This window comes from Solea senegalensis, linkage group LG10 (genome assembly GCF_019176455.1).
Source record: "Solea senegalensis isolate Sse05_10M linkage group LG10, IFAPA_SoseM_1, whole genome shotgun sequence".
Classification (NCBI taxonomy): Eukaryota; Metazoa; Chordata; class Actinopteri; order Pleuronectiformes; family Soleidae; genus Solea; species Solea senegalensis.
In genome coordinates this window covers 6346465-6490643 of record NC_058030.1, presented here as the reverse complement: position 1 = coordinate 6490643, position 144179 = coordinate 6346465, and the positions used below count along the sequence as shown (strand labels likewise).

The 144179-nt window shown below is 42.1% G+C and overlaps 1 protein-coding gene across 3 annotated transcripts; it reads left to right on the top strand.

The window, feature by feature from the left end:
* The first annotated feature begins 26946 nt into the window (after nucleotides 1-26946).
* On the top strand, nucleotides 26947-128787 carry mgat4c (mgat4 family member C). 3 transcript variants are annotated; one of them, XM_044036978.1, is made up of 7 exons: nucleotides 26947-27193; nucleotides 46849-46937; nucleotides 71538-71608; nucleotides 80118-80195; nucleotides 124379-124530; nucleotides 126790-126937; nucleotides 127396-128787. In XM_044036978.1, exons 5-7 carry the CDS (start codon nucleotides 124402-124404, stop codon nucleotides 128550-128552), a joined length of 1434 nt encoding a protein of 477 aa, XP_043892913.1. In that variant the 5' UTR covers nucleotides 26947-27193; nucleotides 46849-46937; nucleotides 71538-71608; nucleotides 80118-80195; nucleotides 124379-124401; the 3' UTR covers nucleotides 128553-128787. The 3 variants fall into 3 exon arrangements, with proteins under 3 accessions (XP_043892913.1, XP_043892912.1, XP_043892910.1); XM_044036977.1 differs by lacking the exon at nucleotides 80118-80195 and adding an exon at nucleotides 28962-29057; XM_044036975.1 differs by lacking the exon at nucleotides 80118-80195.
* The last annotated feature ends 15392 nt before the right edge of the window (nucleotides 128788-144179 follow it).

Genomic DNA, 144179 nt, shown 5'->3' with positions numbered 1-144179 from the left:
AGAGAACGAGTAGCAACAGCAGAAGTCGGACAAACAAACAAACTTGCATAAACAAAAACCGGGAGTACCATGGGGAAATAAAAGAGGAGGAAGCGCCGAACACACGGTAGCAGAACAGTGAACTAAACAGATGATCCAACAAAGACGGTTGAGAATAAATACACCAGGGAGGCATGGATAATGGAACGCAGGTGAAGCACATCAGAGCCGGGCATATAATCACAGAGGTGGGAAGCAGGACACAGACGGGAAGGCAGGGAGTAAAAATCAGACACACAAGGAGGAAGCTTTAAGGAAATTAACGTTGAAAAAAACTCAAATCTAAACGAGGCCACAAGTCCAACGAACACAAGAAAACACGAAAAAGTGGCTATAGAAAAACTCCGCATCAAGAGACACTTCACTGCTCAACCTCCGACGTCTTTTTGAGTTGATTTGTCTGACGTTATATGTGCTTCATAGTAAATATACAGACACCAAGTTCTTTTGTTTCATTTTCATGTCCTTTTGTGTCAGAATAATAAAAAGAGAGACGTCACATTTTCTGATTTCTGATGCTTTTAATCCCGCACATTTTCCTACGAACACATAGGCAACCTCGACTGCTACGACGTCGCTCCTTTGAGGATACACGCGGCAGCAGAAGTGCAATATCTTTGAATACGATTAAAACCATTGCAAGAAGCCGGGGTCAGAAGCCATTTCACTTGGCAACTGAATATTCATCAATTTCCTCCTTAAACTGTGCAATGATTAATTGAACCTCCAGTGTACTTAAAATATGAATGAGTTCCTTTCAAAACCTAAACTCTAAGGGACGGCACATCCAAACTGAACAGTCCATGTTTTATGCATGAACCTCATGTTGGTTTATCTCAGTGAGACCCCTCTCTACTGCCAGGTATCCTTTGCGCACCATATGCCTCCGAGACTGCGCACAAAGTCGTTTCACACGTACCGTCGATCGCTGCCATTTAAAAAGGGTGCGTTATGTACTTTCACTTTTTCTCTGGTCGAAAACAAAAAAACACAATGTAAAAATCAGTGACGCTAATGTGGGGGAAAAGCATAGAGAGTGCCATTTTAGCAGGAGCTCAGACACTCATTCACTGCCCTGGGCCTTGTGTCTCGGCCCAGTTGTTCAGCCAACCAACCCGTGGTTCTGACCCACTTTCCGGCCTCATCTGTCACACTGAAAGACCCGCAGACTCTGATTCATTTCCCATGAATTCCATTTATTCCTCCCAAGCTGTTATGTCATCATTACAGATTTACCTGCTCCATCGTGCTGCAGGCAGGCAGGCAGGCAGGCAGGCAGGCTGCATTAGCATATTTCATTATACCACAATAATACTTTAAATATGCCAAAGGATAAGATTTATACGGGTCACAGAAGATGTTCACATATTTCTGCGTCTGCCGCAGGTTGTGATCTATGACCCGACTGACATATGAAGAGTATCTTTATACAGTGAATTATTCACAGTTACGGAAGGGAACATTCACGGAGCACGGCACATCCTTTGTTCCTTCTGCAGATGACTGGTCGAACATAGATTTCTTTTATTATTAGAGTTCTTTTATTTTAAACCTGCAAACCTCCACCATTTGGAATTGTTGAGGGAACATACAAGTGGGACTTGTTTTAATTTTCTTTCCCTTTCAGAATTGATTAGGGGATCACGGGGTAATTCAGCCCTTAAGGAGCTCCACTTAGACTCCCTGAGAGTGGGGAAGAAGTCATCCATAAACCACACATCACCCAGCAGTTAGCTGCCCTGTTCCTCTCCTCCATGCACATTAACTGTGGCCTGCTGTGGAAAGAAATGGACCAAAAGTAAATGAATGCATTATATTTCCAAAAAAAAGAAAGAAAAGCCAAACAGAAAAAGGGGAAAGATGGCAAATAAAAAATGATAATGAGCTAGATCCAATTAAAAACTTTGTTGAGGGTGTGCTTGTTGCTTGCAGCGTACAACACATGGATTCCTCTTACATTTCCTTTGAAGGGAAATTAATTGATTTCACTAAAACAGTGAATATCTATAGGGAAATCCGAGAGTTAATTAAGCTCCAATTCTTATGATCTATTTGTGAACCAGCTCTATGTATTTTTTTTTTGAAGATGATGTACTCTACTCTCTTTCAGATACCTAGTAATGACTGACCTGTATCACTGTCAACATGCCTGTTCTTCAGTGCAAGGCTGAAAGCTCCCAGTTTTTTACAAATGCAACTTTTAGGCACGTGCGTTAAAGTTGACATAGAATGCTTGTATCACACATATATGTTAGTTATGGAGGTCTACTTACATATATTAACTTGTTTTCATGATTAAAAACCTCCTAGTCGCTGCAAATGAGCCGATCAAAATATCTCCTCACTGACACTCTCGTCAGCCGCGCTGTTTCAGAACAAAACCACACCCCTAGAATGTGGACTGTGTTGTGATTGGCCAGCCAACGAGAGCTTTTCCACTGTCCTGTGATTGGCCAGGTACCTGAAAGTGACGTAATAGATAGGCCAGCTCTCAGATACACAGCTCCCCCTCTGGCACGGTGGATGCTCTGCATCTCAGCAGCTACAACGAGAGTAGTTCTTCTTCTTCTGCGGTTGAATGTACGCAACCGGATGTGCCCGGACTAGTGCCCGCACCAGGAGGCGCTACGGTGGTGAGAGGAGTGGTGAGGATTTCTGATGACGACATCAAATTATGGAAGTGCCGATCCGCTTCGCAGAGCCCAGGAAAACAATAAAACCCTATTTTCTCAGCAGTGGCTGAACTGTTTGTTCTGAAACTTTAGGGTTTCATAAACGAGGTAATGACGCAGATACACACACATAAACGCAGCATTAATTGGAGCTTCCGGTCTATGTGGCCTTTAAATGATTTACATGAAATCAAAATATGTGGAAACGATGTATGTCGTCGCTGAACATTAGGCCTCAAAGACACATTCTTCCTGGTGGCATCTTCATTTTAATGAAACTCCGACAATAACGCCCGAGTCGGTATACTCTCTGCTCGTAGAAATGAGTTCATGCAACAAAGGAAAAGCACATGCAGGGAGCAGGGGACGGTTCACTGGTCCTGCTCAAGGACACTTCATCATGACAAATGGCTGCTGATGGATGGATTATTGGTTTTTGCAGAAACCGAACCTGTAACACTGTGGTGACTGAGGCTTGGCGTGGCTTGAAAAGTCGTCTGCACTTGAAAAGTAAACCCAATCAAAGTATCACATGATTAAAAGCAGCGATTCCCTATTGATTTCCTGTTGGAAGCACTAGGAGGAGACATGTTTAGTTTATTGCTATTACGCAAATCACTGGAGCAAAGCAGGAAGAGAGAGAAATTACAAATGCAAATTCCGAATAAGTGCCTGGAAGGTATGTTGAAAGGTCCTCTAAAGGGTATAATTACAGCCTGGCTTGATTACATTTAAAGAGAGATGAAAGCGGGGGGGGGTATCGAGGGTTCCTGAATTATTCAAGCAAACAACAAAACAGCCTGCAAACATGCAAGATGCAAAAATGACTACCAGTCTGATAAGATTCTTGGTCTGTCTTCGCTCAAGAGAGTCACAGGCGACGAAATACAAAACTGTTTTGTTTGTTTGCCTCCAGCCTTGCCATTGATTTCCTTCAAAACATCTCCTGTTCTATTCCATAAAAGTCCCATTTCCAGGACATGGAGATCAAATATGTTTTACTTCATCGAGATAAGAATGGAAGGAGTGTGAGGCCAACAAGCCTCATCATACTTTTTTTTTTTTTTTTATTACAGCCACTGTAGCTGAGATTAACATGGAGGGGTATTTGATTAAATGTCACCATCAACCTCTGCAGAGATCTCTTCAGCGACTGTGCTGTCACAAGGAGACTTCAATTTCCTCCTTACAGAAACGTCTCCATCTCCTTAACCTCTACGCTAAAAGTATAGAATCTAGTATATGTGTGAAACATTAGAACATAGATAATCATGCACATTTAATGCAAACTACAGCTGCGAAGCACAGGAAAAAATGGTGTATCAGAGTTCAACATTAAATAGAAAAGGCTGGCATTCTGACTTTGACACAGCACGACCCTCATGTGGAGGATAAAGTGGTAAAAAATGGATGAATGGATGGATGTTATTTTGACTTTGCATTCAGCTGTGAAATCTCTCTTTTCAGAGAGCCAACGGCCTTGACGACTCAAACGTGGAGAAGGAAGGATATTTCTGGTGTGATGTAACAATAAGGTCATTAAAACCTTAAATCAAGCGACTTGTGACTGCAACTCCTGATTCTATGTGTCGTTCCACACTGGTGGACAGTCGCGTTGTCCCCGTTTATCTTCAAGAAGCTCTTGAAAATCCAACTCTTCCAAGAGCATCTTCTGTCCGAGCACTGCCCTCCCTTCTCCTTTTGCAGTGTTGTCATTCCCTGTCTGTTTATTCCTCATGTGTTCCTCCCTGTTCTGTCTGTGTGACTGTGGTGGGCGGGGTTTATGTTCCCAGGTGGCACCAGGTGCAGCTCATTGGTCATCAGGATCTCCTCTACAAAGACTTCCCTCTGCCTCACCTCACTGCCAGATTGTTTCACCAGCTTGTGCGTAATGTACTATTGGCTCCTCTGTGATTTCTGGTCCTCGTTGCTTTAGCTTGTATGGCTAATCCATGTTGTTTCCTTTGCTTTGCTCCAGATCACGGACACTGCCACTTGGAACCTCACCCCCCCACCCCCTTGCACTGCTTGAGTCACTTATTGGAATAAACTTTTTGTCACTTTATCCAGCCTATCGGTGTCATGCTTTTGGGTCCTGAGTTTGAAAATGCATTTCCAGCTTTGGAAATCCATTTTGTGGGAGAAATCTGGTCCTGAACGGGAGAAACTGACCAATCATAGGACAGAGAGGGTGTTTTTTTTTGAGAAGTTTCCTCCCACAAACATTGCAATGACCTGCGACTTCTGCTCTTCACAAGAAGAGGTGTTAAAGCGTGGACAAATGAATGGGGAGGTTCATCTGCATCTTGACTCACCAAACATTTCAGAGTGCACTGAACGTCTGCACATGACTGATAAAATCCGTGTGACCTTTTTAGAGTACGGGTAGGAATGCAGATGATGATTTTTTTAGCAGGGAGGCTGAAGTGTAAATTAGGGCTTCTTTTCAATTTGTTACGGAGCATAATCAAGACTCTGCTCTGACGCCTCCGGACGGAAATTAGCTGGAAAGAGGCAGTGAACTGTGAAGGGCTGGGGCATTACAAGGACAGGTGCTCGCTCATACATATCAACCAACACGCCAATGCACTGCACACAGACACACTTCCGAGACACTCACATACAGTATGCACTTGACATATGCTGGTTAGCAGCAGTGTATCTCCCAGTGCCTCTCAGCACCAATTAAAAATAGTTGAACCCCAATGGAGAGCAAACCAACTCACCTCCTTAACCAGTGAACTACACGGACACTGTCACTACTAACGCTCATCCAAACAGTCACTCCCCACACCAAAGTCCATCGAGAAAATCTGTCATTTTACAAACTTATCAAACAATGCGGGGAGCAGAATAGCACGTCCCATGTTATCATGAACCAAAAACCCACATTTTCTTTGGTGTGGGTGAGTGAACGCTTAAACAAACCTTAGTTTCTAGTCAGAAAAGGCCGTGTGTCTAACAGTGAAATGAAGTATCAAACATATTCTTAGGATATCATGGCAGTTATGAGTCAACATTCACTGAAACAGCTCTAGTGTCACGACCCAGAGAACTGGGCTTTATCCATAAACCTTTCAACATTCATTTCACTTGTTTCAGAAAACTAACAAAGACGGAAAAACTGAACTGTCCTTTTAAGCCTGTAACTCCCAGGTGTGGATGTGTGTGAATATGAATTAGACCAGGCATGCTCACTCATCTTAAATGGACAAAGCTTTAGCATAACACAGACGGAGTGATGAACCAACACCCATTGAAAGAAAATACACACATCACTTCCTTCTTATCAGCTGACCGTCATAAGCCCCCCCTCCTCTCCCTCCTTGTTCTTACAAGGCTTTGCAAAGGATCACATGTTCCAGCAGCGCTGTGTAGTGTTCAGCACCCATCTTGATTACGTACATCTTAGCATCTGACACCAGCCCACTAAACGTCCACAACGCCTGCTTACAATAGCACGCGCATTTCTCATCGCACCCATTCCTGTGCTTGCCCCATCTGAACCTGTTATATTGCTCATTTGGCCAAGTGCTAAGTGGGCCTGCAAAAATCCCTGCTCCTGGGACACAGCTGCCCATCTGTCCCACTTTGTCACTCACTCACATGAGACTCGATGCGGGAAAGTGTTACTCTGCGGGTGTTCATTCCCACTCAGCATCCTGGTATCAAGAGACAGAGGACATGGTTTATCTGCCAATGTGTAAAATCATTCCTTCACAATAAACATCCTCTTGTTTCTTGCTGGGTTTTTTTTAAAGAATATATTCTTTAGGTAGTGCTAATGTTGGGAGAAACGCAGCGCAAAGGACAGACAGGTAGGCTGCACCGAACAATGTTCTCTTGAAGGTATACATATTAATTAAACATTCAAACTAATGCTGAAAGTCCTTTACTGCACTTTAATCCCTTGTAAAAAAAAATCAATCAGTGACAATAAATGTTTTTCTATGTATTACTCTTCGTATATATCTACATTAAAGGCCTATTTAAGATTCTTCCCATACACAATGCTGAATGGATCACATTGAATAATTTCAGAAATGTCTCTGTGCCAGCAGAAGCTAATGGGTTGTTTTTCTCTTGGGTTGTAAAGCAGTTTATTTATCTTTCATTCTAGAGATGTCCTTAATCCATTAATTACAGGTGGCCATAAAGTCAGTGTGTTATGGGAGACGTTCATTAGTATGTGTCGTGCGCATTCCAGTTTTTAGACAAAAGACCCCCGAGAAAAATGGACGAAGGACGGATTGACAAAGTCATCTTAACTCTGAGTACGTCACACACACACACACACACATCACATTATAAAACCCAATGTATGCCTAAAAGGACTTACATAAATAAATAAATCTGCCAGTTACTCATTTATCCTGCAAACACTAACACACACACACAGACACGGAGTTCAGAGACCACACTGGAGGACATGGTCATGGGTCAATAGGCCGAGATAGATAACTTGAACATTTATATTTGCATTGGGTGTAAGAGAAGTTGAGAAATGTTCAACTTTCCAATCAAATCATGTGACAAAAATAAAGCGGCACAAGCACTAAAGCCAGTCAATATATGTTTAATATCTCGCTCAAACACTGGGAAGCCCAGTTCTTGTTCTTTAGTATCAAATTCAAATCACTGATGCTCGCCTACAAAGTTCTTCATGGGTTCTTCAATGGGTAACATTTCCTGGATGTTATTGGCCTTGACAGCTCTGGAGCGCAGCCCAGCCGTGAGCCACATTTACCATTGTGTCAGGTGTTGGCATTTTTTCCCCCTGCCATCTTGCCTCTGTTTAGATCAGGAAATAAGTCAAACCAAGCCAAGTAAAGCCAGCCTGGGTCTGTTGCACCCCGCTGATTTCAGCACACCAGGCACGGAACTGGCCCTTTGTCCATCACCAGCTTTTTGTTGTGGGCTCAGGGGGAGCTAAAAATGGCAACGGGTTGGGCAAGTTTCTGACTCAGCTGCTGATTAAAAGAACCACAAGGAATTCAATTAATATAGTTCAGTTGATTTTGAAGCCCATATACGATTACAAGTTCTCCTTGATATATTATTTAGAAATCCAATTTTATGGCTCAGTCAAAAGGCTGTGTAGAAATAGCACCACTATGGAGAATGATTGATCACGCCAACTGCATTTATATACTTCATGTCAGAAGAGCTGCTGCTGAAACAGAAAGCACTGTAAGACAAATCCAGATCCTGCAAATTCAGCATCACCTGGTTTTGATGCTGGCCGCAGTCCTGGAATTATCAGTATAGGACTATATCATTCACCAGTGCAGTTTAAGGACTACACTACCAGTACACTCCAAATGTGTAATGTGCAACAGCTGGACTGCAATGTTAGAATCAATCCCTAAAAAGATTATTTAAAGCTTTAATTATTCCTTACTCTAATTTAAAACGTGGTTGCTAGTGTGAATCCTAACAGTCAATCTAATCTATGATATTTGAAGAAGATGTTGGCTGCCTTTTCACCGCTGTTCTTCTGGCTGGAAACTGAAGTTTGAAAACTGCTTAGTCTGTACATAATACATCGTATATGGAAATTGGCTTATGTATAATATTATTACATTAGCATATGGGTGGTGTCGAAAGCAGAATTAAAATGCAAAAGTATCGACAGCAACGCAGTCCAAAGGTGGTGGAAGCCGAAAGGCAAAACCACGAAGTAGCTAAAAGGTAGAGAGAGAAGAGACAAGGGCAGGAACGCTAAATACATCAAAGGTGATTGTGCAAATTGTTGCAAGTATGTGGTAACACAGGGGAGATGTGTGTGAGGGCTGGAGTAGGCAGGATTGCTGGAAAAATGTGATTGCTTTCAGATTGCAGCTCTCGATCATGAGCTCCTCATCAGATGACCACAAACAGATGCCCCAGTTTCGTACCCAGAAACACTTCAGACATGTTGTACTGTCTTCGTTGTTTCACTTTCTCTCTGTTTCCTGTCCCAGCAGACATAGCTGACAAGGCGGGGTACACCCTGGACAGGCCGCCAATCCATCACAGGGCCACACATAGAGACAAACAACCATTCACTCTCACACCTAAGGTCAATTTAGAGTGTCCAAATTGTCAAATGCCCAAATCTGCATTTTGGATTGTGGGAGGAAACCGGAGAACCCTGAGAAAACCCACATGCACACAAGGAGAACATGCTAACTCCATGCAGAAAGACACTTGCTCCGACCGGGTCGTCTTGCTGCAAAGGCAAAAGTACACACACACACACACACACAGTTAGCACTTTTTTCTATTGCACACCTTCAGTCAAACAGCCATTAGGAACAATTTTGGGTTCAGTGTCTGCATGTCCCAAGGACACTTCAAAACATATAACTGGGTGAGCCAGGGGATTGAACAAGTGACCTACTCAATCTCCTGAGCCGCAGCTGCACCCTGCGGGGTGGCCAAAAGCAGGAGGTGACAGCCCATAGCGCTGGTACATTTGTAAACATAACCCGCAGTGGCTAGCATGACTAGCAGCTTTTTAATTAAACATTTTGGTGTTATTAACCTCTGTCACTGCCTTCGACGACTCATTACAACAGTGGCAGCATCTCTGCTGCATGTATTACTTTTGGTGTGCAACCAGCCTCTGAGAGCCTCACAACTTTGCCAGCTGAAGTTCAATTAGACTGAACGCTAGAGTGAAGTGAAGAGAGTGGGTCAATTTACAGCAGGATGAGTTGGACCGTTAAATTTGTTTTTTTGAATGTGACTGCACTGAAACGGCAGGAAATCTGTCTGTAAGTCGGCACTTAAACTTTACATCACAGTAACTGCGATGGTGGACAGAGGAACAGTGAAAAAACGAGCATTCAGTCATTTTATTATACTATTAAATATACTCAGCCCATTGCCAAGTGGAAAGAGAACTTGGCTTGTGACCAAAAGGTTGTCAGTTTGAGTCCCCACTAGGTCAAAGGCTGTGGTACCCCTGAGCAAGGTACCCAATTCTCTTTATTAATTGTTAATTGGACACTCTAAATTGACCCCAGCCACAGGGTTCACGCCTAGTGTACTCTGTGTGCCGGTGCCAAAGCTGCGGCTCATCCACTGAGGGGGGAACCAGAAGAAAACAAGATTAAAGACTAATTTAATATTTCAACACAGTTTCTCGAGGTCAGGGTCCAGCGATCATGACAAAGTCAGCTTTAATTCTGGGAATACACCAGACACCCCACATATGCTGTCCACACTTATTCTGTGTGAACTTTACTTTGAAGGTTAAAACCTGAAGGTTGTCGTTAAAGAGTAACATTCAGTCCCCCCTCACACACACACACACACACACACACACAGAGTGAGAGATTTACCTTGACCTCAAATGGATTGGTCGGATAGTGTAGTGTAGTGGTTTATCATCTCGACCCTCATCCCAAATTTACCTGTCAGCTTAAAAACAACCTTCTTCTTCTCAATTTACACTATCAAGATCTATGTTTGGGAACCTACTGATACCTTTTTCTTTCTTTTTTTTTGGCTAGTAAAAATGACACAAATGCACCCAGACACCTACACGTTGTATGTCTAACCTGGACTCAGTGGGAGCCAGGTTTTGAAGAGATCTTATTTGTATTTCAAGGTTGCGCCCCGCCGACATTGCTCGAGGGCAGAGCCTGTGTGATGATGACACAGAGGAGTTCATGGTGGAAACAGTGAAGCACAAGATGAAAGTCGTGCTGCTCGAGGTAAATTCACAGCAACTGCGGATAATTCTGTGATGAATGAAGGGTGTCTGCTGCACAAGACTGTACCAAAGGTTTTCTTGCATGACTGGAAATTGGAATTGTGATATTACCTGGGAGACATTAGATAGTTTCTAGTCATTGCAGTTAGTTTCATTTTGATTCTTTCTTTTTTTTTTTAGGTCTGTGTAAAATCTTTCCGGGCTATAATTTAAGTAAGATTCCATTATTGCTTCCCACACTCTGAAGATAAATGCCTGCTGGTAACACTAACCATATATGAACTCGGTAAAGTCGTCGCTGCCGTAACTTTTTTTTGTGTTTTTCCACACGACATACACATTCACATTATCCCCCAGGAAACAGTATCAGAGGCGGCGGTGGGATTTATAGAGGAACAATAAACTTCACATTTTTACTTTTTGCTAAAACAGAGAATAACAAAGTCTTGTTTTCAGGGCTGTGCTTTTCATTATCTTGCGCAAGTGGGTTCAACAAAACACATGGTGCTCGGAGGCTAATTCATTAATTATACAATGATATTTGTCTGAAGCAAATAGGGCTTTAGTCCGCTTTTTCTGATGTTGCACAGATCTCTGCGATGCAAGTAAACACCATCAATCCTGGGCTCCGAGCAGATTATAGAAATGACCACGGAATATGGAAACCATCCAGGCTGGCTGGGGAACAATCATGTCTGAGGCTGATGAAACAAAGATACATTTAGAGAAAAAAAGCCTTTGCTTGTTTTATAGTGCATCATCTGGTTCCCTCTGCCCCAGGCATTCCCCATGTCATTTTGGAACTTTTAAATGTGGCACAGCTGGTGAAACCAACAAAACTCCTCAAATGTGTAAAGAGGTGATTAAATACACTTGCCGTCTTTATGCTTCTCCGGTGTGTGTGTGTGTGTGCGTTGTTTACCATGTTCAAGAGACGAGCACATTCGAACACTCCTTGTATATTCATGACCTGTCAGAGGAATAGTTCATGCTTTTTTTAAGGTGTGAGTATATGAGTATATTGGCATGTAACGCTGACTGACCTGTATGTGCTCCCAGCTTAAATTCATGATATCTCAAGAATAGGTTTGCCTCTATCTTGTCATTAGACGGCTTATTTTTTACAGCTGGAAGCTAGAGTTGCTTCCTGTATCAAAGTGCATGGAGAAAATCGATGATTTTACACCACAGGACATAGGAGTTGTTGATCCACTGCTGCCTCTACCAGTCAAGCCTTTTTCACACTAAAATGATCAGGAACGTGGAGATTTTAAAACCAAGTGAAGCCACTAAAAAGGCACATAACCACCATTGCCAATGGTTATTCACCCTTGTGTTTGTTTCATCCATGCAACAGTGTGTAAATTCTGGCACCAGGCAAAACAGGTTGAGGTAATAAAAAAAACATAACCGTATCCCTCAATGTTACAAAGGTTACTATTATGCATGTTTTACTAGAATTTCTTTAGTAACAGGCAAAGAAGAAATTACGTTACTATTAATTCCATCAACCTGTGATTAAAGACAAAATACTGGGTAGTCCAAATTTGTTATTTGGTAATTATTATAAAATTTTCAGATCTTCAGATTTTTCTAAGGGACACATACTCCAACACCTTGCACCTTCAGATTCTGGTGAGAAAAGTGGTTGAATGCCTTCCTACTGCTGAACTAGGATAAATAACCTGATACTAAGCATGGGACTACATGACAGCAGTTGATCACAATGATTACAGCTCTGTTACTGCAGTGTTGCACACAACATGAGTGATTCCTGCGTTCTGTTTTTTGCCAGATCATTAAAAACATGTCATTATACCTTATAGGCACGGTATGAAAGAACATGTTTGTGGTTCTGATGCCTTCACTTTGTGATACCACAGTATACTTTGAAACCAGTGATCAGCCAATGTGATCCATGTCTGTGGACTTCGTGGTTTATGAAAACACCATGACAATAAATGATTGTTCATATATAATAAGACTGTTCGATTTCTTATCATCTCATCATCAAGAACGTTTGCTAATAAAAGACCTGTTTGAGAGGCATATTACGCGAGTGCACATCAATGGCTGACATGACATTTGTCAATGTGAAAGTAAAAATCAGTAAGTCCTTTTATTAATTGAAGGGCTGAGAGGGACAATGCATAATTAAAGTAAATGGCGGTTGCTGTATTAAAGCAATAATCCGAACATTTCCTCACAAAAACAACAAGAAAAGCACAAAATAATTCACAACATCAACAGGTTGACACTAAGAGCCTGCTGAGGTTAATAAGCTTTGTCACATCAAACACTCGTTTCCTGGAATGAAAACACAGGCAGTTGAGCACTTTTATTGCAAAATTAAATTATTCATATGATGATTAATTAATTCGAAATCCACATTACTCACACAATCTAATGGCATGTTAGTTTGTTTGTTGTTAATATTTTTTATGCGTAGTCAGTAATACTTTGTCCAGGAATGCAATTATTTTCGTGACAAGGTCCTAAAAAAAGACTTTGAAACCAAAACAAGAGTCATTTCCTCCTCTGCATTTATCACACGTCTCGGTGAGACGTGCAGCCTGTCCACAGCAGATAGTGGGGTTTTTAATTACTTCCTCTGTGTTTAATTAGCACAACTTATTGAAGTTTTGTGCTAAGAAGAAGGAAACAAACATTAGCCTGCAATCAATTACAACTGGGTGTCATTTTAGAAGCTTTAAATAAATAAATAAATTCCTATTTAATACTTCAGCAAAAAAAAAAAAACATTTCTTTGTTCAAAGCTTATTTCATGATGTATGTGCCATCCAGCAGCAACCAAAGTCATGGCTGACTTCTCTATTTGACACAGGTCAACCAGAGGTCACTGGAGCAGTGGCAACCACCATAGTTCCACTTTCTGCATGATATGAAACAAGCATGGCCACCCTAGTCATCCATCATCTCTCTAGTGAGGCCCATCCATCACCACATAGCTGCATGCTGACAGTCACTTTGCTCAGGTTCCTCTCGACTGGACCGTGATTGGACGGCATTCGGGAGCCGAGTTGCCGAAGCGCTGGTGGCGCTTTCACGCTCTCAGAGTGCAGGAGTGCCTGCACTGTACAACCTGACAGAAATGCATGGATTCGGGAATCAATAGAGATGAGATTCATCAAGATTCTTGGTTTTACAAGAGGGTTTCTCTTCTTCCTCTTCAGGTGATGAACAGCACAGCACAGCACGGTGGAGGAAACGAGCATCTGTTGTATGTAAATAGTTTGTGTTTAATGAAGTGTGGTTGTATGTGTTTGTGACACTGTCACAGCGTTGTCTGTGCCGTGCTGTGTGTCCTTGTGTGGACAACCAGCCACTTAGCAAACAACTCAGCTCACAAACGTGGCTTTATCTCGCCATTAGACAATATTCGGGGTATGGGGGTGCTCTGGATAGAGGGGGCAATCCCTTGGTTGCTGTCTGCTGTGCCCCAACAGTCCACCAGTAGAGTGGACTTGCACCAATGGCCTTCATCCATCCTCCAAACTCTCCAAGTGCTTCACCATGTGATATGACGGATAGTCCGTAATAGAATCTACAGCCCAAGGACCTCACTGCGGACGTCATGGTAGTCGAACCATGAGCCTACTGTAAAGGATGAGGCCGGTGCAGTGCACATCGGACTCCACCTTAAACAAACACTGTGCACAGGCCTAAAGGTAACATCCACGCTCGAGTTGGCCTTCACACTCATGCAGCCAGAGTGGACTATACCCCATTCATCTTCATTAGCGAAGAATAGCCCAGAGAGACATTTCTTAAACTGCTCACTCCTCGCACCAAAGTCCATCGAAAAAAGCAATGGTTTTACATTTTGGCACACAGGTGTTGTTAATCCACTGCTGCAGTCACCAACAATAGTGTTTAGCATTCTAAATTAGATTTCTATAAGTCATACCAACTTACAAACAAGGCAGCAGTCGACCATGAGATCCCTGTCCCTGTGCGCTAAAAAAACCCTCTACTACAGGCCTACTCTACTTTCCTCTACGGACTTTGGCGTGGCAGAGTGAGCTGAGATAAAGTGGTAAACACGATCTTAAGATATCTTACACTTCAGCAGGTGTAGAATTCACTATGTGCGCCATCTGTGGAGTGGCTATAATCACTTTTTCCTTGTCCCTGTTGGCTTTGCTGGTTCTCTGCAAATGGGCCACGCTGGGAATATGCACAGCACAGTGCAGCGAGCACCGATTCTGTGTCAGTACCTTAACCAACTGCGCTTCACATAACCATGAATTATCCCTTCAACACTGACACCCATCAAAACTTATCTAGCTCACAGCAGACAGGGTTTGTTGTCAAATTCCCAGCTGGCTTCTTCAACAACTTAAATTTATCTCATGAATAGTTTAAAAAAAACAGTGATGCTTCCATTTTCTCGGCTGGCAGCAACAATGCAAATTGCTTTTTCCATCCAATCCAACTTTTAGATAAACTTCTTATTTTCTTTCCAGAGTTGAAGGCAGCATGACTGGACTAGAACTAGGACTAGAGAGACACCCAGAGAAGATCCAGGAAGAGATAGAAAAGGGGACAAAATCACACACATGGTTCTGTCCAGTTTTGACTGAGCTGGACTTTTGCAGATGATGTTTTTTTCAATCCCCACTTTATAGTAAACATTACCTCAGCGGGATGATACATAATAGAAAAGCTTGCAGAGACAGAAAGGTATCTCAAAGTGAAACTGTACTATGAGTTCCTCAAGGTGATAAGAAATAAACTGTTGTGCGGGGAGATAAGATAAGAGGGCCTCTGTGTTTGTGCCTGTGCACCAGGCAATTAAGTGAATAAGATGCAAATGATTACTCTTACAGAGTGGCAACTTAATAGCAACATAGATTTCTGGCAATTACGATAATTACTTCATTTGATTTACAACCGTTTGCTGCAAACAGTGCATTACCGTCATGGCAAACCAACACGGGACCGGCGGCGAAGTGAAGGAAAACAATGTTCAGACCCTGTGTTGTCGATAACTTCGCGGACACGACGTTCTTTCATGTTTTTACACGTCCTATATTTCTGCTAAATGTAACCGTGACAATAATTGACAGTGTAGCACACTGGCGTTCTGTGGAGGCTCATTGTTTTCCTTGGTAATTCTTTTGAACGACCATTCATTCAGATTTAGGCAGAGACACGTTTATTGATCCAAGAAGGGCTATTCATTTGCAGCTTATACAAGTCCACAGTCTGCACACATGCACCCAAAGAAACACCAGAAGCAACAGATCACTGTTGAACACTCGGAGAAAGAGGTTGTGCATGAAATAAAACAGATGTGAATAAAAAGGTCAGTATCGTCGTCACCATCTTAATTATTACCCTATTATACCCCATTATCTTCATCATCATTATCACCACAACCTCACTCCCATCCCTGTGAGCATCTTTTTGATCTCTCAAGTCAAGTCTTCAAGGAACTGTTCTTCATCCCCTGAGCATTTTTCCAAGTCAAGTAATAAATATTTATTAGATTTCATCGTCTGCTTTAGTTTCTGTCACCTAATTTTGCTGTGGAAGGTGCTTGGGGGGCGGGGGGTGAAAAAAAAAAATTGCAGATACGGTGTTTTACCACACGCAGTCGCTACAGGGGGTGTAATGACTTTATCAGACTGCAAGGACGACTGTTTGGTAGCGACTGAACTTTGCCAGAAATCTGATTAAAGAGCTTTATGTTCTATAAATACAATGAGATGTGCAATACTGCAGTGAGGATACCAAACTACAAAGAGTGGAAAAAATTCATTGATTCATTGAGTCGTGACAAAGAAAAGGAAGTAATAACTTTCATCTAAATATTTTATATTGCCATCCTCACTTTTACTTTCAGTAGCTAAGTACAGTTAATATCAAATCACCTTAAATGCTCAAGAAATAAATCTTATGTCCTTTGAACTGGCAACTGTCGTGGTGATTATTAGTATTAGTATTAATAGTATTAAGGCCAAAGTGAAGAGAAAAAAAACATTTAATCTTTCGGGAATAAATATTACGGGAATAAAGTCGTTATATTATGAGAATAGAGTTGTAATATTACAGGAATAAAGTCACCATTTTACAAGAATAAAGTTGTAATATTACGAGAATAAAGTTGTAATATTACGAGAATAAAGTTGTAATATTACGAGAATAAAGTTGTAGTATTATTAGGAAAAACGTCATAATATAAAAAGAATAAAGTCACCATTTTACAAAAATAAAGTCATAATATTAGAATAAAGTTGTAACTTTAAAAGAATAAAGTTGTAATATTGAAATAAACTTGTAACATTACAAGAATAAAGTCGTAATTCTATGAGATATCAACAGATGTAACCAGCGATAGCGTGCAGTCGACCACTACCGGTCACTTTTTTTCTTTCTTCACGCTAAAGATTAAGTGGTGCTTGAATAATAATTATGACTTTATTCTCGATAGATTAAACAAAACAAAAAAGAAAATCAGTTTGGCCCTAATACTCCGTCGTAATTATGTGGTCAGAAAAAAGTAGAAAATCAGATGTGCACTTTATTAACACAGAGCAAATTAACTAGGACATATTCACATTAAAAGATAAAAAGACTTCTACACTTTTGCCAGTTAATCAATTTGCCAAAAAATAAATAAATAAATAAATAGGGGTCAAGGCGAATAATTAATTGATTAAATGTTTGAGACCTACTTTAGAACATTGAAGATTGCCACAATACAATAATAGTGTTTTAACAGTTGATTGAAATGTGTAAGATTCCTTCTAGACTATGATTGGACTTCACTCATAGGGTTAAACAGCAGCCACATTGTCTTATCCAGTAAAAGGGGTTGTGATTTTAGAAGAGAGACAAGATAATTACGATGTCAACTGTGTCAGGAATCCCTTCTGAAGATAATGAAGGCCAGGTCAGCCGACACACTCGGCTTAAAATTGCTCATTTCAGTCTCATTGTGATTGACAGAACAAAGATTGATCCACCCCAGTCTCAGGCGTGTGAACCTAAACACACGACACGCACTCGTACGTCGCAGCGCAATGCAAATGAACGCCTACGCCGTTGTCACCCGAGTGGACAAGTGTCACCACTTTCAGCGCGTATTGATCTTCCGCTGACACTGGATTTAATATGCTTCAGTCCTGTCAACAACCTTGAGGGATGCAGGACTTCTCTTGGCTCAAAGATGAGAGAGAATATTTTTCACAGAGTAGACCACAATACCACAAAGCATAAATCCCACTCGTTCCCCTCTTGCGGTGCTATTTCTATATAACTCAGTATATCACACTGCATGTATGGAAATCATTCTTCTTCATACGGGTCAAATGCTTGTTCTAAATGTACTGAGTTTAAAAACAGTAGATTTTATATGTGTATTAGTCACTCTGGGACAACCTTATTTGATTATTTACAAGAAAACTGCTGATACTAGGTTTGAATAAATCATCATTGTGACTTTGAAAAGCACTGCTGTGCACGTACACTGTATTTCTCCAAAAAATGGAAAAACTCAAAATCTATTGCAACCTTAAGAGGTAAGTTAATTCAGGCAATCAATATATGCTTTTTTTTGTTTGAGCGAATAGTAATATTTTTTTCTTTTAGCATTTCTTCTTGCGGCTCGTGTTTTGTGATTATGGGCTCCACGAATAAAGTGTGACTGACGGAACTCGTCGAGCTTGTTGTTTTAGCATTTCCAGCGCGAGCGGTTCTTCTATCTCGCCGGTTAGATCAAGTCTGTAATGAGATGCATTCAATTAACGGCGTCTGATAAACCGACTGTATATGCTATGCTACTTCACAGGCAGCGAACACAGACACAGTCAGTGACTCGCTGATGAAGCAGATAAAGGGATCGGATACGTGTTTGTCTCCGGAGCGAGAGAGAGAGAGAGAACACTGGACAAGAAACAGGACTTCAAATCAATGCTAATGTTGCTCCACATCTTGTTGATGAATATGGAGCCATGTTGTTTACTAAAGCATGTGTTTTTTTTTTTCTGTCCCTCAAGTGGCCAAACGAGAATGAATGCAGTGTTACACTTTCATACATTACCGCGGTTAAAACATGTACGGATAGAGCTGTGATTTATTAGGGGTCCACTCAGACCGACTTATGCTACGTGTGATATATTATCGGTCCTATTGTGTACAGCTGCAGCGGCTCGACAAAAAGACCTTTTCTGCTGCTGAGAGCTTATAAGTGACCGAGCCCGACTCCTCTCCCCTGTCCTTTACTTTGTCTCTGTCTCACTCAGTCAATGAACACAATCATTTAAATTCTTTGTTTTCCGGGCGCACATTGTACTGTACATTCATGTGCAAATGTGAGCGAGTTAATGTAAATCTACACTGAATACGTTTCCCCCTCCGCTCGATGAACAGCCCTAACCCCAATCACTGGAATACTACACCTCCCAGAGTGTCAAAGCAAGTCAGCATAATTATATTATGTGATTTGATATTCCATCAAGCCTCATTCAATTATTTTGTTTGTGCTTCGTATCAAATTGCAAATTTTATTTCTTTTAATTCCTTCTGTACCCCAGCGGTGGGGATTTACGCTTATATGAAGTCGCCCCTTTTGCACTTCCTAAGGATTTATATTGATTTATAGCACCTCCAAAACCAGTGGTGGTGGTATAAGAGGCGGTGGTATAATTAACCAAGCGTGGTGGGTGGTGATGGTAGCCCTCATCCCTTATCAGATGTAAAAATCTCCACAGATTAAAGAGAGCACTTGCACTGTGTCGATGCACTGTCAGCCCGGCGTGATGATAAATGTTTACTGCACTACATTAACAGGAAATTACCTCTTTTTGTTAGAGGCCACATCATTCATTTACAAGCTTAGCATGCCCATCGCTGGTCCTGTAGTAAATTAGTCTGCACCTTTCAGTGGGAAGAAAGGTAGGGAGGATTGGGGAGATCAATCTTTTAGACGGGCAGTTAAGATCATTATTTGGCTTCCTGCAGGACACAGGTTGCACTAAGGAGTGACAAATCGTCCCGCACAGTTATAAACATCCCTACTCATCGAAATCCCAGGGTAATGGTTGCGTTGCGTCTCTCTGTATGGAGCTGGTCAGGATGACCGACAGGGATACTGCGTTAGCGGGGTTATTAAGGCTCCTGGACCTCCACAGTTATTCATAAGAAGCAGCCATAACAAGCCCACAGTGGCTTTCCAAGGTAAGATTTACAGTGTGCTTAAAAAATAAAAAAAAATAAAAAAAAAAAATCCAGCCATATCCCCAAAGAATCTATTATTTTGGCTCTCTTTACTGTATGAATATTAGAAACCAAACTGAATGAAGGGGAAAAAAAACAAAAAACCCATCCTCAGGCGTTGCATCCATGCACATGATCTAAGTTATGCATCAAATATGCCTAAAAACAAAGCTCAGATTTGTTTTTGTTGATGTAAAACACCCTTGTCCTCTTGTCACTGAAATTGTTTACATTTGTTTCATGGAGATTAGCATTTTTCACCGACACAGATCGGAGCAGTTTCCACACTGACGTAATTCAGACCCAAAGTAGTCACTGCTTGCTGGCATCATCCGCCGCTAATCCAGTTAATCTTTCCATTGGAGACTGTTCCAGGATGCCTGTTTCCCACGTTATGTTGGTAGAATGATTGGGCATTGTTGAATTAACACTGGTTTAACCTATTCACGAGATTCCTATACGCTGTGAGGAAGCTCTGCTGCTCTTCGTAGATATCGTTCCTGGCATAAATGACACTGTGACAAAAGAGACTTGTTTTTGCTGAGCAGAATGGGACGGTGTGAACTACATGTCATTTTGTAGATTATCACCTCTTTTTAAAAAAAAAATAAGTAAAAATGTCTTTTTAATTACCAGTAAAACCCATTTCCTTCGATGAAGTGCAATAATGTCTAGGAAATCAATTTAGTGATGGGAGTAGCCACATTTACTCCCTGGGCTGAAAAATGACCAGGAAACTTGCACATTTTGCATCAAGTTCCATGTCATTCTAAATCTATTGTTTTGGACCTGCTCCAAAATTGTACAATACAGGTTTTTTTTTTTTATAATATGTGTGTGTTTCTTCAAGACCCTAAACATGGAGAAGCTACGTTCAGATTCTGTGCTCCACACAACTGGAATAAACTCCCAGAAAACTGCAGGTCTACTGTAATTCTAAGATATTTTAAATCATTGCTGAACCTTTAACCACAGCCTTATTCTGGAAAAAAAAAAAAAGTTCTTTTTTTTTTTTTAAATGCCTCATGTCGCTTTAGCACTTTGTCCGTTATGTTTTCTGCATAGCTCCATATATATATACATATATATATATATACATATATATATGTATATATATATATGTATATATATATATATATATACTTCTTCTTCTACACCAAGATAACAAAACAGTTGGGGACAACTGATTTTTACAGATCCTGAGAGACAGCTGTGGTGGATCACTGCCACATAATGAGCACAGAAAACAGAAGGATGCACCCACAGACAGCAGATTCCACTTGTGTGGTCATCACCTTATGTCAGGTACAGAATTCAACTCATGTGGAATAATATCCACTGTTTAAATACGATTGAACAGCAGCACGTGGATACTGTAAGGGTCAGTTACAACCAGTCTGTCAACTTTTGTGATATATTGCTGGATCTCTGTGGATTTAAAGCGCGCTGTGAACTCTGACAGCTTTCGCAATAGCTTTTCCTGTCACCATGACAGTGTAAACAAAGTGCTCTGCTGGCCTTTTCTTGCCTTTCATACTGCATGTATTGTTTGTGTTGATTACACTTAAACTAAGGACGGTTGTTTTTTGTCTATATGTGGCCCTGTGATGGACTGGCGACCTGTCCAAGGGTGTACCCCAGGGTGTGGAGGATAAAGTGGTAGAAGATGGACGGATACTGCTGAATCTGCACAGTATGATCGCCCACATCACATGGCTGTTCGAGTGTCCTTTTGTCGTGCGAGTGTGTTGCACATGTTACACTCAGGGCGTCATTACGGTCTTCTGTATTGTGATCACGTGCACAGATGATTGTGTTCCCACAGCTAACTCACTGTGTTAATTTTCCATTAGTTCCTGTAATCTCCAAATAGTTAGAGTTGTGCGATAGTGCCAGTTGGACAAAATTTGACAAATGGTTCTAATTCCTCAGCATCTTTTGCGGGGACGTGTTCTGTCGAATGAGTAGCACGTCGCCCCAAATGAGTTTAATTAAGGGAGATTGAATTGTTGTCTCAAATAGCATTAGCACTCGCAACAGCAGCAATATCTGTGATTAGCTCTTCAACAAATGAAGCCGTGACTCCTGTGAGCAAAAGATAGTCGTGGTGGCACTGTTTCCACACAGTTATCTCTGTTTATTAGTATTTTTGTGTAACGTGTGTATGCCTATACTGCAGTTTTAAATGAAAAGGCAGAGCGACTGAAAGTAGATTCTCTAAGTGTGATGATGCAGCTTCTTGCTGGAAATTTAATAGTATTTATCACCACAAGGAAGAGACAGACACAACTGTCAGAAAATCCCCTGCACCAGTTTAACTTGACATTTAAACTGATGCATGAAAAACAATAACATTTGCATTTATAACGGTCACTATATAGGCCTCGCTTTTACTATGTTTACGTCCACCCGGATGCAGCTTTCTCCGAAAAATGAAGGCACAATCTTTTAGCGGAAAATACATTTTATTCTGTATTCAAAACAATAAAGAGAATAGTCCCTATACCACCCCGTCACAACATGAGATTACTATGCAATGCTCATGTGTGCATTGCATTACACGTGCAATTGAGTCCTTCCCAGGCAAGTGTGCCTGTGGCACAACATCGGCTCTGAGGAAAAGTACATGCATCTTTACCAGCGTCTTTGAACAGCTCCATTTGTGACAGGGACCGAACAGGAAGGGGCGAGGGAAATGGAAATTGTCAGTTGCCTTGATAGACATTTCTTTCCCTACCACAAGTGAGAAAAAAACAACTCCATTGTCAATATTCCAAAAGTATTTATTATGCAACATGCTAAATCAGCCTTAAAAATATTATTGTGGCAGTTCCTTTGGGGAATGCGATTAATTCACGATTGAAATTCTGTCACTTCTGATAGGATGCTGATAGGATGCTGATAGGACAATACCTCTTGAAGCTACCGCAGTGAGCCGGAAATCCATCAAAATCTAGAGGGATGGTTTCATGTTTGTCAAAGATCCATAGCTCGGCGTGTGAGAAATGTTTCATCTCCCGTATTCTTTCACTGTTTCTCTGCGAAACTGTGTATCAACATATTGTTCAAGCGTGGAGCTAAAGATCCTCAATTGTTCATTTTTATAAAGGTCCGGGGGCTGACTGAGATTGATCCAGGTTATTTTTCAGTTCTCCACCAGAAAAAGCCTTAATCGATATCCTGTCTCTCAAGACACTTACTGCTGATGATGTGAAATGAAGCTGAGTGAGTCCTGTTTTTGTCATCTGCATATCAAATAATCTAATAATCTAAGGACGTGTGCATTTATGTCCATAATATGTCCATCTATTAATGAATCCATTAAAAAGGGAAGGATGATGTTGCAGTAATAAAAAAAGAAAAACAAACAAGCTTGTATAGCTTCAAGGAATAGACAAAAAAACACTGATATGTACCATTAAAAGAGTTTCCTTAAGCTATGGTGAATAAATGACCAATAAAAGAGGATTATACAGAGTTCTGTTGCTGCGTTCTCAGTTAAACCCTTGGCCATGGCTCAATTTGCTTAAATTCTTAGCTTGGCCAGACAGTTCACTCACAGCAGAAGTGTCTTGAGGAGGCCCATGCTCTCCTGAGAACACGGAAAGTTTGCCTGATCTATGCCTCACCACCACTTTATGACCAAGGAAGGTCTTCAGAGACTTTTGTGGCCATGGCTTAATGTGCAGTGTTGGACCTAAAAGTAACTTTTATCTTTCTAAACCATTGTCCAATGAGTACAATTTGTCGCAAGCACTGGACTCTAATCAAGCACTATCCAGACAGATCTATAAGGGCATGGTCGCACATAAGTAAATGTGGCAAACTTTAATCCCTTTCATTCCCTTTCAGTCATTTCTAAAATAAATCTTTCCTTATCAATATTTAAACACAATGTTTTTGATATGAGAGTCGCCTGCTTAGTTATGGCTTTAAGGTTGCACCCTCAGGTGGGTCTTGCGATGAGATTGGATTCAAAGGGATTTTGCGTCACTCAAGCCGGATACCATCACACTTCAATGAAATACTCGACCAGGAGCAAAAAACGATTGCGCGATCCAGTACGAAAGCCGATCGGTGTTAAGAGAACATCTGAGACGGTGGTCTGTCGTCATCTGTGTGCACCTTTGAGACAAAGAGAGACAGCTGAAACGTGTCCAAAGCAAGTCGTCGCAGGCCAAACAATGAAAGATCCGGTGGCCATCGTCGCGTGGCGTAGCTGGGGCGGCTATTTCTGGACAAGCTCCAATGATTCATCAGTGGCTATTTGGAGATCTGACATGTCTTGCCACTAATTGTCACTCTGACTTATCGTGAGCCTTAACCAGCCCCTTGAGCTCCCATGTGATGTGAGATAATTCAGGCACAAAAACAAAGCAGAGAGAGCAGGTTTTCTACACCTGAGGGAAGTCCAATGTGCTTTGGCTCTGTGGTGGTTTATTACGCGGCTGGACAACAGAATTTAAATCAATCTTTCTCTAATGATATGAAAACACATGCCTCTAAAGGTGTTCGTCGCACATTCATAATGTAATCATCGTGAGCTGATTATACACATAGTTTTTTTCCCCCTTTTTTTAAATCAACAGACGTTTAAAAAATCCATCATGGACCAAGTTCCCAATTATGGGCAAGTGCAAACTTGCAAAAACAGTGAATTATCGGACTGAAAATGGTTCGGCGTGCCAATTTTAAACTGAAACGAACGGAAACAAAGTTTTCGAGCTGAAACAAAGCCAGCAGCGATTTCCAAACTTCTCAGCTTGAAGTTCTCCAAAGCTCTGGGGTAATGTGGACGGCAGGTGTAACTGTAGCATATGTGTTGTGTTTCAAATCAGAAGCACATTCTACTGTGGATAACACTCAGGCATACGATTCATATGAAAGTAAAATTCTGAGATTTAGTGCCTCCACGATGTACTTAAGACCAGTTCTCCAGTGAATGTGCCCCCATCCACCCATTTTCCACCTTATATCTGCTGGGAGTGAGCAAAGTTATGAATATATGAATGAACTATCTCCCTAAATATTCAGGCGTGTGCTGCCATAAAGTTGGACCTTCCACAACTCCAACACTGGCTGCCCTGGTCGGATTTCTGAAACGGACATTATTGTGCCTGGCTTCCTTTGTGCATTGTTCCCCGAGAATAAATGTTTGCTTCAATAATGAAACTCGGCGGCGCTAACTGTTATGACAGATTTCTTATTCATGTTTACGTCGCAGGCTCAACATTTCCATCTGGGGCATGAAAACATTCATGGTAAAAACCTCCTATCATGATTCAGCGCAGGGATACATATTACTGCAAGATATCCTCATGGAATGTTATTTTTGTGGTCGTATTATGTTCTCCTTTCCATAACAATATCCTCCGTATTCAGCCTGATTGTGTATGCTGGGGTATTTGTGATTAGGATATGAATATGCATATAAACAGCTTAGCCCAAATGTGACCTCAGCTGAAGCATGAGCTCGTATTAACAGGACCAACTCCCCCCCTCTGTGTGGACGTGTGTGAGTATGTACAGTATGTGTGTTTATGTTCAATTGGTATCAATTCTCATCAGCTCGGCTCACCATGGACACTTGATACTGATTAATGTCCCTACTTTTACTTCATTATTCTATGGCCATATACGTTCGAACGGGTTGTGAGACGATATTGAATCGGCCTCATCAGAAAATGCAGGTTTAACTTAAAATATCAGAGCATAAGCAGGAAAATGTTGCCGTGAGAAAACGTATTAAAGCGCCGATGACACACAATTACCCACAGCCCGCTATGTACCGCAAAATGTACCGTTTGCTACTTACGCCCCTCATCTTTGGAGCAAAACTACCCTTAGATATCAGTCATTTTACTGGATATTTTTTAAAAGAAGACTTAAAATGTATCTTTTTACTCTAGCCTTCAACTAGCTCCTTTTTTTATCCCACCCTTTGTTGTGTTTTTATTTTAAAGCTAAAACCGACTCTTGAGTCTTTTCCTATTTTATTCCATGCACCCTGTGATGTATTTTACTCTTTTATTTGCATCTTTGTTTTATTTCAAAGTTAAAACAGGGTTGTTGTTTCTTTTACTTTAGACTTTTCCTTTCCATTCCACCCTGTGTTGTGTTTTATTGTCGTATTTGCATCTCTTTTCTTTTTAAATTGTATTTATTCACTTTATAGTGAAGCAATTTCAGCTGCAATCCTTATATGAAAGGTGCATACAAATCGAGTTTTATTATTATTCTTTATCCACTCAGTGTCATGCACCAAAGTCCATATCAGTGCTTCTATCCTGAACTTTGACAAACTTTAACCTTTAACTTTTCCCAATGCAAAAAGTCTTAAGCGATAAAACAAACCAAAACAAACAGGTTTTGTACAAATCGAGAGCTGCAACAATGATTCCTTTATAAAACTATCCTTATGTTAAACAAGTGCTCTGACTTTGCACTGCCTTCAACGTAAAAGAAACAAAATAAGAGACATCTTATGGTTCAGAAAACAAATTTATCAAGAAAATGTGCCCCACATCACCCTGGCACTGACATTTGCACTGAAAAATGAATGGATTAGGGGCTTAATTGAACAAATGTGTATGAGTAAGTGTTATGACCTTCTTCTGTCCTTCTCTTGTGTGAGTGAGTGAGTGAGTGAGTGAATGAGTGAGTGGTTGATGGGTTGCAGGTGAGCATGATTAATTGTGGGTGTGTCTGGGTGGATCCTGGAAATTGAATGGTCCTGCACAGGAGGTCTGCTTGTTTATGACACACATTTATAATGGTTTGTTTAATGTGCTGTTAGGGGCTTATTGGCATTTGGAAAAGAGGGGGGGGACCCATCTTTGGAGTAACAATGCGATTTCCCCTTAAAATCATACCAGCGCCCCTGGGTGCGAGGGTTACAGCCTCTGATCTTGTCTCATCCCGGGTCTTATTTTAAATAGGATGCACTTTGTCTTGCCATGACAGGTGAAACCAGGGATGTGACCGTCCGTGCCATGCACGCACGCACCGCTGGAGCGCACAAATTCAGTCGCACCGCCCTCCTCCTGTCCGCCTGCTGCCGGGAGGAGCAGAGGAGGAGGAGGAGGAGGAGGAGAGCCAGCCCCAGCAGAGCAGAGCAGAGGAGAGGAGAGGAGAGGAGAGCAGACCGGAGCGCAGCATCCACAGCAGAGTCATGGTACCTTAGTGATGTGGCAGCAATTTCGACAGCCAGAAATGCCCCGTGAAATTCTCGGAGTGAGAGGGAGAGAGCAAATATAGACGAGAGAGAGAGAGAGAGAGAGAGAGAGAGGGAGAGGGGGGAGAGATAAAAAGAGAGAGGGAGGAATCAGCTGCTGCAGACATTTCCAGCGGTGCCTGCCCGCCTGTCGACGCTGTCGCTCGGGACCGCGGAGCGCGTCAGAGCCGCTGACTGAGCCACTCCGACAGAAGACAAGAGCGACAGAAAGACCCGAAATAAAGAGAGAGAGACCAAGTCCACTTCTCCACGCGTTCCCCGCTGACACTTGGGTTTGGACCCCGCGCGTCTGCTGATGTGGAGGTGAGTGCTGCTGTGGTGAGGTTTGTGTCATGTTTGCTTTGGCACGAGTTGATGTGATGTTTGATGAGGGACTCACAGGTGAGGAAGAAGGACCACGTGGCCACAGGGACGCGCGCGCGCGTGTGTGTGGGTTTTGTTCACACTGTCTGCAGTGTATAACTTTATATTCATATATATATATATATATATATATATATATATATATATATATATATATATATATATATATATATATATATATATATATATATACATACAACAGCACTGGCACAGGCGTCACAGCGTGTGGGAGCTGCGTGTGTCTGATAACATCAAAAATGCAATAAGTCACAATCAGAGAGCATGAATCCAATTTCTTTTTTTCCAGCCGAGCGACGGTTGGCGGAGTCAGAGGGAAAAGTGTCCAGACCTTTAACTGTGTCCTGTAACTCCAGTAAACAAAACACAAACAGCAGGAGGCATTGTTTATCTCAGTGAAAGCCATGTCTAATGGAACACAGCCAAATAAATGCGATGTGATGTGTCAGGGCACCGTCTCACACTGGGTGCAATGATTGGCTAGACACAAATCCAATAACAATAATTATAGCAACATTCATTTTATTTGACATCAGTGTCTGCCATTTGGGCAATTTGAGTGTTCATTAACAATAACAGTCAACAAACACAACAAAAGAACAACCATAAAATCTATAAATATACTGTATAGATACAAAGTATAGCACAATATAGCATAATTATACAGCAAATTCTACTTATATGTATATATTCTAACCATTTCATCATCATGCTGTTGCAGATCAGTCCATTGTTGTGTTTTTGTTTATCTTAAAAAGTTATAATTCCCCATTGGTATAATATGCAACAATTTGAGACATACCATAATAATAGTTTTACCACAGACATATAGGACTTATAGGATTATAGATTTCAGGTTGAGTTTCTTTGACATCCAATACCGTTTTTGAATATATAAACCAGCCCTTTTACCCCAGAGATATGTTTTCAATAAATAAATAAATCACAGCATTTCTGTTGTTTTATTTTTAAGCATATAAACAGAAATCCAGGAAGAAAAAAATAAACGTCTGAAAATGTATTTGGCTCCAGGCCCAGTCTCTAAATGACGGGAATCAACCAGCTAATTAAATATCAAACAACCATTTTTGTAGATTTAACACTAAGGAAAAATGTAATCTCTGGTAAATCAAAACAGTTTGTACTCCAGCAAAATGAATTCATCTTAATTCATCTTTCCTACAGTGAAATTATACAGTAAAGTCCTCATGGGCTGAGCATCCCAGATGCAGGACTTGAGAGCTGCTTCTTTTCCAGTGTGAAACCTCTCAATGCGAGTTTACGACGATTAAACGACAACAGCAACACATCACCAAAGGCGCTCATTGTCCTTAAAGTCGCCGTAGAATGACATCATTTGCCAGAGTCGCTCATGTCCTGCGGTGCGAGTGACAGCTCCATGGCTCATGTTAGGGGACTGTAGCAGAAGAGCAGCTCATTACAAGTGCAGCAGTCCGGGCTTCCTCTGGCAGGAGGCTGCTGGCTCATTAGGGGTCACCGAGGGGCGAGGCTCCCAGTGTGAGCCTCCGCTTGTTACCCGAGCACTCTGTGAAACCTCTGCTAATTGGAATGAATTCATTTTCAACTGACGGATCACAAAGACATACATGAGTCAGTAGAAGAAATCTCTGCCGCGTGGAAACCTCCACTGTCGTGCTAATGATATATATATATTTTTTTTTTACTTTAGAAATTTATTCCGTATAATGGCCTTGACTGAGACAGCGTGTGTCCAAAGAATTTGTGGGAGAGAGAGCACATCTCATCAGCGAATTAAGAAAAGGGGGTGAGTTTTTCTTTTCTGCTGCAGGCGCTGCTGCTGCTGCTGCTGCTTTCTGCCTCTGATCCTCGCTGTTAATACTCCTCATGTCCCATAAAGTGTCTTTAGTTTGAATGTATAGCTAATTGAGTAACCACTTAATTATGTTTGTTAATTTATTTATTTATTTATTTATTTACTGTGCGGAATTAAATTAGTATGCCGAAGCCATAATGATTGTCTTGCCCCCCCCCTCCCATTAGATTAGACTCTTCCATCTCACTGCAAATGTGAATACATGATCAGATAAATCTAAATGTCACGATACGCTGTTAAAAGTTGCTTTGCGTCATTAATAGGGACTTAAACAACTCTGAATGTAGTGAGTTGCAAATTAATATCATTTTAAAGACGCAATTAAATGCAATTTTTTGTGATTAAGAAAGATTTGCATAAAGAGTGCATACACAATGAACAAAATTCCAACTAGTGCAAGCGCAGCGGCCACAGAGTTAAGACACTGTGCTGTGTCGCCGATTAACACTGGACACATTTCAGGTGTCGATATAAAGTAGACGTCAGTCTAGAATTTATATATAAGGTTTAATTTTAAGCTCCAAACCACAGTGGATAAATAAACAAGCAAAAATATTAAATGGGGCAAATAAAAACAAGCCATGTTTTCATATTCATTCACACTGTACAAGTCATTTAAATAAGTAATTTTCCTGTAACGGAAGGAGAAGCTTCTATTGACCCTGTGTGCTCAGGCAGAACATTAACCTAGAAAAAAGGCTGTAATCCTTCATACTTTCTGAATGGATTTACATGCAGGCTTATTTCTGTTGCCTGGTCACTGCTGAAGCAGTCAAGGGGAGTGCGTCTGTCCGAGAGAGACGTTTCCTCTAAAATATTTATCTCTAAACTGTATTAGTCAAGGTTTATTACTTCATGCGGTCTCATTTTTTTTTTTTTGGAGGGGGAAAAAAAAAGAAATATTCACAAGTTAAAATGTGGAAAATATCTCCCAGCGACGATATTCTGTTTTTTGAAAATGAATTTAAAAGAGTAAAAAAATGACACTACTTAGCCCCGACATCCACAGGCTGATGTGCAGTGCGTGAATGAGTTTGGAACTTTTCTGAAGGGTGGAAGCAACTGTTGGAGATGATGTCTAGATAGATAAATGTCTTCAATAGTCACAGGATAGAGACAGATTTATAAACTGTCAGAGCAACCAGTGTGCTAAATGTAATCTGTGCGGTATTTGCTTGTGTTTCCATAAGGAATAGTACCAAAATAACCGGCCCCGACTGTTCCATTTTTGGTACCCTTCCCTTCCCGTGGAGCTAGACCCACGACGGTCAGCTGGATTGGGGCGACAGAAAACGTGTGTTTCTTCAGTGGCCGACGTCATGGTGGGACAAACGCGCCATAAACTGTACACGCGGTCTGTTTGTGATTGGCCAGGTTGATGGATGTTAGATGGATGTTGTGAGAGCTCACTGATTACTTTGGTTTCATGGCGAGACGTTAGTTGTGGTGCACGAGTGCACTGAACCCCTCTGCTCTCGGGAGACACTGACGATTGCCAGCGTCATCTGTTTGTGTAGTCTGTGCAGCTCCTCGCTGGATTTTCCCGTGAAAGGTTAGACAAATGCCACAAATAACTGTTGGTCTGTCTCTTGACCTCACTCTAACCCGGTGTCTCACGATGTTTATTATGTAAGGTGGTACAGGTCGCGACTGTCATGGTGGGCAACATCGCTGCGACTTGAAGCATGTGAGTCGGCTTCGGTGATAGTGGGTCTGAGTCGGGCGTATGTGACGCGAAATCTCCAAGAGTTACTGACTGACTTCCTGCCTGACTGAACGGGTGAAAGAATGAGGCGTAGTTACTGCACGCTCGCCGCTCCAGTGCCAAGATTAGCAGAGGAAGGAACTGAAACACTTCAGGCATGAATCCAGATACAGTCAGAGATGCATCAATGTTGCTGTCAAGTGCTTAGCTGGTTCAGTGAGCAGGGGTGATGCAAAGCCTGAATATCATGTTTATTAAGAGATGGGGGGGCAGGGTCTTGTATATTCTACACCATATGCTCATCGTAAGGTTTTCTTCTACTTCAGGAATACAGAATCAGTTGTCAGGTGACACCTCGTAGGTGGCATCTGTTGTAAAGTTACTTTTTTCTGGCCTGAACATTTAAAAAATGAACCGTTTTCACTTGTAAGAAGAGATTTGAGTGTTTTCTAACATGACAACACGTGAACGTCAGGCGCTGTGGAGGTTTCGTCTCCAGCCGTTAAGAGAGCAGACGTCATTCAACACGGAAGAGTTCATTTATCGTGTCTGGATAAAAGCCAGTTACAACTACTCAATATGCTCCAAAGTGAAGTCGCGATGTTTGACTTCTGCTGGCTGTTCCTCGCCTCACTCTTACCTCGGCTGCTTGCAGCACGCTTGACCTTTCTGTTAAATAGTATCTGACAAACACCGCGTGATTGTCGTCAATGTTTTTTTGTTTTTTTTTTACATCTCGAGGACACGAGAGTCAGGCCAAGATGGAGGCAGATGATCTACGTACCTCTCCTGAAGGGAGAAGACAAATCAGAAGGCATTTGTAGAATTTGAAAGAGCATTGTTGAAAGTCTGCACACCGTTAGACACAGACTATGAATTTTGGTCCATAATAAGCTAATTACTTTATTACAATCGTTCGCTTTGTGAATGTTAATCGTGCAAAATCACCAATAGTCGTGTCATTCACAGGAATTCGAGGCAAAATGCTCACACAGAGGTGGAGAGGTAGGAGAAACAACTTTATAACCAGGAAAATGTGCCGCACAGCTTAACACTATCCCGTTGATGTGCATGGAAGTAATTAACGTTTGGTGTGGCTTATAAATGAAGGTCTAAAGTAAACAGTCTGTTAGTTTCATGTCTCCTTGTGGCGGTGCTGCTCAAATGAATGTGGCAAAAATCTGAAACCACCCTCCAGAGTGGAAAAACTTGAATACGCTCCGCCGTAGCGTCTCCGTCTCCACTGCCAAGATGCGAAACTCTGCTCACGCCGCGTACGCGCTTACGTCACATACATGCTCCAGTACAGGGACATAAACAAACGGATTATTTCCATGGGACGGACCTTCAAGAAGGATCTGTAATCTGGTTTGTAGTCCAGTGTAATCTGGAGTAACAGTTCAACTTCTTCATCTAACTTTTGGCGGAGAGGAAGGAAGATTCTGTGCATGCGCTCATAAATGCGGCGTTGTGTGAAGTGAGGACGCGACGCCACCTTTGCGTCATGTAAACGTAGCCTATGTCGTGAATAAATTCTGCATTTTTCAAACTTTTCACAGACGTTTTGTTGTCTTCACTTTTGATATGATTGCCATATATCTTGATTATCACAGAATCACAGTTGTGTCGTGAAATTATTGGTACCGTGGGCGATGTATCGTGAGGGTCCCACCCCTAATTAACGTCAGTCTGTTTCAGAACTTAAGAGAATTTCAGTTATAAGAGACAAAGTTGAAGCTCCTCAGCAGAAGCACATTCTGGAGAAAGGATTTAGCTCTGGTGAGCACCCAACAGTGTACCAAGGGAATATGTTTGCTGACCTGAAGAAAAATCCATCCCTCCATCCCTTAGTTTGACCACTTACCCTTTGAGGGTCTCGGAGGCTGCTGATCTCAGCTGACACTGGGCGAGAGTACGTGTTTGTCAGTCTCTCTGGGCTGACATATAGACGGAGCACCCTTCACACCGGCAAGCGGTACAGCGTGAGCGTTTGACCCGCCTCTGTCTCTTACAGTAGGAGGAAGCCAGAGGAGAACATGCAGCGAGCAATTGCACCAAGCACGACTGTGTCGAAAATTGGTGCATGATAATGACCGGTCTCTAAGTATTTGACTGCTGATCAAATAAGACAGGATAATAATTTCTCTCTGCGCACTGATATTTTTTTAATAGGCTTTCGTCGACCCTCATGGTGGAACAGTGGCTGGCAGTGTTGCCTTGCAGCAAAGAAGGCGTGGGTTCGTGTGATGGTCTGACTGCACTAATACATTTACAACAACGTTGCTCTCAGTTTGTTTGTGTTCTTCGTTCTTTATTAACGTTCGTTTAAGGGGGAAAAATGCAGCTCCTATAGCCGCGTTAAGTCTCCTTGTGTTTTGAAGTGGACAGCTGGTTCTTAATTTGTATGATTGGTTTTGGAAAATACAAGAAATGTGCAACCTTAATGGGCGCCTGCTGTGTTTTGTGATGTTTCATTGACCTAATCGTGACTTGATTAACGAAGAAAATAATGAACAGATTGACAAATAATTACGTTTAAATAACTATAATGACTTTTGTATACATTAAATATACTCAAGCATAGTTTTGAATCACAGAGCGACAATAACGTGATCTCCAGGATGGCGTATAAATAATTATGTTTCCTCCACGCTAAATAGAGGGAAATAAAAAAGCACTGAGATATGACACATTTGGAATAAGAACATTTCCGCTTAGCAAAACCACCGTTCATTAGAGGGAAAATAAAAGTTGCTTATGTAGCAGCAGTAAGTCGTCGTGCGTTTTGAAGTGGAATGATCTCGCGCTCACTGAAGTGTACTTTGCCTGCTTCATCTTCTGTCTCTTTAGCCGTTTCCCCTTTTCGGCGTCTTCCCTTCTGACGCTCATTTAGCATAATGTGACTTTCCTCCCATTAGCAAAAAAAGGGATGCACTCAAACTGTTTAGTGCAGAGTTTTCCTGCACACACACACACACACACACACACACAAAAAAACCACATTCTCTCTCACAGTTTTTATTTTTGGGTGTCGTTCTGCCTCTTAATATTTCCACCTCAACACAACTGCAGCGACATAAAAACTGTATAGCTTTGGAAAGCACACAACAAACACTAAACATGATATTTAAGGATATAATTACTGATAAAATCTGTATTTCCAGTGTGAAAATCTATAATCCAGAGTGGAAAAATGTGATGTTTCTTTGCAGCGTAGGCAGCACTGAGAGGAACAGGAAATCCTCCATAGGAGAAGGGATGAGGTACGATATGCAATACATTACGGTTCCAGGAGCCATCTTGTTTTCTGTAATTAGGACTACAGAGGCGGTAATGGGAGCTAATAGACCGCGAGTCAGCGGCGCCAAAGTGCCAAAGAATCAAAGAAAGCGAAAGACAGTGAATTCCCTCATGAAATATGCATGAATGACAGCGAGCTAAAGACTAAAGGCGAACTGTTTGTTTGAAGAACAGGACGGAGGGCTGGTGGAAAAAAAGTTTGGATAACCATGCCATATTGATACGGTTTCCTCTTTCGTTAAACATTCACACCAGCTGTTGATGACTGCATGAAGCAGCTTTGATCAAGAAGAGGCGCGGTGCCCTCGGTTGTCGTTACAGACGGCGACCGGAAGGCAATCAATTCTGCCGGCTTGATGGATTTAGTCATTCATTTGAGTCATTTTACTTCCTCAAGCTGCTGTACAGTATGGAAACGAGAAATGATGAATAATCGATTAATATGTCGATTATTTTCACGATTAATCGCGTAGTCGTCTGGTCCATAAAATACCACTGAAATGATGATGATCTCGAATGTAATGTTTTTTTCACACATCAAAATAATCTTTGTAATATGGAGCAAAGAAATGAAGAATAAATTCACATTTAAGCACGGGAAACGATCAGAAATATTGTTTTTTAATGATGAAAAAAAGCTTCTAATCGATTAATTGATTATCAAAATGATATCATCGGTTAATAATCGATTGCTCGAGTAATTGTCTCACAGTTATGTCTTCAAACTGTAGTTGTGTCGGATCAGACTCAACAGTTATGTGTGCCCACAAAGGCAGTCTGAGACCAATGTAGTTCATTTACTTACTTACTTTTTCCCTGTTTACAGTCATATGCAGTAAAATGCCCTCTTATATGGATATGAAATAAAAAAACAAACATACAGTGCACCACGGCTGGCCCGGCCACTGGGACTGCACCCGAATTTTTCACACGTTTGCTCAATCGTGTGAAAAAAAAAAAAAAACATGCTTCAGTTAAAACCCCAAGATTGACACAGCCACAAAACCCCAGGCGTCAGCATTTGTACACGGTGCCTTGGGACAGTTGATGCACCTGCAAATGAAGCCGTTCACTGTTGTCACTGATTTATCAGCACAGGTGCTCACACGGTACAGTCAGGTGTAGGACTTAATGCTGGAGGAGATGATTCATTTAGTCGTAAAACCCCAGCTAAAAATAGTGCGGCGTCGAGAGATGTCTATGACAATATGACACGTTAAAGATTATACATCAAAGCACTCTGCTTAAGGATGGGGGGGGGATAGGGTCTTCTCAAATTATCGATCTATAATTCCATAATAACCTTTTAGCATATTGATAATTGCTGTTTACGGCCGTGGGGAATGCTGATCAGTGACCAATTAAAGGGCAGATAGAGGGAGACAGGAGCATTTTTCCTCTTTTACTAAGCAGAGAAGAGGCTTTCAGAGATGGAGAGATTGCCTTGTCTGCCCATGCTCATCTGGTTAGAGGGGCTCAAGACCGAGAGCTGGGATCCACAAATCTAGGGGGCCGTCCTCACAGAAGCGGTGAATACGCATACTTTTTTTTGTCAGAGAGGTTTTAGAGAACCTGAAAAACCACCCAGAATGGGAAAATCTTAAAACAGATAGCAGATACGCTCCTTTATGAAAGCGATGATATCATAGCCCCACCTCCCTAACCCTCTTCTCCATGCCGCACTTCTTCTTCTCTGTTGATGCATCCGTTTAACAGCATTACAGCGCCACATACAGGCCTGGCGCATGTACTACAGCGGTTTGAGTTGTTTGAGATATTTCCTGAAACAACGTCGTCTTTACTGGGGAACTTTTTTAAAACGGCGAAGAAAACGTTCGTTTCCGTTTCGTGCCGGTTTTTGTGGATGTGGCCTTAGTATTTGAACAAAGTTATTTTAACAAAGGATTTTAGATGAGACTTTTCTGATGATCTTGCTTTACTATAGATGGTAAGTCGTGCTCCTAACATGAAACGGTTATGGAGAAGGATGGTACGCATAAAATAATAACTTATCATTATTAAAAGTTTAATCTGTAGTGTGTACAAGATTTTCTACAGTGTAACTATGTTTATAGTGAATAAAGAGGAACGTTTCAGAAGTGAATTCTGCTGCGCCTTTCAGCAGTTTGATGGGATGAAAGCTTCTTAACCCCACCCACCGCTGTGCTGCCTGTGTATACACACAAGCGCTCCCACAGTCAGGTCTGATAACACTGCTCGACAGAGCCCATTTACAGATGAGGGACGCAGCATGCAAATGAGGTCACCAAAGGCAGAAAAGAGGCAGAATATAATAATAATAATAATAAAATTGTCCACCAAAACTCAAACCACCAAAAGTTTAAGTCTCCAAAACATCTTTGTTTACGACATGGGAGTGGAAATTAAGATAAAGTCAGGAGGAAACGTTCAATCCGACCCCTTTACACTTGAACTCTATCCAGTATCACTTTTGTTTTGTCTCATTTATAATAAATCAAGCTCCAATCCTGTGGTGAGGTTCACGCCAAGCACGGCCTTCTTTGACTGTGGGGCTGACGTGGAGAAAATGACTCAAGCGCCTCATGTCAGGAGTTGTGCCACCCTCTGTGACAAGCCTCTTACAGAAGTAAATCAACTCATTACTCTCTGTCTGTCTGAGTTAAAGGAGAGAGCCGGACTCTGTGTCACCATTCAGCGAGCTTTCAATGTCAGCGTCTGATTATTAGAATAAAAAAAATGAGTCACCGAGTCATTTTCAGCTCCTCGTCCTTTGGTTATTAAAACCTGTCGAGATCAAAGATTACTGTTAATAATTTGGCTTGGAACATTCGTTCTGACTCTGACTGAAGCAAATACTTGAGGTAGTTACATGCCATCTTATATCTTTGGACCCATTTCTCCATGTGAACCTGCAGAATCTGGACACCAGGGACATGTTTTGAAGCTGGAAGCCTCTGATTCCCATGTTTAATTTGACCAAGCTGGTCTGAGCAGATAAAAAAAAAAAAGAACACATGGACAGACAGACTTCTTTTCAGGGACTTTTCTTTTTTAAACCTGTCGTCACTACTTGACGGATTTTTACCGACTGTGACAAAAAAGAAGTTGAACATCAAAGGTTGTTTTAGACCCAGTCACTTGGAAATTTAAAGCTTGACTTTGCTCATCTTCAAGCCAAAACGCAAGCATTACTATTATTAAAGTATGTTCTTGGTGATATATCACCTTCACACAAAAAAGCGTTTGGCCAGATCTTTGCTCAGTGTAACTTTAGAAATATGGCTTCTTTATTTGTGCCGCTTGGAGGCGGCGCCTGCAGCTGGACCTGTTGATGCCAGCGTATTTCCTCGGCCTCCATGAGAGGTCGATAAATGTCAGTGACTGCTTAATACAGTGTTACTTTATCCCCCCCTCTATTCACTCATACACACACACACACACACACACACACAAACAAACATGCAAGCACATCAGCTTGAAGAAAATCTAATTCTGCTGCTTCAGTGCGGGTCTGTTTTTTTCCCAGGTACACACATCTGCCGTTACCGCTTAAATTGAGCTCATGAATTATTGAGGTTTTGTCTGCCGCTCTGGCCTGAAAATGTAATTAGTTTAGTGCAACACTGTACGCACACACTGTGGGCCGCGAATATGACGACACCCTTAAGACAGGGAAACGGGAAAGTGGAGAAATGAGAGTTTTGCACAAACTGTTAGTAGTACTTTTAGAAAGAGATGTGCTTTGGGGGGGATTTGGTGTGTGTGTGTGTGTGTGTTTGGGAGGGGGGGGTGCACATGAGACAGTAGGGATGTGAAAGTGAAATAGTGAAGAGGGAGGGAGAAGCGAACGAGAACGTCCATGCGCAGGAGTGGGAAGACAGAAAAAAAAGAAATCCTTGCCAGACAGCTCGCTGCCTTTACACCGACCATTTATCCCACTTCTCTGAGAGCCAATTATCAACTCCCGCGTGAGTCATGGAGATCATTTAGACTGGTGGCGTTCGCAGAGCTCCCTCACGACACACACACGCACACACACAAGGCGCAGAGAACACTTTAGGCAAGGTGAGTGTGTGTGGATTTTAGCGTCTCGCGACAATGCTTCTACACTGCTCCTTTCAACTCATACTCTTTACGCATGCGCTCCTTCAGCCCGTTCCAAGAACATCATACAGTGCCGCTCCGTCGAGTGCCTCTGCGTCGTCATACCAACGCACACGGCACAGAAAGAGACTCACAGGGCTCAGAGCAGCTGCCCCGAGTGTCCTTCCACACTTTAATGGCGTCGTGAGCATCTAGCTGCTATTAAAACAACCTATTTCTAATTAATAATGATTTTTTTATTATTCATAGAAATGCTGATGGTATTAATAAAATTAAAGTCTGTAGACGGGGAGGCAACAGTGAACATAAACTACTAGTGATGTGTCGTTCGTGAACGTTTCGTTCAAAATGAACTAATCTTTTATATGACTCGGGAGTAATGAGTCATCTCAGTGAGTGATTCGTTCATTTTCATGCAGTACCTTCCTTCACCACACGGCAGACGGCTGCATAAGCTCAGTCAGCAGAACAGGAAACAGAAACGATTAGTTCAGGAGTGACTCAAGTGAGTGGTTCGTGCGTTCATTTTCATGCAGTACCTTCCTTCACCACACGATGGCAGACAGCTGCGTGAGCTCAGCAGGAAAGGAAACGGTTAAACGGAGAAGGAAATGATTAGTTCAGGATTCACTCGACTGAGCGAGCGTCCGTCCTCAGGTCACGTGACAGCTACCTAGTCACTGTTGTGCTGTTAAACAACAATGGCGGAGAGGATACAGGTCACTTGTCACTTTATTGAGGTGTGTATTTGCTTTCCTTGGGTTTCATATGGTTTGAATTGCTTGTGGCATTTTGTTTATTATACTTTGTCAGCTGAAGCAAACCATGTTAAGTGTTTGAGAACCGCGAAATGACCGAAATGACTCAAAAAAAGATTAGTTCAATTTACTGTCCGAGAGTAAAAGATCCGAGTCAGTAAGAAGAGTCGAACTTCCCATCACTATAAACTACCCTGGATATTTATCCTAACCTAACCTTTTCTGCTCCGAGACTCTAAATACAGTTTATATTGGAGGCAATTGAAAGCCTGGTGTGTCTCTTTCAGACCTGGAGGGCTACCTTGTGCATCACCATAAGACGCTCTCGGGCTGAGAACAGTTTGATTAATTCCTACGACCATGTCTCAGTGTCTCTGTTCCCCTCTACCATCTTTCCTGTGTCACTGTCATGTCAGATCCAGAGGAAATGACTCAACTGCTGAGCCAAGTGTGCAATGTTTACTTCGCTCACGATTCCACTTAACCCTCTCATGACCGCCAAGATAACGAGGGCTGCCTGGATGTATATTGATTTTATGGTATGATAAATTAAATGAGTGAGTTCTTCTGCTCCTTCTCCCAAGATAAATTTCACTTTGGATATCTGGCAGTTATTCAACCGTTTAGGAATACGCTGACCTCACGAATGCGTGATGCGCTGGTGAATCTATAGTATATGGGCGCAGAGCTCTATTTCTTTGCTCTCCGGTATCCATCCATCCTTCTTCGATGACTTTATCCTCCACATGAGGGTCATGCGGGGTGCTGTGCCAATCCCAGGTCCTTAGTTTTTGAATTTTCTACACAGAAGGGTTAATTAAACACATATAACGCTTTAAAAACACACAACAGAAGCGCAATTCAGTTGTGTCACATTGGTGTGCTTTCGTATTCCGTCCTCGCTCACACTCCTGTTGCTGATTTCTAAAAGTGAGAACTCAAAATTTACTTTCTAGGAAGGCGCTCCCCCTGTGCTCAGAGCAGAGGTTACCAAACAGGTAAACCTCAGCTGTCCCATTTGAGTGCTTCAGCGATAGCGATGAATCGCCTGCCCCGGCCCGCTTGGCTCTATTTCATACCATTGTCTGCTCATGTTGATTAACTGCCTGCACTCGTGGCTCGGGCGATTTCTGCTTTGTGCCGAAAGCTCGGCTGCAGCCTGGCAGACGAGACTGTGTGAAGGGGCTGGCTGCCAGGATTCGAGGGTCAGCTGATCGGCTCTGAGGTGCAGGAGATTTATGACCCCCCAGAACAAAGCTGTGTCTGCTGAGGGACCATAAACCATAAATCAGGCAGAAGTGGGTCAGATTGGGTCAGTGCTCATCTGCTCATTGCAGATCCTTCTCTCTTTTCCTGAAGGGTTTTTTTTTTTCTTTTTTTTTTTTAAATCTTTCTGCACCTGACTGTGACACCATCAGCGACTTTTCCAGTCATTTCACACTGACAAATCAACTTAGTTCATTTATCCATCACTCCTTTCTGGTAAACTAATTGATATTCAGCTGTCAGTCAACAGATTCCTCTTTCATTTGAACGGGGCGATAGCATTCTAACCACTGGTCTACTAACAATTAATCAATTATGAAACCATTACAAAATAAATTGCCATCTATTTGTAAAACTGAGACTATTGTAGGTTTTTAATAAAGTGTTTTTTGGCTTCTTAAATGTGAATGATGTTGTAGTTTGACAAAAGGGACGTTGTCAAATTGAGGGAACCACTGATTGACGTAATTTTCTTTCTACAAACGCCACAAATTATAGATTAACCAAGACAATAATAGCTGTTATTATTATTGCAGCCCTGGTCTCTGCGCGTCATAAAGGTCCTAATTGTGTAATGTTCGTCTTTTCAAGAGGCTGATGAGAACAAATCGCTGTCGTTTTGGCAGCAACATGTTCCCGATATCACACTCTGCTCCAGTCTGTGTGATTGTGATCACGGCTATGACTAGTTTTTGTGATTTGTCTTCCTCCCGGCAGTCGAGAGCCAATGCAAAAAATGGATTTTTTTTTCACAGAAGAATTAGCAGCAGAGGTTATAGCTATAGGCACGCATTTATATCACAATGATTCATCCAAAGTAGGCTAAACAAATACTACATTAGCGCTTGTTGTGAGAGCGATAGTTAACAGAAACACGCGCAGGCACACAGCCGAGTGTAGTTTTTACTGTCACGGCAGTGGGCGATGGCTTTATGGGAATAGCAATGAATAACATGAAGCTGTGTTTTCGAAGTTCAGACAGCTTGAGTATAGGGAGATAAATAATCTGTGCCAGGAATGGTGGATCTTAATTTATTTGTGTCTGTATTGTTGCACAAAGAGGCAGCGCACACTGCTGCTGGAAATCAAACAAATGCAAATGCTGGCTGTGGAATGGAATTGACTGTGAAACATCACCAGTCTCTCAGTGCGACTGCCACAACAGCTGGGATTTGTACTTGTGTTTACCACAACACGGCTGATAATATTTTCTCCCATTTTAGGCTGAATGGAAATGAAGTCGCGAGAATGAGGCGCGCTGCACTCATGTTTTCCCCATTTATCATGCTAATAACCGACAGGTTTACAGTGTGTTAGCTACGTATGAAAGTGTCATAAGTCATTATCTGTTAGTCGGTAATTTGTTAAGAGAACTGTTAAGAGGTTGAGTTGGCAGGATTTTTGTAATTAGTAATAATTTGATAATAAAATTTCAGATTTTTTAAAATTATTTCTCAGATGATAAATTGATCTGAGAGAACAATATTTCTACACTACACTACTTCCGCTACACAGTTCTAGCACGACAAGGGTCGGCTTAACTCAATTTATTTTGCTTTTCCATTAGATAGTACCTGGTGCGTGGTGCTTTTTTTTTTAGTACCTGCTCTTGCGATGTTCCAAGCGAGCCGAGCCGATTCTAAAATGTGACGTTGACAGACTGCCGGCCACGGATTGGTAGAGAATATCGTCAATGGAAGAGCCATGAGCACAAGACTCAAAGTGAACAATGCCGAACTGTAGATCAGTTAAAAAGACTTAAAAACATACATTACAAACATGCGTTAATCTTTTTAGAACTTAATCCTAATCCTAAATGATTTGCTCGTCGCCAGTTTGTGTAGCCGTGCTTTGACGATCACATCCCGACGTGCCTGGTACCCAAACCATGTAGAGTTGAACCCTGCCGAGCCGAGTAGTCCTAAAACTGTATAGTGGAAAAAAAAAGCATATAAAAGCTGCCTACTTTGCAAAAAAACCCTCAAAAAATAAATTGGTACGATCAACAGTTTTCTTCTAACAACCTCGTTGCTGCATCTTTAACTGAACAGACGATGTTTCATTTTATTTGTGCGCCATAAACTTTTCATACCAGCAGAGGGCGTTTCTTAATCGAAGTATTGTCATAGTTAACAAAAGAAGCATTCAAAGGGCAGAATAGCAAAATAAAGTGAGGCGAGACGATGTGGAGTCTGAGCTGCACCAATTTGCCAGGTTGCTCAGGCAGTTTGGGGGATTTTCTTCAAGGGCCCGTCCTTCCTTACAGATGTATTATTATTAAATAATACAGTAATATTATGGCAGTTTCTGCACAGTTAACAGAGTTTTATTGAGCGAGTGTTTCTGTTAGTGATTTGTCAGTGTCACAAAACTACTGTGCCAATGTTTTACCATGCTTTAAGTTTAATTATTGACAAATTACCAAGCTAATATTAAATAAAAAATCGGCAATTATTGTTTAGAGAAAAGCCTTTTAAACTGCAACTCTGGTGTACATTATATACTTGTCTGCAGAAATGAAAACTCCACATTAAACGTCCAAAAGGTTATTTTTATCGATTTTTTTTCCTCTCAAATTTTTTATTACATGCTTGCTATTATATGCTTTTTATTACAGAGAGGAAAAAGTTGCCGCAGTTTGAAAAGGCAAACAAATGACCTTTTCAGAACCAAATGTTAATTTATACACTATGTGGAAATGCCTTGAATGGCAGCTGAATTGCCTCCACGAGTGTTTTCCCTGCTGCTTGTGGCTTTTCACACGTTCAATTTACATGTTGTTCTCAGTCACAAAGAGCCATTAAGATGCTATGTTGCCTTTCACCGACAGTGTTGCTATAATGGGTTACACGGACAGGATAATCAAGTCTCCAGGGCCAGGTTTTAGGACGGTGCTTGGTTTATTACTGCAGTCCACTGTTGTTACACCAGTTTGGAGGTGGTTTGGGACGTGGCTGGGAAACTGTTGTTGAGCCCATTAAAATGATTCCCACAGCAGCTTACTGGCATTATTATATGGTAATGTACAAGATAAAGCCACAGTGATTTTATGATCATCATATAAATGAGGAATAAACGAGGGAAAATCATAATGCACCCAGCATATGCACTTGAAAGTCTCTTGTTTTAATGTGCACTTTTGAAGAAACATGTTTGGCACAAACCGCTTTTTCACAGCGTTACAACCGAGTACAATGTTGTTTTTTTTACAATATTGACAATTTTTTTTGTCTTTGCAATACTGGAATTGCAATCTTGTGTATTTGTGTATTTCTCTATGATTTGCAGTATGAAAAAAATGCAGTTGATGATTTGAATAGCTCTATTCTGATTGGTTTAGTCACTCTGGAATGATTGTGGCAATTGTGAAAGGGAGTGTATCTGCATAGACATGTGGGAAGAAAAATCATGGGAATCGCTTGGAAATTAGTGTAAACCATTCTCTCTTGAACATAGAGGGGTCAGCAGATCATTCAACTAATCACCACAAGTGTTTCTCCTGCTCCTCATCCGATTTGAAGTGGTGGCCTTCTGCTATAGCAGAGCTGCTGTCTTTGTGAAAGTGGATGATGGTGTGCACTAAAGCAGCGGTGTCATTTTTAGTTCCTTGCTCCGGACCAGTCAAATAATCACATGTACATAACAAGAACTCCAAATATTCCCCTTTTTTTATACATTTAATGGAGTCTCTTTTTTCACAAAAGAAAGTATGAACAAGGCCAAATTGCTTACTTAAGCATAATACTGTTGAAATTGCACTCATAAATTTGCATTACTATTTGATCACAGTAGATCTACAAAGGTACCAAGAACTAAGAAATATAGTATTTTACATTACGATTAGGATGTAGTCATAATGTCACCTGATCCCGTCTGGACCCAACGCGACCTATCGGGTCGGGCCAGGGTTTGACTAAAATCCAGAAATGGAAATCGGACTGGGGGTTCAAGTTTAATAATAGTAGCATCTAATAATGTGATAGTAAAATCAAGTTATTTGAGTGAAACGCGGAGTAAAACAGGGTGAATTCACTCACTCACTCATCTTCATAGGGCATAGGGCAAAAGATGGAACAGGGTGAATTCAAATGAAGTTGTTTTTTTTAACTGCTTTAGTGCAAATACCGTGTAAGATAGATGTAGAACATGTAAAAAAAATAAGTGATAAGAAGAAGAAGTGATTGGCCTCGGGGGGGGTTTACGACTAATGAATAGAATCCGTCCACGGTGGACGTTCCCGTTGTCGTGCTCAACAACTCAAAGTAAACCGCGATGATTGGATGGTGTAAACAGTTATCAGCGGTTACAGTTCAACGATAGTTAATAAAGACGAACTGATGGCGAGTCTGTCCATGTCAATGTCATGTCATGTAACGCCAGTGCCGTGCGATCTAATTGTCCTAACTTAACGTGACTATAACACATTTGCATGAGACATTGAGCTGCCCTAATTTAACCCTTTAACACCTAAGCTGACTTTTTTTTTTTCCGTAACCATAACATTTCTTGTGAGTTAAGTGCTTTTGTCCATTTTTCCAGAATAACTTTCGATATCTGGCAGTTATTTACAATGTACTGCAAAAAAAAACATATTTAAAGTCCCATTTCTTTGAGTCTTTGTCTCAATGTCCAAAAACAGGCAAAAAAAATGGGAACTACAGGCATTTTTCCAACTCTCCTCTCTGGTGACAAAGATGCTGATTCGTCAACTTCCTGCAACAGCGAAAGTGAAATTACCGTAATAACCACGCGTTGACTTTGAGATGCAAGCCTCAGCTTTCAGAAATCTTCGTGCAATTACAGTAATGCAAAGTGCACTTGCGCAAACACCTTGTGTGCGATACGCTCGCTGTTAAAGGGTTAAGAACAAAATGACTCAGTTCTTTAACAAAAAAAAAACACATAAAATAACTAGAAAGTTTCCTCTTCGACAGGACAACTGGTGCCATTTCACTGTAGGATATTCCTCAGTCACACATAATGATCATCAGTGAGCTTGAACAATACATAATTAAAACCCATCTTTAATAGATTCCTCTGGATTATAAAAGAACTCGTCAGCGGTGCCGAACGCTGCTCCGTACCTTTTTGGTTTTCCCTCCAGAGAGTCTGCTGCGCTTTGAAGCGACGTGTTCCATTGTGCTCTGAATTCAGCATCAGACGTGCATCTGTGCTATGGATTTAACTCATCGACATCATCAAGCATGATAATTTCTCCCCTGACAGCCTTGAACGAGCCATAATGTCGTATGCGGCGAATTGATGGGTTTTATGCTTCGCGGGAAATAAATCAATACGCCACGCAGACTAAGATTTGAGAAATGCAGCGTGCGAGCTCTGCTGCCAAACGTCACTGATCTTTTTTTCCTTTTTTGGACACAATACAGCTATGCATTTTTTTTAAATAAGCACCTGACGGCGTCTTCTTGGTAAGCAGCCAATGAATTTTAATAAATCACATTTTTTTTTTCCCGAAGAAATCAATTGACAGGTCAGATAGTCAGCACAGCACTGGGCCTTAATATGTAGATAAGGGAAAATGGCTCGAGCCTCATTTCCGTGGGTTCGACAAACAATCTCAGTATGAGCCGCCCGAGAGAAGCGCACAACAGCCTCTCTCATTTAGACGCCTGCAATTTTTTGACCTGCTCAATGATGAATGCGTTCAAACAATTGTGTTTTAAATTGAAAGCAACAAGCAGACGTTTCTCTTAACGTGCTGGCTATTAACAAGATTATCACCTTTTTTTTTTGTTTTCCAGTGTTCCAGTTAATAAATGCAGAATTGTTGCAAAGACTGATGGATTTAAGCGGGCCGGCGCAATAAAGTGTTACACTGGTCTCCCCACAGCAGACAAACACGGACAAGATGTTTAATAGCTGATGGCTTTTTATTTGCTTTGCTTTATCACAATGATTCCACTATACGCCAATAAACAGGAATAAGTAATTGCACATGTTTGGATTCAACTAAGTTCAACTCTGTCAGTCTTAATTAGGGCTGCAACGATTATTCAAATATTTATCAATTACTAAATTAATCGTCAACTATTTTGAGTGTTCTTTTTTTTTGTTTTTTTTTAATAATTAAAACAAGCTTTCAGATCTTTTTTACCTTCTTAAATGTGAATGTTTTCTGGTTTCTTTGCTCCATATAACAGAGAAGTCATGTGGACATCAAACGACATTGTGTGTTTCGTAAACACCGATCAACAAGTACTCGATTAATCGAGAAAATAATTGACAGATTACTCATTTTAGTTAGTTTGAGTCAGATTAACACGTTGAGCACAAGTTAATAGAGTTCCTTATTACAGCCACATTATCTACATTTATTTGTTTGCATGTATCCATAGATATATTGCCAATATTGTAATGACGACTACACAACACGTTTTAACCACCAATTTTAATATTGTGTTTTAATATTTCACCCAAAAAAAAGTGTCAATATTCTCTTCCACAGTAGCATTGTGTACATGTCCCACACCTATGATACATCCAGGCTGTTGCGGTGTCTCTAAAATGCCTAAAATGAGCTTTTTTTCCTCCTTTTTTTCCCCCTTGTTGTCTGACTTGCTGTGTGTCCTCTCTTTGTGTTTTGTAGCTGACACACTGCAGTGAGTCCGGCCCCCGTGAATCCTGAGATCCCACAGATCTCAGTGGACGGCAGCCAGAAAAACCATTAATGTCAAGGTGAGAGTGGATGAAAACACACACACACACGCATGCCATTTAAAATTGCAATTAAGAGTGGAAGACTGGAGAATGACCTGGCTCCGTTCAAGGTTTACGTATAAAACTAAAAGTTAAAACTATATCTTGTTTTTTAAATAGATACTATGAAAAAAAACTCCTTTCCAGTCTTTATGCCAAGAACTGTTTTTTTTAATGCATCACAAATATGATTTATAGATTTTTAGGGAACAGTTTAAAATGATATATGAGATTCTTGTATAATATTATAAAAATCATGTGGTACTGGAAAAGATGTAAAGATGCAGACTCAGTTAACCCTTAGAACACAGAGGATTTAGCTTGTTTTTTTCCCATTACTATGTTAAAATGTGTTTACAGAGACTATAAGAATGTGCAAGATATAATGTCTTATATCCTTTATATCCAATCAGATTAAATTATTCTTTTTTTTCCCCATTTTCACCAACTATGTAAACACACCTGAACAAAAAGTTCTTCAAATCCTTAAAAATAATAAAATTTGGAAGTATGTCACAAGAGAACAGGAAAAAAAGGCATTTTTAAAAAAAAAAAAGTGTCTGTTCTTCCTACAACACACCCCACCCCCCCCACGCCCTATTTCATGCTACAGTCTGTGCTCTCGTGAAGGCTTAAAGAAGCCAAAATGCATTTATACTACACTATAAATAAGTAGGCATGCTGACATACCCATGTGAGGAAAAGCTTACTTAAGCTCTCATAAGGAAAACGATCAACTATCACCCACACAGCAGTGTGACGGGTTAGGAAAAGACGTTCATCATATATCGGCCATCAGCTGATTATAAATATTGATATTAGCGTTAGATATAGACAAAAGACATATTTAAAGAAACACAAGCAAGCAGCATCGAACCGCTCCCCCCCTCGCCCAACATCTAAGTGTCAACATGTTGCATCAAACTGAAGAAACGATCCATTTTCATTTTATGATGAAATAAAGAAGAGCGTACGAGGGCTGAGAGAGGAAAGCGGCGTTGCCTCATTTCATGCATAGGATGCAACTCACCAGGAAACAAACCGAGAAACAAGAACGTGTGTGATCAACACTTGCGGAAAAAAAATAATAGATGGAATCGGAAAATATCCTGCAGTGTGGAGGGTGTTGCAACTTTTCATTCCTTACATACTCTTAAGGAAGTTAAAGCACTTTATTTCATAGTTTTCAGAACTATTTTAAGTCCCTGATATTGTAAGGCTTCCTTGTGTGTTGGTATCGCTAACCGTAATGAGCAGAGAATGTTCTAAATGTAGCCTTAATTAGCATTTTCCTCTCGCTGCAGAACTTTAGGCAATTTATGCCTCTGTGTCTGCCAAACTCAAGACTGGTGCTTAAATAAACCCTGCAGTGATTGAGTAATGATGCTATTTTGAATGACACTGGTGAAACAACAGTTGATGCTTGCTATAATAGTGTATTTATTTCAAAAAAGGAAAAAAAAAAGAAGCTTTTCTTTATTTCTGATGATGATGATGATGCTCAAAGTTTCCCGCTTTCATTGGTGTTTTCTTCTATGCGGATGATGCACTTCCCTTTTCCAGTCACCACAATCATTCCAGAATGGTTCACCTTTTCTCAAACGTTAGTCAAGTCATCTGTTTAAAGTTCTTTTTCATGGCACAGATCCCACGACATATTTACTATGACAATAGTAGTTTTAGGGTCACACATTAGTCAAATAATCATGGTTAATTGCAATAGGAAAGGCCGAGGTGACGCTGCTCTGTGCCGGGCACCGCGAGCGACCGAGCGCCCGCATCAGTGGACCGATTCGATTCAATATTATTTGTATAGCGCCCGAATCACAACGTACATTATCTCAGGTGACTGCACTTAGACGACATCAGGGAGAGCAGAGAAACCCAGCAGTTCACACAATGAACTGGCATCGGTGGAGAGAAAACACTCCCTTTTTAACAGGAAGAAAACTCTGACAGAAGCGGACTCAGAGATGTGCGGCCATCTGCCTCGACCGGTTGGGGTGAAAGGAAAAATGGGTGACAGAGGAGAGGTTTGGGGACAGAAAGGGGGGAGAGGTAGAGACAGAAGAAAGAGACCACGAGCAAATTATGAATATGTCATATCTTGATACATAAACCACATTTTTTAAATTCTAAATGACTATTTTCTGCATTCCGTGAGAGTGAAAAAGTTCTATTTCTAGCTTTGACTTCAACCGTGTGTTTTCTCCATGGACAATAAGTCTTAAGTCTCTCCGAGAGAGACCGCTGTCTTGTATTGAGATCTTTTATAGAAGGCAGTGGTTTCAAAGTCGACTTTTAAAAATTAAAACGATGAATTGATTATGTTCAGTATGTTAAATCTCGATTTTGAATGGTTTCATTTCATAGTAGTCTTATTCCTCAAGAACGGGATCAGTGGGATCAATTCTCCCTTAGGGTTGTGTTCTTTTGTACCGCAGCATCCGCTGCACATCCCGTACCCCGGCTTTTTCCGATGTCTTTGTGCGTTTACGTGGGTAGCAGGTTTAGAGACAAAACAACCGAATGAATGGGCAGCAGAGGCAGTACAGCGAGGTGGACCGGAGAGATTAGCTGGGGAATTGACACTGACAAATTTCATACATTACGGCTTCCTGGGAGGCAGCTCTCGGTATAAGACGCGGCAGGTACCGCATCCCAGAAATGCCACCGGACTTTCTTAACACTCTACCTGCAGCGCGGCAGAACACTGAGCCGGCAACAAACGTTAAGAAAGCCAGATGTGCTCAGAAATGTTTAATTTGACTAATAGGTTTACGGGGAGAATAATGAATAGATTGAGGAAGATGAAAGTAATTAATGTGAGCTTTCCTGGTTAAGTAACAAAGCAAATATGGGCAAAACTGTTTTCATTTCCCATTGGAGCGAGAGCTTTTCTTCCCCCTCTTTCCTGCCTGCTTTAATGAGATAAAGCCCGGCTGCTTTGATAAGGAGTCCTAGTTACTTCTCTTGGTAGCGTGGTTGCCTTTTGATGTGTTCAGAGGATGTTTGCTCACAAACAAAGCACAAACCCACTGCGAGCTGAATTCCACAATTATTCCCGTCATCTTCAGCGTCCACAGAACATTCAAAATAGGACCTGTAAATATTTAGAAAAAAAAAAAATCATCAATTCACAATTTGATTTGACTTCATTTGGTATCATTAGGAGTGAAATTAGCCTCTGCTCTTGCTTCAAACCTCCCGCAAATTGTAGATTTATTTGTATCCTGAGAGTGCGAGTCTAATTACCAAACATAAACAACCCTGCAGTCTTTGCAGCCACAGTACTTGATGTTTGCTGAGTGTTATTCCCAGAGACTTAACCCTGCTCAAGAGGTTCATGGTGTGTTCCTTCTATCTTTATTTATTGTGGACAGTGAAGTTGTTTTCCCGAACAAGGATCAGTTACCCTAGCAGTTGCCTAGCAACAAAGTGAGTCCACAGGACTTGGCATCTTTCAGGATCTCTTTGACACTACCTTGAAACTTATCCTCTTAAAACATTTGGGTAAAGGTTATTCGAGTATCTAGCATTATTCTTTAATGAAGGCCGTGCTAATGAAGATGTCTCTGGGTTGATGGCTGAGCACACAGTTGCTTTCTTTCTTGCCTTAAATCCAAAGGATGAAATGTGGACAATTTCCAGCATTACAACACAATTTTGAGTTGAGTGTTTTATAGCCAGCCCCCATAATGACCACATATAAAGAATATTATGCAGCGGCGTCTTGGCACAGGCAGCTTTACACAAACCTTTTTCTTTTTTTTCACTCAGAATAGTGAATTCATCAGACCTAATATTTCTGGTGGAACATAAAGGAGACAAGCTGTTAAATATTCATGGCTGTGTGGTGTTCTTAAAATAAGGCTCATTAGCACTTCCAGCCTCTTTTCAAGTTCCGCCTTTCTCTTGTCACTTTCGCAAGAGCAACACAAACATGTTATTTATCTCTCGCTATTGGCTCGGCTCAAAGTGGGTTAGAATGTTAACGCTGAACAATGCCTTCACTCTAAAGTCGGGCCAACTCTCGTACCGTGAGATTGGAACTCCTCTTTAAGTACCGTAAGGTTTTTGACTGAAGCAGTTTGAAGTGTTGCAAGAAATGTTGATGCCGTGATAACAGAATCGATTTCTCTAAATTGTGGTAGCAGAGGAGGTTATAGCAAAATGACTTATGTTGGTATTACATGTGTTCAACAGACTTAGGACTCACTGGGAGTCAATGTGACCTGGGAACCTAGTTTATGAAGCTTGACAACGGTTCACTCACCGTCCACTTTTAAAACGCATCTTAAAACCCTTTTTTACTGTTTGGCTTTCGTCCCAGTATGAGACGTTGGTTTTTATCTTTTTTTATGGTTTTATTGTATGACGTGTTTATTTGTGTTGTTTTTATACTTTCTACAGCATTTTATTGTCTGTTCTTAGGTCTATTAGTTCTTATGTTTTTGCATTTCATTTGATTTATTTATCTCTGATGTTCTGTTGTTGTTTTTAAAGGGCTTTATGAATAAAGTTAGATTGGATTGGATTGGAAGGTCATATTATCCATTATCCATGGATCCAGATTATTGTGAGATCAAGTGTTTCATTAACACGCTATACAAATTTGAAAGTGTTCATTATTACTACTGTTGTTGTTGACGTCATTGTGCAGAACAGTCAGTCATTCATGATCAGTTTAATTGCCGCAACTGAAGCCGTTTAGATTCAAACAAATGTGGAGGGTATAAAAAAAAAAAAAAGCAAAGTAATCACAGTGCATGATGATGTGAAATGGCCTGTTTGGCACTGCTAGAGGATGAGGCAAATGGAAGCGAAGCCTCGGAGGGAGAGAATTCTTTCAGAGACCAGTAAAAACCTGCTGGCCAGTGAATGATGAATGGGTTGTGGTTTCCGACTTCCACGCTTTGTCCTGCTGGATCTCTCTGGACCCAGCGTGTGAGAGAAACGCACACTGAAAACAGGCTTCTGGGTTTTCTAATTCATGTATTAATTCTAATTTTACTAACAAACTCAACATACAATGTCTTACCCCTCTAACCATTCACTAGGCAACAGTAGAGACCCACTTATGCGATGGCCACTCACTCCTTCCCCCCCCCCAACCCACTGTGTACAGAGGAGTGGAACTTTTTTTGCAACAAGATTCTCAATATTATGAAATTCCTCTTCCTCGGTCTTCTCTCTGTGTTTGTCGTGACTTTGAATATTAACAATGAATCTTAATCTGGGCTGTTATTCCTGCCTATTTATGAGCAACCATGGCCGTTACCTGACACTCGCAAAAGCTTCTCTGAATTACGAGTTGATTGTGTTTATAAAGGGAAACTAGCGTTGGAGATGCATCTGCATGTTTTTATAAATCCGAATATTTATGTTCTTGAACACTGTTTTGTACCTAAATTGTAAAATTGGATCTAAAGCTACATTGCTCTGAAATTGGGTCCCTGATAATTTAACCAATTAAAACAATAACCTGTTAAAATGTATTTCCCCAAAGCTCTGTGGTTAACATGGGACAATCCCAGGAGGTGCTGTGAGATGTTAGTCACACAAAGCCCTGTGTGTCAACCACACTTGGTTATAATCATAAGATTATACAATTATGAATCTATAAAAAAGAATTGTTGGCAGGAAATGCCTTAATGTCCAGCCTTCTGCTAATTATGAAAATCTCTCTTCATTATGTCCCTGATGCAAATAGATCAGCACCATGGACAGTGACTGTGTGTAACGTGATCTGAGAGTCTAACTTAAGATGTAATAATAATAATAAATATAATATAATAGATTTGCTGAGTGGAAAATACAAGATATTAATATTATTAAAACTGTATTTTAGCTAGTGTGTTTTTCTTTAATAACATTTTAAGCTTCACAATGCAAATTTAGACCACTTTATCGAATATTAAAGTCTATAATTAAACAGTGTATCTATAGAGGCAAGTGGATAATGACTATTCATTACTGTGTGAATGCTTTACTAATCCATCTGTTGCTGTCTGTGCAAACTGTAGGCATTCACTTTCTTTCATTATTGGCAGTTTCAGGATTTCACACACACACACACACACACACACGCCCACACTCACAGGCTCCTCAGTCATTCTTTTCAGCAGGAAGTTTCACCTCACTTACAGGCTTGATCCACCCATAGGCAACCTATTAACATCCACTTTATCAGGGTTTTCATATTTTATGATCTAGTTCATCAAACTTTAATGCAGTCCTGGTTCTACACGTTTGTGTTTTTAGTGCAAAGTCATGTCTGAAATGAAGGTTTTCATAAGTCACTTGCTGTAAAAATTCGCCACCGCTGCAAGAGGAAAGAATAGACTCATTCTTTGAGCAACCAGGTTATTTGTGACACAATAGTTATAAAAGGACATCATTAGTGGAGTGAAATTATTTTTTCCAGCCAAAAACCTGCTGAAAGCAGACGATGGGCCAAATGCCAGTGGTTTCCTTCTGTGCGGGTATGGCATTCAGGCTGCTGTGCCCCACTAAAGTATGTTTAGGGTAATGTGCTGCCCTCATATTGGCTGAATCCTATCGAGCCTTTGGGATGTGTGATTAGGCTGCATGTGGTCAGACCTGATATGCAGGGACCAGAGCCTGGCACCGGTAGATGAGTGTAAAGAGGAGGCTGGAAAGCAAGAAGGTGACGGAATACAGAGGTTCTCGAAAAGCCACAATGGTGCACAGAGCCGGTCATTTTAATTTACACTCGAGTCAGTGTGGACGGCCTTACTATAGTTGAATGAAGCCTATTCTGTGGCCACTGGTGTAGAGGAGCAATCTTTACAGAGTGTGGATACCTGAGAGTGTGGATACCTGCATTTAAGCCTTCATTAGCTTGGACAGATAAGTGTTAATGAGGAATAGAGAGGGAGCGAGGCAGACACACAGCACACATTTGAATCTGGGTTGCTACAGGATGTTTCAGCCTCAAATATTTCAATATTCCAAATTTGTAATTTGGGATAAGTCTGGCAAGGCTCGACTGAGTATAATTATGTGAAGAACTGTATGTGTTTTATTTCACATCTCTTTGGTGGTCGTGGGCTGCACAGGTTTGTGACGGGATAGCTCTAAATGTAGTAAAGTAAATCTAGTAAAAGGGACCCTGAGGCTGCAAGCTAAATCTGTAGATGACTTCTCTTTGTTGTTGTCACACATTCATGTTGCCTACTAGCATCGACCAAGATAGTTTGGTTTTAGTATTCAAACTTATTCAAACAAAGCTATTAAATCTAATGAAGACCGAGAGGAGATATTGGTTGAAACGCACCCAGAGGAAGAAGACCGGTCAGTCACAGACATAGCGAAAAAAATCTATTGCATGTGCTCAGGCTGGGAGAATTGACTGTTGAGTTGTTAGTTTTTCGAGGGGAGAGAAATATGTGTAACTGACTGCAAAGGCCAAACGAGTCAGTGGTGTCCTCAAGGCTCAGAATTTAACATGCACAATAGAAAGTCAGTGCCATGAGAAGCTGAATCATTGCTAATATACAGTATGTAGTATTCTGTGTTTGACCATGAAACTTATGAGCAGTGTGGAACATCCAGGGGTGGCGTGTTGGCGTTTTTGGGCTCATCTCAGCTAAGTGATGAATTTCATTTTATTTTATGTCAGACTTCAGACTCTTGTGTAGGCAATTATTTATGCTGGAGTAGCAATATTTCCACCAAAGGGATGTGAATGTGCAGCTCCATAGCCAAACAGAGTGCCCTCTTTCTCTCTCGTTGACCCTCAACTGACCTTTGATTGGTCAGTGTCTCCCTCCCACATGGGCTGGAGCTAAACACGTACACGTTAGCAATGAAACATTATATTCATTAGATCACATGAAACTGTAAAAATGTGTTAGCTGGAAATGCTTTCATGTGGTGCCATCCTCTCAGTGTATGGCAACCATGGACATCTCTGTTAATGATGTCCATGATGCAAAGAAGTTCATTCACAGTGACCAACAACTTTGAGAGAAATGGGTAAGCACCATGGACAGTTCCTGCATTTTGTGTGTGTTTGTCTCAGGCTGGTTGTTCAGATGAGGGTTCACATCAGGAGTCGTCTGCATCCATGCGGACGCACCTCAACACGTACTGTATATCGCGAGGAACATTAGGCATGTGCGTGATCGCCTTACTGTTGTTGTTGTCGTTTACCTTGTTTCAAAAAATATACTGCTAATACAGAAACAACAAGGATGAAATGTGAGAGTGGGGATTTATTCCGTGAGTCCGACAAACAAGGTGGAACTGAGACAAAAAGTAAAAGTTAATGGAGCTTTTTTTTTTACACCTCATAGAAGAACCAATCAGGACGTGAATGCAGGTAACAGTCAGTGGTCACTGTAATCCTGTGTGTTGTAGGCAACATATCCTTATTTCATATATTTGCAATACTATGAAGTTCATGATTTGTAGAAGAATTTTGATGTTTTGAGTAGTTATTGTTTGCATTATTAGTAGTCAATTGCCAATTGGTGTTAATAATATTTCATGATTTATGTTTACTGATAGTTACTGTATATGATATTAGGCAGTGACAGGTGATCTACTGAAAGAGGTGCCTGCGCCTTTAAGGGACTTGTTGACTATCTGCCACAGATAGTAGCTTACCTGAGTTTAGCGATGCTACGAGAGGTTAGGAGTGTCACGGGTTTCTGACAGTGTCAGGTCATGTATAAGATTGACAGTTGGAAGAGTAATATTAGACGGAAAAGACGTTAGTATCTAGTGTTCTATTTCAACATTTCAGTTTAAAGTAAGATAGTCCAGATGGATTTATTTTTGTTATGTTTGTCAGTTCAAATAAATCTTTAAAAAAAAGTATTTTCGGATGGGAAACACACGTCAGCCATAGACTTTCAAACTTTCACCAGGAAAATGTGGACAGCAGGCGTGTCCGGAGCAGAATTCATGCAGTTTTAAACATAGTGTGGATGTAGCCTGCGTTTCATTACCTGTACTATCACTTTAAGGTGTTTTTGGCCATTTTGTTTTTGATACATTTTCTTCACAATTTCTCATTAGCTTTGATGAAAGTTGGCTCCCGTGAAGATATGACCCCCTAACACGGCAGTCTTTCTTTTAATTCCCTGCCATATTTCTCACTGTCACTCTGCAGCTTGTGCTATGTTTGTGATATCATCACAACATCCCCTCGTAGGCTTTGCCCATAAATATCATTTATGGGCCTTATACACAATGAGGCAGACAGGACACACACACGCACACAAAAGGAGTTCCCATAGGATGAAAAGAGAATAGCAGTTAAATGATCTGGCCTCCTCTAGGATAAGGCAGCGTTCAATCACTGATGACAGTCCAGCCCCGAGGACTACAGACAAACATATTGTGTTATTGAGGGGATTAAGGTACAAAAACGCAGGGGCTTCGAAAACAAGGTTTACACTACGTCTGTGATGCCCTCTTTCTCCTACTGTCACCCATTAATTATCAATGTGGGCTCATAACATGGTTGATTACTGCCTCAAATTGTCTACGCAGCCTTGGCTCCACAGACATTTTCACAGGGAAATTATGAAGCCAATGAAAAGTGTGACAATCACGATGATTGATGGTGTTTGTTTTATCTGAGTCTGTTCATTTGCTCTGGGCACAGGCAGGGTCCTTGGAGAGGGCCATCAGTGTGATGGCTGTAGAGTACACATCCCATGACTCAAAGTTCCCCTAGCACCCATAGACACAGACTATATGAATTTTCCTTTTTGTAGAAGAAGTAAAAAAAGGCAACATAATGAAAAGTCATTAAACCTTGGAATAGAGGCCCTGAAACAGATGTTGTTTTTGCCTCCATTTTACGCAGTGAACCATTTAAGCGTCACATTTAGCATTTACAGAAGCCAAAACATGCAGATTTCACCAACTCATTTCACATGCCGCCAGAGACTTTCTTTCCCCGGCCCGTGTCTTTTATGACTTCAGAGTTTCAAATTGAAGTTCTTTTAAAAAGGCCTGTTTAGTTGTTGTTGTTGTTGTTGTTGTTTTTTTGATGTAGGGTTGTATGAGATACGTCCCAAATTTGCTGTGCTCAACCATGTGTCAAAAAACACTGAAAATGTAATTACCAGCAGGGGACACAGAAAGGCTCACCTGATAAAATCTCCACCAGTTTAAGTTTACGATTTCATAATTTCATTTCCAACTGAAAAATTGAAAACAAATTCCTCATTCTCCCACACTTGAAGTTTAGGGTGCTCCAGGATGTGTTCGTCTACTGCTGCCTTGTTTGGTAAATTTGTGTCACTAAGTTAAATGTAAAGGAATTATTTCACATTACAACACAATTGGGGACCACACGGTTGGTGTAGTGGTTAGCACTCTTGCCTTTGCGGTAAGAAGACCCGGGTTCGTCACCTGGTTGGAAGAAGGCCCTTTCTGTTTGCATGTTCTCCACGTGTGTGCGTGGGTTTTCTCCGGTTTCCTCCCATAGTCCAAAAGCATGCGATATGGGTATTAGGTAAATTGGACACTCTAAATTGACCTTCAGTGAGAGTGGGTGGTTGTTTGTCTCTATATGTGTCCCTGTGATGGACTGGCTAATTGTCCAGGGTGTACCCCGCCTATCCCCCTATGTCATCTGAGATTAGCACGACTCCCTCCACGACCCTCAGGTGGAGGATAAAGCGGTAAAATGGATGGATGGATAACACATTTTGGACAACCCCCATTTACTATTATGTAAAAATACATTTTCTGTATGGACACTGGTGCGGGCAGTGACACATAATGTACTTCAGCTGACTTCACTTGAAAGAGGTTTTACTTACACATCATATTTAGCATAGCATACAACAAGCTGCCTTTCTCTGATCAGTGGTTTTAATGACTCTAGAATTCCTAAAAAAAAAAAAAGTTCTTTGAGCTTACCTAGGTTCACGCTCTTATGAGATGAACAGGATTTCTGCTCTGGCACGTCTTCCTGTGCCGCTCACCACCACCACCACCTCCCGAGTGTCGCCTCATGCCTCATTCCCCTCTGGTGGTCCGCGGTGTGCTGACTGGTGTGGCACTTCTCCTCATCCACATTTCCACCTGTGAGGTGATTGAAACAAGAGTGAGCTCTTGTCATGGCTGCGGCCACCATGTAATTGAATTCTACCTTGTTTCACAGAGTGCAACAAAGCATAGCCCTGGATGGAAGGGGAAATATACTCAGCACTCAGACACAAACCTGGGCCGCGACCACTGAACAACAAACAAAGGGCTCAGGGTATCTTCTTGGTATCATTTACGGACACAGTGATGCCACCAAATCAAAAAAGAAAAAAATAGCGGAGCCACTGCTTGTGTGATTACTTTGGGCCAGGAAGGAAGCTTTCTGGTGTTTGCTGTTGAACGAATGCAACTGTAACATTTGATCTAAAATAACACAGTCCAAGAAGGCGGACATAAGAATCACACGTACAAATGTGAAGAAATCTTTACTCCCGTTTAGTTTTTTTTGCAGATTAGAAAGTGGTTGTTGTTGGTGGCAGCAGTGGAGTAGTGAGCTTTCAACCCAACCTGTCCTCCAACGTACATATAGGTCGTTTTCTGAAAACGTGACTGTGGGTCGTTTTTTTGAAACCCCTGAATGCGACGTAAAGGTAGTTTTTTCAAACTCGAATATGCACAGATGTTACTGAGGGTAGGGTTAGGGCAAAAAAGACAGGGTTATGTAGTAAAAATTAAAAATTTTTATTAAAAAGGTGGTATAGTTAGGGACTGAACCATAGTCGTAATTCCTGCATACGACCTATATTTGCGTTTTATTGGAGGACAGTCTCTTCAACCAAAGAGACATTTGCAGAGTCTAGAGCAGGGGTGTCAAACTCATTTTTGTTCAGGGGCCACATAGAGCACAATTTGATCTCAAGGGGGCCGGACCAGTAAAAATAGTAAAATAATAGCATAATAACCTATGAACAACAAGAACCCCTTTGTTTTTTCTCCTTTGTTTTACATTTAATGAAGGATAATTTTACAAAACATGAAATTTCTTGAGAAATATAAGTGCAATTTCAACAATATCATGCCTAAATTTACTATTTACACAGCACACTGGATCTATAAAGGCACAAACATTTAGTCACGGGTATCTGGAGCATTTGACATAACGTTTAGATTAGTGTGAAATTTTAACAAATTCATCCTGTGGGCCGGATTGGACCCTCTGGCGGGCCGGTTCTGGCCCCCGGGCCATATGTTTGACACCCCTGGTCTAGAGTATAACAGGTTTATCACCTTTCAGCCAACATATAGCAGGATATGTTTGTTGTTTTAGTCCATATTGTCCTAGCAGCCCTTGTAGAGTCTAGAATGGACCGGACTAGGAATTTCTATGTACTACGTGAAAGCCACCACAGTTTCTATACATTTGAATGATGACCATGAAAGAAAAGGTATTCACTTTGTTGCAGATTTTGCATCTTCACCCCTAGAATCCTTCAAACTGGTCCTTTAACCCTTAGAACTCTTTTTTTTCCCATTACTATGTTAAGGATGTGCAATAATAGAGTGGCTTATATCCTTTTTTCAACACAACCAAGGCAATCTGTTGAAGAATGTCTTTCATTTTCACCAACTATATCACACCGCGGCAAAAAGTACTCAAAGTGTTTAAAATCGGATTGAAGTTGTGAAAGTTGGAAACACTTCACAGTTCAAAGTTCACTTGGCTCTATTTTGTGATTTTTGCAGAAGTATTGCAACTTTATATCACTACTAAAAATGCAATTTAAAATGAATCATAACTTTGACTCAACACATTTTTTAAAGCCTGAATATGTGACCTATAAACACTCTCCCCCGGTATGTCCATATAAGGAATTGTGTATTATTCCCACGGCAAATTACCATGGGTGCACCTGCGGGCACAGATCCACATGAGTGGCAATAGCACTAAGGGTTAAATATATGAATTACCATTATTATCATTATAACCTGTGATCAGTTCTGCTGCATGAGATACATCCTAATTTGCTACCTTTGGTTTTACATCTTTTCAAATTGTGATTTCAATCTGAAAGTGATTATCGTTCGGCTTCTTCGTTTGTTGCGTGTGTGTGTGTGTGTGTGTGTGTGTGCAGTTTTGAGTTCTAAAAGGCGTGTAAGAAGACACAGCTGCAGTCTTTGGAGGGCAAATGGGATTACATAGTTGAAGCTGCTTCAAGGCATCACAGGCATCACTCCACTGAGGCAGGCTCCACTGGGTGGTCTGCTTGCTGTCGGCTAATCTAAGGAGATGGATTCTCAGGGTTCAGTCCAGTACAGCTGCTGTGGTAAATGGGTTTGACTCCCCGGGACATTGTTTCAATCTAAAGGTCATCGCGGTCTTAGCTCTAGCTGAGGGACCTCTCAACCCCGGCTGATTTGCACCTCAACCACCTTTTTGTATAGCGTACGTCAAAAAAAGACTTTTATCACGGTCAGTCACGTATGGATTCAGGTCTGTAATTGGTTGTTCTGAGCATCTGAAATTCCTAAACCACACCCACACATTAGTCTATATGGCTGGGCAATATGGCCAAATATATTATCAAGTCAAGTCAGTCAGTAACTGAGTAAAAGTTAATGAAAGCACTTAATTGCGCTCTTAAAATGAATATTCCAAGAGAAACTGTAAATCTGTTGCACTTACCTTTAATGTATGTTGTACCAGAAGGTGAATTATCCATTGGCATGACATGGAAACAAAAACAACCACAGCAAACGTGTGTTGTTTTCAAAGTTACACTGCTATCGGGGAAAATGATGACACAATATATTTCGTTATTGAATCATAGGCCCAGTCCTAGATCGATATCACAGCAGCCACTTTGACGTTCTTCAAACGGTAGATCTCGGGATTTTCACACAATAGACATTTCGGGATTTGGGGTGGGGCAAGTATATTAACTCTTAGACCTTAGACAACAACATTTTAAATGCACTATACAAATAAATGATTCAATTCAATTTCTCATAGGTGCTTGTAGCTGATCTGAAAAGGTGAGGAATACAGAGAAAGACTGGGAGAATAAGTAAGAATATTGAAGTTTTTTGTTGCAAATATATTCAAAGCTGATTCATCAACAACAGACCCTTAGGTGCCCCAAAGGCAGTACATGCAGTATTATGTTATGATGTATAATACATTCTTTTTTTATTATTATTATTATTTCACCTCCCTTTCAGGCCTTGTCTTACAGAGGTGCTTGTCAAATTATAACTTTGATATTTCTGTTAGTGCTTGGGTCATATTTCAAAGGTCTAATTTAGAAGAGGACATTTCCATAACTTTTAAATGATTAGAAAAGCAAGTTTTAGAGTTTATTTTACTTTAAGAAACTTGGTAGGTTTGGTTTTTATGTAGTCCCCACCATGAGAAACAACTTGCCGATTGGTGACATAATTCAACTGCTTTTTGTAACAGTGGAGTTTCATATCACCCGTGAGTTGACAGAGGGGCTCATCAGGCCACAGATAAAGGCTTTCGGCGGCCACTTACCTGCTCTAATTTACAGTATCTGAGGGGTTTCTTGTGCTGCATATATTTTGGTCTTTGAGCAGCCAAGCATTAAATTGCTTTCCATTGGGAACAGCTCGAATGCCGGGGTCGCCAAAGCTGTGGCTGGTTTCCAATGAGATGATTTGGCAGCAAAGCCAACACTGTAATTAGGGTCACTCAGGAGCCGTTGCAGGGCAAGACGGGTCATCGCTGTTGCACTGTGTGTTAGCGTGTCACAAATAAGCCAGAGAATGATAACGCATGACTTTTTGGCTCTTCATAGCTCTAAAGGAGCGTGAAGCATCTGTAAATAACATTTTGTTGCAGCTCATTCTCCTAAAATAAAAATATATGGTCCCACACAACAAAACTAATTCTTCATTAAGTTTGGTAAATGTTCATTCACTCGTTGTCTAATGCTTTATTTTAGTTTAGTTTCCAATTAACCTGGATTCAAACTGGTGACCTTTTTGTTGTGAGGCAACCGTGCTAGCCACTACTACCGTCGTGTGGCTCTTGTCTAACAAATATGATCAACACTGTATCCTGTGGCTTCTAAAAAAAAAGACATATATCAGTTTCTATACCAATTTTAATCTAACTGAGTCTTTGTCTGACACATCTGTCTGTGTGGGTGTTTTCAGTTTCTCTCGTGTAATGATTTTCTTTACTGTCGACCCACGAGTTGACATTTAATAAAGTTTATCGACATAACATCGTCACGTGACCGATTCTCAGGGGACAGAAAAATAATAAAAACAGGGCAAAAAAAAACAAAACGGCACATTAAGTGAGTCAGAAACACCTGATGTTGCTGTTTTAGATAAGAACATCTGGTTAAGTCATGAAAGGGAGTCATCGCACAAGACGATGTGCAAATGCAATTCCTCAACTGTTTGTACTGCAAAGGAGATGATGAAATTGGGGTGGAGGGGCAAGTGCAGTGGCCAGGCTGCAGATTTCAGAAGGGAGACAGGCAGTGGAAGAGAAAGACTCCTCAACAACCTCTCAACAAACTCTGGGTCTGCTTTTTTTTTTTTTCTTACTAAGAAGCATCTGTTGGCACCGCGAGGAGCGAGCAGAAGCAGCGAGAGTGAACTGTGAGGTTGCAAAAATAAAAATAAACGCTCTCAGATAGATGGCTTTATTTACCTATTTATGAACTATTCTGACATTTTTATGTGCGCCACACAGAACATAATCAGACATTTAACAGCGTCTATCCGACACATCAATAACACTTGTTACAAATAACAACACATTACACAAATAGACACATACAAGTGCTCTAGATATTGTGAAGTGCATTCTCACACACGCAGACGTTCCGTGAATTGTTTCACAGTTTGTTCAGCAGTGAAATACTATTTGCAGCAAACCATTGTCATTCAGTTTTGCTGTAGTTCTTCGGCAATCTTGGATCAACCACTGGGCTTTCGCCGTTGGATTATTGTTGCCTCTGTTAGTGAAGCTTATTTAGATTTTTTAGATTTGTATTCATTTTGGCAGTCCCTCGTAGCCCTGTGACATCACGTATGATTCATTCATATAATACCAAATACAGAAGTTAAATGTAGAGAGGGATTCACAATTTGCTTACCACCCAACCCTTGTGACCTGGTTTGCGCTGGAGAAAGGTCATGTGTGTTTTTTCCCTCTCCATGAAGAACACAACGTGCGGCAGCATCAGACAGATGTCCATAAACAGCACCATGACGGGCAAAAACATTTGGTCTTGACACTTGTGGTGTGCTACTTTCGATGATGTCACACACAACTTCTCTACCTCCTGTTTAAAAGTTCACCTCAAATACATCCGTCCATCTTCTACCGCTTTATCCTCCAATTTGGTAGTACATCATTGTCTATATTTAAGGGACAAGCCCTCACAAACTTTATGTATCATAAATTATGAAATGTCTTCGCTCCAGGGCGTTAAAAAACTAACAGTGCTCAGACGATTGCAGTGTGAGCACACAAAGACGAGGGAAGATATGGAAATATAGTAGCAGGAAATGGAAGCACGGCTTTTGCCCTTTTTGTATGACAAGTTGTCCGCTCTGTGTTGTGTTGCCAGACGCTGACTTCAGCAGCCGTTTGCTGTTCAGAGCTTTCAGTAAAGCGTTCTGCTATACTGTGCGCCTCCATAAATGTAGTCTGTGGTGTTTGTGTGGATGCTGCACACAGCATGTGTCCATCTGCAAAAATGCGTCCAGCGGTGGAGAAAAGAAAAAAACACATGAAAGCTCTTCGCAGCTCAAAATATTGTCTGAAGAAGTCTGAAATTCGAGAAAAGATAATGTTTAAATTCAATTTTTCAATTTATTGACAATCAACTCCTGCTATAGTGGGCTATAGTATACTTATTATTATTTGTTTGAACGTGGAGAGAATAAACAGGAGAGGAATTGCGTGGGGTTTGTGTTTGGAGCGGCCTAATACCAAATGTTTACCAGATGCCAAATGTATGCAGGTATGAAGAAATGAATGACTGCTCCGCTTGAACAAATACCAGCACAGCGAGTAGCACCTGTGCAATCGTCAAACATATAACATAGCCGGTCTTCTGCCAAGAGATTGAACGTTCAAGACGTTGACACATCGTCCTTCAGTGTTTTAATTGGGTTTATTAAAACCGCTGAATCACTCATCCATTCCTTTTAAGATGAGCCCATGTTGAGGAATGGGATTAACTGCACCTGTCTTTCCAAAACACATTTTAATAATACAACCAACAAAAGCAGTATTACCACTTAGCCTATGTACATGGGATGTGTGGTCCTGGGTGGGAAGTAAGTGCTTACAAGAAGCATTAAACATATTCAAGTAGCATCAAGTGAGTGGGTATTTATTTTCGCTTTAGTTCTCACATATACAGTACACACCCACACACATATGTCCTCGTAATCTGGTGACAGTAATGTAGACTTAAATTATCTGAGAAAATATGGTGCATCACTGGTGGGTTTAGAATGGTGGCGTTACTCCAGGCTCTCTGAACTAGCGACCCTAAGCGACTAATATGGACCATTTCAAAACGAGATGCTACATGAAACCTTTGCTGACAAAGCCGCCTCCGCTCCCTCGCGACCTTGTTGAATCACAAACAATAATCCGTTGAATTATGTATGCGGGGGGACGGTTCTGTAGACGTACGGGTGGGTGGTGCTTCTGAAGGCGGTGGCCGCTTGACCGCCACGAGCCAGATCATGACACTCGGAGTGCTAGTCAAGCAAACGAGTCTGAGACATGACTGTGACATGTTCCCTGGGAGGTTTTTTTTTCTTACTTTCTACATAAAAAGAATTATTCCATCACCTCTGCTGTGCTGCAGATGTGAGAAACGCTATTTATCTCCTCCATATTTAATGAGGAGACACCCAAGGAAGCAGATGGTATATTAGCAGTAATACACCAGAACTGAGTATGGGATGGAACCATGATGAAGGCCCCCCATTGTTTTACACCCTACATTGTTAGAGGGTCGAAAGGTGTCTGATGAGCGTGGAGGGTGTGTTCGCGGACAGACCACATCTATAAGTCTGGACAGGTTCTCATTGCCCCCAGTGAAGCATCATATATTGATGTGGAGAGTACAAAAATGACTGTAAGCTCTGACCCCATTGTTCGCAGTGCCAGCATGAAAGTTGCTGAGCGAGGGCTTCACATTGAGCTACGTTTTATTGTTATGCTCAGCAGAAGTGATTCCAGCAAGAACCCACACTCTTGCAAGACACTCGCCGACTGTATCACCTTTGGCTCCATGTGCCGTCTCCTTAAGACCGTCCTGACAAAAAGGCTTCATTAAGATTCCTATGAAGCTCTGGGAAACCACTGGATGATTTGGACAAACATACAAATTGCTCTAATTTATGACTCCGCCTAAAAAGAAGCATCCAGCTGTATTTAACAAGCACATGTAGATGAAAATATTATCACAGCCAGCTCTTGAAAACTACATCTGGCAACATTCATTTATTCCCTAAGGCTATTTCCGCAGTCTATATTTTTTTTTTCCAATGCTTAGCTCACAGCTGGAGGTTTTGTCGCTCTCTGATGTCTGAGGATGTTTCGAGTTCTCCATTCTCTCTTTGGAGAGCGACCAAGGAGTGATGGCAGCTCTCTGAAAGCCTGTATCCTCCCGTGGTCAATGGCCAATGTCGCTAATTAAGGAGAGTGAATAGATATATTAAATCTCTGCGATGCGATAGGTGGCGCTTTGACCCCTGCTGAGTCGCAGGACGCCTTGGAATTCCAGCAAATGGAAGTACGTTTTAAGAGAAGTCACAGAGCAATGGGTGGGTCAATCTCAACCGGGTGCATTAATGAAACACGACTCTAATAAAGGACTAATAAAACAGTCCTAAGATGACTAAGACTGTTGCTGGTGATGTAGTTCAGCACGGCATACTCCAGGGTTGTAGAATGCAGGAGTTACTCTCTACACTTATTTAGTGCAGATAGCTGCCATTGTTAAAGGAGACCATAACAAGTTTAAAGAACCTCCCATGAGATGACCTGCAAGGTAGAGGGAGGCCTGATGGGATTGAAAACACTGGATCACCACACTGAGTTCATTGAGAAGAATGAATGAAGAAATCAAGTGATGGCGGTACTGGCGATCTTCAAGGCAATGAGGCATTATTGATTTGGGAGCAGAAAACGCATTCTTAATGTGTCCAGGGATCTGGGCTTTCTTTCTTTGTCTCATTCTTATGCTCACTCAATTTCAGATACAGTTAAATCCACGACAAATGACTTGAGCGGAGAAGGCCTGATATGCAGCAAAAAAGCCCAGTGTGGCCAGCATGCCGGTTTAGCTGTAAGAACCGTGATCAGTCATCTCAATGGAAGGCAAAAGTGTGTCTCAACCATCTGTTCTCTTCTGACATGATGCAGTGAATCAGCACTTTTTGGAAGCAGTGTATCCAGAAACCTTTTTATCCGTGAGGACAGAGGCAGAGTGTTGCTGAGAACATGTTTATCTGTGTTGATATTTAAAGGGAAGGAATGATGCATTCTCTTATTGCTCCTGGGCCAATTTACACACACATTCTATGAGGCAGACAAGCTGTCCAAAGCTGTTTTTAAAGATTATTTACAACATGATGGTTCACTGGCATATGGCTACCAACTGCATAGATATTAGAGTTAAGCGTTGCTATTTGCAAGAGCTTAGACTTCCAATGAATACCTAATGGGAATGAATGCATCTCTGGTTCTGACATTGTTTTATTTGCCACAGCGTGCTTAGCTTTAGGTTTGTGAGTATTCCTGGATGTTCTTGAAGGCCATGTGAGACTAACGTTGCAGGTTATTAGCGCTTTTCATTTCTGGGTTGACAGTCAGGATGAAAGATTTGCAGGTGAGGTCGGGAGCAGTGCAGTGCAGATCCTATCAAAGCCGAACAGCCAGTAGGTAGAGTGATTCGGGAACGATTGCAGAGATAGCAGATAAACCCCGAATTTCTGGAGAGGTGGAATGCAGGCCCATATATATCACACAAAGTACAGATAGTCAGAAGGCAGCAATTAAGGGGTGTGTGTTACCTAATGCCCTTTTTGTAAAGGGGCACAGAATAAAAGATTATGGTTAAAGTCAATGTCTGGTCAAAGCATCCATTGGTCACAGTGGTGTGTGGAGCCTCCCTAATGAGGATGGGCAAACATGTCAAACAAAATGCTGCATCGTTCCTTTTTTTTGCGAGATAGCGATTGTTAAGTAGTTTTTAGAAATTATTGTAATCTAAGGATGAAGTTGCGTATTTCAACCGACCGCATACCTTTTGCAAAGAAACATGGCAGACTCCATAGAAGAGACTCGCTCCTGTGTAATGTAAAGGGCTCATCCTAAAGCAATGAAGATCAATTACAGTTGATAGATTCCCCCCTGAATTCTAAACTCTGGACCTTTTAAAGCGACATAATGTAGGATTTCAACCAAATAATCGAAGTGAATGAGCAGGTCTGTATGTAACTTCTGGTTAGTTTTGTTTGTAATATCTTGAAAAGTCAAACAATGTCTTCCAATTTGTATAAAATGCTATGAAATTGGCTTCTGTACGTGGCCTGAAGACATGGTTGTTTGCACATTTGAAGTCCCGCTACAGAGTTCACTGGTATTGTTGGCGGGTCAGCAAATGCAAACGCAACTTTTACGACAGTTGCAACAAACAATACCGTCTACCAACTGTGGGGGGAACCTGAGAGCAAACTGCATTAGACAGTACCTACATAGTTAAACAAAGGGGGAATCTTTAGGCAATGGTCGGGGAAGTATTGGATTTCAGGTGATCCTTTTGAAAGGTGCATCAAAGAGTACATGGACAGACTGAAGGGGTTTTTGGATCTATGATCTCCTGTGATGTAACATCACGGTTAAAACTAAGCACAGGAGAAGACCACGTCCCTCATGTTGAGGCTTTGGCAACCTCTTCAAGCCAGTTTGTTATCGAGGCACCACTGCTGTGCTCTACACGTTTCAATCTGAGGACGGATCATTTAGTATTTTCTCTCGATGGACGTTTTCAGCAGTACAGTGCGTTTGGGAAGAAATCGCTTCTCATGTTTATTCTTTGATTTTTTTGGAAGGTGGGAAAATGAGTTCCCTATGCACAGCTCTGTATCCAAGAATCGCTTGGCAAAGAGAAGATTAAGTGCACACATTAATCCAGGAGTCAGAGCAATCTTGTAATCCACTCAGTATGCTAATTCCCCGTTCTTTCTACAGCAAAGGGGTTTACACGCCATTAAATGGCACTGAGCAGTTGACAAAGGATAGCCAGTATTCAACCCCCCACCTCTTTCTCTCTCTCTCTCTCTGTATTTTGTACTTGGACAGGTTGTTGCACACCCACACAACACCCGTCAAAAGAAATAGTGTGATTCTAATGCAGTTATTTATTTTGCTGTATTAGGGCAGAAACAGCATCCTTTTTTTTTTCAGTCCCAAGCCGATCTGACATGGAATTGGCTCTGAAATGAACTTCTGATCTTCATTCTGAAGGGAGTTCCTTGAACATCTTTTTCCCAGCATACCAAAGCCTTCCTGTTACATTTGCTCATATCTGACAGTGGTACAAGTAAATAATGAAAGAGAGTTGAGTGCTATTGTCTCCATGGCAATTTCCGTCATACATACACAACTCTCCCCTCTCCCTCTTTGCCCGTCCACAGGAGGACCACACCCAGGGAAAGGCGCTGTTTTCCGCACAGTTCTGCCTGTGTACAGTCCCCCAAGTGGCCTTGGCCGCCTCAACGTGATGGATGTTGTATCAGATCGGGTTTCTTGCTACACTGATAAAGCGGCCATGTCAAAACACATGCACTAGCAATGTAAGCAGATAAAGATTGTCGGAGATAATTAAAAGATTTGCACTTTTTGTCATTTGTGGATCCAACTGCCAAGGAACAGGCCTGTGATAGATGACTCAAACAAGTGATTTCGGCGTGAAGCCTGACTGCAAATGTAGCTGGTAATGACCAGAGTGTGTTTTTTAGATGCAGCTAATGAGCACGACCATTAGACATAAATGACATTTTAAAAACCAAGGGAGTACGGAAATGAAGAAGTACCCCACATAGACTGCCTTTTGGCAGGAAATATGATAAGAGCATCTGTAAGGTTTGGCTCTCAACGTGCATGAAAGGACTCTGTTCAATTGGCACTCATCCTCTCTGTGTTTGAAGGATAATCCCTTTAGGGATTTAGATTTTAAAATTTCCAGTGATCCCATTTTCAAGGAAATTGTCTCTGGTATGAAGATTCTGTATTTCTCTGTCGGACATGTCGACACTTACCGTACTAGTTTTTTAAATTACCTAACTAAATACCCAGAATCAGCAGGTCTGTGCTGCACACAGTGGCGCTGCAACTGGATTAATTTGTCACACATGCAAATCCCATGTGTTGAACCCTAACCAGACACAGATGAAACCCTGAAAGTGCTTAGAGAGCGTCTACCTCCACCACAATATAAAATGCCCTATTCTGTAAAGAAAGAGTAAAAAACTAAAGTGACAATACATTGGATTCTTGGTCTTAAATGGAAATAACTGAATTTTCTACATTACTCTTTTGTTTTTATAAAGCAGGAAATAAACATGTTAATTTGAATTAACATGGATATGCCTACTTCTTTGACAACAAATTTGTTGGCCAGATTCATTTACTTATGCAAATGTTATAAGTGTATATATAGTGAATCTCCATATGCAAAAAAAGAAAATACTTTATAAGACATAGGAAAATAGTAACAAATATGACAATATTACTGCCAGTACAGGGACACTGAGTACATTACATTTCAATTGTCCTCAAAATGACAGAACAATAGGAAATATAAAGATATGAAAATCCTGGCTCGCTTCAGACATGTTGTCTTTTTTCTCAGCATGAGTAGGTGTTTGTGGTTTTCTCTCTTTCTCTCTCTCGTTCCATCGAAACCTTAGTTAAAGGATGTTTTCCAGCGCTCACCGCATTGTTTGCTGTGTGATGACCTTCAGGTATTCTCTTGGTGTCCCTGATGGTTTGCTGAGGTCATAGCATTCCAATTTTGTCAGTGTGGAGGACGGGCGGGGGGGGGGATATTAAAGTGCACATGTGATGTAAAGGTAAGGCTGTATGTGGGCGGTTGTCTCTCAGGTCCCTGGAAGCTATGATCAGTCAGTAAAAGAATGGTGCTGCCATGTCTAGAAGAACCTGACAAACAATTGGCAGTGAACAACCCTCACTGCAGGAGAGAAGTATTTATTTGCACTGAAATATGGTGAATTCTCCCCTAGTGGATTTGCAACAGGGTAGACAAAGCAGGCAATTGCCTTAGGCCTGAGCTGAGAGTGGGCCGATTATGGTAATGAATAGCTCCTACAATAATGTGAGGACGCTCTTAACTTTCATGATTGACTATGTACAGGAGACTGGAACACTACAGATGAGCTAATATAACGTTCAGTATATCAACGCACAGGCTGTGTGTGTGTAGCCCCGATTTGGGAACCGTGCGCAAAAAGCTTGTTGGGTTCGCGTGGACAGCACACATCAGCAAACTGAATTTCTGCCCCACCGTGACGTGGCGCCTCCTACTGTTTTTCAAGCAGACCATTTCAGTTGAGGGATAGTGTACCATCGTTCTTTTCTTCTTTGGTTGGAATGCATCCTATTCCCTTGCACCCAGACCTGTACCGCCACCCGATGGTGAAGTGGGATACTACAGGACCCTGACCCACTAGTATACAGAGTCTGCGATTATGTGACGCGATATGTGCACTTCGGTGTACGTTTTTGAAGCGGTTGGTTATGGCGAGGTGGTAAATGCATCAGCACAAATGTGTTGCAAACAGGAAGTAAAATCCCCTTTTTGATATTAGTCAAATAAAGTAGTACCAAGTTATCCCTGGAAACTGCAGTACCACTAGCTTGCTGTGGGTCTTTACCAAAACCCCTTAACAAGGACACTAGCAGTGCAAAAACCATTCAAAGTTCTGCAGATTTCAAATGCAACACAATTATGAGGTGTATGAATTTCTTCATTTTTGCCCATCTGTGGACATGCATATAAGGGTATGGTTCAGAAATCACCGTTTAAGTGCTCATGTGTGACACATGGTGATCATTATTATTCCAATAAACACTGCCGCTTACTGCGTTCCCTTTCAAAAACCCGTCTTCAAAAACACAAAAGAGCACCTAGCAAAAAAGAGGTCAACTCCACGCATCTTTTGATCCCTCCATTCTTCATCTGGGAGGCAAGTGGCATATAAGAGGATCTGTCTTTGTGAATGTTCTGAGCCCCCAAAATTACAAACAAACTGAAGGCATGGGATCGATAGAGTGTGTCTCACAGAATGATGAACTGGCACTTCAGAGGGGGAAAAATCAATGTCATGCTCCTTTTCTCTCCCTCACTCCTCTCTCTCTGTCTCTCTCTCTCTGTCTCTCTCTGTCTTTTTCTTTGGGTCCTAAACTCAGTCCTTATACTCTGCAGTGTTTAAGTGCATGTTCATGTTTGTTGCTCAAAGCAGAGTCTCTCACTGTGATTTAATGGTCCTTTGTTTCTTATTCCTTTTTAGCCTCAAAGACCCCTGCCGCTTTGATGTGTGAGCACACCTACCAATAATGGCCCATAGGATACAGAGTGGAAGTAAGTGCCTCTGGTCAGATTTACAGTTTTAGTGTTCCTCCTCCCTCGGCTGCCCTTGTAAACCTCAGTTCATCCGATGTGGACTTATCGATCCGCACAGCGCAGCTTCTTTAAATCATAACAGTCAATGGGTTCCAATTGTCCGAGTCAAGAGACTTTTGAATCTTTTGACAAACCAAAGCATGTGTTTGTTCAAACTGGTCTCCCAGAAAAAGGACTGTGTCATATTTTAGACTCAGAGCAGGACAAACACGAGTGAGACATTTTAGTATGACTATGTGAACAAGGCCACTTTCCAGGCCACCACCAGCTTTGTTGTTATTCTCATACAGTATATTAACACACTGTCATAAACAACCTGGTGACCTTTTTCACAGCAGATATTTTTTCTTATTGAAAAATAAGTTTATTTCGAGTTAGTGTAAGTGTAGATCACACTAAATACTGTGGCCTTATGACTTTTGCACAGAACTGTACAGTCTCTTTGTGTGTGTGTATGTGTGTGTGTTTGTTTGTTCAGGCTGTTTGCCGTGTTGTGAGTCTGAGTCCTGCAGTCTGTCCTGGGCTGTACCTGCTGCTCTGATATGGGTTGCTGATCTCTTGTGTTGTGGGGGCGATCCGGGCCCTGTTAGTGCTAGGAGACATCACTGTCAACTGTGAAGGGAGATCTAATTCTGTCAGGCCTGCCTTTTGAAATTAACAACATGGAGATGAAGGCTGAGACAGGTTCCTATGTGGAGTGAGGGATTCTATCTATCTATCTATCTATCTATCTATCTATCTATCTATCTATCCATCCTTGTTCCCTCTGTCTTGATTTTTTGTCTACGCCTGTCTCCACAGGTGCACTTTCAGGCGGGAAGCTGCTGTGTGCCAGTAGTTAAATATTCATAGTACGTACAGGGAGTTTGACGAGTTGCTCTGACACCTCCACACTCTCCACCCTCATTTTCATTTCCTCTCCGGCTCCAGTGAGTTACCTCTGCTGTTCAGCATCGCATCCTATATCCTCTGTACAGTCACAGCGAAAGCTGCAGTTCGCCGCTTTCCGCCTGTTCAAACTTATACCTCCCGTGTCCTCTGAGAACAGGTTTGGCTAAAAAGAAAAAAAGCAATCATTTGAGCATTTATCGCACACCTGCTAAAAGTGTTGCTTTACGACACGCTTTTTTCTTCCCGTCCTGTCATCATGAAAACACTTTCAATCTGAAATCATTTTTCAATGTGTCTTTCAAACATATCTTCCTGTATCCCTGCTGGCCACAATTTCAGCTAATATTTTGATTGTAACTGGTTAACAATGCATAAAAGGCTATCATACAATAAATACAATTGTCTGTCCAAGCCTTTTGGATTGGTGTGCACATGAACCAAACGAATGCAGCCACTGCATGTGTGGAAACCCTGTATCGGAGCTTTATGCCAACATTCTGCAGGTGAAAAAGTACGTTGTGGGTAGCACTTTGAACATTTCCACTCACTTGACGGAAGAAAATAATACAGTGCGAACCCAGCTCCCCGTGGCATTTAAGCAGCCACCTACTAATTATTCAGACTGTGCCATGATGAGCGCCATGGGCCTTTTAACGGCAGCGGATATGTTTTTGTTGTTGAGAAAACTGGGTTTAAACTCGTGTTAAAAGCTTTTGAGCCACATTATGAAGTAGTCAGCAAGTCACACTAGGATCACCAGACAGAAAGTTAGTTAAAGTTATCTACAGTTTCTACCTATTCATTTAGTATTTGTTCTTCATTTAGCATATGTGTGGCTGCACAGTATGCATCTACATGCTGAAGCTCAGTGGATATAATGTTTATTTTTGTAGGGTTTGAAAAATACAGCCGATAAATATGTTCAGTCACTTAAAAATTGTTCAACTTTCCCCCTGTGGACTTTTGAAGAGTCTGAATGGGTGACTTTAACAAGAATTGCACGACCCATACGGGACATACAGTCAGTCAGTCATCATCTAAGCACTTTATCCTCCACCAGAGGGTCGCGGGGGGTGCTGTGCCAATCTCAGCTACATCGGGCGATAGGCGGGGTACACCCTGGACAGTTCGCCAGTCCATCGCAGGGCCACACACAGATAGAGACAAACAACCATTCACTCTCACACTCACACGGTCAATTTAGAGTGTCCAATTCACCTAATCCCCACATTGCATGTTTTTGGACTGTGGGAGGAAGCCGGAGAACCCGGAGAGAACCCACGCACACACGGGGAGAACATGCAAACTCCATGCAGAAAGGCCCTTGTTCCAACTGGGGCTCGAACCTGGGTCTTCTCGCTGCAAGGCGAGAGTGCTTACCACTATACCACCGTGTGAGCCCACGGGACATACAGTAGTTGATTAATTATAGCAGCTTAGTTGTAGATACTATTCACATGTCAAAATTGAAAAGTTGCTATCTTGACAGCAGCCCTGTTTTGAGACTGCATTGATCAGCTCCTTGCTTGCTGCATAATTCCCTGCATTATCTTGCAACATGATGAACATGATGGCCTCAAGGGGGGAAAAGTAAACAGAAAGAAAAAAGTTGCAAATCATCTTTTCATTATATTTATGTGCTGCCTTGCTCCTAAGTCATCATCTTGAAGCCAAGGCCTCTAACTCCAAATTCTGCAGAAATATCAATATGGATTTAGGAGTCTCCCTGAAGCAAGGTCCTCAGCTAATTAAATCTGTAATCACTTTGAACTGTAAAAACACTAGCAGAGGAGGAGGGGGAGGGGGTTGTGTTGGTATGTGGTGTTTCAAATGAGGGCCAGTGGAGTTTTATTTAACAAATGCAGCTAATTGGGTCAGAGCTCTTCATCCTCATGCGGTGCAGAGGTTTCCAGTTGGATCCCTCACAGTTCTTTGCTCTCATACATTTTTCCTAGTGAGAGCATGGGAAAGGGTGGCTACAGCACAGACGGAGCTCAGCCACTGTTGTCAAGGCTACGGCAAACAGGTATTTTATGTTGTCTTTGGGGTTTGAAGTCAGGCCCGCTGTGAGGAAAGTAATGGAATTCAGAGCAGCTTTGTGTCTCGCGTGAATTTAATAACGCACGGTGCTACAAAGATGATCAAATCCGTGAACGTCCACCGTATTTCATCTCAAGAGGATGGATCGTTCAAGCAAGGTGCCACGTGCTTCTCTGATGCCCAGTATGAATATGATACGAGCACTGTGGGGTCAAACTCTCACCAGATTCATTCTTTTCATGCTCAATCAACTGTACAGTGAGTCTGTGCTACAAGTTTTCAGCGTATGCTTTAAAATTAGACAGTTCAGTATGCATTTATCAGTTTGAGTGTTGTTTTATGAAATGCCCCTTTGTAACTGTATATTCCTAAATGTGAAATATATGTTTGGTTCTCTTTATTTATATATCACAATACATTATTTTGAAAAGAAAGGAATTGACAGGTTATTGATAATTAAAATAGTGTCAGTCCTATAGTATTCTCTTTTTTAGAATACTATACTCTTGTAATACATGAATGATACACATACACTATCCATAATATATTTATATTCCATGTATTTAACTCACATGTGTGATTATTTTCTTTATTGCAGTTCATTCCTTACTCTTAAATGAACACCTGCTACGTCACCTCAGCCACTTTTGAAGCTCGAGTGCAATTTTTAATGCAGATTGAGTGCATTCTGTTCATTCATCACTCCCTTCACTCATTAATTGTCTACAACTTTATCCTCCACACTTTAAGGTCGCGGGAGACACTGGCGCCACTCCCGGCTGACACCGGGCAAAAAGGCAGGGTACATGGACAGGTCACCAGTCTGTCACTCTCACACTCACACCTATGGTCAATTTAGAGTGTCCACTTTACTTAATCTGCATGTTTTTGGACTGTGGGAGGAAGCCAGAGTACTTGGAGAGAACCCACACTCAAATGGGGAGACACAGCCGGCACGAGGCATCAGCGTACTAAGCAGTTGCTTGGGGCCCCTTGATCACCGGGGGGGGGTGAAAAAAACATGTTAAAGTATTCACATATTTTATTTCTAAATATTGTTTATCTTAAGTTATTTGGTTTTATTTTGTAGTTGAATATTGATCTCTTCCAAGTTTTAAAAAAGCCCAAAGCCATATGAGTTTGCAGCCATCCTTCTTGCTGTGAGGCAACAAGGCTAACCACTGCAGTACCACACAGCCCTCAACCCTCTATTGTGTTATTCCCTCACTGTGCTTTCACTTACTACACATTAACAGCACTTACTGAACTAGATACTCAGAGTAGATTTATAGCAGTGTGCAGTTGCATGGACCAAAATGAAATAAATAATATACAGCAATATATATATATGTCATTGAGACAATTATCCTTAGGGAGAATACCCATCACACTTACATGCACATGCTGTATAGATTAAATGGTGACATACACAGACAAAGACTTAAAAATTCACTTGGAAGCATAATGAACTGAAGGGGTTTGAATTTAAAGCCAAAGAGTAAAAAGTGTCGCTGTGTCTGCGGTTTCTCTGTGAGCTGAAGCGGAGGTCGTGACCTTGCTCTGCCTCCATCCTCCTGTGTTACTCACATTTGTGGGTGTCCCCGGGGCTCTTTGTCTAGAGAGCCCGGGCTGAAGAGGCAGCGGGGCCAAGCACAGTATGGCGAGGTTAGCCCTGCCCTGGAGGAATCTTCCCAGTGACCTGATTTCTTTCACGTGCTCCCCCTGTATTCCCTAGATCCTCCGCTCATATTCATATGATCCTGTCAGAGCCATTTTGTGATGGGGAGAAACTTCAACGATAGTAAAACTAGAGCAGGATTGTGAAGTCCAGTGTAGCCTTGCAGCACGGATTGCTTGTGAGTTTCATTGAATACTCTACTACCTGAGTTCCTCATCGAATGACACACACATTTGTGTCATAAGTGACATGTGACCCAAGGAAATCCCTCCATCTCTGAAACACTTCCCATACTGACAAACGTCTGTTTTATTCCCTCCCCTTTTTTAGGTTTCTTTGCAGCGTAGGGAATTGTTGCTGCCAGTAGTAGCAACATTTATCACTGTGAACTGCCCTGTGATGAGTCAAAGCTACAGATGTAGTTGTCAGGTTGACAGAAATGTCCTTCTCTCTCAAAACCCTTGTTTTTCATTAGGCTAAAAGTTATTATGGACGCACTGATGAATAATGTCGCCAGTAATCCTGTGCGCTGTACCTTTAGCTGTGAGTTGCTTAGTGGTTGTCCCAGCAGCAAGCTGTCAGGTGTCCCCACTGATTTGTCTTTTACTGTTTAATGTGGCAGATAATTGCATTCATTATTAGAAATAACGCCGAGCGTCTTCCTTAAGATCTAGTTGCGACTGATCTCGTATATCCTCATCAAAGTAGCATATTTTCAACATCAGTGGAAAATCAGTTTGTCATATGCATCTCGCTCGAGAGTCAATATCAGTGATTCTTCCCCAAGTCACGTTCAGCCTCGTCTTTTCATTCCAGCATCTGGATTTAATTGGTGCTACACTGTAAAGCCACAGCTGCTCTGCCTGTTAGGACAGTAAATTACCCCAATTTGGAGTCAAACAAAGGAGGCTGTCTGACACAGCAGCCCAATGCCATGCCTGGAGATGATAAGGCAATGGAACGAGGCTGTACCACAACACCTGCCCCATCATCTCTGTGATCAAAACACAGTTCCAGTCCAGCAGATATATGCAGCAGGGGGGGGGATTGATTGCATTGCATGGTTTAGTTTCTTAGTTTCTGGCATATAAATGAATTAGAAAAAGTGTCACGGTGTTAGAAATCAATTGAAGTTGTGTTTTGTAATTGCCAGGCAGATGATTAATTGGTGTTTGGATGATGAGTTGTGGATACATCCAGGTTTTCTGGCAGCCGTATCGATAGCACTGGTAATGAAGGCAGTAATGAGAGGAGGTTTAGGAGGATGTAGAATGGGCGGAACAATAGGAACAGCTGTGCCCGTCTGCACAGTTAGGGCATAATTGGGACCATATTTCATTTTCCTCTTTCAAAGCTGGTCATGCCATACCTGCTGTCTACACCTTTAGGAAGATTAGGAATATTTATTTGGTGCTCCGACACATTCCGCAGCCACAGCAACTCCGGTGGTCCAGCTTTTAGAAGAATGTGGGGTAGCTGCCTTTGTGATGACGGCCTCCATCTTGATCGGCACTCCCTCCACGTCCCTGCCTGGCCACACCATCCCTTTGTCTCCCCACTTGCTGTGAACACGCCATTAAGCCGGTCGGAGTTTGACAAGAAAAATGAAGTGTGCTATTTCCTGTGGCCTCGAGTGTCTTCCTGAATAATGAGCGCATCGTCTGGACCCCCCCCTGCCCCCCCCTGCCATTGTTTTTACCCTTCCCCTTGAAGTTCCCGTCTGCTGAGATACTGAAAGGGTCTTTAGGTTGATATTTGTCTCCAGGAGAAAAAAGAAAAAAGAAAATAAAGTGGTCATGGCAAGCCAAGTTCACACTAAGCAACTTTCAGAGTCGGAGGATTGATATGCATTGCACATTACACAGTGTGCTATGTTGTGAGGAGTCTTTGCGGTCCATTTATATTCACACGACACAAGTGACCAGCAAAGAGGGGTCACACATTATGCAATCTTTTACCATTAAGAGCCCTGACTATTTTGTCTCATCGTTTAAACACGTGGACACAAAAGTATGTGACAAGAATGTTGGTGTGTGTGTGTGTAGGGGGGTTGGGTGGGGTACAGTACACACACAGAACATACAGTACATTGCGGTTTGGAGAAGTCCTTGGTCAAGCTTGCGTTTTGACTGAGATTGGTACTTTTACTTAGTTAGTGGGGTCTGTGCTTTGCCCGACCCCAACGGAGGATGTCCAGCAGCGCCAGTCGCATTGGAGTGATGTCGCCCCATCAGCTGACTGGACATGGGTCTACCGTACCATACCATTACTCTGGTACCCCAAGGGAAAGTTACCGGAAAATGGAACAGTTGGGTTTGGTTATTTTGGTACTATTCCCAATGGAAAAGCACAATATGTGTACCATACCGTAGCATTCCACTGCAATGCAAACACGGGCATTAGGTTCTGCTCACTGTTGATGACAAAAAACATTGTCAACGTGATTATTAAGTTGCAAATAGCGTAGTCTAAACTAGGCTGAAGAGCCGTCCAACTAAATGTGGAAAAATACATCTAAATGCACAGTGTACTTTATTGACAAAAATCCCATCCAATGTCACGGTATTAAAGAATTCCGTGTAGCGTTTGCTGTACGCGAGGAGGTGCCCATTATACTGGAGCATCGTGAGACGGTCCAGACAGCTGCAGTTGTGTGAGCCAAATTAACTGGCACTGTTTCCCCACATCACGTATTATTCCTTTGCTCTTTTTAAAGCACGTCAAATGGCACAAAACAGCAGCTTTGGAACACAGCAAAAAAAACCAAAAAAAAACGCCATCTCACATGGCGAACCACTGAGAAGGAAGGGAAGTGTCAGTGCCTGCTCCTTGCCCAGCCTTACTTCGCCCAATTACCAGCATGTGAGCAAACAGTCTGACACGACTGACCTCCTCTCTGAGAGCCATGGCCATGACTGGAAGGCTCCCCCTGCTTATTATGACAGAAGTGTTATGGTAATGGAAGGAAAGTCTGCAGTGTGGCGATAGCACGGCGGGAACTGATAGCCTATTATCCACCATTGTGTGGCAGTAGTAATGGCGAGAGTGAGGGCATCCTATCTGTTATGGTGATGATGCATTTAGAATGGCTACTGCCTGTTATATATCAGGGAATGATAACGGCAGTAGAGAGCATCCTGTGGGTTATGGACATGATGCCAAGAACATTTTGAAAAGGTCCACACAGTAACACTGTACAGCGTGTGCCATCTCGGTTTTATGGTGATGGATTCAATGAAAGGAGTGGCAGAGTTTCTCTCTCTGTTGTGATAATAATGGCGGGCCAGTCCATGCGTTCAAAGAGCGTGAATATCTAGGGACGTGGGGCGACAATGGCGAGTGTGTGTGTGTTTATGTGCATGTGACAAACAAGAGCCGTACAATAGAGAGAGAGCATTAGTTAGCTATCTGCTCCGCTTGCCTCTGCTTGGCGCCCTCGCCGCCCCTGTGATGTATGTTTATGGCCCATCATCTCTAGCCAATTACCCTGCCTCAGTGTGGGAGCGCCGCGCCTTCCCATCACAGGCATCACCGTCTGAGTGTGCAGAGAGACAGTGACAGTTTTCGTTCCTGGACATCGTAGGCAAAGTGCGGGTTTTCCTGAGGAGGCTCTGGAGATTCGTCTTCAAAAGTAAGCCCCCGGGTCTACAACTGCTGCGGCTGCTTTGAGAATGGGAGGCTTATTTACTGTGCCGTAATGTGAATGGGTGTGTGTGCAAACCTAATAAGTCGTATGTGTTCTCCATCGTCATTCATGGAGCTGCGTGGCTCCCTCACAGTGCACTGCGTTGATGTGTGTGTGAGACACTGGAAAGCCTCACAGCTGTGGAATAACCCTCTTTGTTTCCCCACACACAGCTGAGGCAGACATCTTCATGAATCCCACTGAGGTCAACCTGCAGACTCGCTTCCAAAACCTCATCTGACTTTTGCAAGGTAATCGCTGTCTTCTTTTGTGTTTGCATTTGAAAGATTTGCTTCTTTCTTTTGGCTAAAGTGAACACTTGTGTGGATGTGTGTGTGTGTTTGTCTGGCTCAGTGTTGTGGCCTCACACTAAACACAACATGTTCTCCTGAAGACAAGTGACATTAGGGGAGGTAAATCAAATCAAAGTTGCAGTGCAACATCTATGAAGACCAATTTGCTTTTAGCAGGGAGTTAACTGACGAGAGAGTGACTTTATCTGAGGCAATCCTTCATATGGAAGATGTGGAGCACAGAGCAGCAAGAGAGACTTTAGGGTTATCTGTTTATTTCCTTATTTACTTGAGTTTGACAAGCTGAGAAACTTCACTTGTTTGTGTATTCATTCAACCCTAAATACAATATATTTGCGGCAATAAAAAAACACGATGCTGACAACGTCGTTCTATCAACTTTACAATTTAATCTTGTTTTGAAGTCCAACAGCATTTCAAGTTGTACAAACGAACAAATGTTCATCGAATCGATCTATACTGTTGTGTGGATGCTGAGCAAACCTGTTCATGAAAATGGCTAAACTAGCAATCTTGAGCTACTCTGTTAAAAGCGGCAAGGGTTCTTTGCTCATCTGAAAACATTAAACTTGATTGATGAGCACCACATAACATTCAAAGAGCTATTTTATCCGGGTTTTTTTTGGTTAGAATCTGCTTCATATCAAAGCTGAATGTCATAACAAATGCCACATATTTTCACGTCCGAGTGACACTTCCACTACTCACAACAGCGACTTGTAAACTTAAAACCATGCAAAGCGACATACATCCAACTCGGTGACTATGCCTTTTGTCGTGATCGTTTTATTATATTTTTTGCCAACAAATAACTTTAAATAAACATGGTGGGAAGAAAAGAAAATACCCTTTAGCTTAGATGCAAAACCCATGGAAGGGGCCTCTAAATTAGGACATGCAGCAGAATGTGTGTGGGTTGAATGTGAAAGTCCTTTTTTTATATATATATATATATATATATATGGCTTAGACCTTGACTCACGCCTTCAGTTACTTTAAATTTTGGATAGTTCACTTTTGTCCATCACTCAGGAGTTAGAAATAATATCCTGCATGTGTTTCACACAGAGAATGAATCAAATGTCAGTTAATGCCCAATAATTACTTCGTGTAAAGCTGAATTTAGCATTTTGGACCGACAATGCTATGTAAATAATTTTGCATGCTGGCTAAGCTGCTTCTTTTTTTTTTCTTTTTTTTCTGGTTTTTCTAACCTTTAACATTTTAAAGTGGTGCACTCCATCGGATGAGACGTTTGACATTCTGAATAGGCGGAGACTTGAAAAGTGAAAACGGCTTAAATCGGGTGTTGACGAGATCTGCCTCATTCTCATCTGCTTCGGTGGCACACCGATGTAGTCGCGCATTAAAGATTCATGCAAACATCTGTTTCTTTCGCAGAACAGCATGGCACAGAGCGTTGAGACTGTGTGCCTCAATTTCAAATCAGAGAGGAGCTCAGGGTAAAGGAGCTGCCGTCTTTGTTAATAGCACTTAATAATTTAGTATTTTTTAGTATTAGTTAGTTATATTAGTTTGATAATAGATCACAGGCTTTAAAGTGTCTTTGACTTGACCATATGTTTGAATGAAGAACATTCAAAAAGAGGTTTTGATCCAGGCTGTTCTTGTTGGTGATTGGATGGAGATGTTCTTGGAGGTAATCTCATACATACAACCATACTAAAATATAATACTATATACTGTTGTCGACTTACATTTACCATGCACACGTTTCCCTGCGTGGTCATAGAGTTAGTGTGCTCAAATGGATGGAGACTGTCCCAGTTACAATGCTGCTCTAACGTGCAGAAAACATCAGCCTAAGTGTGCCGGTCGTGGGACAAGTGGATGGATGCCAATTGAGCCATATCTATACAACACTTTATTTTTTCATTTACCGACAGTAAATAAGAGCGAGTGTTGAATTGCAAAGCACCGACGTCATAACAGGGCTGAAAGAAAGGCAGGGATGCATTCAAGCTGTCATTCGTGGAATATATCATGACAGATATACTCAAGATAGCTAGATGCACTGATAACATGTGCCAGATATCCTGACAGCCTTGTATATACTGAATGCAGAGGCTGAGTTATGTGTGTGAGGTGCAGGACATCCATTAACAGCAAGTGTCTCACCCCCCAACCCCACACCACATGCACTCTGACTCACTTGTTTACTCTTACATTTGCTCTGTCTCATTTTCACCATCTCTCCTGTGTGTCCTGATATACTCTTTGGTCCCGTGCTAAAGTGCTGGGGGAGCAATAGAAGGCTCCAATAAATATGTTCACACTGTGTGTGTGTGTGTGTGTGTGTGTGCCCACTTGTATTAGTCACCTCTTGGTGACCTTTTCTGGTGTAAACACTGACCCTGTCAGGACCAGTCGTCCTCAGGGAGACTAAAACCAGGCCCTAATGAGGCGAAACTTCATAACTGAGGAACTAAGTTTATGGGCTGAGATTTGAACTGTGGTTAGGTTAAGGTTTGAGAACGGCATTAAGTGGATACGGATAAGATAAGGGACACACAAACAGCCGGATACTGCCAGTGGGGCGATTGGATAGAGCTTCACCACATGCATTTGCACCCAATATTAACATGTGTCTCCGGTGTCCACATCAATCATCCCCCCCTTATGTCCCCTCCCCCTCTGTGTGCTGCCATATCAAGAAGCGGAAAACAGATGAGAATGCGCAGTTTTTGTCGCCGTTGTTACGTTAGCTGCTCATTCGTTGTGGGTGGAGCAGAGACGCATCGGACCACCCCCTGAAGTGGTTTGACAGATCAGACGTATTTACACGATCCGATTGCAATCCGAGCACAGAAAACGCGTTTGAATGCCAGGTGTCAGGAAAATGCCTCTCTGAACTCGATCTTCACGATTGTATCTCAGTAATATTCTCTCTGAGATAGGCTGTGACCTCCTCAGCGGCCTGTTGAAGTGACCGTTGCGATGGTAATGTGCCAGTGTGATTGCCAGTTTGCAGCCCAGAGAAAAGCATTTGCCTCACTGATTTTAAAAAGACGGCTGCCTGCAAACAAACACAAGCAACGCAGCCAGTTCCAACTGAATGCTATCTATTCTATTTTCCCCGCTGTTTGGCAAAAAAAGACGGCGTTTTCTCCTTTCCAGAACAGAGTTCCCGTCAGTGCTGGATGATGCAGTGGTGGGATACTCCTGTTAGATATTGCAGTGATAAGCAAATGATGATTCCCTTTAGAAATAACAGCTGGTTGTGTTTTTTTTATTTTCTCTCCATCACTGCCCGTCACTCCTCGTTCATCAGCAGCTGTTCACCACGTGTAATTGCTCTCACTCTCCGTGACACTGTTCCAGGTCTGTTAGTTGGATAAATGCACCATAATGCAAACCTAAGTACGTTTTTTTGCACGCCTGCTTTTGCGGGCATCTTAATGAACAAGTGAGACTATGATGATGATGATGATGATGATGATTTTTCAGCTGTGAAATACGAGTGCTTTCTGTAGAGGTTTGCGGGCAGCATATAAATATTCACTTCATTGTAAGAGCGCAGCCCGGACGAGGCTTGATCAGTCACTTGAGCATTCAGCAGAGTGAGAATTTCTTAATCATGCTCGTCAAAGCTGAAGTTGGTTTGGATTGCGAGAAAAATCAAATAATAGATGTGGTTCACCCACTGGTACTGCTACTCACATATCGGGTTAACATCTCTCTGAGCTGAGCTCCTCTCATCAGATGAGCACAGACATATTTTTGTTTTATAAGTGACTGATGACCGGAGACAATCTCTGAAACTGTCTGCCCATATTAACATGAGTTGCATGAGTTAAAAGACTCGTTCCTCTTTGTAAGTTTTTTTGAATTACTGTGTGATTGGTTAGATGTTGTAAAGGTCGTAAACAGAGACCAGAGGAGGTGCGGCGCTGTCGTTCTCTCTCACATGTCACAGAATCAGAGTCAGGATGTCTTTATTGTCGTTCACATAAAACAAGATCGCTTACTTTACATTACCATGAATGCCAAGAGGAAAGGAATTGGTAACTGAGGTCGCTGGTTAGTGCTGCGGCTTATGATAAGGATGAGTTATATGCGGAGGACAAACTCATGAGCATTCATTGTGTGTGCAACAATTTGTTATTCTAATTCTTGTAATTGGAATCATTGCTCAATGAAGTCGACTGTACTTTTAAGTCTTTCCATCATCTTGATAGTTCTCATTAAGTCTTTTTTGCTCCTTTTTGAAACAACAAAGCTGTTAATATATACTTGTATTGATGCATTTAGCTAATTGTACAGCTGATATTACACTGCACTATATTAAATAAATATCCCCCAAAACTACAAAATGATACGGTATTTTGCTTTTTTTTTTGTTCCATTCGCTTCAACGAAGTCCAAAAATATCTCATTTGAGCCCTGGATGGCGTCCACAGAAGAGCCCTCAAAGCAGAGTTTAAAAAATGCTGCTGGCTCCATTGTTGTTTTAAAACTCGAGGGCTACCCACGCACAACTCCTTATTGTTTATTATCATGTGACCGAAACGTGTTTTTAACATTTTAACGTAGTCACCGGTTCAATAAGAGGAAGCCCAGCTCTGACTTTTCACGTTACATATTATTTGTATAGCGCCAAATCACAACATAACATTATCTCAAGGCAGAGACCAGAGAGAAGAGAGAACCCCCAACAGATCACTCAATGAGCAAACATTAGGCATCGATGGAGATGACAATGCTACTACTCGTGTCACTACTACTAATAATAATAATACCCTCGCAACTGGATCTGGATCCTGCAGCCCTGTTTTCTCATGACTAGAAATTGCTGTAGTGTTAATAGTTTTAATCTGAAATACTGCCTGCTGTCAGTCTCAGGACACATTAATCCTCGCTTTAATCTGCTTGCTTGTGTCATTAACGCAGAAGCCCGAGACCAAGGTTGTCTGTATACTATCGTTTTTTGGTTTTTTTTGTTCCATTAGCTTCAACGAAGTCCAAAAATATCTCATTTGAGCCCTGGATGGCGTCCACAGAAGAGCCCTCAAAGCAGAGTTTAAAAAATGCTGCTGGCTCCATTGTTGTTTTAAAACTCAAGGGCTACCCACGCACAACACCTTATTGTTTATTATCATGTGAACAAAACTTGTTTTTAACATTTTGAGGAAGCCCAGCTCTGACTTTTCACGTTACGTATTATTTGTATAGCGCCAAATCACAACATAACATTATCTCAAGGTAGAGACCAGAGAGAAGAGAGAACCCCCAACAGATCACTCAATGAGCAAACATTAGGCATCGATGGAGGGATGGCAAAACATACCCACATCAATTGTAATCATTGCATAATAATGATGACAATGCTACTACTCGTGTCACTACTACTACTAATAATAATACCCTCGCAACTGGATCTGGATCCTGCAGCCCTGTTTTCTCATGACTAGAAATTGCTGTAGTGTTAATAGTTTTAATCTGAAATACTGCCTGCTGTCAGTCTCAGGACACATTAATCCTCGCTTTAATCTGCTTGCTTGTGTCATTAACGCAGAAGCCCGAGACCAAGGTTGTCTATTGTATACGATTGTATACTATCGTTTTTTGTTTGTTTTTTTGGTCAACATCACTCACACGGTTTCCAAATACATTTCGTTGCACCACTTGTTTTCTATATCGGAATATCTGCACAACAACCACACATGTTAGCCGTTTCACATTCTAACCAACTAAAAGAGATGTCAAGGCCATTTTAGTGGGCAGGCGGGTACAACAAGAAAATAAATTAAAACATTTCATCACTTCTAACATTAAAATATGATGGTATCTCTCAGTCTGAGCTTAGTGATGATTGTATTTTCCTTCCAAAACTTGAAAGTGCACATGGGAAATGTGTAAATGTTCACCCCTGAATTATTGTTAAGGCATTACCTTTGCCTCACACCCGTTTGATGCATTTCTGAAAGCTGGAAACCCACTCAGCATTCCAGATTTTCTCTGTGTTCAATATGAGAGGAAGAAGATGCGGCGCTGATCTCACGGGACGCCAATTCCCACTACTGTTCCTGGACTCGCGGTTAGATTTTGCCCCAGTGTCAGGGACGAGGAGAGGAGAAGCAGAGCGAGACTATGGGCTTAATGTAGATCTGTCATCAGCTGGCTGCTGATCAAAAGACCAGCATTGGCAGGCAGTGCACAGCATCCACTGGAGCTTCCTATCTATGCCAAGCTCCAACTTCTCTGAGGTAGATGAGCATGAAGGGGCCTGGCTCCAGGCAAAGGAGAGTGTGTGTGTGTGTGTGTGTGTGTACATCTGTTTTTTTTGTGTGTATACTTGGGGGGGCGGAGAGATGTGGGCACACATGGTCTCAATGCGAGGATTTGGCACTTTGGAAATGTCACGATAATCCTGAAAAAATAAAACAGGAGAAAGTGTGATGAACAGACATGAATGGAAGGAAGGAGTGGGATTTATTGACGGCGGAAGGCAGAATCACTCTCGCTGAGTGGCAAACTGCGAGGGGATAAAAACAATGTCTTGACTGAGCACCTCTGCAGAATTATTAAAGATCCTGTGAAGCAAAATCAGTATTTCCTTGTCTTCGCACATTATAACACGTAGGAAAAAGTAAAGAGTTATGAATTCTGGTTATACTGAGTGAACCTTCCTGAGTCTACCTGTGTAGAATTATGGTAACAGCTGCGTGCAAGGAAAGGGGGAACACAAAAGTCATTGCAGCTTCAGCTTTCAGGTTTTTTTTGACACAACAGTAGTTTTTATATAGTAGATTGTAGTTTTAACCACATGTGTACATTGCAACGGATCAATGTCTGCAGTGAGAACATGTTCATGCGTCATTTTCAATCAACTAAACCAGCGATGTTGTGTGATTCCACTTACATTTGAATCTGCATCTCGTTACCAGACTGATTATGAATTGTTTATGAGTTTGTTTTGCCCAAAATGGCTGAAGACTTCCATGTCTGTGTTAGTCGTTCTGAAATAACTGAACTATTTCGTGAACGCTTGTCAAACACATTAACGTTCACTCGTGTGTATGAAAATGTGCAGCCAAAGGTCAAGCACATGAGTTGTTGAATCTCATTTAATCTTCCCGTTGTAACAAATGCTCTGTTAACTCTGCTGACGCGCTGTCCAAATGAATTGTAATTCCACATTAAAATTTCATTTACATTAAACTTGTCTTGTGGCACCGCCGTTATGAAGGACGAGAATAGCTAGACTCTGATCAATAATTAACCTTATAATTCCGACAAATAAAAACTCACTACTTGCAGAATGGGGGTTGGCAATGTTCAATGCTTTGCAATATCACAAATAAACAACAAGGTATAAGGATTTATGTAACCTTCATTCAGTGTTTTCTTCCAATCTGATCGATTTGACATGTTTACTAAAGCATAAAAATCCATTTTCTACCGCTTTGTCCTCCACATGAGAGTCGCGGGAGCCATGTAGAGACAAACCATTCACTCTCACACCTACAGTCAAATTAGAGGGTCCAATTTGCTTAATTCCCATATTACATGTTTTTGGACTGTGGGAGGAAGCTGGAGAAAACCCACGCACACACACGGGGAGAACATCCACGCAAAAAGGCCCTTGTTGAATTGTGAATTTTTCCTGGTAAGACGTTGTCATACACCCACTTAACTTTGCCACACTTACATACAAAGCTTTAACACTTTACGCTTCAGGTTTCTGTGGCCTTTTTCAGTTTAAATTAAAACTAGGATCATTTTGTTTTCTCTCAGTGCCTCCATCACTACAGGCGCTCACAAATATTAGGCTACTGTAAAAGCAAATCTCTCTCTCGGTGTTTGTGTTTGTCCTTGTGCACACGCGTGTTTACTCACATGCGTGCGTACATGTTTTTTGTGACTTCCTGCGTGTTCTCGTATTTACCCAAACTCAACGTCAAACCCATTTTTCAAATCACCGATTCAGCTTGTTGTGGAGATATACAGCGGTGCTGCAAGTGCTAACCTTTAGAGATTACTGTGACATTAAAAGCTGCATGGTGAGTGGGTAAACCCGAACACTGGGTGCCTCATCTGATGCAAATGTCCTTCTCACCTCTATCAGCAAAAGTAATTATGGCAAACCACTGTGACATCTCAGGTGGTGCTGTATACGTAGTATAGGTCACAGAAATACACCCGTGTGTCTGGGTAAGGAAGAGACAATTATCTTTCCATGCAGGGAGGTGGATCCCGCCACCCCAGCCCCCACCCCCTGCTACTCAAACTGAAGTGTCTTTTGTGCCAGCAGCCTTGAGGGACTCAAGTCAAGAAATTGACACTGCTGTTGGTATGCTCGCGGCTACAGAGATGTGTGAGTGCAGCTGCACTCGCTCTCCTGGTGACTTCATTAATGTGTTGTTGGTAAAACATGTTTGCTCTTGAATTTAGGATTTTACAGTCACTGCACAGATGGGGAAATGACAGGAAAACAGGCAGCGTAGTCATAGGGCGTCAGCTAATTAACCGACACGTATCCAGCACGAGCTGCAGTGCACACACACACTCCACCCTTCACTGAAAACCAGCATTAAAAAAGTAGTCAATTAACTAAATCCTCCTCTAATAAAGTTTACGACCTCTTAAGAAGTCTACAAAATCTTAATGTGGACCTAAAGTCTTTTAAGCAGCTTTTTCTAACTAGAAACTGAGACCTGTGTTGCTTTGTAAACAGAGGTGTGCTGTGCTTCCTCTGATCAACTATATTTATGTTTATCACAGATCGTTTGACGTGATTTTCTTCTTTTTTCATACCGTTTAAACCAGGGAAAACTCAGCTTCAATTGATCTCTCAGAGGCAGCACAGAAGGATTTTTTTTTTTCCGATAAATGTGGCAAAATCGTCACTTCCAAAGAAATCAGTGGAGCAGTGGGCGGGCGCGGACGTTGGCCGGATGATGATGATTGGCAGAACCATTTTTTTAATTGAGAGCATTGTAGAAGAGACCAGAGCCTGTTTCGAGCAAAAATGTATGAACAAATAATTAATAAATTAGTGCCTTCCCCTGTTTCATAGACCAGCAACCGCCGCTGTTTGTAAACCACTCACTCCCCGTACTAAAGTCCATAAAGAAATGGTGCTCTCAACAAGGGGCAAGAGCTTGTTGCACACGCAGTCAGGTTTCCATGACTTCAGAGGACAATTCATTTGGTTGCTTTACAGAAACTACAACTAGACTAACCCTAACCTTAACCTTCCCCTAACCACACAACATGCCTTCACCTTACAATGTAAGAAGTCACATTATGGGGACTTGCTTTTTGTCCCCATGATGTGACTGTGGAAACAGATTCAGTTCTCTGCAACACTGCCCCTTGTTTGGTGACCTGAAAGCAAGGGTTGCACATGTGAATAGTTCCATATATACTGGACCTGGCCCTCACACAACCACACACAAGCAAACACACAACGACAGACACAAATCCCTTTAGCAAACATGTTCACAAACACACTACTTTAATAATAATAATGTTGATTTCCACACTGCTATAGTTTCAATGATGGAACATTACCATACAGCATCCATAATCAGCTTTTCTGTTCTCTTCATTTTTCCCCACTCTCCGTGCCGTGTTTGATGTTATCACCGTGTCTTTCTTTGAGTGATTTACCTTGCAGAGAGTTCCTGCTGCCCCACTGCTAACACCGCTGTTCGGAGCCAGTGGGCTGCAGTGGCCCAGAGCGGCTTATGCTAACCTCTAACCCCCTGGCAGTCACTGCTGGCTTAGCTCTGCTAAACAAGTAAACTGGGCGATGTGCCCAAAAGAGTCGACCTCCACTAGTGCCGCCTGGCCCTGGAGTGAGATCTCCTGCACCTCGGGGCAAAAGCCACCACATTATCAGTCACACTCTTGGGACAAGCGGACGTGGCACTGGCCCCTGTTCACTGACCTCAAAGCAAAAATGATGCTCATACGACCATGTGAATGTTTCCATGCACAAAAGTTCCATTTTATTTACATGAAACTGCAGGTTTCAAGTGTGGTTGTTTGAGGTACTGACTGTGCACAGTGAAACCATGGCAACAACTGTCTAATGGTAAAATAGAGCAGTGGTTAGGGTTAGGGTTAGGGTTACACACATTTCTTAAAGGAATACTTCACCGATTTGCATTTAGCTTAGCTAAATTGTGCTTCCCAACCAGTTTCCCCAACCAGTTGAGCAATATCTTCATTCTCTTCTTTGTTACGTGACCACCAGTGACACTTGGTCCTGTTAGCGTAACTGTTAGCAAAGATGGCGGACACTGTTTACATTCTGAGAATGAGGTCCCGTCCCCTTACATGTGGGTCTAAAAAGTGTGGAATTAGCGTTGCAGTTTCAATCCTCAGACCAAGTGTCACTGGTGGTCACGTGACAAAGAAAATAATGAAGATATTTTTCGACTCAGGGGAAACTGAGGTTGGGAAGCACAATTTTTTCAAAAATACTACCCTTATTCTAGTAATACAAAGCTAAATGCTAATCGGTGAAGTATTCCTTTAAGATGTCATAGACTTTTGTTAAGTGGCTAAAATCAGCTGTGGCTGGGACAATAGGAGGTGCATCTAAATGACTGTAATTGATTGGGTGGTGACATGCTTAGCTGCAGGCCTATGTATGTATGTGTCCACCATCTGATGTTGTCATTAATAATGCTGGTTAGTCTGCCCCTCATTGATTGTACAATGTCTTTATGTACATAAATAACTCAATTGGAAGGGACTGTAAAGACAGCAAATAATTGTAAAACATAATTTGTTTATAATGCTTATGTCCAGGTGGTGATGTAAAGTGAAATCCCAGCTGTTACACTTAAGATAAGGACATAATTAGAATATGTTATTGTTTTTTTTATTAAAGCAAATTCAACCAATCACTTATGGGTGAATTATTTCTCATCTACTTCATCAGTGTGGATGGAGTAGAGTTTCCTCATTATTCTGGCTGCTAGCTGTAAACAAAGAACTTGCCATTTTAGTGTAGGGTGTGTAGGTGTAGGTGGGAGCGATCAGCCTTTCGGCGCAATTAGTTATTGTACTTGGGAAGAAAAAGAATCATAAATTCATTAAGAGTAAAAATATGGCCACCAGGATGGAGCCTCTGGAACTGCGGTGCAAGAGACGCCGTTGATAACCATGAATTCACCAATTAAGCTCCTCATATAACATTCAAATTATGTGCATTTTAACAATTAATGCTGCCCCAGAAACACAGTTTCCATTGGTTTCAAGGAGCTTCAGTGCTTGCGTATGTAGGAGTAATTACGATAATTATGGCTTTTGATGTTCGACATATAATCGAATGCACAGCAATGGTGTGGAAATGCAAAAAAAAAAAATGTGATGAATTACAAAGCTTTGTCTTTCTCCATCCCCTCTTAATACAGTGAAACTATTATTGAAGCAGCTGTAACACTGAGAAACAGACACCTCTTCTTGGTGCTTTTGATGAGTCGTGTCCCTCACATGTCAGCTTTGTAGCTGAATAGCACACTTTTGAACAGCACACATATTCACTTCTCCACCAGTAGCTCTCTTGACATGTGGTTATATCATAAACGCATTTATTAGGCAGAGCCACTCCAGCTATGTGGCCGGCAGGAGATTGAAAAACATACACTATGCAGAAGCAGTGGCTGCAAACAGCAGGTTTCACTATGTGTGCTTTTAACTCTGGGCTTTTGTCCCTGAAATGCCCTTATTTCCATTCCTACAAAAGACCCCGGAACAGGACAGCTATTTTAAAGCAAGAAGTAATATCTTCTTGAGATGATCTACTACTATGATGTATGTGTGAGAGAGAAAAGGGGGGAGAGAGAGCAGAAAGGGGCAGAGAGCTCCCTGGCTGAGCTTTTATCATGCCTAAATGTACCAAAATGAGTAAAAGGAAGATGAGTGGCTTTTGAAGAATTAATAGGGCTGTCTCATTTGGATGTGTCTAGCGTCTCGGACAGCCTGTGGAAGCCCCAGTTCCTCACTTTACTGACAGTGCTTTTGATGATCACTGATAATGCTGCAGCGACTCCCCTGGAGCGAGGCATCCAACAATGAGGGTGAGAGTCTGTGGAGACCGATTTCACTGATCCTGACTGAGCTTATTATCTGGCCTCTCTCCAGCAAAGCAGTGCATTAGGTATTCCTGAAAAGTGTTGGGTGTGTGGGTCCATTGTTCACTGGTTCGCTTGCAGGTTGAGTCACCTGCTGTGTACAGACAGTCGGACCGTCTCTTACCTGGCTCGGCACTTTATAGTAAGACTAAATAGACTTTTATGAATGTACTTTGCATTAAAGCTGCTCCTCAAACCAAAAGAGTTTGAAATATGATGTCACAGAGAAACAAAGGGAATTTTAAATCCTTTTCAGGTTTTTTGAAGTCTGACTGCATGAGGTACTGACACATATTCAGCAGTGGTGCACCGCTGAGGATAGGAACCAGTCGGAGACATGGAGACATGCTCTCAAGGTCCTGGTATACTCACGCTTCAGGGTCCTGTAGTATTCCATTTCACCATCGGGTGGCGGTACACGTCTAGACGCGGGGAATAGGACCTACCAAAGAAGAAGAGAATGATGCTACAGCTCCCTCGTACATGTCTGGGTGTCGAGCAGCTCGCAGCTGAAAGGCCTGTCGGGTAGGGGGTTCGGGTTGTCCGCTGATTCGAGGGTCACCAGTTCGAGGCTAGGATGACTATCCTTGGCGACTACTTCTTCTGTTGTCAAAATGTTTTTTCTGCCCAGTGAGCAGGGCTAAATACTCCACGGAGGTATACCAGGGCTTTTAATGGTTGCCAGGGGAACATAATGAAAACAGCCTAACAAAATCTGCACCCGCTTAAATTAAACTTAAGGAAGCGGAAAACTATTAACTGCTCACTTTCCTGCACCAAAGTCCTTAGAAAACAGAAGTCCCAAAACAACACAACATAAACTTACTGATTGTGGCAGCAGCAGAAGTCCTGCAGACCATGATATGAAATCGCCAAACTTCTCTAGCCGTTTACAAAGCAACACAAATTGGTTTGCAGATGGAAAAGACCATGTAACGACTAGACAGAGTGGTTCCAGGGTTCATCCATGGTGTCTTGTCTTACAACCACATTGAAAATCCCTTTAGCTGCCACTGGATGATGTTTTCCATTTTACGGCGCAATCTTAATATGGAGTCTGTCTCGTAATCATTTTGTTCCAAATCATGAGTCACATTCACATTGAAATTTCCCATCTGTCATTTAATGTGAAAAAAAGAAAAGTCACTTTAGTGTTGCATGACGGAGAGGCAGTGATTAGTGCTATTGTGGTAAAAGCCGTCATCCAGGAAATTTGATAAAACCTGGTGAGTCAAAGGCCCAGAAATAGGCTTTGGCAAATAAAATAATTGGGCAGAGGTGATACAGAAGCCGCTACGTAACTATACTCCTGTGCCAGGCAATTTTCTACTCGGCTACTCAGAACTGACAGGAAATGACAAAAGACGGCATCGTCTGCCTTTGTTGGATACTATTTGGTGAATGCGGGCTTGATGGCTGCATTACGCCACACCTGCCCTTTTCAGGGTTACTGTTGCCAGCCAGCTCATTTCATACAGCCTTCTCTCCTAAAAGCGTCATTCATCCTTTCTTCCTTCAAATATGATTCACCAATTACAGATTTATCTGTGTGAGGAAGTGAATGGTTGCTGGAAAGTGCCAGAAGGTGCTATATTAAGAGTTATCAAAAGGTGTGATTTCTTTGAAGCAGTAAGACTCGGGTGTAAGGTGTTTACGCTGCATCCGTCTTTCTCCCTGTGTGCTGGTTGGAATATTAAGGCTAATACGTCTTTCCTTCTTTGAACACATTTCTAGATCTATGGACTTTCTTATGGACTCGTTTGTCCAAGGTTAATTCAAGAATGTGTAGTGGATTTATTGCTAGGGACTCTAAACATCATCCTTCAGAGAGAATTGTCTGAACACGTCTCACCTGCGACCTTCAACATATACTTGTTACGTCAAAACTTGAAAGGGAGTTGTGGAGAAAGTGAGCCGACGACCCCGTTTTAATATGTTTCCATAGGCAAGTTCTCTGCCGCAGTAATGTGCTCTCAGTTAGTGAGTGGTAACCTGACAACTGAAGCCAGGGCTAAGGAAACAGCGCTAATGTTGTCAGACACCGGAGGAGGACGGCACATATAAAGAGCCCGAAGAGATTGTTGCGCCAGAACCAAATCATTTAATCTGTCTTTGAGATGATAAACAAAATACTTTGCTACGCCAGAATAAATGGGAAAAGGAAGGAGACTGTTGTGTTGTAACTGTAAAAAAAGACTCGGGGACGGCTCAGGTGGAAGTGGTGAGTAAGCCTGAATGAGAGTGAGCCATGAGCAGGATATTGACATGGAGAGCAAAATTAGAATTGATGTGAAGAGAAAGGGGGTTGCCGTCTTGCAGCAGCACCGTCGGCTCCTGTGAATTCCTAATCCGGCGGTCTTTCAGGAAATCTCTGTGGCAGAACCGGCCTCTCATTACTCTCACAGACAGGCCTGCAATGTGTAGCAGATTGGAGGCTTGACAAGCATCAGGCTGTATAAAGATTCAACCCCTCTGCGATGCTGGCACACCACTGGCCTAACGGGAGTTTTGTAAACAGGCGTCTTGCCAGAGGACATGTGGGTATCGGGCATTTAAAATGGAGGGAAAAAAAGTATTGATTTAGTCAACACACACATGAGAACCTTTCCACACAAGTGATCAGGAATACATATTTGCTCCGAGCGTTTTGTTTTTTCAACGTTTCTCGGTGTTTGCTTTGGGCAAGACGCGGTCAGTTTGGTCTATTTTGCTCACATAACTCGTCTTGTTCCTCACTAGTGGAAAGAAAAGGTACGTGGGTGTTTTCACTTGTTTGCACTCGCACAAAGAAGTCTCTATAGTACTGTGATTGTCGTTGTCGGCGTCACATTGTAAAACTCTATTCCTCGCTCTCCCTTGCACTTTGGCTTCAGACATGGTCATTTAATTTGTATCAGCAGCCAAGTGTGAAGGGGAAAAAATCACAAACTTGTATTTGCTAAACGTTCCGAGTGAGTGGTGTGGTTTATATAGCGGCCTGATCTTATTTCTAAAAATGTGGTTTTAATAAATAATTCTGCCCTTGTAATAATTTCCTTGTGGTTTTAAGGAGATTGGATGTTCAATCGCACTCGTAGCCCATTGAAAGCTTGTGTGTGAGACTGCAAATCAGTGAATAATGTCTTATTATAATGTGCATGTCTGCGTATAAATGACACGTGCTTTCACTTTAAATTGAATATTGCAGCTACTACTACTCGGTTAGTAAATAGGGGAGGAGTTATGCGTTTTTTTTGTCAAATTTGCAGATTTTGTCAGAATTATTATGGGCCCCAACGCTGGTGCATAATATAAATGAGCGCTAAAAATGATCGTGACGTTTCTGTTGCCATCTTGAAGTCAGTGCGACTGCAGACGGAGCGCAGAGGCAGAGAAAGTTGATATTTTTATTCTTCCTCCTTCATATTGGACAGCAGGTTCACAACAGCAGACAAAACTCCCTCCACAGGAGCTTTAGTGCAAGGCTGCAGGGAGGCAGTAAAATCTAAACTGAAGTGACACTTACTGACTGGGCCAAGGGGAAGAGAAAATAAGCCTTACCCAGTGAAAGGGGAAATTTTTGAATAGGCAGATTGACAGGTTGAGCAGTCAGAGGAGATTGAAAGTACTTGTAGCTGCTCAGACGCGCCAAGGGGTCAGATGCCAGGGCTGGCAGCTCTGCCTGAGTGGCAGCGGTTTTTCCGTGTGACATTCTTGTCAAACGTTTGGCAGCGGAGCCGCTCACAAACAAACACAGCAGGAAGTTGACGGTTAATCTAATTTCACCAGCTTCAACCATGTGCGGGGCCTTAGGGGGGGCTCTTTTGCCCCAGCAACATGTTAAAGGGAGTGCAGACAGAAGGCCTGGCTCCGCGGCGGGCTCGGGAGGCGAACCTTGAGAGAAATACAAAGAGGTGGATGGCACAATGAAAAATGCATCCGTTATCAGATACCACAGAGGAAATTACTTTTGTCACCACAACACCACGAGCAAAACAGCGCCGAGAACAAAGGAAAAATCAGGACCCATGTCACTTAAAGCAGAATATATCAGCCAAATGAAAGAAGTCACTGTCAATGCTCGTGGCAACCTGCACTCGGAGGACGTGTCAGGTTTGACAGTCTGTTCCATTCCAGTGATATTATACTAAATATTAGACATCACTCACTGCAATCTCGATTGTTGTGGTTTTCGCGGGGATGCAAATGCAAATGTTTCCAGTGTGTATTATTAAAGTCATTCGGCGCAACAGAAAACAATAACTCTTATCTTCATTTAGTCAATGAGTGAAAAACGATCCTCTCTGGCAGACATGTGCTTTGTAAAGTTATCATATCCTCACGGCGGCAACTAACAATTATATTCATCACTCGTCTTTAGCCTGTCTTTGTCCCTTTGTTTGTTTGTCTGATTTTGAGAAGCATAACTCAAAAAAATAAACGGTGGGTGAATACAAAAAAAAAACCGGAGCTCTTTTGGCTGCTTTCTCTGTAGTTACTGATTAATTCATAGTCATTTACACGGTCTGGTTATTTTCTTGATTAATTGATCAGTTCAACATCACACATATGAGATGTCGACAAACATCACACTGTTCAGGCTCAGTGTTCTGTCTTACAACGTCACTATTGGACTTCATATATCGCGTGTGTGCCACTCTATTATTAAATCGAATGTGCTTGTGTTACGTGTCATGACTTTTCAAGAGCTGTAATAAATGATCGGTGAAATAGTTTGACGGTTGTATTAACAAGTGTTATTTAAGACATTCATTCGTTGGCGTTGCATGCAGATTGCTCGGCTTGTCAGTCACTTGTCATAATTGGGTCACATCTGCGCTTGGAAACGCATAAACAACGTCATTGTCTTTCTGTTGACTTGTTTGCTCTTCCAGCAGACATGCGGACATGCAATGTTTCATAGACAGCAACGAAACATCTGCTCCAGGTTCATTTTCCCGCAGCTCTTCTTGAGCTGATAGCAGGATTGGATGCCATTCTTATTATTAAAAAAAAAAACTCCATTCTGTTGTGTTGTTGACATAATGTGCCTTGAAATGATTCCCTCGTCCCCGGGCCAGCACTTGAAAACATACTCCTCGAATAGCAAATCCTCCTCAACATGTAAGTGTGTCTCTCCTACCTTTTTATCTTTTGTTGTGCACATTCTTTAATCTATAACGACAACAGAACAGCAGAGAGGGATAATGAGGGAGGGAGGGAGCATATTTTTCACTCAGACAGTGACCTATTGATTCATGAATTAAGGACAGTGAAAGGAGGAGGTCTTTATCTTTTGCCGAAGTGACAGTGAGCTGATTTATTTTTCATCTTGTTGGCAAAAGAAATTGCGCTCTAATGAATATGTATTAGATTGCTTTGGCTTTGAAATGTTATTGCGGAGAGAATGTTTTTCCGTCTACCATTCAACTTACAGTATGTTGATAAACACGAGCATTAATATGCATAACGGGTGTACTCACAAAACCCAAAGATTGGCATTTTAATGCTCGCATTATCTGTTAAGGGAGAGACAGCTCCCAGTTGCAGCCGATCTTGCTCACCGCACTGTAGCTAACACTGCTAATAAGAGACTGAGGAGCTGAAAAGAAAAACGGAGAACGGAATCATTGAGAGTGCTAGATTATTAAGCCGCAGGAGTTTTAAACTTTTCTATTTCGGTGGGTGGAATTTAAACAGACTCTTTGAATCAGTTATCAACTTAAACCCGTTTCCCCATTCATCCCTAGTCAAATGAGCGCTTCCAAAAGCATGGGGCATTTAACAGCACAATTAAATTCCAATGGCCAAGTATCTGTTGAGCAATTAACCTTTGGTAAACCAATTATTATTTAGTAGTTGATGACAATAGTAAGGTCCTAGAGGAGCCATGTCCCGTTTTAATAGACAGTCTTATGTCCTATAAAAGATGGAATTGTGGAGCCATTTTAGTGCCCTATTAGCTTAGCTCTGCTGAAACACTGCCAACTTGCTTCATCCACAAGTATTGATTAATTGGCGGAGACCGGTGTCACCGTCTGGGTTGGCGAGAAGGAGAGAACAAATGGATTAAAACGGATTCAGCTGACTGAGGAAATGCCAGGTTTACCGCTATATGTCGAGAGCAGGTGTAATTAATGGAATTCTGACCCGGCTCCTCTGATGGTCCACTTGCAGCCTGTGGCGCAGCCCCAAGACTCTCCTCAGCGCAGGGTTTCCAAGGCAACTTTGCATCCAGTGACTCAAATGAAATCCACAGCACATTGTTCTTTTTACAATCCATCTTGAGCTTTGACGGCTCACTGTACTGCCCATCAATTTATGCATCCACGTGTAAATATATAATGCCATTAGAGAACGGTTAGTCACTTGAATGACACTGTAAATGGTTCTGTTGATTTGTCACTCGAGGGTCATTCGTCACTTTATCTGTGACTCCAACAATCTGGACAATTCCCAGCCTGTTATATCCTTCATGGAACATGAAGCAGCAAAGTCATAAATTTAACGCAGGCAATGCCATTACCTTTAGCTTGACGGCCCTCAAGCAATGGCAGTGCAATAATAGAGAATAGATTTTATCCCGTATGGAGCTCAGACTTATGCTTGGGCTTTATTTCCTCCTTCATCCGCTAAGATAAAGGAGAAAATAAGGTAGCCACTGAAGTGTTATACCTACCTTAATGAAAGGTTTTAAACTGATACTGGTATTGACTCACGACCCTGAGGCGCCTGTGTGTCTATCAGATGCTCTGTCATAAATGAAGATCAACAATGCTGTTAACTTTCCCTTACAATAACCGAGAGGAAAACAAAATCATGCAACTGTATTGATGAGTCCTATAATTAGATTTGCTGTCGCACTGCGATGATTCTCCAGGGAGATGCCTGAAGAGATGATGAAAATATCACATTTTATCAAGGGTAGCTCACTCACTACTTGTTTTTTTTTTTACTATAAAGAGACAAAATTGTGTTTCTTGGCTGATTTTGAGTGCGCTCTGATTCGCTTGGAGATCAATGATGATAATCCAGGCGGATCAATAACCCCTCCCTGGGGACCACGTTGTGTGCGAGTTGTCATCCAGAATATTGACACGAGCGCTCATTTCCTGTGTAGCGCCGATGCTTTGGTGAACGTACGAGCTGTTAATGAAAAAATCAGCGGGGCCTGTCAACTGTCATCATGACCAAATGAGTCACCAAATAAGCACACATTTTTCTCATTCCACAAATATGAAAGCCTAATCACAATGTCTGCAACAACAACAAAAAAAAAGGACTCGTATGTTCTGAAGAATTAGAACTCAACACCGTCAACTCCAATAGCTAATCCTATCAGAATGTAAAATGTGAAAGGGCTAAGCTAAGCTTTTTGTGCCGACACAAAATATGACATCAAAGCTGGATTAGCACCATATCATTACTTTATTTGATTTTCTTGACACTCTTTTTTTCCTCGTGCTCACATTTTCAGGCCAACTCAGGGAACAGTTTCAAACATGCAGGGATTAGAATATAGTGTTGTTAAAAAAAACTCCTTTTGAGGACGATTAATTTATTTATTTATTTATGTATTTTTTGGCTCCAAACAAAAGTGGTTATTTCACTTTTCTGCAAACCGTGGGAACATTACATTTGTTCCTTTGGCTCAGAAAAAAACCCCACCATGTTTTACTTATGTCATATAAACATTTTATAAGTGGCAAAGTTCTCAATTATCAGAGGCAAAATTACTCCTAAAGGAGGAGGGGTTGGTGGTTTACCCAAAACAATCCTTACCCCCAAAATAAACTGGTCCGTGCTGCGGAGTGGATGCGCTCTGATACGCACAGCTCCACCAAATTACACTGCTTGTGTCCGCCCACTTCCACACAGCTAGAGTCACGAAACTAGTTCTTTCTTACGCTACTTCTGGCATAGAAATACACTGTATATGTGGAGCAGTATTTCTACTGACCAAACACACGCTGGGCTTGCAAGGATTGTTTCTATGTTGTGTAGTGAAGTGAAATACGATGTGGTGTCGCGTTTTATTCTGAAGGTTTCCTACTTCCTCTCCCACTCGTGCTGAATTCTGCTGAATTCACGCCGGTCTGCTGCGGCATCTACCAGAAATAGAAGTGCTGCTCCGTCCTTCTGCAACTAAGTGGACCCGACACGCAGTCATTAGCAACCAGTGTACTATGACACATGTCACATGACTAGAATGGATGCGTATCAGGGGCCACACGGTTGGTGCAGTGGTTAGCACTCCTGCCTTTGTAGCAAGAAGAACCAGGTTTGCGACCCGGTCAGAAAACAAGGGCCTGTCTGCATGGAGTTTGCATGTTCTCCCCGTGTGTTTTCCTCCGGGTTCTCCAGCTTCCTCCCACAGTCCAGAAACATGCAATATGGGGATTAGGTGAATTGGACGCTCTAGATTAACCACAGACTGTAGGTGTGACAGTGGATGGTTGTTTGTCTCGACATGTGGCCCTATGAACGGTCCAGGGTGTACCCCGCCTATCGCTGAAGAAGATGGATTGATGTGTATCAGCTCGACGCCGGATTGGAGACGCTGAGCAACCATGTGGACAACAGAGATGTTTTCCTTCTAGTCAGAACCTACCCTACAGAAAGCTGCACTCTCCATATCACACTTGTACCTGCTTTATCAGCATAGGCTCATTTGTTCCTCATTAATTATACACTAATATCAAACCACTAATGAAGGCAAGGTCACGACAGTGGAAAAACATTCCAGGAGGGGAAATACCCAAGGGGGCTGCAGAACACTAAACTATTTCTCACATTTTGTCGACTGCTTGGCGCTTCTGAGTGGAGACATCATGGGATGGTGGGTGTTCTTGTTAAAGGTTACAGGTTGTACTGAGGAACTGAGCTCACCCTCATCACTGGGTCTTTTTCCCCCCTTTTTTTCTTTTCCCACAGCCGCTGTGGTGCTCAACTGAGTGCCAAGCCTTTGCTGCTGAGCCCTAGCCTGTGAACAGCACGCCTTCCCTCCTCCTTACACTTCTGCACTCTCATTATCGGCCACCATCTGCCCCCAACTTTACCCTCACCTCGCTCCTTTCCACCCGGTAGCTCATCAAAACCCTCCTCTCACTCTGCGCTGGTACCTTGGCTCACGAGCCTGCCACTGCTGCCATCTCTCTCCCTCTGACACATTTGTCCTCTTCAGCCGTGTTTCATGCTCTGCAGCCCCCTTTGCCTTGAGCCCCTCTTACATGTGCACGCTGGGTGTGAGCCCCTTGACCGCCAACACCAGTGTTCTCAAGACTTTTTGTCAACAACCTTGTGATTCCTTTGAGCATCTAAACACATCGATTTGCATGATCCTGACAGGTTATTCTGGCGTTATTGATCAGTAACGCCAGTTCTACCTTAAGCTTAAAGAAAAACTTTGAGTTACTTAACTTTATTATGAAGAAAAGGAAGTTTAAATGTACCTACAGCACTTTCTTTCAGAAGAATATGAAAGGCAAATCAAGTCCCCTGAGTTTGAACCTCTGCAGTCATGTGTAAGCCCCCAAATGATGGAACTCCTTGGTGTCAGGGGTGTCGATGGTGCAGTCTGTTTCAAGATCAGGCTTGTCTGTCTTCATGTTGTCTTTGACTTTGCCAGCTCAGGGAGCTTACAGGCAGAGCTGGGAGAGAGTGGTGGGCTCTTTCTGACAGATAAACAGGATTTTGTGTCTGGCAGGCCTAAGATTGTCAGCTCCAATCTCTCGAGAGAATTACAACCAGCACTCAATGCTGGGACACCGGATCAGCAGACAGAGCGTCGGACCCTGTGTCGCGATGAGCGGGAGATGCGCACTCCTTCATTACGATAGTCCTGCATGGTTTATTTATCGCTGACAAGAGTTCGAGGTTCTTGGATCGCTGTGGATCCCGGGGTGAAATTGCCTCTTCATACATAAAGAGACAGAACATAAATGTCACTGAGTCTGTGTAAAGGCTCAATAATTGGAGTTTGAATTCAATAGAAATGGCGGGCATCAAGGCACCTGAGTGAATGTCTCAGGATTTATGAGAAGGGTTTGTTTTTTTAAACCTTTTATTTAAAAACTGTCTCTGTATCTCTGCTTTACTGCAGCGGCATTGGGAGAACAAAGGCTTCATTTAGATAACTGGTTTGAACTTTGAACTAATATTCTTCACACGCTCTGTCCTAGCACCGAGTCCAGCTTTTGGCCTCTGTTCTCCGAGTGACACCCCGGGAGTCCCATTTTTAACTTTGTTAAATGTCAGCACTTAGTGTCTCAAAACAAAGCGAGCACGTTTCAAACATGCACGCTGGATAAACGCCACCTCTCTGCTGTCTAGTGCTTCTACCAGGTTGGTGTTTTCTTTCATAAACAGGGCAGGTTTCTTGACGCTCACTAAATCAATCGGAATGAGTTGGCTGGCGAGACCCCTCTGGCATTGAGCGGCATTACCCACAGATAAGGGAGCTCGGACGTGACGAGCCATATTAACCAGCCAGCCCCCTCCTCCCCCCCCCCGACTGGATCCTTGTGCTGCTGCTTGCCTGCAGGAGGGAGCCTGGCATCTAATTGAACGGTCTGCCTCTCTGTTGACAAGGCTATAATTTCTACATATCACCAAGAAAAACACTAGTCTTGTGTTTTTTTTGGTTCCTACCTCCGTGCCAGGCTTCTGATGAATGCGTGCTGATGTTCCCCATGGAGACACAGCCTCAATCACATTAAAGCAAGGTTTGGATACTTTACTGGAGGGAGAGGTTTGAGGGGAAAAGAGGGGTGGTGGACAGGTTAAGTGGATCAATGTCCATTTCTTTAGCCAAAGCTCTGTTAATCTAATTTGTCATCTGTGTGGGGGGAGGGGCACGCGGAGGAGACAGAATGAATTACATCAGACGTCAAGGGAACATGACTAAATAATTGAGTTACTTAAGTGAGGGGTGACTTTATTGGATTGCGACTGTTAATAGCAAAAGGAGGTAGATTGGAAATTGTTCTATGCCTGTGGAATTAAAGCAAGCGTCATTGTGTAACAACCGCAAACATTTGAGGGTAAAAAAAAAGGGTAGTTTTTGCTTTCAGTGTCAACTGATTGACAGCAGGAATGTTAGACTGAAGCAAAGAATTTGGATCCGACTTCAAATAAGAATTCATACTGAAGCATATATTTGATCTGAGTTTGAAGTTGTAAGTAGCATTGTGTATTGTTACTTCCTGTGCCAGCACCGCACGTCTGACCACAAATGTAATCACATTTTAAAATTCTAAATGTCTCATTTCTCGCCTCAAATGATCTTAAAACTTTTTTATTTCTAGTTTTCCCTTCAGTTCAAGACAATACATATACGTATGTACCTGCGTCACGATCACAGGTATATACTCTCTGAGATTCCCCTCCGCGTTACATCTTGCAGACGGACCCTCCTGGTCTGATCTAATGCTGAATACAACACCGTGGTTTCTTTGAAAAGCAGGGATATTGCCTTTCACGTCAACGTAACAGTCGTGCGCGCTGATCGACTTTTAAAAATAGACCGACCAATTCATTATTCGATAATCATTCTCAGTGAGAGCTAGCCTGCTCGTCTCGACCGGACTGACCGATCGGCCAACCACTTACCTTTTCTAATGTTGTGGCTGATTGTGGTATGTGACACACGGTCAATGATAAGTGATTTAGGCCTCTTACACGCCCACTGTCTGCTCATGCTAATAATTACAACCGTGGCATTTACACCCACTGTTCACATTTCACGTGTTTGACCGATGAATCTCATTCCCGGGGCTTTACAAAGCAGTGCATTACGCTAAGCAGATAACTGTGACATAATGTATTTCTGTTTAATTAGCATTGATTAGAGGTAAAACAATCAAGTAAGCCTTTGTTCTGTGTCTCATCAAAAACGCGCGTTGAAAGTCAGGTTCGCCGTCTCAGTCTCGTGCACATATTGACGCGCCGTTGTCGTTTTATGTTACTGTTTATTTTAAGCTAATTGTCTCACTCTCGAAATGATCAACTGAGCATTAACACAATGATCTATTCACTCATTAGAGCACAGGACAGATTAGTGGATCTGTAAGACCACCTGTGCTGCAGTCAAAAGAAATCCTTGCTCCGTCGGCGTCAGGAAGAACGAAAAAGTTGAAAATCGGCTGCATCCGACAACTGTGTCTAAAACAATGTTTCCATAATTCTGCATGCACCGACTCCCATATGGTGTGTTTCATTTCCTCCTTGAAGAGCGCACCATGCATATTATTGTCTTCTATTCTGAGAGAATTCCCGCCGCGCGGCGCGTACAGTGACATGTAGAGGTTTCACCAAATGTCTGTGCCCACCCAGGGCCACCAGCGCGGCAGCTGTGACTGAGAAAGCGGATTCCGTTCACAAGAGAGAGAGAGACATGTTCTGTTCTCCCTCTTGACACAACCCACAACTCCTGTCCTGTCCCCGAGGCGCAAACGTCCAACTTCCAAATGCCATCTCAGTCAGGAGTTATCGCCATTTCCCCAGCGAAAAATGTCAGATGGGTGGTGATTTTCTGCTTTATGATTTCAGTGTGAGAGAGACATTTTGTCCCAGTTTGATAAGTGGGACATAGTAATGAAAATGACTGACCAACGTTAAGCCTCATTTCAGCAACCTTGTTTCCTAAAAAATGCACTAAACGGCATTCTCACTTCCATTTACCCCGCGACAGGAAAACAACACATTGTTGTGGTGAGAAAGAGGGAGAGAGTCAGGTGGCGCTAATGGGCTTAATCAGCACTGTGTGAACTCATTTAACAGTGGTTTTAATGCAGGGAACGTTTGTTTATCTTTAACGGTTATGCACAATAGCTCTAAGATGACGTGCATTTAATTTAGTCGGCTTTTCAAGTGGCTAAACCACGACATTTGATTTTGACCTTGTCTCAAATTGTTGTTCACCTTAAATCATCAAATGTCAAAAAAAAAAAAAAGACAAATGCTTAGAAAGCTGTTGCAAAATTGCTGAAGCAATTTCTCATGTTTACACTCTTGATACAGTATATGTGCAAAGTTAATTTGTTTGCATGTTTCTGCCGGGTCGTTATTAATCATCTAAAATGCAGGAAGCCTCACATGAGCATCGAAACCATCCATCATGGGCCGTCTCTCATGTTTGTGCTTTTGCGGTTTATTTCACAGCCAGTGAGGCACAGACGATAGCCCCGGACCGACCGCGGCTGTCGCTCTGAACACAGAGCAATAATCACGCATGCATCTGAACTGAGAATAAAACAAGGTGAGAAAATAAGCACCACGGCAACACTGCAGGAGTGAAAGGACGCGCAATGACACGCCTAACACTTTCAGCGTCACTCGGTCGCTTTTTTAAATGCTACAGAAAAATAGTGTATTTTAGGTCAAGGGCGGTCGAGTCCACCGACATTAGCCCGGTTAAAACAACAAAGCGCTTCTCCTCTTGTGGCCGTACGAGAGTGAAGTGGACACAGAGGGAGGAGATGAAGGAGGCGAGTGTAGCAATTATGACTGTAGCTCAGTTTGTACTGTCACCGCAGAAGCGACGTTAAGCCGCTACTGTGAGATTTGACTGACGTTATTCATAATTCCTTTTGAGCCGTGAATGGAGCAGAGAGAAAAGGCTTACTGGATATTTTCAGACTCTGTTTGATGGCTTATTAGCGAGACTGGAGCACTATGACTCCCTTAAAACCAAACAGGAGCATGTCACAATGATGACAAAGGGCCAAGAATAAGTCACCATTTCTTTTTCACGACACTGACTGAACGGAGATTAATGGGATAGTTGTGCTCAGTATAACTAAATTCCTTGTGTCCATACATACGAATGTCATGAGTATGTTTATTACAGATAAAACTGCTGCTAAAAGTGAACTTATTACTTACTTCTTTGCATTTTGCGACTTTAAAGACCCCGGTCTCATTATTGCCTACTGTCTGATCCTCTCTAATAGAAATGTCCATGAGTCTTTTCAATTGAATGGCAGTGAGTCAAAATTAGAGAGTATTTGTACAGTTTGTTTTAGGATTTCTAACTCAAAGTGATCCATAACTCCAAGGCTGTATGAAAAATCGAGACGTCCTGTAGTTAGAAGTGTTCACTCTGCTCGAACTTACATGAGAGACGGAGGCTTATTGTAAATGAAGGCATTGCAGCCAGTGGAGAATTGATTTCTCCTCTTACAGAAGGTGCATCTAATAAAATATACACCTGCCGCTTTACCTGTCTGTGTCTCTCAGATTTCCCTAAGTAACACAAACTTATCAAGCAAGGCAGCGGTAGACCAACATCTCTTAAATCCCTTCATGAATTTTGATGAAAGTTGATTTACAAACCTCAGCCTCTAATCGGAGGAGGCGTCTACATTTGAACAGTTTGCCTTCATCAAAGAAAAAGCTAAATCGCCCTGACTGACTGACTCTATGTGGTCATAGAAGGAGAGATCTTACCAGATTTGCACACTCTTAACTTGAAACAGAAAGGTATGTTGATGTATTAAACAACACCAAAATAAACATTTTAGCATAAGCGTAACCTTTTGTCTAGAGGCTGCCATTGTCCAGTCTTTGATCAATCCCTCGATGTCTTTCAGCCGTTCTCACACAAAATGACACCTGACAACTTCCTGGTATAAACACAATCTCCCACTGTTAGCAGCGGAAAAATAGGTGTTGAAGGCTGTTCAAGGAGCAGAGACCAGGCAGAGTATCCAGCTGCTCTGAGATTTGATCTAACCACAAATCCATTTTGCTAACCTTTAAGGTAACCCTGAAGATATCCCTCTGATCTGTATGATTGCATTGCTCATGAATACTCAATGAGCCGCACGTTGGCCAGCGCGATCTTATTACTTCTCATTCCGTTAGTGTCTCCCTGCAGATAATTCAAACACAGGGTTGCAAACCGCCCTGTCACCCTGAGTGAGAATATTAGGACGTAAATATGAAGTAACCTTCATGCTAAGATAATGCACAGGTAAAAGGGATGGGATGATATACAGCTTTATCAAAAACTTCACTTATGCTGTCCAGGCGGCGGGGTACACCCTGGACAGGTCGCCAGTCCACCACAGGGACACGTGGCGTGTTTCCACCGGCTCGTCTTGACTCGCCTCACCTCGACACGGCAGGTTAAGTAGCGTTTCCACTAGCGATAGTACCAAATCATACAATGCGTGATGAGAAGCTGAACAATGTCGAACTGTAGGTTAAAGGTGACATCGAATGCTTGTATCGCACATATATGTTAGTTATGGAGGTCTACTTACATGTATTAACTTGTTTTCATGGTTAAAAACCTCCCAGTCGCTGCAAACGAGCCGATCAAAATATCTCCTGACCAAAATCACACCCCCAGAACGTGGACTGTCCTGTCCTGTGATTGGCCAGGTACCTGGAAGTGACGTAATTAGTAGGCCAGCTCTCAGATACACAGCTCCCCCTCTGGCACGGTGGATGCTCTGCATCTCAGCAGCTACGACGAGAGTAGTTCTTCTTCTTCTGCGGTTGAATGTACGCAACCAGATGTGCCCGGACTAGTGCCCGCACCAGGAGGCGCTACGGTGGTGAGAGGAGTGGTGAGGATTTCTGATGACGACATCGAATTAAGGAAGTGCCGATCCGCTTCGCAGAGCCCAGGAAAACAATAAAACCCTATTTTCTCAGCAGTGGCTGAACTGTTTGTTCTGAAACTTTAGGGTTTCATAAACGAGGTAATGACGCAGATACACACACAAACGCAGCGTTAATTGGAGCTTCCGGTCTATGTCGCCTTTAAAAAGACTTAGCAATCATAAAAACGCGGGCTAATCAACAATTACCACGGAAATGTCTCAAATCTGAACAAATATGTTTAATTTACTGATTCTAATCATTCAGTTACACTGACACACAACTGCTTTACAAGTCACTCGTCGCGGCAGTTCCATGCAGCCGTACAGTGATGGCTCCACCCACGTTGAGTAGGTACTATTCTGTAGTGGAACATCCACCTAAACCGCGCCGTGCCGTGTCGTGGCGAGTCGAGCTGGGACCGTATGGTGGAAAAGGGTGCAGAAGGGTTCCTGTTCCGACCAGGTCTCGACCCGTATCTTCGTCCTGCAGTGGCACTCACTAAACTATGTATCTTATTAATAGTAGATGGTCATATGGTGCCCACTATGCCAAATACTGATGCACATATATACAGATCAACCCAGTTTGGTTCTGCAAACTCAGAGGAGGTCATTAATATTTGACGACGGCAGCACAAACCCCCGAAGAACTTTAAGCCCAACTCACTGGTCACCATGCATCTTTAATCGGGTCGGCCCCTCTTGTCGGACAGCAGGAAAAGGATAAGTGCTAGACCCAAAGATGGAGAAAGTGGCCCGGCACTCTCCACTTTGATAAATAAGTAAACACTTTCAACCAGGCAGAGATGAAGCCTGCAGGCTTTGAGTCAATAACAAGTAGATTTGTTTTTTTTTCTGAAAGCAGTATTGTTTACAAGCCACCCATTACTCCTCAAATTTGATCCATCTCTCGACAGTTTCCAGTGAGCTTTGATGCAGCCCTGGCTCTAAGTCCTACCGTATTCTGCTTCCTTCTTGCCCAAGCAGCAGCCTCTGAAAGGTGCATTTCATGGTGCAATAAAAAACAAATTAGGTTGCGCCTGCACTGCTTCTGTTTATGAGGTTCCCATAAATATTTTCCATCTAAATTTGTGTCAATTTCAGAGCAGCTTCCTCCTATGGAGACAAACTTGATTTTCATGAGATTGCTCAGCGCTCAAGGTTATTTTCAATACTGCTTAATGTTAATGCAGCTCTGTACGAGCCGCTGAAAACACGGAACTCGCATCAGTGTGCACTCTCAGTGCCCATCGCAGGTTAAAAGGGGGATTTTCTTCTCATCAAACATTGATAAGTGTTTTTTTTTTTTTTTGTATAAAACAATGCAATCCACTGTATGGCTTGCATTTCATCAGACAAATAAACAGTAATGTTTTCCAAATGGCTTTGTTGTACGACATTCCCACTTATTAAATTGGCATCTCATTAGGTGCACAGAGCAGCCGTTTTACATGAGATTAATTGGGTTTTTTTTTTTTTTGAAGGCACTTTCTCTTCATTATCATTCTGTCTTGCAGATGGATTCACTGCAAAGGCAATGCATATTCATTTTACAGGAAGCATGAAAATTGTTCGGAAATGAGCCAAAGGTAGAGCCGGGCTGGTGTGCCGACTTATGCTGAATAATAAACACAAGACGCTCTCAGCTGGAGGTGAAAGAGAACGCCTGTATGTGTGTGTGTGTGTGGGGGGAGTACATTTGGTGGACTACGGAACACACAGCTTTCACCTTCAGTGAAGATATTATCATTTATTTTTTTTAAAACATTTATTTTCTTGGAAAGTAGTTCTTCTGCAGGTTCGTTCTCAAAACCCAAACATTCTGGGATCACAGATCCTGCAGCCAGCCCAACAGTCTCCTGTCACTCTATGAACCACCGTGTGTCTCTCTCATGTCCGGACAGAATTTTGGAAAGCTCAGAGGAAGAGCAGAGGTGTTGCTCTCATTTATTCAAATCACTTTCAAAGGATCGTTTATAGGATCGATAAGCAAAAAAAGAAGAAATAATTGTTGGATCTATGTGTGTATTAGTGACTGACTTGTAACTGGTGCACATTATATAAGCTCAGATGTTTTTTGGGTCCCGTGCTGCCAGGAAAATATTCAAATGCAAAGTGTATTCCTGACTTCGTCTTGTGGCATAAATAATGCAGACATACAAGCTTTTACTGGATGCTGATTTGTTATTTCAACAGGGAGGGGAATATGTGCAGCTTAATCTCTTGATAGTGGTGTAGTTGCACTTTGAGATGAATAGGAACAATTACATCTCCCTTTTTTTTTTCTTTTGACATGCTATTTTGTATGTATAATGTGTATATTTCAACATCAGAGGAGCCCACTTGGTTTGAAAGTTCCGCCCGAGGCTGGGAACCAAACAAAAAGTTTTCCTTTTTGCCAAGTTATGGACTCTTTTCACCTGAGGCAAGATGAAGTACTTCAAAGGCAGAGGGCATCCTTTGTCAGCATCTCCACCTGACAGCAGTAGCTCCACCTCAGACATAATTGCAGACAGCAGCTATTCTCAAAGAGACGGTCCCTTCGGCTACACATCCCAAAACAAGAGAGACATAATTTCACTCGGCTGTAATACACAGATAGTTACATCATTAACCTTAGAGGGATTAATCATGGATCTATCGTCAGTAGAAAAAGTGCAGGGGAAGGGGTTTTAATAAAGAGTGATAATTATGTACGTGTCGACATTCAACTCAGCAAAGTGGATAATTAACACATGACATACAAGCATTTAACAAGCAGGGGGGGGGGAAAAGGTGTTACAACGTAGAGAGAATATTACCCGTTGATGTGACTGTGTGCATGTCAGTCTGATTGTAACACAGTCAGACTTGGATTAGCACTAACGGGGTCTTATACACATGCAACACAAGTGAAGCATTAATGGGTCAATAAAGCGTTTTATTTCATACGTAAACAAACCCCAATGAGTCCTCGCGGGGCCTGAGCTCATCTGACTAAAACGGGGGGGGCACTAACTAATGATATGTGAAGGTACCAGTGATGCAGAAGCTTAGAAACATAGAAACACCACAGACGTCCTGTGTACAGAAAAAATTAACAAACTGTCCAACTGCAACAAATACTGTCTAAAATCCGCGAATGATTCAAAAGTATAATTATAAAAAGAGATGTGACCTAATGTTAAACTGCCGTCTGTCCCAACTTTTTGGAGCGTGTTGCAGGCACTTTTTTTTTCTTTGTACTTCAGAGTTTTTATAGTACTTTTCTCGAAATGGGCTTCGTAAATACAATAATTAAATTAAACAAATAAACATAATCAAATGCATTCCGGATGCCCTGCTGTTGGCCTGCTGCAGCAGTGATGAAGATTGGAAAAGCAATAGCGTTGACCTTTCTTGTCCTGTAATGCAAAATTACTATAAAACACCAGGAGGGCTTCACAGAGTTACTGACTCACAATAACTACAGAATGTTTTTTCCACAGCCTAAAATGTACACTTTCAAATGCTGCTTTTTTTGAGCAGAAATTCAACATTTTTTAAATTTTTTGACACTTTTCCAACCTCATTATCCGCATGGAAGCAAAGGAACTGCAAGAGTTTAACTGTACAGCAAAGAAATCCGTCAGCTGTGGCATCATGAAAAGGGTATGGAAGGAGAAAATGTTTTTTTATCAGGACCCTTTAAGCTCATTTATGTCATCACCAATGCCGGTGTGTGTGTTGTTTTTCCCAACCGTGGTTGTAACATAATTGGCTGATTGTGGAAAAGTCAAGGTCTGAGCAATGACCAGTGGAATTTGCTGAACACTGTAATGTCGCCGTGGCAGGAGCAGGGTCATTAGGGTTGAATAAGTACAAGCTTAAGTCCTGGAATAGCTAATTAACCCACATGCTCTGGGGACTCATGGGAAGCCAGACACAACAAACACCGGCAGGCCAGATGTCCGAAAATGATGCTGCACTTAATTATTTCATCGGTAATGGCGGTGGAAAATATAAACGTAAGGTTTATTGGAACATAATGTCAGTGAGCAACAGCTGCCTCTGCTTTGTATTCAGAAAACAAAGATACCCTAATTTAGTGAATTGCAGTCAAATCGTAGGTATCTTTAATGATTCCCACCTTGCCCGAAAACTGCTTCCCACCTTTAATATGTGATGAGCAACAGAAAAAAAACACGTTTTTAAAGCTCAACACTGTCCTCTCATGTCATGCCACTGTAGATTTGTGTCACGCCGTGGACTGATTTAATTTAAAACATGCTCTCCTCGTTGCTCCCTTTTTCTCTTTGTGTGATTTAATGGACTCCTGCTGTCCTCTCTGTAGAAGTTTAAATCCCTTCCTAATCAGTCGACGTTCATCAAATTCATCAGAAGGAGTCTGGGCCAGCTGAAGGTGTGTGGTCACCACAGAGGAGCCTGGATCCTGTCACTCATGGCAAAACTGTCAAATCTTTAGTTAAAGCTGCTGTATGGACAATTCCTGGGGAAATAATAGTTACTAAAACACTTCAGAATAGGGAATAAATAGCATACTAGCCCTTTATTAGTAATTATTAAGCATGTATTAACACCCTATTCTACATAACCTTATTCTTCCTCTATTACGACATGAATTTTCCTGATTAAGGTGTTAATACGTGCTTAATAATTACTAATAAAGGGCTGGTATGCTACTTATATGCATGTTAGTAATGGTAAATATGAGTTCCCTGTTACTAAACACTCATGTTTTGGGATTGTTGTTATCTGTCCTGGGCCACACAGTTGGTGTGTGTTCTCCAGGTTTCTCTGGTTTCCTCCCACAGTCCGAAAACATGCAGATTTGGGCGATTAGGCAAATTGGACACTCTTAATTGACTGTAGATGTGAGAGTGGATGGTTGGTTGTCTCTCTGTGTCTATGCGGTGTATTCTCCACCTTTCACCCTATGGCGTTCGGGTTTGGCACCAGCGCTTCCCCCGTGACCCTCATGTGGGGGGTCCCCATGTGAACTTTGTGGGGAGGGACACAGGGAATGTCCAAATATCGTCTGAGTAATTACATGTCACATAACATTTGTTCAAGCAGCCCTAAAAGAAGCATATTTCATACTTCAAACTATTCCCTTTAATAACTTCTACCTCTGATCCACAGTACCAGACTTGCAAGAACAGACACTGAGGGAGAATATCACTTAAATGGAATAATGGAATAATTTAATTTATTGATTTTTTTTTTTTTATCAAAATTGAAATCCTAATTTGTTCTCTGTGTGCTACAAAGAAAACGTTCCCCACATATATTACAGTGGTATCTATGTTTCTCTTTTAAACATCTTTTTTTTTTTATTTGATAACTGGTGACAGGCTCAGAGAGGGCTGTCCACTCAGGGGCATTTGAGATAAACGTCTTGTAATGATTGGCTATCTCACACATCTCTCTCATCAAATATTCATGGTGGAGACTGGGGAGAGTTACGGGGATGCAGGGGTATAGAATATTCTCCCAGTCGGGAAAGAGCAGCGCTGTCCAAGGCTGTTGAGGACGGCAGGGAAAACATGTTTCTCCACTGATTGAAAAGGAGAGAGTGTGTGATTTATAATACCGCGTAGATTGCTTTTAAAGAGATTGACTTATTTGAATTTAATATCTCCGAAAAGCTGTTGGGTTTATTTTGCTCTCTGACGAAACATCTGCCTTCAGTGACTATTTCCATTTCCCTGATTTTGGTGCAATATCCAATCGTTCATTTCCAGTGAATCGCAGACAATTGTGATGACAAACTAATCGTGTAATTGCTCCAAAGACGATGAATAATGAATCAACGGTTGTCCGCTGGTGGGGGCTTAGATTCTCTAGTGTCTTTATGTGCCGTGTGCTAATGGAATCACCATATTTCGATTCAAATGGAAGCAGAATGCTTACCCTCACATTTACCTACTGTTAATGCAACTACATGAAGAGCCACTTTTGTGAGGTCACAGTGAGTTGTTTGGCTGTCTACAGCAAACAGTTCATTCCCTGAGAGCACTTCAATGTACATGTCTTATTGTGTCTCCAGTCCTCAATTTAACTTGGAGCATTTTCAAAAGCTGCCCCATCATTCTCTGTATTAAATGTGTAGGGAGGAGATAGTGCATTCTCATGTTATCTGCCACTGCCCTATTGCCCCTTTAGCCATTTTCTCATTTCACAGATTTGACCAGGAGGTGACCTTGGTTTTTAAGTGCTTCTAGGGCACAGGCAAGGCCCCTTTTTCCAGTTCCACAAATGGAGACGGAGAAAGGGAGAGTAGTTTTTTTTTTTTTCCCTTTAATGCTCCCTTTTTTCATCTCCTCATGCCCGTAGCCACTGTCCAGGTTTTTTTTGTTATGTTGTAATAGCGTAGACGACAGGCTGATGTCTTCTTATTCACGTGGCTCTGAGCTTTTAATGTAGGAAACGGCCTCAGGGGGGAGCGGGAGCATATGTTTATGACACATGACATCAGAAACAGAGGGCAGGAAGGTAGTTTGAAGTCAGGGAGACACAGTCCATTAAGCCAGTGTGGTGTAACGATAACAAAGAAGCTAATTGAATATCTCTGCCCTTGAGAGCATCCCTCAGTTTTCAAATACTAATCATCTTCTGTCGTAGATGTAGGTCATAGTTTTCAATCACAACTTCCCACAAGGGGAAGGATGGACGATATGGAGACCATATGCATGGGTCCTCATGTGTGTGAGGGATGTACACATGTCGGGCGTGTTGTCTAGTGGAAACAAGCAGACACTATCGCAGTCCTCCATCGCCATCCCTCCCAAGTGCACCTCTGGCAGAGTGCTAATCTGGGTCAAAGTACTAACTGCTTAGAAGGGCCTGGGAGAGGATTGTTCACATATGAATCACTTCGCACACCTCCCGTCCTCGTTATGCTCACCGCAGCTGGAACGGGCAAAAGGATGTGATATTTCTCCCTGACCTTAAACATAAACATCCCGGCGAACACTCTGAAAGTGACAAAGCTTCGGTAGCAAACACATTCCTCGTGTCGCTCCCACTTCACGTGACAATAGATGCTTTTTCTTCTTTTTTCCCTCAATTTACTTTGCAACTGGCAGACATGTAAAGGTGACAGCTTGGTGAATGCTGTAATTTAGCTATTTACGACATTATTTTGGTAGTCAAGTAGCTGCCAGACCCGGTGTTATGATGTGCACTATTAAAGCAGTGATTAAAATCAGTTTGTTGTGTTCCATGTTGGTTCTTCACGGCACTTCCATGACATTAAAACACTCATTAGTGGAAGAAAACTGAAAGACTCTTCCCCTCGACTTGGTTTGCCATGTTTGTCCCCCTCCCCCACACATTTAGTGGAAAAGAAGCATGAGAATATTGGCAGCTCTCTCCATCAAAATGCGCCCCCACATGGAGTCTGAGAGCCTCTCAGTAGCTCCATTATTACGTGGCATAAAGTTGCCACATCATCAGCACATTACGCTCTTTGAATGCACTCGGTTTGTGTTTCACGAGGACTGCAGTCTCCCCTTTTATTTAAATGATGCAGTTAAAGGTTGGCTGTCCAAAGATGGTGTGGGTCCTTTCATGGCCATAAAAGATATAAGACCTTCTCGGCTCCAGCCAAGTAAGTAGAAATGAAATGGCAGGGAAATATAGCCCAATCCGGGGAAGCTCTTTACAGTCACATTTCAAGCCTGTAGAATCTGGATGTTCATACTGCAGGGAGCAGAGGGGCCACAGCTATCTGTTGTGAGTGTTTTGATGCTTGATTTCTCTGAGGCTGCCATCAACGTGTGGCATGTGCTCAATCTTTCATGAAAATGCACTCTAGCAGCTTACATCACCTGTGCTAGTGCTGCCGTAACGCTGATGAACTGAGGCTTTCTTGATGTGTCCAGCATGTCCTGGACACCCGCGTGGCACCACAAAGGCTAGGACAGTGGTACCGGCCGGAAGAGAATAATAGAGAAGAATATTCTCGTGTCACGAAGCCTGACAGGCTGACTGGATGAGGCTGGTTTGGAGGTTTTTTCTTTTTTATGCTCCCGGTCTTGTCTTACGTACCGGGCCCCTGTGGGAGAACAGCTGGAGGTGTCGTTGCTACTCGAGTGTTTGTTTCTCCCTCAGGGGCCACGGCGGCAGTGGCGGTTGGTGTTGGCGTGGTGGTGGGGAGGACGGCGTACTCGGACAGTGTGTCCATGGGGAACACATCACATACACACACACACACTTCCCTCCACCGTCTGCTCCATAACACCTCCTCCTCCCCATTAGAGTGAGTGAGCTCAAGCTGCTGACAGCGGTGACAGGCCCAGCGCAGGGAGACGATGGGTGGAAAGGAAGGGCGCCGGCGCTGCTGCTGCTGCTGCTGCTGCTGCTGCTGCTGCTGCTGCTGCTGCTGGTACATCTGTTTGGGTCCTCGATGCAGTCATCTTGGCCTCTGGAGTTCAACGTAGCCAGGGAATGATGAAGCACGCGGCGTCTCCGACGATACGTCGCGGTCAGAAAACCATTTGGCAGCTCAGAGGCGACAGAAGAGTTTGCGTCGTCACTTGAAACAGCGTGATGACTCTCTCTCTGGGAGATTACCTCTGTGGAGATGACAGCTCATCACCCTCCAACATGATTGGCTGTTGTGACACACAGCGCTTACAAGAAATTACATGGCGGATCTCCCAGTAATGGGGCTCTCGGGCTTCAGTTTACCACACTGTGTATTGATAACACTGTCGCTGACAATTCCCCCGTGCATTCGGATAATTAAGATCATTTTGGTGTTTCTGTGAGGGGTGCGGATATCTGACAAGGGTCGCTAAGTCTTTGTGCGCTGCAGTTTCCTTTGTTTTACAGGCAGTGTGAATGTAGTAATCATAAATTTGACCAATTTCACTGCATAACAAAAGGGCTATTCTGTATTAAGAAGGTTTATTATCCCACCCTGCACTGCCATTCTGTTATCAACAAAAGCCTGTTACTCTCGGCTTTTTTCTTTTTTTTTATCAAGGAAGAAATTCTATTGAAAGTCGCTTGAAAGGCTGACGCAAAGCAACTGCCGAATCCCCACAAATCTGCAGGCTTAATTGATTATTTGTGCCGCGCTGTATCTGCAAGGTGCAGAATACCTGGGGGAAATAATGTAAAACAGATAACTAGATGAAATGTGGGAGAATTTCCCACACGCTGCCCATTTTATTAATCTTTTTAGTCAGTTTCCCATCTCGCTGCTTTTTTCTCCCATCGACAGAAAACACAGCTTCTCACGTGTGACGAAAGAAAGAGTGTCGCCTAAATTAAAGGTTGGGCGTTGATTGAGGTTGGCAAGAAAAAGTGTTTGTTAGAAGGTTAATTTGATTTCTGAATAACGAGGGGGAACTCCAGGTTGGTGAACGCCTGACTCCCAGAGGAACATTTTTATTTCCATATCTCCACTTCATTGCTGGAATTCAACACAATGAATTTATCACGCTGATCGAGTGCATCGTTACCTTTTCAAACTATTCAGTTAGATGCTTCAGATTCAGGTCTACAGTATTCCAACAATGCGGCTTTAAATGAAGGTTTGTGGCATGTCAGTGCCGTTCTGCTCAATCCTGTTCCTTTTTCTTCCCCCCCCCTTCATTCCCCTTGCTTTTCATTCCCCCTTTCGCCGCTCTCAACAGAGAAAGTGGTATCGTTGGCATGCAGGAGAACAATCCAGCCATTACGAATGAAAGGGGAACGGAGGGGAATGGGAGGCCCTTTGTTTGTTTAGTTCTTTGTGTTGTGTGTGTGTGTGTGTCTGTGTTGTGTGATATAGAATTCTTCACATTAGGCTGCACATCGGGCCAGACCATAATAGGCTGCACCACACAGGGGAGATCCTTGTTTTCCATTTCAAGTCTGCATCCATCAGATTTCACCATTACAGAGAGGAAGGGGTGTAGCAGGGGAAAAAGGAAGACAATTTCTGGATCAGTCATCTCATATAGGCTGCCAGACAAGCGTGGATGACATTGAGGATGAATCCAGAGATAGCTCACCAAAGTACTTTCTGTCTGGAACGCAGCGGAACTGGGACTTGGAAGAGAAATATAAAAAAACTCAGCCCCTGTTTTCCTCAAATATTAAGCACTGTGAATGTGGTGATTCGCCATTCACACTATTGCTAATAAGTTCATCAAACATGTGGGGGGTAGATGCTGATGGCCTTTGTTTCTCATCATGGCTAATTGACTTGCTTTTGGTTTTTCGGACTGTTAGTCAGGCCTAACAAGCGGTTTGATGGTTGAAGGCCTGACGCAAAGCAAACTGCCAATTCCCCTCAAATTTGCAGGCTTAATTGATTAGTTGCGCTGAGCCGTATATCTTCAAGGTGCAGGATGCCCGGGGGAAATAATGTACAGTAGATAACAAGATAAAAATGTGGATTTTCTTTCCATTGCCCATTCATTTGTTCTCAGTTTCCCATGTTGGCTTTAGCTCATGGAGGGGGCTAAAACATGTTATTTTTCATCATCATTATTCTCTTTCTTCAAGCAGTGTGAAGCGCCGTAGCCCTGAAATTTTAACGACTAAGTGATTAAAATTAATATGGTTAGCGCTTTGATGGCTCTTTAGTTTGACCTGGGTTTTGGTTTTCTCCCGATTTCCTGCGAGTTCCACTTGTGTTTCACCGAAAGGATGTTTTAATTATCCAGTTAATTCTACAATAATCCAGTGATTTAACGTTTAAACATCATTAATTAGAAGCCTCAGTATAAACAAAAAGATGTAATTGCAATTTATTACACCCCCCCCCCAAAAAAATTATTTGATATTTGAACCAAACAGCTGCAGGATCTGACAAAATTCTGATTTTGATGCTCTTAATTACGCGGTGGTGACATTTGGAACATACATATTTTCCATGGAGTGAATCGTTAACACTAATCTCGTTGTGGGTTTTCCAGTTCCTTTGTTTCTGGTTGTCACTCCCTGCACTGCGAGATAATAGCCCTCAGCATGGTGTGATGTCAGGGATTGATGGGCAGAGGGTTCCCAGCAGAAAGCCATTTCAGAACCCCGAGGCACGAGTCACGATGTGATACAACCAGGTGATAATTTCCTTGGAGAGGTTCTCTTCACTTGTGTGTTTTCCGTCTTATCTATTCCCGGAGCAAGTGTAGTAACTGTCATTAGGAGGTTGTGTGGGACTTTTTTTTATATTTTAAGTGCAGACGTATAACAATATAAAGTAAAATTCTATTGAATTTTGCAACGCTAAAAGATTTAAAATCCCAATTGAATTAACTTTTACATTCAAGCTTTTGTCCTTACTGTGGTGCCACCAGGCTGACTCCATGTCAATCCAAAAGGATTTAACCTGTTACCACGAGAAACATGTTCGAAAAAGACTGTGGGGCAGACGGCAGATATGAATTTTGAGACATGCTTCTGGGCAAGAGTAGTGAGGAGGGAGGTGGTGTTGTGGTTTATTCCACCCAACACACACACACACACACAGCTCATAATAGATATTTAACAGCCCTTGCCTGCTGGAAGTGTGCTGTGTCCTGAAAAGACACAGAGGGGACATGTGAGGCTGTGTGTGTGTGTGTGTGTGACTGCCAGCACGAAATACTCATTAAAACACACATCGTCCACTCTAGATTCATGCCGTATAGGAGTGAAACCATCAATTTGCGTTTGATTCATATCATTAATCTTGAACAGCATCTTAGTCCCATGCTGAATTGTAATTAAAGGAGTGTATTTTTCACTTTTGTTGCGATAAACACCTGAGGAAATATGTGAATAATTTAATATTACATTGGCGTGACATAAATTCAGATTGCTCGCCGTTAACCCTTTAACACCTAAGCCTTTTTTTGCATACTTTAACCATAAAACTTTCAATATCTGTCAGTTATCCACAGGTTCCTGCATGTTGAAATAGTGTATTAACAATTTGAGATGAAGAAAAACAAAAAGTTTTACACTGTAGTTGTACACGAACACTAAATTTCAAAATGAGAACCGTATAAAATGGATTTAAAATAACTTCTGTTAGAATCTTTGTCCCAATGTGCAAAAACCGGCCAGAATATGGAAACAACGTACAGGTGTTTTTCCAACTCTCTCCTCTCTGGTGACGCTGATTTCGCCAGCTTCCTGCATCAGCGCGAGCGACATTACCGTCATGACTACACGTTGGCTTTGAAGTGCAACAGCTTAGCGTTGAGAAACCGTTGGGATTACTCCGATAGCACAAACCGTCGCATAATAACGGTATATCTGTGTATTTATAGAATCTTGAGGACTTCCATCAGTTTTTCGCTGTTGTCGTGATATACTGAAGACTGTGTGTGCTTGTCCTGGTCCTGTCAGAGTGGTTCATGTAAAAGTAACTACCATATTGAACTGTGGGGTGACATGATCTCTTTTCCTTTTCGTAAAGCTGTTTTCCATGAACAGATAACATAGGAAGTGTTGACGCAAGATTTCGTTACAATTCTGAGAATTCTTCTCATGAAAGGGTTAAAATCATTTTTACTCCAATTCACATGAAGAAATAACTGAAACCATTTCCCTCTGTAGACACAAAGGAGTCCTTTGTGTTTAATTGTAGCTCACACGCCTTAACATTGTGTTTGTGCTGCTGCTGAGTTGTTAGTAATGGAGGACGAGGCAGGCACAGAGAAGCGAGCGCTACCTGAGCTGCCGTGTCACTTGGACTCTTGGGCTCTTGGCCATCAGCTGAGATTCCTCCAGAGTGGCTCTCTAATGATTCTTCTCATCATCATGCAGCACTCGGCTCTCTCCAGCACATCTCCAGCAATTTTCTGGGGACATGCTGTGAATCAAATGAAAGAAAATAAAGCATATTCTCCCCGTCTGCTATTATTCTATACGTAGTCATTGTTCACGCCACTCCGCTTTAGCACTTACCTGTGCGTGGTATCCAGGACAGAACACACAGGATGTAATATTCTTCTCATCCTAACACTGTCATAGCTGATTATTTCTACTGTGTGACATCGTGGTATATATATATATATGTATATATATATATATATATATATACAGTATATATGGTGGAGAGCTCGCTCGCACTGACAGCTGCCCCATAGCTTTATGTATGTCACAGTCAAACTTAATCATCTGTGGCACCCGATAGTGTCGCATCACCTCCTATAGGCTGTAATATAAATCTCTCAGTGACTGGTCTGTCATCCCACTTTGTTGTCAAAGATGTTTTGAGCATATGACTTATGTTCACTCTAGCACTATTTCCTGTTCTATTTTTACAGCACTTAAATTAAACGTTTATTTTTTGTTTGCTGGATGAACGTTTATAAATGTTCAGTTATTCGAGAAAAAGGAAGACACTTATTCGGTAAAGTGCTATCTCTCTGTAGTTACGGTGATGAACTGTTAAGTGGTGGAGGACGCGGCTAAAGTTGAAGCCATAACGTCATGGAAATGATTGTTATTTAGATAAACAAACTTTGAAGAAAACAGTTTAATGTTGTTTTTTCACACAGAAAGTTCGACTGTCAATTTCCCAGCATTTAAAGTAATGAATCTTTATGTATGCAGTTCACATTATACTGATAGGCATTTGTTGCATTCAATTTCTGTGATAATTATTGTCTCTAAATAGTCTCTGAGCCCGAATATTAAGAGACTGTCCTCCAACGAAAAGGAACTATGGCACACATGCAGGAATTCCGACCCATTAATAGGCGCCCCCTAATGGTAGTATAAACAAATAACAGCAATCTGGTACCTGGTCGTCGTCAAGTAGCTCCAGTGAGGTTTCCATAGGCTGTTCGCAGTACTTTGGTGTGATCGACTCCATAATAAATACATATAGATATGTTTATGATCAAATAAAGCCTGTCATTCATTAACCATATACCCTACTTTGTTAAAGTAGGAGCAATTCCCTGTATGTCATGAAGACTAATAATAAAGACAGAATTGCCCATTAAAGGCCACTGAGCTGGAGATTTTACAGAAGAGGCCACAGAGGATGGATATGTTAATTTTAGTTTTTAAGAGTATACACAAAGAGATATTGACTAACTGTATCCCAAGTGAGACCGACTCCTGGTTCGCGTGATCAATCTGTGAGTGGTGGTCACTGAACTGAGCTTAGATGTAGTTTGTATTCCATTAGGCATCTCGGGGGCTTTGGAGCCGTGGCTCAAAAGCACATGCTGATGCCTAATTGCTGGCAAAGAAAAGACCACTGCCATTCCTGCACTGTTAGACTGCTGCTGCTGCTGTTTGGGCTCCTCCCCCCCCCTGCATCAGTTGCTGCTGTGCAGTTGCGAGGAGGAGTTGCCACACATGTTGTGACTGAGCCTGACGACTCACACGCATTATGCAGTGGAGGCTTCACCTGAAACGCAGCCCGTTTACTCTGAATGCTGCGACGTCGCGCTCTGCCTTAATGCAGATGCATCGCTCTGCTTTGCTCGAGCTGCAAGATTAGAAAAGCTCAACTTTTTTTGAGCAGCTTCACAAGCACAGGAACTGGTCAAAGGTCCATTTTCCCTATGGTAGTGTTTTTCTTTTACACTTTTATCAATAGCATAAACATCAGGCACACCTGTACGTTTACCTGTCACCGACACAGATGTTCAATTATCACCTTTACGTGGAGCAAATAAAACATACATACACCAATAGAGCTCACATGACCCATAGAAGTTGTAATGTTTCTTGTAAATATGGATGTAGCATATTTAGATAACATTTTATTCATAAAATGTCCTCTGTTTTTAAATGCCCTTCCTGTCATCTATGAGGCTCACACTGTCGCTTGTTGTTAGTTTATAATAAATGTAAGCACGGCTTTTTCAAGGGTGGGACCGAAAGGGTTCGAGTTCTTGCCGCAGCAAAGAAACTTTTCGGTCAGTTTACCAGACTTCATGAGTCACAGATGAGCCATACTGCTTTATAGACTTTGTACGCTTTAAAAGAACTTATTCAGCATATTTTATTTATGCTAATAAATTGTCTTTAGAATATTTATTCTGCATGTTATATTTGAGAGTGTTTTATGTTTAACTCATAATGGCGCCGAGGTTTGATATTTGGCTTTGTGTGTGTTGGAATGACAATAAAGCTTAATAAAAGCATCGGATTGTTGAATTTCATCTGCTGGTTGTTGAAATACTAAAGTTTTGGGCTCCTTTCATCCAATAACCACAGACAGATGCACTTGTTTCATTAGCGACAGATGACCTGAGGCAAACTCTGAGACTCCCGTATTGGTATTGACACGTTTTTTTATCGTGTTTATTATCTGACTCTCTGACTCTCTTTTTTTTTAAAGTTATAAAAATTTAGACAAATATCAAATCTGTATATTACAATATGATAACATTAAACTCCCTTTGTTTCCCCACATGCATTCCTTATTTTTAAGATAATATTGTTAATATTGTGTTTTACCTTTTACCCTAGTTTCTGCAATAACAGCAAAGTATCTTATAGTCTTATATTATAACTGAATTACAGCACTAATCTCATTGTTACCTACAAGGTGGTACCTCATAGTACATCAAAGTAAATGTATACATCTGATCATATGGCTGTGAAATAGGAGGGTGACTGTCACAGCGGCGCTGCAGGACTGATGTCAGTCAACCTGGCATACGCAGGGCACCGTCTCCCTGTTGTTGTGGAAAAAGTTTGGCATGGAAAATACAGCAAAGGAAAGATGATGTCGTGACAACAAAGAACAAGGAAACTACTTGTCAGAGTTGTTTTTACCTTTTCTGATATTTTTTGTGCAGTTGCAGGAGAGTCATATAGATCAACTATGGAAAAACAAAAAGCAAAAAACAGCTGCAGCCATAGTTACAGATACTTTGTTAGTTACTTATTTCTTATACGTTATACCTGTAAATGATCAAAAGTGTGGGCAAAAAAATGGTTCTGTATTTTAAGTTAACCATTTTGTACTACCGGTCAGCATTGGGAGCAGGCGTCCCACAATGTCCCCTTGTCCCTCACTTACTTTGCTCAGGGTTCCCACATGTCCTGGAAAACCTGGAAAATTATTGACCCATTTTCCAGTCATGGAAAACATATGGAAAATGAGAAAGAAAAATCTAAAATGTCCTGGAAACGCTTAAGTGATCCTGGAAAATGATTATTTTCTCTGCTTCTAGCTGGTTCATTCCTCCACGTGACGTGATGTCCCCTCAGAGCAGTCCTGCTCCCCAGTGTGGACTTCTTTTCAGAGTCCACAGACAAAACGAGTGACTTTCAGTGGAACAGTGTTGCTAGTATTGTCTATAGTCTGCACCATAGACTGTGTGGTTCACAAGTGTGAGGTTTTTCTCTCCGGGACAACTTGTCTGTCATACTGAAGCAGCTGGAGAAGGATTTCAAGAAAAGAGTGGGAACCCTGCATCTGGTCACCCTACGACAGGGCGACAGTGTGTCAGTCTAACATGATGTCTGTCCCTCGCAGATCCTGGTGACAGAGTGTTCAACATGAGGCTGGTGTGGAAATCCCTGGACAAGATGAGGTGTCTGAGGAAACGCTCCACTATTCCATTCCTCGGCTTCCTCATCACGTTCCTCCTCTTCCTGAACCTCTACATTGAAGATGGCTATGTGCTGGTAAGTGTTATCAGCAAGGACTTTCCAGGTGGCTACAGGATAGGCCACTATCACAGATGAAAAGCAAATATTCCTCATGTTCATGATTTTCATTTGTATTTTGTATTCATGGTGTCATCCAAGGTTGGCGACCGCTCTCATTCTCTAGGTCTATAGTTGTTAAGAGGTAGTTAAGCTCCTCTCAAGTCAGGGTTTTAGGATTCCTTTATTCAGACCAGTCTCATCAAAACACACACTGTCTCAAGTTGGTACAAGATGTAACAAGTACAAGAAGACAAGTCGCCTGTTTGTTTTTCTTCATGTGAATTATTCATCGTAGGAACTTCAATCTTTCACACCACTTCCCTCTTTTCTGCTGTCGTGCAGACAGCATATATCTCTTCTCATACGCACTCGCTGTAATTTGAATTTTGAATTTCCATCGGCGACCCCTTTAGTGTATTTGACTATCCTAATTTACTTGAGTCTGTCGTTCAATGGTTTCATCCTCTCCCTCGCTCCTGGTCTCTTTTGTCCCCAATTTTTCCTGATGCCATTTTTACCTTTTTGGGTTTCATTGTGCAGGCTTAGTCTGTTCTAGGTTGCCTATTTTTATTGTTGTGTTGTTTTGTTACGTTTTATTGTTTGATTGTTTTTGTTATTTTGCTGTGTCATCCCTGTGTGTTTTTGCACTGGCCTGGATTTGTTGGTTCACGTTTCCCCTTTCTCTATTGTTCGATTGTTGATATGTTTATTTTTTTCATCTACAGACATGGGCCACAAAATACAAATTAGTTCCCATGAAATAGGTATAATGTGCGCTCAAAATTAAGAATATTAAGGAGAGCTGCACAAATAAAGCGAGCAAAGAGGGCTGAAGCTTTGGGATGGACAGAGATAGTGTGATTGTCTGAGCTGAAAAAACTCCCTCTTAATAACCATAGACATCCTGAAGCTTCAGCCCTTTTTGCTCTTAGCTCCCCTGGTAATTCATAAGAATGTTATTAATATTATTTATATATTATCGTGCACACATTATACCTATTTCTCCCAGCTTCCTCCCCCAGTCCAAAAATATAGGGATTAGGCAAATTGGCCATTGACCGTAGGGGTGAGAGAGGATGGCTGTTTGTCTCTATGTGTCCCCTCTATGTGATGGAGTGGAAACTATCCAGGGTGTGACCCCGCCTATCGCCCTATGTCATCTGAGATTGGCACAGCACTCCCCGCGACCCTCATGTAGAGGATAAAGCTGTAGAAGATGGATGGATAGACATTAGACCTATTTCGTGGGAACACATTAGTATTTTGTGGCCGAGGTTCTTTTTCCCATGTCATGTCTAAGGGCTCCGTTTATACCTCCCCTTATTTCTTCTTCTCTCTTGTATTCTCTCAACCCCTATCTGTCCTCCACTTCTCCTCTGTCCTTCCTTTCACCCCAACCGGGCGAGGCAGATCTTTGAGTCTGCTTCAGATATTTGGGTCTGCTTCAGATCTTTGGGTCTGCTTCAAATCTTTGAGTCTGCTTCAGATCTTTGCTTCAGATTTTCAGATCTCTGCTTCTCTGCTTCAGATCTCCTTCAGATCTTTGATTCTGCTTCAGATCTTTGGGTCTGCTTCAGATCTTTGGGTTTGCTTCAGATCTTTGAGTCTGCTTCAGATCTTTGGGTCTGCTTCAGATCTTTGAGTCTGCTTCAGATCTTTGAGTCTGCTTCAGATCTTTGGGTCGGTTTCGGTCTGTTTCTGTATTTCTCTCCACTGATGCCTAGCATCAGCTCATTGTGTGATCTGTTTGGGCTTCTTTCTTTCCTTGCCTTAAAATATCTGATTAGGCTTGATTGGACTGATCTCAGTCTTTAGAAACAAACCAGACAAGTAAATTGCATCTAACCTAACTGTGAATGTCAACCACATACACCTTTGAGGTATATAGTCAGATAGATGAAAGCTAGTTATATCACAGGAAAATATAGGGGAGGGAAGAGATAGAGAACAATCATGTTTTTAAAATACATACAAATAAATAAATGTAGCAGATAAATACATTTCATAATATACCTTATTGGGGCCTTCCATCCACATGTAACTAGTTAAGACAAGAAAAATGAAATAAATAAAAATGTTCATCCACTGGGAGCGCACAAATGTGTGATTATTCCCAAATGTCTTTCTTAGTTAAAAAGATGATGGGGGGAAAAAGTGAAGCAACAGGTAACTGGCTTTTATTCAGTTGTTGTTCATAATGTGCTGTAATGTTGTGTTTTTCACGATGCCTTCCAGGAAGAGGATAAACGGCAGCTCAGGGAAGCGTCGGTCCACCCTCCGAGCTCGGAGCGATACGTTCACACCTTCAGAGACCTCAGCAATTTCTCCGGAGCCATTAATGTCACGTATCGTTATCTTGCTGGGACCCCGCTCAACCGCAAGAGTAAGTTTAGTGTTTCTTTAAAGTGGAATTTACATTGAAATATTATTCCACAAGCTCAGGGGAGTCACACCGACTCACGGTCGTGCTTACGAGTAACGGTTGCAACTAAAATTTCAAAGAAAAAAAAGCAAAAAATGATGATGAGAAATAAACGCAATCGTAAAATGTAACTGCTCCACAGAGATTTTTGTACCTGAAAATTAAACACTACACATTACTCTTCTCTATTACACCATATTTCATCCGCCAAATGTTTATTTCTGTTGTTCAACTGCACCTGCATTCCAGCTCAAATTTCCCTGAAGAAAAATGGATGACATAAAACTTCAGGTCCACTTACTAGGTTGTTTTAGTCAAATCTAGTAAGAACCCACCGTCGAATACTGATATTTTACCAAAACGTTAATTATCTGCATCAGCTTTTGCAGTAATAACATGTTTTTTTCTTTTGTTTACAGAGTATCTTACCATTGGACTGTCATCGGTGAAAAGGAAAAGAGGAAACTACCTGCTGGAGACTATCAAGTCCATCTTTGATCAGTCCAGTTACGAGGAACTGAAAGAGATCGTGGTTGTGGTCCACCTGGCCGACTTTGACCTGGTGTGGTGTGAGAACCTGGTGCAGGAAATCACCAGGAAGTTTGCTCACCACATCATAGCAGGACGCCTCCTGGTGATCCAGGCTCCAGAGGAGTATTACCCGTCTCTGGACGGATTAAAAAGGAACTACAATGACCCCGAGGACCGCGTCCGCTTCCGCTCGAAGCAGAACGTCGACTACGCTTTCCTCCTCAACTTCTGCACGAACCTCTCCCACTTCTACATGATGCTGGAGGACGACGTGCGCTGCTCTAGGAACTTTCTGACAGCGCTGAAGAAGGTGATCACGTCAAGGGAAGGCTCCTACTGGGTGATGCTGGAGTTTTCCAAGTTGGGCTACATCGGGAAGCTCTACCACTCCAGAGACCTGTCACGTCTGGCTCATTTCCTCCTCATGTTCTACCAGGAAATGCCCTGCGACTGGCTACTCATCCACTTCAGAGGGCTGCTTGCCCAGAAGGATGTGATCCGCTTCAAGCCCTCACTTTTCCAGCACATGGGCTACTACTCCTCTTACAAGGGAGCAGAGAACAAACTGAAAGATGACGACTTTGAGGAAGACTCGATAGACATTCCCGACAACCCACCTGCCAGCCTTTACACAAACATCAATGTCTTTGAAAACTACGACGCCGCCAAGGCTTATAGCACAGTGGATGAATATTTCTGGGGGAAGCCTCCTTCCACAGGGGATTTCTTTGTCATAGTCTTTAACAAGTCCGCCAAAATTAGCAAGATAAAGATTGCGACGGGTTCTGACGACAGGCAGAATGACATTCTTCACCACGGAGCTCTGGAAGTGGGGGAGAAACTAGTCGGGACTAAAAAAGGGAAACAGTGCTCTTCCTATATCACATTAGGGGAGTTTAAAAATGGCAACATCGAGGTTCAAGATGTAGACCACAAGATTGCCTTTGAGATTGAGTGTGTACGCATCGTGGTGACAGCCAGTCAGAAAGAATGGCTTATAATAAGGAGTATAAGTTTATGGACTACACAACCTCCCAGTCAGTGAGGACTATACACAGACTTTTAGTATGCTGTAGAGGCAAAGTATTATTATTATTATTATTATTATTTAAACTGATAGATCCAATTTGTTTTCAAGAGTGCTTGTATGAGATACTGAAACACAGTCAGCACTGCCTGCACTTGGCCTGCTGTGGCTAAAATCTGTTTTCCCTTGTGTCAGTGAAATAATACAACCCTGTCTTATTCTGATTCTGGGCAGCGGGTCCATCGTGGGGTGGGGGGGGATGGGCACACAAATATCCGGCACTGTGTGTCAGTGTCTCACACGACAACCTGAACCATGTATGTATTTCTAGGTTTGTTTATTTATTGGTTTTTGTATGTGTTAATTGATGCTCATTTTGATTGCTAAATCAATCAATAGTTTTTTATACCTGCAAGTTGTATAACCTTAGTGGAGCATCTTCACAGTTGTCCAGGACTGTTCGACTAACCTCAGAGTATAAATGAGCGTACGTTTTTAAGCTTTTCCGTAAGGCTTTATTAGATAATTCAGTATTCTGTTCTAGTGGTTGCCCTGTTATACTGACACGTTTTGTTCTTGGTTCCTTATTTTACCATGAACAAATTGTACAAAAAAGACCAAGTCCAACATGAAGTACTGCCATGTCTGATATAAGTCTGATTCTGATGTTTTTCTGGTGCCTCATTGTTGTCCAAGAACACACACACACACAAACACACACATGCTGTAGCTTATTTCATGTCAAAATTATGTCCACCATATTCACTAAATCCACACCAGTAGGCTGTTGAAAATAGGCCCTGATTTGTGTGTTGATTTCCTAGTTTGAATAAGTAGAACACACGACAGTGGTGAAAAGTCAGTAGGGATTTCTATTATGAACCAGAACCGGTTATTAAGTAAATACGAATAACTCTGTTATTGTTTTGTTTTCCTTAATGAATTTAGCACCATTGTAAGACATCTCCATCTTTGGGGGTCATGTGGATGGCAGGCATTTGGAGGGTTATTTAATGAAAAGAGTGTAGCGTGAATGTAGTCCTACTTGTTCTCTACTCTCTCTATTTCAGTAAACAAGCTTTCTTTTTTTTAAGAAACGATATATTTGTGACCCATTTTCAAAGATTTATGTCTCCACTTGCACTGAATGGGAGCGCTGCAGTCAGTGTGGGGAGGTCTAAGTCAAACAAATGTGAAGCATTATTCCTATTGTTTGTTTGTTTGTTCCCCCCCCCCACACACACACACACACCCCAATTCAAAGTGGGGATTTATGATAAGGTTTTGTTTTTAGATATTTATCCCAGTGCTAAGGTGTTTTGAATATCAAATAATGTTGTGTTGTCTTTTTTTATATGTTTCGTAATAATTGTATCTATTTGAACCACATAATCCAGCACCGATACTTGACGACATACTGGCTCTCGTTCATCAAACTGTTGTAGAAACCGGGGCAGAGAAAAGTTCACTTGTGTTTCATGAAATGTTCGTTTCTCATCAATCCCCCCGTGAGAATGATTGGACATTGATAAATGGAACGCCCTGTACTGTATATTCGCGGTTCAGATGCGTTGGCTTTGACCAAGACGAGGAATTTCTTTGATGAAATCTGGAAGTCTGACATCACACGCTGAATCGAAACGACTCGTTTTATTTGTCACTCTGAAAAGAGCGACCACAAATAGTGAGGGAAAACAAACTGTCATGAAATCAGTGCTGCGATCAAAACACCAGCTTAGGTATGAATATTGAATATATGAAATACAAATAATTGGAATACACTTTATATATGTATAATTAACATAGACTAAACTTTTACTAGGTGAAGAACAAAGTCAAGTTCAAGTCAAGAGGAAAGTGTGTTGCATCCCTAAAGGGCAGCACTCAAATTAATATTATTATTAATTTGATTTTTGTAGTTCACTTTCTAGCTTGTATTTTAAAAGCCCCTCTGTAATCCTTCTAATCTGAATTATATTTTAGATCAATCAGAGCCTGGCACTGGTGATGTTAAGCATCCATTCCGTCAGTTCATAATATATACCATTATACCTGTAAATTATTCAGTATGGGATTATGTTTAAAGGTGAAAGTGAGTGATGAATTAAGACTGTTCCTCAATTAAGGAACGGCATACTGATCATTTATTACAGTTGTTTTGTTTTTTTAATTCAATGCCACGGACAACTCTTGCTTTTAAAAACATTTCCAACCACTTATTATTTAATGATCAGTGAAAGCAGTTATTAAGTGTAGCTTTTTTCTATCTTTTGTCACAAACATTTTAGAAACCACCCAATTAAAGTTATTATGTCACCAGGTCTTTTTTTAGTACAGATAGTAAGCCGGTAAAAATGTAGCCCGGGGATTTGTCTCTCTCTGAGAAGGTCCCCATTTGGCCCTTAATTATTTCCCCCCCCTTGAAATTCCACCACAGAGGTGTCAGAGGTCACCGGTTCCTCTGATTCTCATCACGTCACGCCTAACCTTGTCTGTTTCACATGTTCCTTCCTGCTGTAATTATCTTCTCACTTGTGACTGGGGGGCGTGTGAGTGGGCTGAGCTCTCTTACAGACACTGTATGTTCTGTCCAGGCAGTTGACAGGAGAACGATGTTTGTTTGCGGCCATCTTTTCCAAAGACCTCAGATTAGATTGCACAGTGAAGAACAGGCCAGGTCTGCTCTTAGATCGTTTCATCATTTTCACCCCGGGAATTGGTCTGTGTTTTCCCCTCACTCTCTACACCAGCGACACAAAGTCTCCCCTTGAGCTATGGGATCTCAATCCAGTCTTGTCCCTAGTGCTGCATTCTCTCAACGCCAATGCTTCTGCTTCTACTCAGTTGCCTCTGTGAATTCCTCTTACTTCATATGGTCTGCTGCCGCCCAGCCGTCATCTCAAGACCCTCTCCAAAGTCCTCACCTTACTTTCTGTCAGTGGTTCCCAACAATTTTCACGGTTTTTCAGATAGAGGATCCAGCATCCAATTGTTTCTGTTCACGAATGCACTAACACAACTATTTATAGATTGAATTATTGAGGATGACAATGACAATTTCCCAATCTTTAGCCGAATCCGAACAATTTTGCACTCGTCGGTCAACGACAGCGTAAATGAATCGCTTTCTTAAGAGTGTTTGTGTGAGGTAGTGACACAGGCAGTGCCGAGGGCAGTGCCTGCACACTGCATCATGAATCAACCTGAGATGCTCTATCGCTTTTGAAAAAAACTGGAACTATCACTTTATCTCCATTATCCACTCCGTACTCAAAGTTCACGTGTCATTAGTTTTCATTTGGCCTGGGTGCACCTCCAAGTTTGGGAGTCACTTTTCAATGTCAATAAACCAGGGGTGTTTCAAAGGACTCTGGGTACTCCAGGGAAACATCCAACCAAATGGAACCCCACAACAACACGTTGAAACCAACAGCCTATAATATCACACGTGGAGTCTGCACATATGGAGTCATCATTGCCCTGATGCCGTACTCTGACAACACCTCTCTCATTTTCCATGTTTGGGGAAACGGCGGCCTCTTGGTGAGCGACGTTCGGAGACGACGCTGAAATGGCGTCACGGCATCACACCAGCAACGCAGCGAAGAGGAACATTCCACTGGCGTTCTTCGGGAACACGAGGCGTGGAAGAGATCGCCGCCAAGCGCAATGCCGCGAGAATTGCCGAGAGGTTCTGCTCCGCTGTTCTCTCGACAGCCACAGTTTGGTCACAGATCGGGACCTTTCACAGGATGGCTCGCGCCGTCGCGCCACCTCAAAATCCTTCACAAATCCTCGCGCGCCGTTTGAAATGAAATTAAAGCGCCCGCCCACACACACACACACACACACACACAATGTGGCTTATTGTTTTCCTCCTCACCGTTTCCCTTGGAATGCAGCTATTCATTTTAGAGAATGATTCTGTGACCTGCATGTATCGGCTCTGTGGAGGGGATCTTGTTTGAATGGATGATGCTCACAAACACAGGCTTTGTCCCGCGCGTGTGTCTGTGTGGTATTCTTTATGATGCGCACCGTGTGGCCAATTCAGCCCGGTATTAACTGCTTTTGAGCTATAAACACAAGATGTCACCACAGGGCAGCTGTTTTACAAGTGTAATAGATGGCAGGGAAACGCCTCCTGCCCGAGTTGAGCAACTGTATTGTTGGGGCGGATGTTGCCGGAGGACAAATGATCTTCAGTTGAAATATGGCGCTAGCTAAAAGTAGCTGCAGATTTATGGACAGATTTACATCAGGGGGATGACGAGAAAAGCTGCATAAATTCTTTGCTTTCGGCAGCGTCTTTGTGATGTTTACGGGTGCGTTAACGGGATCTGTTATACAAGCGCTTAAAGCTGCAGTAGGCAGGATCACAATTACAATTACAGGTTATTAAAGTACTCTCTGTCCTCTCATGACAGGAGCATGGAGAGAAGACACACTTGTAGAATCTGTAATTGAGGCGTCATTAATGACCTCAAGCATCTGTTGTCGCTACAGACGTCTTGTGTTATCGCTTGCATTTTGAATGTGGACGTTTTCTATCTCGTTAAGATTTGGACAGATCAGTTATTTGTGGTCTTGACGAGCCTTGATTTAAAATCTAGAGTCTAGGAGACCAGAGTTACAGTGTGTGCTATCACTTTAGTAACATTAGCAACTCATCAAGCATGTCCAGTGTAAACACAGAAGTGAGAAATCCTGCCTACTGTATCTTAATTAAAAGCTGCTCTTTCCTCCTCTTGAGTAATAAGTGTCCGTTTGTGAAGAATTACACACTAACTGCATGGACAGATCTCTGGGTGAGAGACTAAAGGGAGCAGGGATACGAAGGTATAGGAAACTGTCTTTGTTTAGTTCATTGTGAGTAGGTTTTGAGGGTCCATTTATCCCCCTGAAGTGATAAATGTGAAATATGATCTGTGGGTCCTGAGTCGTTTGAAATGTGAGTTGTCTTCCAGTGGAGCATGTACAAAGTGCATGAATTAAAGCATTTTCAGTGGTTTTAAACAACTCCCTTTGTGCACCAGGGTCTGCGAACTGCTAATGACACTGTTTTGGTTTTGTATGTAGAGGCCAGTACGACCTTACTACAGGTCCACGTGTGCTGTATATCGTTCAGTGGAGCAAGTGTGGTAAGATGTTGTTTCTGTGTCCGTTCTCCTTTCTGTTGTTCTCTAAATGGTACAGTAATGTAAGATGACCTATATTTTTTTACACACACACACACACACACACACACGTCATTTCAAATGTTGTATTATACATTATTGTACTTGAAATGAAATTAGATTAAACAAATGGATGCTGAACCTTTTGTGCCGTGTTTTCTGCCGAGCTCAAGAGAGGCAAAGAGTATTGAAAGTGTCAGTGTCGGAGTTGTGAATACCCTGAGGGGGAAAACACACACTTTATACATAATGTTTCCAAAACAAAGCGTCATCTTTTGTTGTCTTTGCCTGAACATGCTTTGAGTGTTAAGAAATAAGAAAGACACGACATACAGTTAAGGCAAGGGTTAACTGACACCCTTGAAACTCGGGTCTTTCTGTACCCAAAAGCAAAAATCATACATTATTCATTTCAATATTCATTTTCCCCTCTTCTTCTTTTTTTTTTTTTTAAATGCACACTTAATGAAGGTGTGTGGATGATGCTCAGGGGATATTGTGCTCTTTTAAAGAATAATGCTCTTTGTGGATTTGTCAAGACAGGTCGTGCATTTTCTCACACACAGTAGAGTAGAGCGCACTGTCGAAGACATCGGGGGAAGCATATGCATAACAAGGACATAAAATAAAGATAGTTTTTAGATGTCCTGAACCCTGAATTTAATTGTTTAATTCATATGCAGACATATTTTATTGACAGGTAAAACTAAACTCAAATCACACATGACAAGGGTACTTTTTATAAACCAGTGCCAGGGTCATGCTTTCCCTCTTTTTGTGTGTGTGTTTCACTCACCCCCTCTCTCTCTCTCTCTCTCTCTCTCTCTCTCACCCTTTGAGTGTGTGATAAGTTGCAGGTGTGCATGTGTGATTAACTGACGTGGGCGTTTCAGTGGATCCTGGGAGCTGATTGGTCCTGCACAGGAGGCTCCAGTATAAGAGGCCTGACCGTCCCGGCTGCAGCGGACTTCCCCCCCCTGAATCGCTCACAGCCAGACTGACAACAGAAGCCTCATGCTTGTTTTAATTTAAACAATACATTAAAAGAAGTTGGGAAAAGGGGGTCAAAGTAAACGCATGTAAGCCTGTCAGATTCTGGTCCCTCCTAATGGACTATTTCAGTAATTCTAGATCTAGATCAGCAATTTTGACCCAGTCCAAAAACTGGTGTCTATTTTCATATCTTATATTTTGAACCACAGATCTCTATGGAATCTATAACTGATTCACAGATTGAGTGCACCAGTCATTTCAGAGATAAACTTTCACGCAATATCATCCTGCCTATTGTACCCTAAGGAAAATGAAATGTTAAAACTGTTACAAAGGAATATTTAGAGCATATTGTATTTAAATTGAGGTGCCATTCATTGTAAATGTACGCGTCTACTATGAAAACACCCAGAGGGAAAAAATAACAAAGGATCACAAAACAAAACCGCAAATATTTTGGGTTTCATGACATGTTTGACAAAAGCTATATTTTTAAAATACAGCCGGGTTTCACCTTGAGGCTTTCACAGCACCGCCACCATTTCAGAGCGCTTGAGCATTTTGTCACAGTCTTTTACTCCTCTCTCCGTAGCCTGTCCTTCAAAGTCATCCAGAACCAAATGAAAGGTAAGTGTACATGACGGCTGGGTGGCTGCAAAACCACAGCTAATGTACACTGTAAAGGGGCCAGGGTAGTGAGTTAAAAAAAGCCAATATCCCAGATAACAAGACATGCACTGTGCACAGCAGGAGACATTGGTCAATCAATTACTGTGGTTACCATGGTGCTACCTACACAGGAGGGTATGTGCGGATTTCCCCATTTGCCTTTTGATCTGTCCTCTGTGGAAGGATTTTAATTCCTCCTCACATTTACCGTCCTTCCGTTAAGAAGCAGCGGCAACCGCATGTGCGGCAAACCAAAAGAACAGTGGTAATGGAGCGTTTGACTTTTTTTTTTTTTTCCATCAAGGCGCAGACGCTGTGTTTTCAAGCACACGCCGGTGCCTCATCAAAGCACAACTCGATAGCTTTCGAGTTGTACATTTTGTATTGTGGTGTTTCGCGGGGGCCCAGACTCACACAAGCCAGGTGCACAGGCTGTCGTGGGGCTCTAAGATTGAGGACACGTCGGTGGGCGAATGGGTAAGTACGGGGATTTAAAAGCATTGAAGTGAAGGTGACGGCAGGCACAGATGATGAATGATTCCTAATAACCTGGCCAGGAACCTGAGATTGTGTCTCCCTGTAACGGAGGTGCTATTCACTGTTCATGTGCTCTTGGGCTGATGAGTAGCCGTTTACAGTAGGAAGCCTGTCCCCGAGGCTCGGTGTTAAACCGGTCTCACAACGGTAAAGGAAGAGGATGGCTTTTTATTTAACCCAAATGTAGGGTCGAAATGGCTGAGGGTGAAGTTTAAAATGCACTGAGCATTCAGTGATCCTTTATTTACCCCCTAAACCTAAGACTATAATATCATTACAGCTTTATCTCGCTGTTAAGCTAAAAATGTGTATTTTCTCTATGGATTTTGGTGTGGGAGAGTGAGTGATTTTACACATTTGAATTTCCAGTTGGAAGCACGGTTAAAGCAGCGAGCGTGATCTGAATATCATGGACTTAAGTTGCTGTCGACTTTATTTGGTGAGCCCTTTTGTGAGGTGGCTACAATCTCGGCTGCAGTCAGCGCTGATGCGTCAGTGTCTCGCACTTCAAAAGACCTCCGAGCTGCGCTCTCACGCTGCACAGATGATCCACGGCAGTGGGACAGACAAGTGAAGAAATTCTTTTAATCCGCCGTCACGATGTTCAACATCAACGGTAAGGTAGCCCCACGGAACGCCGCATGCGTCACTTTAACTTCTCCCACTGCATTTGCAAGGTCTGCATGAGGAGTGGAGATAAAAGGAATGGCGCTGGAGGCTCTGCTGGAACCCGCTCCTGCTTCAATGTGGATAGTCCCTACGGCGAATGAGGATTTAATCGCTCCCAATTGCTTTGCCTCACAAAGGTGTGACCCTCCTCCCCACTCCAGCACCACCACCCTCCCATCTGTCTCATATTGTTGCCAACGAACAAATATTGCCGCAGGGAGATGTGCTGCGAATTTTCCTCAGTCCCTTCTTCCCTAAACCTCCACTTTCAGCTTTGTAATGCCTTCACCCAACTGGGAACATGGGGAAGGAATAATCAAAACAATTACACAAGTCCCGTTTTGTTTCACAGGAGACTTGTCTCTCTTTTTTTTTTTTTTTTTTTTTTTTATGTGAATCTTCAGCCAGAAAGAAACAGGTTGTGTCTTGGGGGCTTTTTGTGGAACATCACACAGGCAGCAGCTGTCACAACACAAGAAAAGCTTCAGGGGCGCGCTGGTTGTACCAGCAGGTTTATCACTTGGCTCTTTCAACAAGAGATCCACAGCCAATTACCAAAAAGAGGGGAAAAAAAAAAAAAGATGAAGAGGAGTGAGAGGAAAAAAACGAGTGTAGCGAGAGCAGTCACCTTGATATGCTCGCACAGTAAACAGAAGACATTGTCTCATCGAGAACGCGGGGAAACACAGCAATCTGGTTCATTGTGAGGAAAACAAATCAGACGCAGCGCTGTTGTTCAGTCCTGTCACCGCGAGGAATGTTAAATAGAGAAAAACAACAGCTCATTCTCTCTGCGTGTCCGCGTCCTGTGATCAGCCAAACAGTTGTAAAGCCAGGCGTAGTATTGGCAGTTTGACTGAGCCTTGACTCTGATGGGACAAAATGAGCTCAGCACAACATATAATGTGTTGTCCGACCTTCCTCACTGCTCACTGCCTTGTATCTACCCCCACAGAAACCCGTGGACTCATGTCTTCTGAAATTGAAAGGGCCTTAATTAAAGATTAGTGCCAGGGTTTCCTTGCATGTGCAGCTTAGATAACACATTTCCCAGGGTACATTGCTAAAAAGTGCCCAGGCTGGACACTGATTTTTCTTTTTTCTTTTTTTTTTGCTCTTCTTAGAACAAAAGCCTTAAGCTCTCTGGCCAACAGGATCCTTCCAGCTGAAGGGCAAGCAATAACAACTGCTGCTGCCATTGCTCCGTGAGTGGGAGTCATGGGATCTTTTTAATTATCACAGGCAGGTAAAGAGACACAGTGTTATAGATGGTGAGAACACTGGAGGCAGACGGCTACAGTGAAGGACATTTAAAGTGATAGTGTAGTATCTGATGTAGATGAACACATGAACACAGCTACATGTCGAATAAGTTAGAGATGTGCATTCCATTGCAGTTGAAAAGTAACCAGGAAATTTCTCATGGGGGTCACAAGTATGACCCAGGACATATTTTAAGACACATTTACGGGCCAATCCTGGGCAGATAACGCAGATACTCCCTATATAATAAGAGGTTCCGAGGTCAAATCTGTTGTTGATTCTCTAATATTTACGATATGTTTACATTGAAGAGTAGATGTATGCTCTGAGCAGCTGTCCTCCTATATACTGAGACGTGGTACCTAAAGACAGAAGGGCACCATGGTTTGTCTTCTCTGTCCATCACTAGGAGGGGGGCTTCTAGACTGAAGATAGAATACCTAAAATGGACCAATGTGAAGTATGGGATGATGATGTCAGAGAAACCCTTAAGTATGGACCTGCTCCTATGCAGGCAGAATTGTTCAGAGATTCGGCAAGAACACATTCTCCCAAGCTGCTGCAGCGCTCGGTCTGATGCTTGACTTAACCAAATGAAATTCCTTTTGTTCGGTACAAGTCTTGTGTCTGAGGGGTTCTTTCTACACCATCAACTCATCACCTATCATTCGTAAGAAGAAGGAAGCCTGACTAAAAACGACAATAGTCATGAGAGAGGCAGGCATGGTTTCATTCATGATGTGCGAGTCACTTAACAGAGGTCTCCACTAATAAAAATCTGCACCTTGAGTTTTAGGGCGCGTTCAGGATTTGATGCCGCTCCATGCTTCGCTCTTATGTGGAGGAAACAGAAGTCGCACTGCATTAACCGACAGACGACCGTGTTTTCTTCTTCATTGTCTTGTCTTCTCCTTCAATAATACTCGAGAGGTTTGTTTGGTTTTCACGTAAGTGCAGTGAGAAAGAAAACTTGTACTCGCTGAATGTCTCAACCTATTCACTATTACGTGTGAAAACAGCCTAAGATATCTTTAAGAACACACGTGCTCCATCGTCTTGCAGCTCGGCAGCCGTTTCCATCTTAAAACTGAAGATCTGAACGTAACGGTAGAGCTGCACCGGAATGGAGGATTTTTAAAAAAAAAGTCACAAAAAACTCAGTGGAGAAGGCAGCAGTGGATCAACAACTCCTGTGTGCCTTTCATGCTTTTGTAAAAAACCTGAACTATCCCTTTAATTGATAAAATGAAGAGTAATGGGCTCACAGACCGATGGGTGGGTAAGCAGTTGTGCAGATATGCTGCCGAGAAACACAGAGGGAGACTCAGGTGACTGAAAAGAGGAGACTGGTTAGCAGGTGGACCTGGAAATGGGTAGGAACTGCGATAGGAAGGGACGTCCGTGTACATCTTGTGAGTGACAGGAGATGTAGGCCAGAAGAAATAAAAAAAATAAAACAAGGCCGAGACTAGAAATAATGACAGTGGGTGGCGAGTTCAGAGGAGGGAACGAGACAGCGCAAAAGACGAGGCCTGACATACTGTCAACCAACCGAAGACCCGCTACATGGTCTACTATGCCTTGCAACGCTTGCAAGCAATTACCAAGGCTCTGTGAAGCCTGTTTATAACATCAAGACATGCCACACACTGGAAGATCTGTCACTCTCCGGGTATCAGCCGCCGCGTCGAACGCATCTCCACACAATGTAGACGCACGGCGTGTATGAACAGGCAGAGCCGTGTGTACGCAGGCGTGCTGGTGTGAGCCCGTTTTGTCAGCTATTTCAGTTTCAAACAGACGTGCGTAAAGATCTGAGGAGTGCAACGCAGAGCTGCAAGCGGCGCCGTAACGAGGCTTGCCGAGTTCTCTCACAGAGCCATAACAACATCTGTAGACATGTAAATAAGCAATCAGTCATTTAGTTCTCAGAAGCATGGGCTCACACGTACAGTATCTGCGGTTTGTAGGATCGTACAAAGCAGTGGATGATCTTGGAGACATCCGGTTGCGTACATTCAACCGCAGAAGAAGAACTACTCTCGTTGCAGCTGCTGAGATGCAGAGCATCCACCGTGCCAGAGGGGGAGCTGTGTATCTGAGAGCTGGCCTATCTATTACATCACTTCCAGGTACCTGGCCAATCACAGGACAGTGGGAAAGCTCTCAACACAGTCCACATTCTAGGGGTGTGGTTTTTAGGGGGTGATATTTTGATCGGCTCGTTTGCAGTGATTAGGAGGTTTTTAACCATGAAAACAAGTTAATATATGTAAGTAGACCTCCATAACTAACATATATGTGATACAAGCATTCTGTCACCTTTAAGTACAGACACATCTGCTTATATTAAGTCATGTTAAGGCTTTAATAAGGCTAGTGATAAAGTCAGTCGTAAGTGCGTAACAGAGGACACACCGATGATCATGTTTGATATTCACGACTGAACAACCGTTAAGAGGTCTTAGCAGAACAAGCCTCGTTGATTCCATCGTCTCAGTCTTGACTTAATCCACTGTTTTACATTTCTCAGCACAACAGCTTTTGACTAACGACGCCAACAGTCCACCTCCAAATGTGTTTACATTCTGAAGTCGCGTTAAATCACGCAATTGTCTGTGAGATCCCAAATCCCTGAAATCTCCTGCCGCCGGTAATCGAAAGTGCGTGCGGATTAAAAACATTGAAAAGCGTCAATTGTGGTCTCACACGGTTTTATACTCTCATCAGATCTGAAAATCCTCTCGTGTGGGGCAGGCTTAACCTCAGGAGCAGAGTGGACCGGCTCTTTGAAGAGTTCTTGCTTCTGACAGGATAAAGAGTTGTGAGAGACTGGAAAATTGACAGCAGCTTTAAGTGTATTTACTCTGGGAATTGTAGGGGCCGTATTTCATAATTTGAACATCTCAGCAGCCGAAATGACATTGCAAGGGCATCTACATTAGCTGCGTTTCAATTCAGTGGCTGTCTCCTTTGGAGGATGCAGTCTCGGCAGCTGATGAAGGTGAGCGCCCATTGCTGGAGGCTGAACTAAAATATTATGGTGCGGGTCAACAGGGGATTTTTCCTTTTGCATCATTGCTCTCATCTAGCAATGGAGCTACAGCTGGGAGCAGTACATATCACTGTTATTTAGCTTTGCTTTGGCTATTCCCCCCATTGCTCAGCAGTGGAACGACATCTGGTTTCACCGCGTTAGTAGCTCTTTTCTTTAGGGGCAGTAGTGACGTTGGCCTTTTTTTTAACATCGATCATCACGTCAAGCAAAAAAAATGATGTTATTTTTGTCATCAATGAAACCGTGTCAGACAGAATGCACTTAGCATAGCATCAGATGACAATATACACAATGGCAGCTGATGTACTCAGTGGGCAGTAACCCATAATAAGGTGTCACGATGTGAAGTATGAGATGTTCATTTCCTTCTCCCAGGTCACGTTTGTCTTTATCAGATTGCCACAGAGGGCGTTTTTGTTGTTTCAACGCTGGTAAATCAACAAAGAAACCAACGAAAGGTTGTGTTTCATTAATTAATTAATTAATTAATTACAGACAAATCAAGACAATTTATTGAAGAATGTACCTGTTTGACCCAGGTAGTGGTTTATCTTTACAGCTATAGTGACTGAGGCTGCACAACAATTGCCCTCAGGAGAAACAGAGAAGCAAAGGCTCTAAACAATTGAGGGATAGATACTCAGCCAACAGGACAATGTAATCAAACATGATGAGAGTACCGTCTTGAAAAGGGTCAAGTTTTAAGATCCTAATCATTTAACTTTTGTGTTTCTATTGTGCATTCAACCCATAATTAAATTAGCACACAGTGATTCTGCGGCGGGGTAGAATCACAACCCCACTATTTTCTTATTAGGTAAGGCATAAAGCAAAGACTTAACACACACAAAAAAGTTTGTCTTTTAAATGTGTTTTATTATTTTTTGTTTAACATTTTAATTTTTGGCTTTTGTTTACAACTTCTTTAGGACTGAGCTGGCTTGTTTTGTGTTTTCTTGACAACTGTTCCCTCCCCCGGTGAATTGCCCCCTGAGGACTAATAAAGTGTTTTGAACTGAAATGAATAAATACCTATGCACTGTGTTGTTTGATATCACCATCTCTGCGATGCAAACGTGCAGATTTATCGAAGTGTTCTGTTTGTCTCTGTAAGATGTGGTAAAACGCTCCTTTTAAGCCGGTTGGTCTCACAGGAAACCTTCGCTGTCCGCACGTCGTCTGCAAACCACATGAAACATTACATCGTTAGTATGATTGTGAATGTGACACCGTGGCAAAGGTTTTCTCATGATTTCTATAACGCAGCATCTGAGGCAAAATTCACTGTGCATTTATGAGGACGTTGACACAAACAGTAGCTGGGGTTCCATCACCTGTAGAAATGCACAAAGACAATTTTACGAGAAATACGGAATGTCGCAAATTACTACTAACCCTAACCACATATATTCATAAGCAGGATGGGGTTATAATCAGCCTCATTTCAGCCAAAAAGCAATTATGATATATAGGCAACACTATTATGTTGACATACACATTCTGGGCTCACACGTATCTATGGTTGTAGAAACATATGATCTTGCAGGCTGTGTATTTTTGGTGCAATTTGGCTCTGTTAGTGTTAGCAACCAGAGGCTACTCTTCACAGCTGACAACAACAGTCTTACCTGTGACAATGTGTCCCTGCACTGCCACTGCTGAAGGTTTAAGAGATGCTTCCATTTGTGAGGCCTAATTACTTTTTCAGCCAGCTCCTGCAACAAGGTCGCATTGGTTATGCCTCTGTGTGTGTGTACACACAATCAGATTTCTCTCAGAGGAAGCTAATCTCGTTCCTTCGCAAGCCATTATCTTGATCGGATTGTCTTTTTTTTTTTTTTTTGTTCCACACAATTTGCAACGCTGTCCGGATGAGAGAATGACTTTCCTTGAGCGGGAGTGAAGGCGCTAATCAGCATCCCACTGAGAAGTTTCAAACTGTCTGCCAACATCCGCCCAACCTCAAACTGGAGCTAAATTTAAGAGGCGTCCGCGCGGAGAGACGAACAACACGGCGATGGCAGACGCCCATGAAAGATTTTAATGGAGTTGAATTAATTCACACGTCCTGTGGATGTGGGAGGCATATTAAGTCTGAACTTTCCCAGTGTCACAGAAGTTGTTATATTAATAGACACCTGCTGAGGCGGCCCACGAGTTAGCAAAAAATGACAGCTCTGCATTGATGTTGAGATAAAGATAAATTGATTCTCTTGAATTTGAGGCCTGCTGTTAAGCCAGAGCTGGATTTTCCTGTTTGCTAGTCTTGTTCTATCCTGAGAATCTGACTGAGACTTAGGTCGTTTTCACATCTAATAGACCGCCAGACTCGGTACGACTGGGGGCTTGGTTCGCTTGCAACATTCAGTCGGTCCGAGTTTACTTTCACGCTGCACTTAAAGCCCACATAGACCGGAAGCTCCAATTAAAGCTGCGTTTGTGTGTGTGTATCTGCGTCATTACCTCGTTTATGAAACCCTAAAGTTTCAGAACAAACAGTTCAGCCACTGCTGAGAAAATAGTGTTGTATTGTTTTCCTGGGCTCTGCGAAGCGGATCGGCACTTCCTTAATTTGATGTTGTCATCAGAAATCCTCACCACTCCTCTCACCACCGTAGCGCCTCCTGGTGCGGGCACTAGTCCGGGCACATCCGGTTGCGTACATTCAACCGCAGAAGAAGAAGAACTACTCTCGTTGTAGCTGCTGAGATGCAGAGCATCCACCGTGCCAGAGGGGGAGCTGTGTATCTGAGAGCTGGCCTATTTATTACGTCACTTCCAGGTACCTGGCCAATCACAGGACAGTGGGAAAGCTCTCGTTGGCTGGCCAATCACAACACAGTCCACGTTCTGGGGGTGTGGTTTTGGTCTGAAACAGCGCGGCTGACGAGAGCGTCAGTGAGGAGATATTTTGATCGGCTCGTTTGCAGCGACTAGGAGGTTTTTAGTCATGAAAACAAGTTAATATATGTAAGTAGACCTCCATAACTGTGATACAAGCATTCTATGTCACCTTTAAGTGAAACTAACCAAACCTGTTGAGTAACGTATTCCCCTCCTCCTCTGTGGCTGCGCTGCATCAAGAATCACTGAAGGAGAAGACAAGACAAACAATGACCAAGAAAATCACTCATCTGTTAGTTAATGCTCTGCAACTTCTGTTTCCTGCACCTAACCGTTATCGTACCGGCTATCGTTCAACACGCGCAATGCCCTGAGTTGTAGTCCGCTTCCTGGGTTGGGCATTCACACCTCCCCAAACGAACGGGACTTTCTGAG

Excerpts from the sequence above, each read along its gene's own strand:
- mgat4c (XM_044036975.1), top strand. The coding sequence starts at position 71,584 with ATGGCCCATAGGATACAGAGTGGAA. Across the intron at positions 124,531-126,789 it reads TTGAAGATGGCTATGTGCTG|GAAGAGGATAAACGGCAGCT; the intron begins GTAAGTGTTATC and ends GATGCCTTCCAG. Across the intron at positions 126,938-127,395 it reads GACCCCGCTCAACCGCAAGA|AGTATCTTACCATTGGACTG; the intron begins GTAAGTTTAGTG and ends TTTTGTTTACAG.